At 41.9% G+C, this 144,179-nt stretch overlaps 2 protein-coding genes across 2 annotated transcripts; both read left to right on the top strand.

Annotated features, from left to right (window-relative positions):
- The first annotated feature begins 940 nt into the window (after positions 1–940).
- Positions 941–10,828, top strand: FUNDC1 (FUN14 domain containing 1). The gene is made up of 5 exons (XM_063126554.1): positions 941–1,010; positions 4,238–4,394; positions 6,619–6,694; positions 8,567–8,695; positions 10,189–10,828. Exons 1-5 carry the CDS (start codon positions 980–982, stop codon positions 10,264–10,266), a joined length of 471 nt encoding a protein of 156 aa, XP_062982624.1. The 5' UTR covers positions 941–979; the 3' UTR covers positions 10,267–10,828.
- Positions 10,829–39,713: 28,885 nt separating this feature from the next.
- Positions 39,714–95,555, top strand: EFHC2 (EF-hand domain containing 2). Its single transcript, XM_063127550.1, has 15 exons — positions 39,714–39,821; positions 45,437–45,625; positions 50,755–50,905; positions 57,540–57,763; positions 65,108–65,359; positions 68,408–68,518; positions 68,906–69,044; positions 73,204–73,369; positions 74,320–74,462; positions 76,416–76,612; positions 78,906–79,039; positions 82,953–83,150; positions 84,931–85,023; positions 90,979–91,084; positions 95,284–95,555. The coding sequence occupies exons 1-15, from the start codon at positions 39,780–39,782 to the stop codon at positions 95,377–95,379; spliced, it is 2,241 nt and encodes a 746-aa protein (XP_062983620.1). The 5' UTR covers positions 39,714–39,779; the 3' UTR covers positions 95,380–95,555.
- Positions 95,556–144,179: the final 48,624 nt, after the last annotated feature.

The raw sequence follows: 144,179 nt of genomic DNA, 5'->3' as shown, positions 1-144,179 counted from the left end.
GTAAACCATCCTGGAAATGTAGTAAATAATGGCATATATAACTATATAAATATGTGTATGCTTCTCCCTAGTCTGAAGCCAGATTACTAAATCTTTATCTTGATCTCACCATTTTTTTTGTGTCTCAGCACGAAAGGTGTTTTTTCCAATGGCAAGAATAGGGTGAATAAGGCAGAGAACCAAGGTAGGGTGACCATATGAAGAGGAGGACAGAGCTCCTGTATCTTTAACAGTTGTATTGAAAAGGGAATTTCAGGGGGTGTCATTTGTATGCATGCAGCACCTGGTGAAATGCCCTCTTCATCACAAGATGTAAAGTTGCAGGAGCCCTGCCCTCTTTTGTATCTGATCAAGAGGGCAGAGCTCCTGCAGCTTTAAACTATTGCGAAGAGGGAATTTCATCAGGTGCTGTATGCATACAAATGACACCCGCTCTAATTCCTTTTAAAGGTACAGGAGCCCTGTCCTCTTTTTGATATGGTCACCCTAACCAAGGGCCTGTTCCTAAACGGGCGGGCGTGGCGGATCCTCCCCAACGCCAAGCGAGCTAGAGCAGGGGTAATATAAAGCCGTTGCGCCTGAGATTAAATCCACTGTGGATTTCTAATGCATCCACCGTGTCTGAAGATTTATTAGATTTTTCTATGGCACTTTGAGAAATCTTGGAACACGGCATAACCCCACAGCCGAACTCTTCTACATTTCTATTTCCTGGAGCGGAGCGTAGGTCCCTTTCCTATGCATGTCTTGGTTTCGGTTGAGGAAGAAAGCCAAACTACAATCCCCATGACTCCCCGGGGTAGTTTCGCAGGTGACGTCATCCCGCGAGAGCCAGAGCCTAATTTTTTTCTTGTGCGCGTGCGCTACTGCCGGAGCCTGAGAGTTCGGAATCGCGGGGGAGGGGGGAAGGAGTGTCGAAGAGTGGCGGGTGGGCGGAGCAGTGCGGCAGCTCCCCCCTCCCCCTCCCCCAGTTGCTAACATGGCGTCCCGGAGATCTCGCTCCGCCTCAGGTCAGTGAGAGCCCCATTTCCTCCAGGGCTGCCTGGCTTAGCTGCCATGGTGCTCCCCCTGCCACCGGTGCGGAGCTGGCTGGCGTTGCGTATGGCGCTTAGAGGCGCAGGTGGAGGAAGTGGCCCATCCGCTCCACTCCGGAGTCAAACACGCTCTTTTCCGGGCTCACTTGGAACCTGTTCTTCTAACCTACCCGTCGCCTTATGCTTTTCCCAACCTCCGTCGTTGCCTGCTGCTCTAGAGTAGGCGGAGCTTGGCCGGAGCCTTTTCTTCAGGCGCCACTGTATTTATTTGCAGCATTTTTACCCCGCTCTTTAGTAAAGAGGCACCCAGGGCGGCTTACAAAGATCAGTAAGAAATGTGAAGAATAGGTTTTATAGCAGGGGAGCTGGATCCCTGGAAGTAGCATCGCCAATAGCGGGAATGATGGGAATTGCAGTCCACCAACACCTGGAGAGCTACACGCCCCCCAGCCCTGCTTCTGTGGGAAGGTGACATCCTGAGCTCTTACTGGGATCCAGCTGCTTTTTCCAGCAAGGATGTTTATTCCAAAGGCTTCCTCTGTTCCGTGGGCCTCAGTTCCCTAGTAACTGTTTAATATTGTACATAAGAAGAACCCTCCTGGATCTGGCCAAAGGCTGCTGTGGTTCTGTATCCTGTTTCTTGTAGTGGCCTACTTGATGGCTCTGGGAAGTCTACAAGCAGTGGCCTAAAAGCTATAATTTCCCACTGCCATTTCCCCCCAGCATATGGGATTTAGAGGCATGTTGCTCTTGATCCTGGAGATAGTATGTAGTCATCATGACTAAGTGCCATCAATGGCTTTATCGTCCATGAATTTGCCTGTCTCAGTGGCTCAGGTTGCTGCAGTGATGCATTCTGTTTGCTGGAGGAATTAAGAGAAAAAGAGTTTGATGGTTCCAATTTTTTGAGGAAGCCAAAGACAGTTGGTGTGCAATCCTTTGTGTGTTTAGACAGTCAAAAATTCCCAAAGGAATTGTAGAACTTTTGTCTGTCTAAATATGTATAGGATTGTGCTGTTACTTTTTTCACCCACTTTCAAATATGGGTTCCACACCTAAGAACATAAAGTCTGAGTTTGACAGACAGAAGTTTGGGAGCATATTATCATACAGTGCAATCGTTTGAGAGAAAGGATTTGCTGAAGCTCCTTGCTGACTATGTATTAGGTGGTAACCTTGGGTTTGTAGGTGCACTACTTGTGAAATGGTTCTTAGGGCAGGGCTATGCCAGGATTGAGATGTCAAATGTAGACTCAAGTGGGTTAGGTGTGGAAGAGTTGTCATTTGGTGTGCTTTAGATCAGCACCCTGTCATATTTGCAGTTAGGAGGGTGAAGGATTGAAAGGATAGATTGCCTTTCCAGTTTAGTGGGTGGAGGATGTATGTATAATTGTTGTTGTGAACCTCTCAAAGAGCTTCAGCTATTGGGTGGTATAGAAATATAATAAATAAATAAAAATATGTGTTAATCTCTGTTAGTGAATGCCTGTAGTTATTCCAGATTAAGTAACATTTTGTAAAAGCATACTATTCTATGTTACATCTGTTCCATTTTATTTCATCTGTGCCATCCTTGAACTAGGGCACAATCAGGCAGTATCTGCATGCACACCCAATACCATGTAGTAGAATTTACCTGAATATGATCTTTTCTTATGGGATATTCCTATAACAGTAGCAAAAAAGTAGATGGGGAAAGTATATGTATAGTCCATGTAGGTTTTTCTGTTGCTCCCAAGAGCCATGTGGGTAAGCAGGAGATCCACAATAAATGTGTATCAACTGTAGATCCAATATTCTCCATAACTCAAAATAAGCAATGTTACTCTGCTTGAGCCTCTTGCAGGTATTTGCTTCCCACCCAACCCCACCCCAGTGTTTTACTTTTCCAGAATATTAAAGTTGAGTTTAATGCCTTCAACTAACTTTCATTTATTATGACTTAGGGAACATTCTCTTATTTATAATTTTTAATATTTTTAGGAGGTGTCAGGAAAATGTCAGCTGTACACAGTAGTACTGCAAACTATAGATTATTTAGGTTGTACATCCATACCCACAACATTACAGGTTGAAGTTTTTTTAAGCTGGGACAGGATGGCTTTGGTGTCAGCTATCTAATATTTCTTAGGAAATAAGTGCTTGACAATTATGTTTTAAAGATATACTGTACAGAGAATGAAGGCTAGAGCTTCATTTTAATTGTGGCTTGTTTATTTCTCTTTGCTTAAAATTGTGTTAAAGTATTTTCTCATTGCCTTGAATACAAAATATAAGAGACAAATTATTCCACAAATAGAATGTTCTATCTATTCCATGGCAGGATTGCCTGATCTTCCTCTCAAAATGGTGATATTTTTAGCTTTCATTTTGTTTTCTCTTTTAAATGTCATTTTAAGGGGGGACTGAAAATATTGTGAAAATCTGTCTGCAGTAAATGCTGTATATCTCTGTTGCAATTGATGCCTATGTATCTCTGTGCCTTTATCTTTGGATTATCCTTTCCTGTGTACAACTCATTCGAAGTACCTTTTTTGCCAATTGTCTACATCTTACTAACACTGCAGAGATGTGTATATGTGACTGCTTTACAGTGTTTGTGCATGTGTGTTTTATGTTTAAAGGGGCTACATTAAAGCACTTGGTGAACTTGCAAGTCAAGGCCTTGGAATTGCCATAGAGCTTAATTATAGAATGTGTCCAGTGATTGTATGTTGCTGAAACACACATGTCAACACTAGAGAAAATGAAGGATGCTGTTTAATGTGTCCTTAATGGATATGGTAGTGTTTTATACCATGCAGCCCTGAGAAAGTATTCTGGGACTCAGGCCCCATAGGGAGACATTTTGGATCCACTTATATAAGCAATGCTTTTTAAACTGAATAGGAACTAAGTGACCAGTTTAGCTAACAATATTTAGAAGTATAGGAGGTTTTGTTACCTTCCCATAATACTCTCGAAGAAGACATTCAAATGCATTCTCCCTGTCTCTTTATCATTGTTCTTATTACAAAGAAGACACGGTTGTTTTGTATAGCTTGTTCTTCAAGACAGCTGAATTAAAAAGTGTGTTTTTCTAAATCATTTTCAGAATGGTCGGTATTTGAGGCTAGAATTGTTGGGTGCCAAGCTGAGAGCTACGTTTTCTGTCTTGTTTTTAAGATGCAGAGGGAGACTAACTTTCAATTTCTCTTTCAAAGAACATGACAGTGAAGATGACTCATATGAAGTTCTGGATTTAACAGAATATGCAAGGCGTCATCATTGGTGGAACCGGGTGTTTGGCAGAAATTCTGGACCTATTGTAGAAAAGTATTCTGTAGCTACTCAGATTGTAATGGGTGGCGTAACAGGCTGGTGAGAACAGATCTTCCTTAAATACTGTAGTGTACACTTATTTTATAGATGTAATCCATTTTCTTCTAGAAGTATTTTACAGTGCTGTATAATGTAGCATGAAATTTCAGAGAACAGGCTTAATATTAGTAAAAGAGAAGTTTCAAAAATGTGTATACTAAGTCAGACCATTGGTACATCTAACTCAGTATTATTGACACTGACTGGCAGCAGTTCTCCAGGATTACAGGCAGGAGTTTTTCCTGGTCTACCTGGAGATTCTGTGGAAGTGCTTTACCACTGAGCTATGGCCTCTCCCCAAATTGATGCAAGCCTTGGAGAAGAAATGTCACAACTATTACTAAGTTTTTCAAGGGGAGCAGAGGGTAAGGAAGCAGCAGCCAAGCATCCCTCCACTGTGCCTGGATCTGTATGAGGCTATAAGAGGGAGAGGGAGAGAAAACAGCAGCCCTTCCACTGTGTTCATGACCTTCTGAACTTTGCAACTAAGTATCTAGTGCCTAAATTTATTTTTTGTTTTTTCCCCCTCCTCCCTCCCAATCCCCTTTCCTTCTGTGTCATGTTTTTGTTTTTGTTTTAGATTGTAAGCCTGTGGGCAGGGACTGTCTTAAGAATTATTTTTGTAAGCTGCCTTGAGAGCCTTTTTTGGCTAAAGGGTGGGATAAAAGTGCTATAATAAATAAATAAATAAATAATAAAAGGGGATTAGAAAAGTTTGCTTTATTAGTTGCCAATGTTGTAGCTAAGGTGTTTTTTTTCTAAAAGTGACTAAAGATGATGAAACTGGGTAAGAGATTATTTGGCCTTCTCATGAGCTGATGGGGCACCTGGAAAAGCAGACCCAACTGCTAAGCTCTCCTACATAACACTGTTATAGTTTGATCCAAGGACCCACACATTTACTTCTGCCACAGACCATGAGAAAACTGCAAATGGCCTGAGAAAGTAAAATCCATAGCAATATGTTTTTACTGAGTAAACGTGTGCCTATGCTTTGAAACAGCCTTCTCAAGCCTGGTGCCCCCTGGATGTTTTGGACTGCAATTCCCAGCATTCCTGACTATTGGGCTCTGCTGGCTGGGGGTGATGGGACTTGAAGCCCCAAACATCTGGAGGGTACCAAGTTGGGGAGGGATGCTATAAAATGTAATGAGATTGATTTTCTGTGCAAAAAAAGCTGTTGAATTTCCCATTTCCCAAACGTACTCCTGAAGACAGAACAACATTTTTGGTACATTCACATCTTTATATTTACACCTAGCAAGATACCAGTCTGTATGAAGTAAATATAACTAAGGTAATTTTATCAAAAGAAATATTATATTTTTCATTTCAAAGTTTGTTGAAGGAAACAAATTATTTTTTAAGTTAAACCATTCCTCTGTAGCATCATAATGTTGCTGTTCAAAATGAAAAATATATTAGAGCTTCAGATTAAAAAAAATTGTTTCAAAATCACAATGGAGACAATATACATGGGTAGTCTGAAAGAAACCTAAAAGAATATATTCAAAATAGTGGCATAAGTTATATAATAACTATACAGTTTTCATAGCTGACAGCATCTTTATTGTTCTGCTCAGTGTAGTCCATTTATAGAGATGAATACATGAGCGACTGAATACATGCAGTGACTAAATATAATATGGTCTTATTTATTTATTTATTACATTTATATACCGCCCCACAGCCGAAGCTCTCTGGGCGGTTTACAACAATTAAAAATCGTAAACATTAAAAGTATACAAAAATTTAAAAAACATAAAATCAGTATAAAAACAACAGTATCCATTTAAAAACAACAATTCTGGGGTCCATTAAAAACAAACTTAACGTTGTTAAATGCTGTTAAAATGCCTGGGAGAAGAGAAAAGTCTTGACCTGGCGCCGAAAAGATAACAGGGAAATAGATTCTGGCCTTGCATTTTAAAAGATTTCTAAAAAGGAATCTCTTGTTAGGATGTATGTTGTTTTTAACTCCATGTTACCTTGTCTGCATGACCAACGTTCTTTCATATCTCATGTGCCAAGAGATTCTACCACTTTCCAACAGCAGATTAAGTTAATAGAGTTTCCTGAGTCTTGGAATCAGAATTCTGGAATATAGCAACCAGTGGTCAGATCATTCTCATTGCCTATTCTTTGCATGATTACTTGGAAGTAAATGTGTAGTAAGTATACACAGACTGCCAACATAATTTCATCTTTCTTTTCTTTCTCTAAGGTGTGCAGGGTTTTTGTTCCAGAAGGTTGGAAAACTTGCAGCAACTGCAGTAGGCGGCGGCTTTCTTTTGCTACAAGTATTTATTTAATTAATTTCTTTAATTGTTTAGAAAATGCTGTAATTTGAATATATATTAACTACTCTGACACAGAAAGGAAAGTGGAGCCCATAGCTAAAGATTTTGTGCCAACAATTTTTTAGAAGTGGGGAAGTGATCCATCAAAGGTAAATAATAGGTCTATAAAAATCTGTCTCTATAAAAATCAATCTGTGGGGTTCTATGAGTTGTCTGTAATTTGATGTTAAAGGTTGGGGCTGAAGAATTTTTTTAATGGTGAGATCCAACCTTGTGCAAGTACTCCTGCTTGTGCAACACAAGATCCCCTCCCCTCCAAAACTTCTCTGGAGGGTTGGGAGACCCTCCAGAGTAGATTTGAGGAGTGCAGGGGTGCTGCAAGGGGAGGAGGAATTCATTCCATTGGTAGTGTCTATTCTGTTAGTAGGCTCACAGTTAGCCATAACTATACGCTCAGTGAAAATCCCAATATGTTCATGGTGTGCTTCTGATTACACATCTTGAACTTATATGTATGAAAAGATAACTTTTTGTATTAAGAGTTTTCATTTCTGATTTCATTAGACATAAAATTAATTACTTGGGGCACAATTAAAGTATAAGTAAATGTGCTGTAATAGTCAATAGGAATGCAAGCCAGATATAGATTCAATAAACAAAGGCTGATTGGTGTTAAGTGGCAAAAATGAGACTTTGATGTTTATGTTTGAGTGAAAGGCAATAAGAGTTAATCCCATAAGGATAATTTAAAGAGGAAATCCAGTTTCTCTGCTCTTTTAGTTTAAAACAAAAATTAAAAGTTTAAAGAAGTTATATATACACAGTCACCTGGTTCAAATGACCCAACAGCATATGAAACAAGCCATGGGGTATTGGGGACAAGCGGGAGAGAATGGACCTGATGTTTGTAGATGCCCGCCACTTCCACTTTTACTTAGCAACCCATGGTCGGTTCTTTTGTAGGTTGCTTAGTAGGTTGCCCAAGCCATGGTTTGTTGTTGGGTTAACTGCTGGGTTATTTATCCCCTAAACAGCCCAGCAGTCTGGGTTTAGACAACATATTCAGCATCCTACAAAGGTGCTGATTGTGGGTTGCTAAATAAAGCGGAAATAGCAGGCATGCTGCAGGCAGCCTGTCTGCCCTCTACTACTTGTCTGTTTAAACCCATGGGCTGTTGTGTCTTGCAAACTGGCCCAATAGGATGGATCTGGACTTATGGGTCTGCTCTATGTATGACTATGTCTGGATCCAATCCAGTTGTCTATAGGAATGTGTGATGTGAAATGATGACGGTGATCTCTTTTGCATTAACCTGTGTTGAAAATTTATAGGTAAGCCTTTAACAAAGTAATCCTACCTAGCATTGATGATGTGGTAGTGGGAGATCCACTTTAGCATCACCACCATATTCTGTGCCTTGCCATTTGCTGTGGACAAGGCAGGATGTGGTGGTGGTGGGGTTGGTTCACCTTTTTATTTTCCCTTTCCACTGATTGCAAAGGGAATTAACTGAGCCAGCCCCAGGGTGGCACAAAGTCAGCTGTTTCCTGAGGCATGTTGGGGAAACAGGAGCTTAGAAAGTGGCATCTGTATTCCTACCCCCACCATGCTCCATTTCCCCCTGCTCAGCCAGTGTAACTTTTCTAGTGGCGGGGTTTTTGGGGTGGGCCAGCGTTTCATCTCCACCAGCAGAGTAGAATTGATGCCACTTCCCATGGCCTCAGCCACCTTATTGGTGAGGGAAGGCTTGCTCCCTTAGTAACACAGAATTCTTTATGTGACGGTAGCCATCTAAATGAATGGATTTTGCTAAATATATACAGATGCATTATGCTCTACCTCATATGCTGTCTCTCTCCGATCTTTCCTAGATAGCTAGTCATAGTGGCTACGTACAAGTGGACTGGAAAAGGGTTGAAAAAGATGTAAATAAAGCGAAAAAGCAGCTCAAAAAGCGGGCCAACAAGGCAGCGCCTGAAATCAACACACTGATTGAAGAGGTAAAATGCGTATTTCTATTTAAAGTTGATTGATAGATTTATTATGGCCAAGGTTCAGTGTAGTGCCTTGATGTAAGGTTTGTCAGGTATCCAGCATCTTCACATACTTGACTAGTTATGGTGTGTTAGTGGCCCTTTTATCTTAGAAAAAGGGTGGTGAGTAGAGCTTTGGTCTGTCTGCTTCAAGTGCTGTCTCTCAGTTCTGGATTTACGTTAGCTTTACTCTGGATTTTGGCTGAAAAAGGAAAGGCCTAGCACCTTACCTGCCCCAGTATATAGGGCCTTTACTTGAGGCTGCTGCCTGCCTCTAGGGTTCAGTGCCTGAAGGCCTTTGACCCACTCTACAGTTAATGTTAATTTATTTTATTTTAGTTATTCAATCCATCTGACTCATGCCATGTACTGTTGCTCTAATGAGTCAAGTGTTTATATCTAGGGAAGAGATACCTTAACGACTCCCTAACAGAACACAAAGGCCAATGGCACCCTAAAATGTTGTGGCATAAGCATTCGTGAGCCAGAGGCCACTTCATCAACTGCATTCACCAAGCACCAACGTTGTATTGTTTTAGATGCCAGATGAAAATGTTTTTATCTGCCTGGGCATTTTAACTTGTTTCTGTAGTTATTAGGTATGGTTTTTAGCTGATTGAGGAGTCATTTTTATCGTTTCTTATTTTTATGGATTGATTTTTCACTGTATTTTGTTGTTGTATTTTCTTTTTATGTACAGTGCCGTGGAACCCACTTTTGTGAAAGAGGGGTGGTATTGAATTTTAATAAATAAATAAAATTCATGCATTTTTGCTCATGCCAGCATAAGATTTCTTAGTCTTTATAGTGCCACAGGAGTTGTTGGTTTTGCTGTAATGGGCTAATACAACTCCCCCTCTAGAATCTGTATATAGGATCTCATTATTTAAAGTATGTATGATAACAATTTGAATACTAGAAATGCCACATGGTAAATATAATTCACCAGACACCTTCTATGGAAGCCATATTGAAATGCATGCATTATAATTCAAGGTTAAGGTAGACTGTTCCTTACTTTAGCAATATATCATGGCTGACACAGAGCTCTGTATTTCATAGAACACTAACACTGATAGTGATGTGATTACAAAAAAATATTCTTTGACTTGCTTAAAAGGCGACATCTCCAATCTTTTATGCAGTAGATTTTCTGGGTTGTGTCCAATGATGTCATTCCTCTAGCATTCCTTCCACTATTTGCAGAAACTTCATTTTTATCTTTGCATAAGAATCATATCCAATACTTTGATTTCACTTGGTTTCACATCTTATTACAACTTAATTACACTAGGAGTTGCTTGTGGTAGTTGAGCTAGTGATTCCGTTAGTGCAACTTTTTGTAGAACGCTCAACCACTAGCGGCACAACAAACCTCTTTTACTTTTTTCCGCTAGCGTTATCTTGGATATAATCCAATGCATTTAAATAGGCTATAATAAACTCTCTTTCCTTTTTAGTCAACAGAATTTCTGAAACAGAACATCGTGGTATCTGGCGGGTTTGTTGGAGGCTTCTTGCTGGGTCTTGCATCTTAAGGACATGGCCTTCCATCTTCTCGCTGGCTTAAACCATGATAAAGAAGTACGGTAGCACCGTCTTTAAGTGGGGCACGCTGAGTCGCTCGCTAATCAATCCTGAGCAAGAAGGATGGATTTGTCAGACAAATCACAGTACTTTACATTTTAGGCTTTGCCTCCGTAAGCTTGCCCCAAGAGGTTTGCTGAAAATTCTGCAACGTCTTCAGTAGCATTCCTGAAGAAGAAAACACCTAGCTAACTTTTGTCATGACTTTTATTACTGTATCTCCATATTCTCCATTCAGAATTCAGCATATTTAATACGTTATCTTTTGGCTCTGCACTTTTTCCAGTTTTTTGAGGGGTAGGGTATATATATTTATTATTTAATGCTATCTCATACTGTGGTTAATAATGCCTATGACTAAATGTGTAAGATATTGTGCTTCAAGCGTGGGGCTAGCCATCTTCTGTAGAAATCACTGCAATAACAATCTATAATCTGTAATACTTTTTTTCTTTTGCAAAGATGAAATAACAAGCATTTGTGAACCTATTAAAGAGTGAAGATTGATTATTGTCTATCCTTTGTGTGCACTTCTATACTTTGCAGCAACTTTCCTCTGGCCCCACCCTGTTTTCCCCACCCACTGATTGCTTGGTGGTTTCCTGGCTTTTATGTAGTTTTTCCTCATTCTCAAAGATTTTAATACCTCTCTTAAGACTTAATTACTTGCAGGAAGTATTTTGGCCCCTTCCCTTTTGCTTTGGGCTCCATCTACCACCCGAATATGTCCCCCAAGAGCTTGTCTAAACTGGAATATGGGACTGAAAGAGGTTCTGCCTCCCTGGTGTAAGGACTTAACTCTCCTGCATCTCTCTTAGGCCTCTGGGTGTTTCGTTAGCTTGAACAGAAGAACCCCATTGTTCGCAATCATACACTTCCTGCTCTCAAACCACATTTCTTTTTAACCCAAGTTATGTTGATCTGGTGAAGACACAGCCTCAAGTTGCTGCCACCTCCTGCTTCCAGGAAGCAGCTTAATTGGGGGTGGATGGGGTGTCCTTGAATGAAGTTCTTTAGCATACTAAATCAGAAGTTTAGGAAGTGCATTGCTGTGCTATAGGACTTCCTTAACTTGCTGAGTGAGGAGGGGGAGAATAAGCATAACCAGAGAGCTCCGGCTATTGGGTGGTATAGAAATGTAATAAATAAATAAATAAATAGAAATTAATTAAGGAAGAAGCAGCAGCAGTGAATTACCCCAGGCAGTATGTGAAAAGTGATTCAAAAAGGAACTAAACTCTTCAGGGCATGCAGACTTTGAGCGAACCAGGCATGGTTTGTGCAAAGCAAGCAAAACTACAGGGCAAATTATTTTTGTTTCTGTTTTAATCTACCGTTCCAACTCGCAGTGGTATAATTAAAGGGGCAACTTCCTCGCTTTCTTTTCTTTTGCTGCCCCTGTGTTAACAGCGCTAGCTAAAGCTAGTGGGGCAATAACTGCCATGCGATATCTGTTGTTTGAAGGCTTTGCCTGGCTTCATAGGCCACCTCATTCCGATACAGTCAATGACGGTCTGAATGCTGGTTCTTTGATTTGGGTTTGATTTGGCTCTTCGGGATAGTGTCAATCCTTGCAGTTGTTGCTATTGCATGATTCATTCTTCCAGAGTTTCTGCTAATGACTTTTTTGTCTTCTCGGTTCCTCTTTCTGTCAGAGTCCCTCAGAACTCATTTCTTGGCCACCTTTTTTTCACCTGTATATGCTTTATCTTGGCAATCCGATTTATTTCTTTTGGCCTGAAGTATCATTGCTATACTGATAATGCCCAGCTCTGTCCTTCTGTCCCCCATTCTCTCGCTCTGTTCATAGTAAGGCTTCCAAATGTCTTGCAGCTATTTCTGTTTGGATCATCATCTCTAAATGCAGAATTTGTTCTCTCTTTCTGAACTTTCACTTTCACCTTCTTTCTCTCTCCATTAACAATGTCACACTTCAGATTCAAAGGAATCAAAATGGATAATCTTCGGAAGGGAGACACAGGATGAAAGATTTGGAGTGGAAGCAACATCTAGAAAAAAGATGGTACCATTTTAGCAAAACTCAATCTGAAGATGAGTTGAAGTTCAATTAGAATGCATGAAAATGTTGTTTGAATAACACTGCATAATTATAAAGCATGATTTCCTATTCATCGAATGTATAAAATAGCAACTTAAAGCTTGTTTTGACATCTTAAATGTAAGTGAGTTATTTCAGTGGCTCATTAATGCTGTAGGCCTTGTAGTACATTGTAGTAAATATTTGTGTTGTTTTTATGAAGACAGTTAACCTTCAGTTTTGGTGAAACTGTTAATTGTTTCTTATCTAACCAGTGCAGTACTTTTTATTGCTAATCAAGATGGCTAACATCATAAAAAACAATAAAATAACAATATGCGTTATTAAGCAAACAAACTAAAAGTACAGTGGTGTTTTAAGAGGGAAGCAGGAACAATAAAATCTTCAACTAGACCTTTTGCAAAGTGCAATAAAACCATCTTTACTGCCCAACAGAAAGTGAGCAGTGATTGAGCCAGGCAAACCTCTTTAGGAGAGGCTGTTCCAGATTCTGGGCACAACAACCGAGAGGACTCTCGGTATGCTCACCTGCCATACATTCACCATTGGTGGTGGTGGTGTATCCAGAGAAGGGGCTCCAAAACAGAACATAGTGCTTGGGAAGGCTCAGTATGGGACTTCTTCTTCAGAAACTTGGATCTCAAGCCATTTAGGGCTTTAAAGGTCAAAACCAGCTGCTTGAATTAGGTAAAGTAATGAGGATGGTAAATTGTGCTTTCATCATTGCTGTAACCTCTTGTAAATGTCATTGCTCAACTCGAAAAGTCTATGAATAGTTGGTAGAGCCCTTCATCCAGCAGTCAGAAAGGCCTGTTGTCTGCTGACAAATTATGACTTGTCCAGGCCATCCTGGAGGATTATGACCAGTACACCTTGGCCTATGTCATTTCCAGAATAAGCAAATATATTACCTAAGCGGCTCTGATTGTAGGATACAAGCTTAATTGAGTTCTGTATATACCACTAAATGTCTCAAAAGGTTACACTGCTGGAGCCGGAACCTTAGCAGTTAATTGTCTGGGCAGGTAGTAAAAACAGATGGTGGGGTTGGTTTGACTTGGTGGGGCATAAGTTGGGCAGACCTTGAATTGGTTAACATGCCAAGCAAGTAAAATTATTCTGTTCCATAATTGTTGTATATTTCTACTGTTTCAGTGCATACAAGGTGATATATATATATATATATATATATATATATATATGTCTGTTGTATGACGTTCAGATGTTGTATGATGTGCTTTTCTTCTCCTTGAGTGTGTATATCAATATTTGACGTTCTTTGCTTGTGAAAAAGTACTAATCCCATTCCTGTTAAAGAGCAGCAGGAATAAAATTAAGTGGATGTTTTATCTTACGCCAGGCCTGCACAACATACGTCCCACCCAAACTCATCAAAAGTTAATATGGAGATGGGAGAAAGCCTGCATTGCTACAGCTGCATTCACTTTTTCTGAATTCAGAGGAACAAGGTGGAGTTGGTGCCTGTTTTTTTCCAGCCCATTGCAGCTAGCTAGCCAGCCATGCTGCATAGGCATGGCTCACCTGTATTTGAGACTCCTTCACCCGTGTGAATCCATTGCTGGGAGACTGAAAGGTTTGTGTGCTAATGCTATAGCTCAGGTGAAATAGAGAAAACCAGGGTGAGGTAAGTCCGAAAGTAAGCATTTGAGGGAATAAAAAGAGAGTAACTGACTTGGAGTACCGAAAACTTTGTAATTGGGAAAGAAAGGTAATAGAGATGGTGATGAGGAAAGGTAGAGTATAAAGAGGGCGCTGAGACTGCTATAGCCTGGCAAAAGAGGTGATGTGGAAGTGAAACTTCCATATAGAAGTTTCCAAGCTCATAGAAAAGAAGCATGTTGGGGTGAGGGCTAAAATAGAAGCCTTCTCGAAAACCCAGTTTTCTATTTGGAGGGATATTTTTCTATCGTGTAGCATTCAATCAAGTAATCCGCCATCTGCAGGCTAAAATGGCACAGCCCAGGTTTACCACCATGGTGAGAACTAGGATGTAGGGATAACATATTGGAATGGAAAAACACCTAAATGGGCTTCCAAATAGAGCTGCATGGTAGGGAAAGAGCTGAGAGGGTGCAAACTTGTGGGGGTGCAGAGAGAAAGAATTTGAAGAGAGAACAGAGAAAGTGCAGTACAGTGGAGAGAGAATAGGGGTGTGCAAAAGATTTGAGAGGTTTATGTATTCAGTATTGTTTGCCTGGCATTGTGGCAGCAAAAGCAGCAGTATCCCAAGAACTGGGATATGTTTTCTTGGGGAGGAAGTGGAATTTGGAAAGGCCTTGTAATTGAATTTGAGTAAATAGCCAGTTTGAACTAGTTAATGAGGCACCAGGACTAGCTTGGTCATTATTATCCTACAGAGCTCCAAAATTGAGAGATTTCAAGAGGCTTTTAATTAACCTTTGTTTGTTTCCTATCCTACCTCCAAGGAGCTCAGTGCTAATGTAGCACAATCCTGTGTGCTAGCCCAAGATGCAATGGCGAGTCCATGGCAGCAGACTACCTAGTGAACAGTATCACTGAGCAAGGATGTGAAACTGGGTTTCCCCCAATCACACCCAACACTACACCATCCTAATAATGAAATGATCGCTCTCACTCTCTCCCCACATACATATGTGCACACATTAGGAGTACTGAAATTCTTCCATTTCAGAGAATCTCTTGGGGGCTGCATTACAGGGATGGGCAAGGGCAAAGGGGCCAAAATACCAAAAATAAAATGAAAAATACGTTGGTATATTTTAGCTTAAAGGTCTTACCGCCAACAATTAAGCTTTTGGAGAGACATTTCAACCTTTTAGAATTGGGGGGGGGGGGGGCTGTTCAAAAGTCAGGAAACCACCAAATGATTGGTGGTTGGAGAAAGGGGTGGGGCCAGGGCTAGTGGGTGGGGCCATCTGGGGAACTCGAGGGCCAGATTGGCCCCCAGGCCTGAGATTCTACACCTCTGAACATCCACATGTCCATATCCTCTGGTCTCGTCTTCCCATCTCTCCCCTTGATTTCTACATGAGGAAAAGAAATGGGCTCCTGACAGGGGCTATGCCACCCTCAGCATTAGTCCTTACTAATGTTCCGGAATGACAGTATGAAAGGAAGCTAGCGATGATGCATCTTCTTGGCTGAAAACCACTCAGTAGAGAGCTGTTCCTTTCATACTTGTAGGGTGAATATAAATAGGAAAGGATGCATCTATCATCCCATATTCCAGTTTGTTAGGAACTGGAAGGGAAAAGAATTTCCAACTCTACAACCTTTTGGATCTTTTAGAAACCTGACTACATTTCTCAGAAATTAAATGTTAATTGGGCCAATTTAAATGTTTAGCTTTAGCAAAGACTTAAGCTTTCCTGACAAGCTTTCTTGGATTTTCAAAATGAGAAAAAGCCCTGACACTCCTAAGTAGTATGCCACTTTTATCAATGAGCATAAATGTTTGAGAAAGAAGATTTCAAAGTAATACGACAAAACAGTATTGTTTCTGAATGACTGAAACAGATCTCTGGATTGACCTCTTCTGATTCATTTTTGGCTAATCTTGGGTCATCCAAATGAAATTACCATATTTACAGCCCAATCCACAACACATGTAAAGGAAGTCCTTGGATTTAAATTGATTTAGTTCAATTGAAGCCGATGGGATTAAACTGGCACAGGTCCAAGTACTTCAGTTTAATTGGGCTGTGAACTGTGTAGAAATCACTCATTCTGACTGCAGATAGAAAATCTATTGTAGTAATAGCCATGATTTACTTAAAGAACTCCTTGCTTTGTTCAGCAACAAGACAGATAAGCCATTGCAAGTTCAATCAAGGATTTTTATTACAGCAAAGTGCGGACCTTCGGTTCACTGGGTATGATTCATGGATTATAAGTGACACTGATAAATGAAGTATAAATTAATGTCTGACACATGCTTTCGTGGGGAACAAAATGTTGTGCTTCCAGAGGGATAGGGATAGTAATGAAATAAATCTTTTTTTAGGCTCAGTTGGTCAAGCTTAGCTGTAGTAGTTTCCATTTTATTTTGCAAGTCTTGCTTACAATTCCTGCAGATGCCTCAGTGGAACAAATGAACATTGTATGGCAACAATGCTTGATACATCGTGACCCCCATTTGCATCTTCTACATAAAATAACCTAATTGAAGTTATTTGTAAAATAACTAAAAAAAAAGTATGGTACTCATGGAGTTGTAATCTTCCGGGAAAAATATCCACCAACTTAGGGTGCCATCCTATTGCAGTGATCATTTCTAGGGCCATAGGATCATCCCCTTAATGACTGATGGCCAGAATCAGGGCCGGGCAAAGCTGGTAGTAGGCCTGGGCCAGATGGGAAATGTAGGCCCCATTTCAAACTGCTCATTAAGTATTTTTAATCAGTTCTAAATACATATGAACTAGAATGATTTATTAAAAAGGCAATGGCAAGCACTTTTATTTAAAATGTTTATAAGACATCAGTTCTTCACAGTCAGAAATGCTTTACGTGCTTTTCTTTGGACAAATTCATCAACAACAGAAAAATCAAGCAACTTTGCCCCGGGGGACTTGGAGTAGCCCCCCCCCCCCGCCAACTGGCCCCATTGCCCCCCTCTGCCCAGCCCTGCCCAGAATGGTATATGTGTGTGTGTTTCTTTTCACATGAAAACCCAAGCAAATTTTCATGCAGACGTTTCCAAATGTATGCATTGATTGTGCACATCTTTGAAAAGTACGCATTCTTCTCCAATTGATGAAAGCATATTTGTGCATATTTTTCAGAAGCACACATTATTTTCATGCACATTTTTCAAATCTAAGCATCCTGTCAAACACATTTGGTTTGGTCCGCGAATCACAATGTACAGACTTCAACCTCAGATTGCATACAAGGTGTCTTAAAGGAGTGAACCAGGTAAATCCTTATCAAAAATAAACTGAAGAGGATTTCCCATACATTCCTAATTGCAGCCATCCAGTGTTAATCTAACGTATGTTCTATTCATTTCAGTGGGCCTACTCTACGTAGAAATAGCACTGGGCTACAACCCTACAAGTCTAGCATGGCAGCTGTAAGGATTCCAAGCGCTCACAAAGAAACGTGAGGCAACAGAGTTTCTCTGTGCAATCCACAAAGACCTTATTCAATAAAAAAGCACTTGTTCATACCGGGGGGATCTACACTACTGCTTTAAAGCGCTTTATAACAGTTTTGACAACTGTTGGGGCCCAGGACACACTGCATATACAGGTTTCAAAACGTTTTTAAAGCGCTTTAAAAGCAGTAGTGTAAATCCCCCCCCCCCCCCCCGGTCGTGGCTGCGATGCTTAGGAGCTGTCCTTTAGGGGTTAAGCAAGGCAGTCGGCTATCAACTAAATGGATGGTTTCTCGCTGTGCCTGACAGGGCTTTACTGGGCTCTTCCTTCAGGGAGGGTCCTCTTGACTCAACTTCTGATCGCAGACTGCTTTCTACCTCCTCTCAGCTCTGTCCTCTTAACCTTGCGGTGGACCCTGGGATCTGTTAGTTCCAACCTGTGCCTCTTGTTTGATAAGCTCCTTCTGTTTGATTCCTCCCTTCCTCCTGGAGAGCCTTGGGGAATTTCTTCCCCTGCTCTCTGTCTTGATTGAGCTTCTTCTAGCTCTGCCTCTGAGTCTAAGGTGACCATATGAAAAGGAGGACAGGGCTCCTGTATCTTTAACAGTTGCATAGAAAAGGGAATTTCAGCAGATGTCATTTGTATATATGGAGAACCTGGTGAAAGTTCCTCTTAATCACAACAGTTAAAGCTGCAGGAACTATACTAGAGTGACCACATTTAAAAAAGGGCAGGGCACCTGCAGCTTTAACTATTTTGATGAAGAGGGAATTTCACCAGGTTCTCCACGTATACAAATGACACCTGCTGAAATACAACTGTTTCAATACAACTGTTAAAGATACAGGAGCCCTGTCCTTCTTTTCATATGGTCACCCTATCCAAGTCTGACTCAGAATCTGAAATGAAACCAGAATCTGACAAGCCAGTCTGGGCCTTATCATGACACCACCCCCTGCCCACCTTCTCCAAGTCCTGAGCAGCTTTTAAAATAGGGGTGGGCAAAATGTGGCCTTCCAGATCTCCCATCAGCCCTAACCAACAGAGTCAATGGTAAGGGATCATGGGACTTTTATGCCAAAACGTCTGGAAGACCACAAGTTGCCCATTCTTATTTTAAAAGAAGAAGCAAAAGCCCAGAGAGGGAGGGAGGTGGTATCAGGATGTTGTTGTAGTAGTTTTTGTTGCAGAGTTTCCACTTCTTCTCTCTGGTTCACTACCAGGCTATAAGAACGGGAACTGGAGAACTGGGTTTGACACTTCCCCCCACCCTCCATCTTCTAAGGTCCTTTCCCAGCCATCCATGTTGGCTCAGGATGGCGGCAGTTGTAGTCCAGCACATTTGGAAAGCATGCAGTTGGAAAAGGCTAGAATCCTCCATACAAACAATTTAACAATAGTTAAGAGTGCTTGAGATGAATTCTCTCATTCTCTTCTCTATCAGTCAAGCCTCAAAATTGGTAGTGGGGGATGGATTTCTAGGTAGAAGTGCCTGTTCTACACCATCTCTCTTTGAATCTTGCTGTAGTTTTATGATGATAGCATTATCATTAATGATGGTTGCATTTGTTCCCTGCCTGTCCTACAAAAGGGAGCCATACATGCTGATGGGGATATCCTGTTTTATTTTCAGCATAGCTACGTGAAGCTAGCAACTTGCTCAAGGCCATTCACTGAGTGGAGAAGGGATAAGTGTTGGGTCATGCAAGAGGCAGTAACTGGTCGCCCCTTGGGTCATTGGCCATGGGAACCATGCTGGTCACTAGCTATATTCCTTTTCTCACAACAGTGCTGTCCATTTGTCCTATTGCGAGCTTGGCACAATAGTGGCATTGCACAATAATACAAAATATCTCCAAATGAACTCTGCATACACTAAACAAGATAAGGCAAGGCAGGCTTTTCTTCTCCACTGATGATGATAGAATAATATCCAGGCTTCACTTTCCATCTACACACACTCATTGTGCTGAAAGCTGAATAGGGGAAACAGCGTTGTTCTTCAAATGGATGCATTTTGCAACATGGCAACACTGTGCTGAATATTGTATGCCCCCCTTCCGACCCATGTTTCTCAAGCTTCTGACATAACTATTCTAAGTTTTGGCCAAAGGGACTTAAAGTATGGAATCCAGATAATGACCACTGGGTCCTACAGTCTGGATGAGGGCTACTGCATCCTATTGCTGCTTGCCCATTTGCAACTGTAGACTTTTTCTCCCAGCCAGTATTAAGATCTGTGGGAATGATATGGGATAGCAGAACTCATCAATGGCCAGCTAATACCATGTTTTGACAAGCAGTGAGGAAGATTTTTAACTATGAGGTTCATCAGATGAGCATTTTATTACACATTCGTTCTTGCCCACTTATGGACAACGACGTCCACCTCCCGCTCCTTCCACTTGTTTTTCCATCGCAAAATAGACCCCTTTTAATTTGATTTTTTAAAAAATGTGCTGCGATCTCCCACTGTGTGCAGGAAAAATGGTGCGATTAAAACGACCCCGAATGGGCCACGTGGTCTTTGTTTACTTCCTCTTTCTCCTCCGGGAAGAATGAGAAAGTGTGGAGAAGCGACGGTAAAGGAAACACGATTCCTCCCCCTGTCTGACGACACTCTATATCTCGGGTGCAGAGGTGTGCTAGAGAATGTGGTTTCCTAACTGGCCATCTCTATAGGTTCTATAACTTGCTTCTGTTTTGCAGCCACTATGCCATAATTACCTTATACGTGGGGCTGCCTTTGAAAATGGTCTGGAAACTTCTACTGGTACAAAACAGGGCAGCACGTTTACTAACAGGGACTGGCCAACGAGACTACAACACACCAGTCCTTTTCCAGCTTCACTGGCTGCCAGTCCAGGTCCAGACCTGATTCAAAGTGCTGGTATTAACATTCAAAGCCCTAAACGGCTTGGGGCCAGGTTATCTGAAGGAATGCCTCCTCCCATATGTACCTGCCTGGACCCTAAGGTCATCCTCAGGGGCCCTTCTCCGTGAGCCCCTGCCAAAGGAAGTGATGCAGGTGGCGACCAGGAGGAGGGCCTTCTCTGCTGTGGAATGAGCTCCCTAAGGAGGTTCGCCTGGCATCTACACTATATTCTTTCAGACCCCAGGTGAAGACCTTATTCTCTCAGCATTTTAACAGTCTATAAATTTAATTTTAACTCTGCTCTATTAACTTTGTATTTTAAATTTGTATTTCTGCACTGCAAATGATTTTATCTTGGTTGTGCTTTTATATTGTATTTTATATCATGTTTTTATACTGTTTGTTTAATACTTTGAATGGTTTTAATTTTTGCGAACCGCCCTGAGAGCTTGGGCTATTGGGCGGTATAAAAATGCAATTCCTAAAATAAATGAATAAATAAATAAACAAACAAACTATTGTGTTAGTTAACATGACTCTCCATGTTGTTTTCACGCATAACTTACCCTTCTAATTATGATATTTCTCTCCCCACCTCACCCCTGCTTTTAGAAAGCAGCAGGAGAGACAGAAATGTTTAATTAAAAATGCAATTGAAAAGCTGCCATGCCTTACAGAGTCAAAAGTGCCTAGATTTCAGGTTGATGGTATCACATTAAAAACAAAACAAAGCAGGTCATGCGTGTCACATCTGAACTCAAGCCACCGCTAGTCTTCTGCACAAACTGCTGTGAGTCATATTTGTACTGACAGTGAACAGTGCCGTGCATTAATTGAATCTTTCAACAATTTAATTTTCAATAGACAAGCAAAGGGGTCAGTTGGAATCAAATTATGTAACAAGAAGGGCTGATCCTTTTCAACAACACTTCAGTGATAAGCTGCATTTCCCCCTTCCTTCTAACAACCATTGCAAATAAGAAAACTCCCCAGTGTTCCTTGTCTATGGATCTTGCCCCACTTCAGCAAAAAATTAATGTCAGCTTTCTGTTCTACATCTTGCTTCCCCTCCCCCCCAAAAGTTATTTCAGACCTTTGAATAACGGCCGCATAATTCGCAAGGGTATTGGTTTTTGGTGGATCTGTTATCACCATGCTCAACCCAACCCCTAAAATGTATACTCAATGGGGGGAACATCAGCGGAGCGGCACAGTTTAACCTCAAAATGAAATCTTTTAAATTGACCAAATGGGTCTGCTGCATTACTAGTAGGAGAACCCTGAGTTTGCTAATCTATGAAAGGGAATTTTAGTAGAATTGACAGCATGTCTGTGTGATCTTCTGACTTTTCATCACCTCTGACTTACTAATTAGGCCAGGGGTGGGCAACAAGCAGCCCTCCAGATGTTTTGGCCTACGACTCCCATTAGTCCTAGCCAGCATAGCCATGGTGAGGGATGATGGGACTTATAGCCAAAAACATCTGGAGGGCACTAGGTTGGAAAAGGTTGCCCTAAACTGTGCACTTGGTCCTTCAGAGGGAGTGCCATTGCTTCTAAGATCTGCTGTAAACCTCCATCCAGAGTAGCCCACTTCCCCACAGCAACTCCATTTTATCTGGGTGTGCACCCTCATCTACCACAAAACCACCTCCAGACACTGGTACACAAGTTTCACAGCTTCTTTGGGGAGGTAGATGGAAACGAGAAGTATCATCCATGTACTGATTACACTTAAGACCAAACCTCCGGATGATCTCCCCCCCATGGTTTCATGTAGATGTTAAAAAGCATGGGCGGCAGGATGAAACCTTGTGGTACCCTATAGATCAATAGCCATGGAGTAGAACAGAGGTCCTGCCCATACCACCTTCTGAGACTGCTCCTCCAGGAATCACCATAATAAGATGCCTCCTAAGCCCAACCCAGGTAAACTATTGTCAATGGTAGCAAAAGCTACCAAAAATGCCAGCCTATTGTTGCTTAAAGCTCTTACTGTCAATAACTAAGCCTTAGGAGAGGCATTTCAACCTCTTAGAATAGAAAATTTGGGAAACCATCAAATGATCGGTGGTTGGAGGAAAGAGGGCAGGACAGGGTGCATGGCAAACGGGGAAATGCTGGAGGGCTGGGTTTGGTCCCCAGTTCTGAAGTGCAGCACTGCTCCTCTGGCCACAGAATTGCTCTACCATCAGTTTGGGAAGTACTTTATTCTGTATGGTGAAGCATCAATAGGTAATGTAAGGTTGTGGGTACCATTACAAAGAAAAAAAACGAGTGCCTAGTTGATTTCCTTACAGGCGCACGCACATACACGCAAGCAACTGTTTTTGTTCCTGCCTCCACTAGAATCTTATCATTCTGAAAACGCTTGTGGGGAGAAATGGAACAAAGCATTTAGGGGCAAATATTCTCCCAAACATTTTGGTGGTCCACTGGGGTGGGGGGTTCAGGAGTGGTGATTCTCCCTCCCCTCCCCTCTGCAATCATGGCTTGTATGTGAAGCAGTTATTAAAAATAATAAGAGTTTAAAACATCTGGGGGGCCACCAATTGCTCACCCTTGCTCTACGAGGTATTGAGATGGTTTCAACTGGGACTCTTCCAAGGGTTGTTGAAGAGAAGAAACAGACAAGCAACCAAACAGTAGTAGATCCCCAATTTTATGGATTTCAACATTTTTCTTTTGGAATGATTAATTCACCCATTCTTTCTCACTGCTAATCACTGTTTCATGTTGTTGTTCCTGTTGTTAAATGAGAGGGGTCTTCCTTATTTATTCTTTGCTCATACCAACTCTATCAAATTCTATCTGATCCCTTCCAGCTCTTCCTCCCTCTGCACATTCCCTTGCCAAACCTTAAGGAAGAGTGAAGGTGATCTGCCAGGGACTCACTCCATTGCCCTAAGGTGATCTTGGCAAACTGACAAGAAGCCATGACCAAAGCAGTTCTTGACTTGGCTTAATATTACACAGAGAAGAAAAACTGCCAATGCAGTTAAATGAATTATATAGCGATACTCTGAAAACACACATACAACAATGGGGTGGTTGTTCGTTTTTGAGTTATTGTTTTTACTAATCCCACCAACATATCTTCAGAATGACTTACAAATACAATATGTAACACATTAGCTATATTGTCAAGGGAAGTTGAGAGCTTGAACCTTTAGACTTGGAACTGCAGGACATGAAATGAATCTCCACCTCAGTATTAGTAATGTGTATGTATTTCTGGAAACCTTAGCAGGATTTCTGCTCATGCACTAAGGCCAACTGCATTCTTTTTAATTTCCTTGTAGCTTTTTTTCTTTTTTATATCTTTAACACATAGGAAGTTGCCTTATACTGAGTCAGAGCATTGGTCCATTTAGCCTCATATTGTCAACACTGGCCAGCAGCAATGGTTCTCCAGGGGTTCAGGCAGGAATTTTTCCAGCCCTACCTGGAAATGCTGGGGATTGAACCTGGGACCTTTTGCATCAAAGCATGTGCTCTACTACTGAGTTATGCCCATTCCTTGGTCTCTTTCTGTTGTCATACCCATGGGTTCCACATTTTGTGAACTGTCAGTAGTTGGGTAGGGGAATATTTCAAGGAACTATTTACTGAATGTTTGTGCCAGCTTTTGCCCTTTTGTAATTTTTCTGCAAAGTCTAAATTATGAAATAATGCACGGACCAAGTGGGCACCAGACTGAGCAGTTTAAAATGGCATCTGCAGGAGATCTGAGATGGTATTGAATGGGTTATATCAACAACCTGGAAACCTTAGCAGGATTTCAGCTCAGGCACTAACGCCAATTGCATCCTTTTTAATTTCCTCTTAGCCTTAAAATTCTTACATCTTTAACACAGGAGCTGCAACTTGGAAAACACACACCACACTATTATATAACAATACAATTTCTTCTATGTTACAGCAAACTAACGAAATTCTAAATTGGTTTAATGTTCAGGCTTGAGGATCTGTGTGATCTTGGCCTTCTTAGCCGCTTAAAAATCATTCAGCTGTAAAATGCCTTTGAGCATATGACATTTATCGCATCTGTTTGTGTGTCCTGTAAATTTCTGATCAATTTCCTTTGGTCCTAATGACTTGCAGCCCAATCCTATACATGCTTACTTAGAAGCCAGCCCTGCACTATTCAATTGGGCCAACTCCCAAGAGTGTATGTCTTGGATCGAAGCCTTGAGAACCATTTTACAGCATCCAAGTACAAACTACAATTATCCAGTAATTTTATGGAACACATGTTAAAGTAATTAATTTTCTCATGTAAATGTCATGCCATTTAGTCCGTAGTTACGAGCCAAATATTTGTGCAACCATTTGTTAGTAATATATGCACAACACATAACATATTGACTCTGTTTTATTTAACAAGTACAATTTAAAGGAACAGTGTCAAGTCTCCAAAGGTTTTAGGATACACTGGCCTGTTCACATGATCAAACAACCTACGATGGCTTATTTAAACCACGGTGGGCTGCGGCACATACAGAGAGCCATTTTGAATATTCAACGTGTGGCCATGGTTTCTAGTGTCGTACAAACCCGGTAGGGGTGGGTTGTGCAAGGGTTTCAATAACCTTCACAGAATTTATGACCTGCTTTAGGATTATGCAAGGGTTGCTTAACTCTTGCAAAACCCACTCCGCCAGGTTCAGACGACATGACGATCTACAGTTGCAGCTTGAATTTTCAGGATGGCACTCCAGGGTACTGCGTCTTATCAAAGCTTAAATAAGCCATGATAAGCTGCTGCAATTGTGTGAACCTGATAAGTATCTTGTTTCATTTAACTGAATTTAGCCCTAAGCTTACTATGCAGTTTAAATGTGTCAGAGCAAGAGCAATTAACATAAAAATGCAAAACTCCCATGTTCTGGTTTGTACAGAAAACAAACTTGGTGTACACTAAGAAGATGTGGGAACTTGCATTTAATGTAAACTTTTGTTCCCCAGAACTCCACCTCAACAACATCTGTGCAACAATTCAAAAACAGAGTCCTGACCAATGAAACCTCAGTTAACAGCATTATATCAGAATAAGCTGTCATTAGCAAATCACACCCTAAGGGCACAAAACTATTTTGAGGGGGGAAACTTCAAAATTAACTCTTTAGAGCACAAACAACGATGTACTGCTCTCTAGCTAGATTAGCCAAGTACACGAAAAATGGAAATATAGCTAGAACAGATTAAAAAAAATAGGATGGCCAGTTATTGCCCCCCCCCCAAAAAGTGGAACTACATCACCAAAAAAGAGGACACAGATTTGCACAACATTTGCATGTATAGATGCAAATTTAGGAATAAGACATCTCACTTTATGGAAGCAGATAGTGATCAGGTGACTTGTGTGGTGTCCAAGTGATGTTAACTACTGATGGGCCACTTCAGGGCCCCTGCCCTCCCTTCTTAGGTTTGAAACTGGAGTTGGGCTGGGCAGTGGAAGTCCTTCAAATGGTGGTCACCTTCAAATAGAGGACTGCCCTTGGTAAATTAGAAAACACGGCCACCCTAGAAAATAAACCATAAGGTTTAGCAGCATGGCATGTCCAGATCTGAACTGGAAATAGCAAGGAACACTTTCTCATTAGCTAAGCTGTTTAGCTTGACTAGTGGATATGGCTACAGCTTTGAAGAATGGACCTAATAGCCTTATCCTTCCTCTGAAAACAGCTTATGGAATGCAGCATTTTAACCATCCATCTTCTCTGAACTGGAATTTATTTGGAGCTGCTGGAAATAAAAGTTGCTAACGTGTTTAATTCCTTCTCCAAAAGACTACACAGAAAGATGTAACTACATATGCCAATCTCTTGCATGTGCAGACAGGCTTTGGGATTGTAGACTTTCACCCTGAATAAGTATGGTTGACCTAGGCATGGACAGAAACAGAACTGTATGGCCAGATTGATTTCCAGGTTGGGTGGCCCCATGCATGCAAAAGCTGCACATGTGGCAGTATTCCTAGATAGATTGGGGCCATGCATGCACCGCCAATCTAAGAGTAAACAGCTTAGATCATGGCTGGCTTGGGAATTATGGGAGCTGTACTCCAACACATCTGGAGGGCACCAGTTTGGGCATGTGTGGCTTAGATGATCTGTGTCCATCCAACATCCATCCATCCTCCCTCTTCCTCTTCTCAATAGGTGTGCTATCAAAGCTGATACGGTCAGCCATCTGTTTGGTGGGGAGATCCTCTTACTTATTTTTAAATTAGGAAGGAATCTTAAAGAGTTATAATAAATAGACAAGCAAATTCTCCAAGAATTGGATTAACCTGACACCCCCTCCTTGCAAGTTACATTTAACAGGGACTAAGAGATCAAAGATGGATGGACCAGTACAGATTCCTAAGTAAGGTAGCAGAACATCTGGCAATGGTTAAAAAAAATGCAAACCACAAGAAGAACTTGATCAAATAGTCTGTTTTCACAAGGTAAACGTTGAAATGGGAAGGAACAAGCCTGCTCTTTACCTACAAAGTCCCCAGCTGTATGGTCAGCATGACATGGAAGAGGTCTTTTGGGATGGTCTGTTTTTCAATGTTTTAAAAGAGCAACAACCAATTTACACATTATCACAGCCAAGTGGAAGGTTGTTTTGATTATGGGGAATGATGTGAGTTGTAGGGGTTTTGTTCTGTCTAAACATGCATAGGATTACACCCTTGGTTAAATTGTTAAAGGCAGTATTGGCATTTGGGTATTTGCATTTCTTATATTTCCATAAGTACATATAGTTTGCGTATGTACTTATTGTGTTGAAAGTTGGGAGGACAATTGCTTTTGTGAGGTGAGGTGAATGCAGAATGTAGCTGTAGAATGGTCTCTTCCATTGACAGCCCTGCTGTGCCTTCCAAAACCCCAACTCACATAATTCATGAGCATTGGTCATGCTGGCTGGGGCTGATGGGAGATGTAGTCTAAAACATCTTGAAAGGCTCCAGGTTGGCAGGAGGGGGTGGTCAACAGTTGCAGGCTGCAGCCATTATAGTAACATTGTTTTATTGTGAGCTCACTTTGGGCTTCACTATATTAAGGAAAAATCCTGCAGCCTTACCAGGCCTTTGCCTTCTGGAATCTTTCGGGTTCATGATAGGCACATTACATGTCCTCCAGCCACCCACCCCACCCCGGTTTCCTCCATTTCCTTTGTGGGCATGTTCCATATGTTTCATTTATACAACCAGTAGATGGTGCTGCAAGATTTCTAAAATATTGAGTGATTCTTGAATTACACCACGTCTTTGATGGCGGTTTTTCGCAGGTGTTTTTTGTTACTGCATTGTCATCAATTTTTAAAATGGTGGAATAAACCTAAATAATGATGAGAGAGGCACCAAATGTTGACAATTCATGAAAAGGATTCATGAACTTAAGAACACAAGAAGTGCCCTGATGCTGGTTCAGACCAAGGGTCCATCTAGTCCAGCACTCTGTTCACAGAGTGGCCAACCAGCCATCGGCCAGGGATGAACAAGACGAGGCCATGGTGCAACAGCACCCTCCCACCCATGTTCCCCAGCAACTGGTGCACACAGGCTTACTGCCTCGAATACTGGAGATAGCACACAACCATCAGGGCTAGTAGCTATTGATAGCCTTTGCCTCCAGGAATTTATCCAACCCCCTTTTAAAGCCATCCAAATTGGTGGCCATCACCACATTTTGTGGTAGTGAGTCCCATAATTTAACTATGAGCTGTGTGAAGAAGGACTTCCTTTTATTTGTCCTGGATCTGCCACCAATCAGCTTCATGGGATGACCCCGGGTTCTAGTATTTTGAGAGAAGGAGAAAAATGTCTCCCTATCCACATTCTCCATGAGTGAACAATCATGAGCGCACAATAAATGCCTCATGTCAAAACACCCTCTATCTCATTGTTTAAAAATCCCTCTTTGGCTCAAATGAAGTGATTGTGTTAACAGTACTGCATCACAAAGCTTTTACGTGTAATGACTCTGGCTTCTTTCATCACACATCTACAAGATGACAGAGGCTTTGTCAAAAACCACTATATCTGCACAGCGAGCCACTGTACACAAAAAGCTCCATTTGCCATAATAGCTACTATATGGAGCCCTATAAAGTAGTCTCTGTATAGAGGCTATAATGAGCAAACCAAAATTAAGTCATTCCCCTCCCCACCCCACCCAAAAAAATGCCTAGGGAGAGCTGAATCAGAAGCTATGTGAATCACCATGAAACACCTTTAGCACCTTGTAACTGAAATGGCTACATGAGGTATGAAACACGGGGAAGTCTACACCAGCCATTTATTGCAGGATTGTATCACAGTGGTCACTAACGGCATATGACGTTCACCTGGGCAGGATCTACACTATGGCTTTAAAATGGTTTATAACAGTAGTGACAACTGTTGGGGCCCAGAACACACACCATAAACAGTTTTCAAAGTGTCATATCCTACTTAGTGTAGATCTGGCTCCCCTGGTGATCTCAGCTCCACCTCTCAGTTTTACGGGAATATCCCTGACTGCTTTTGTTGCAGCTTTTCTGACTCTCTCACTTCCATTCTGAAGCATGTTTGTGGTGTGCCCCCCACCCCCCGGTTGCTATTCCAGGCTCAGCAAACAATCAGCTATGAGGGGTGTGTGCATGGGTATTGGTGTGTTTTACTGCTGAGTGGTGTTTTTTTTTTAATGCAAACATATCTCTGTGCAGGAATGCATATTCAACAGAGTTCCTACCCCCCTTGAGTTTCTGCATGTCTGCGCTCGTGCGCATCCCTCAGGAGTCATTAAAAAACTCCTGTGCCCCATAGCCATCTGCCTAGCTCAGCCCACTTCTACCGATACACATGCGGAACTGCCGTAACAGGGCACACGTGCTCCCGCAACAGCACTCCTGTAATTGCGGTACAGATCAGTTGTTTGTGCCCTGTGAGCAGCGGTCGTGGAAGCGGGAACATTTGGGAGCATCCCTCTTCCATGCCGAAATGCCTGCAGGTGTAGATTAGCCCACAGCAAGACTAATGCAGAATGTTTTATCCATCTAAGGCAGTTATGGGAAATGTGTGGTCTTCCAGATGTGGTTGGATCTCAACCCCCATTGTCCTTCACCATTGGCTATGCTGGCCAGGGCTTCTTGGAGTTGCAGTCCCTCAACATCTGGAGGGCCATACATTTCTCCACTCCTGATCCCTATTCTCCTGATCTAAGGGCACATCTACACAACAAACATACTTCATTTTTTATTTCAATGCAGCTGTCATGATGTTACCAAAAGAATCCTGGGAATTTTGGCAAGAGTATGAAGAATTCTCTCTTACAGATTCTTAAACCCCCCTCCCCCGATCAGGTGTGGCCCTAAGCTAAATAGCACTCCAGAAGCATCATCAGCACCCACTCCATTCAGCTGTTGAATACATTATTTTTAAAATTGCATTTGTAGCCTACGTCGCTACTCTAATACACAAGTTGCATACAGGATTTATCTCTCTCCTATGAGACGCTGGGCTTCTTTACAGGAGGCTTTTATCATGTGCTCATGACTGGTCACTTGTGGAAGTTGGTTGGCTCTTTACATGACATTGTCAACCTCCAGGGCCTCTCCTGTGCTTTATATCCTTTATATTGGCTTGTTTAAGATTGGGGAAAGTCTGGCATTGTCTGAATGCAACTGTAAAAGGCATGTATATTTCCAGAATCCTGCTATATCACAGCACCATCTAGTACTTATGGAGCTGATCTTAATGCCTCAAAGAATCTGGAACAGAAGCCCTGGTAAAGGTGTGGGATAAAAGCCTGGTGTAGGGAAGCATGCTATGTTTGTACCCATGAATCTGATCACAATCACTCACCCCACATCTGTGGAATGGGCACAGAAGCCTTCCTGCTAATAAAACAACAGCTACAAATGTGAATGCAAAGCTGGCCATACAGAGATTAGCACTGATAGCTTTCCAAGTGAAAGACAAACAATCTGTTCCATCTTTTGAATGGATAGTTGAGTAAACAGCCAGTGACAGGGCACCCTGTGAGCCTGACACCTCCCATATCTGGTGCCTCTGCCTCTGAAATTAGTCCTGCTTCAGAGGGCTACACTTCCCAGGTTCCCTGCAGAGAGAGAAAATGACATGTAAATCAGTTATAGGTCTGTGGTGTAGCTATGCCCTGAACGGAAGCAGTGATGTGTGTTCTAGTTCTTTGCAGCCTTTGAGAGTCACTTCAATATTCTCTGGATAAGTTCTTGACAGGTCACTGCATATGGACAAGAGCAGACCCAGGGGCCTAGTCCTAGCCCTGATATAGCAGTAGGCTAGCTATTTATGCTGTCAGGCATGTGCTCACTCTGGGCCTTGTGCAGCCCACAGGCAGGGAGCTGGGTGTTGGCCCATTTGTGGCCTTGGTATGCCTACCAGAACAAGCAAGAAGACTTTCTAGCAGCTGTACAATGCTCTGCCGACAAATCTCCATTGTAAAGGCAAGCCACGAACGCAAACAAAAATGGAGTCCAGAGGCAGGGCACTACCCTATTGGACGTGCATAGAATGCATGGCTTACAGCAGCATCCTTCAACCTGGCACCCTCCTGATGTTTTAGACTACAGTTCTCAGGCTGGCTGGGGATGATAGGAACTGATGTCCAAAACATCTGGAGGGCATCAGATTGGGGAAGGTTGGCTTACAGTACCATGGCAGTGTAGCGTCAGCCTGCTGAGCAATTAGAAACCCTCTAGTAGAGTGCAGGAAAATATACTTGGTCTTTCAAAGGATGCATTCCCCTAATTGCTTGTTATTTACTAGGAAAATGTGTAGAAAGAGGAAGTAAACATTCAAAAGGAGGGGGGGGGTGGGATGGAGAAAAAAGAGAGAAAATAAATAAAGAGAACTAAGGAACAAAACAAAACTAGCCCCAATGAGTTCAGTGATAAAAGAGCCTTTAAAGTCTCTCTCTCTCTCTCTCTCTCTCAAACACAAACTATATCCACGGTTTGAATATTTTACATTGCATTAAGGTATTTTGTGGACAAGAGGGTATCATATTCCCGGCAGAAATGGTGGTTTCTCAAAGACGCTTTGATCAATAGATCCTCAAATAGGCCTACAAAGGCTAACTGGAAAGCTTGTTATTTTAAAAATAAATAAATAAGGATGTTTCTCTCTATATATTTTTTAAAAAATTGAAATAGATGCTGAATTTAGGGCACAACACAATAACAGTGGAGTACAGGCACATCTTTAAAGAAGCTTTGATCAATATTAGATTTTAAGACTGACTGGCAAAGGAAACTTTAGCATGGCCTTGAGGATTTCAAAACTGGAGGGAAGTTTTTCCTTTCCTTAGAAAGATTTAAACCTTTTCTACATGTGACTGTTAATCCATTGTATCTTGTCGAGGAAATCAACTTTCAGTTTCATCACAAAACTGAGACCCGAGCACTACACTAGGAGCGATCCTTTTCCTGAGTTTTTGTTTCATACCCTCTAGGTGGTATCACAGAATAGTGCAAATTCACAATACGAACTTGAGCTTTCACAATTAAATGCTGCATTTCCCCTTTCTAAAAAAAACTCAGTGAAAGTGTAAACATCCATGAGTAGGGAATGATGAGCACACAATAAATGCCTTGTGTAGAAAGGCCCTACCTTTTAAAATGCAAAACTACGAGGAGAAAGGGAACAGATTATCTTTTCATTCAGCTTCAGGAGAAATTTAGAGTCCTGCGGGGGCGGGGGGGGGGATTTTCAGAGGTAGAGAGCAGAAGGTTAAGAGTGCTTTGTGAGTAGAGTCAGTGGCTGGGCTTTCAGGTATTCCTTGACCATGCTGGCTGTGGATGGTGGGAGTTGTAGTCCATGTGGAGGGCACCAGGTTGGGAGAAGCTGCCTGACTGTACAAATGTGTTCCTTAAGGTAAATAGGAGATAATCCAGGGTCAGGTTCTAATGCAACTTTAACCAGAGTTCGAACAGAGAACCAATGCTGCTTCTGACTGCTTTGTCTGGGGAACATTTGTATTTGTTATGACAATGATACCACATGCCCTGAGAAAATATATTTAAAACTACCTGGATGTGCTTTCTACTATGTGTACCACAAGACCATCATTCCTCAGTGTTCTAGTGCCTTGTCTAGTATGTGAAGTAAGGTCCGTCTTCTTTCAGGCATTCCTGTCTGAAACCTCTACGAAGCACTACAAAAGCTGCAAAAAGAATGGAGCAGATGCCCACACAGTGCTACAAGACAATTCTGTAGTATTTGTTGTTTATTTATGTAATCAATTTCTTAGCCACCTTTCAACGACAGCTTACAGTATGAAAATAATACAAAAATATGAATAAAATCATATTAAATAGGAACAATTTTAAATAATGCCAGTTTCAATAAAATACAATGTCAAATTACCAGTCAGCAGCAAATAACATACAAATGTTCAATTAAAAGCCAAGGAGAAGAGATAAGGGTTGAAACCTGCTTAAAAGCAAACACAGATGAGGGAAGGAATTCCAAGGACTAATGCCTGACAACCTTACTCGTCTTGATGATGGACTAATAAGCATACAATGACCATATGAAAAGGAGAACAGGACTCCTGTATTTTTAACAGTTGTATTGAAAAGGAAATTTCAGCAGGTGTCATTTGTATATATGGGAAACCTGGTGAAATTTCCTCTTCATCACAAGTTAAAGCTGCAGGTGCTCTGCCCTCTTTTAAATCTGGTCACCCTAGTATAGCTCCTGCACCTTAACCATTGTGATGAAGAGGGAATTTCACCAGGTTCTCCATATATACAAAGGACACCTGCTGAAATTCCCTTTTCTATGCAACTGTTAAAGATACAGGAGCCCTAAATAAGCATGGCCTTCAAAGATTATCTTAATACTTGGGCAGATACATATGGGTGTAGGCAGACCTTCAAATAACCAGACACAAACTATTTAGGGCTTTAAAGGTCAAAACCAACAGTTTGAACTGGGCCTGGAAATGCACTTACAACCAGTGCAGCTGGTATAGAATTCTTTGCAGCAAGGCAGGATATAAATTCAATCAATACTTAAATTACAGGGAACACGGCAGTGTTCCCTGTGTTAAGGATGCTCAGTAAAAAGAGCATTCCACCATGTTAAAAGGAGTTATTGGGGGGTGGGTCAACCTAGCATTCTAAAATGAAAAATATTTCATCAATCTTTCTGAAATGGAGTACTGCCAGAAAGAAATGCTGGTTTTACATACCCTGCGTGTTTCAAGAAGATTGATGAAATATTGAGAGCAGGATGTCACTTTAAATGACAAAAGGGGGGAAGCATCTCTGTTCCAAACTGGCACAGAAATGCTTCCGGGTTGGCGACCATTTTTTTGCACACTAATAGCTGCAAATTGGGAGCCTCCCCATGCAATTCAGTTGTAGGATTGCATTGCCCTATCCTCCCCATTGATGGAATGGCCTTTCTTTTTTCAAAAGACCATTCCATCAATTTTTTTATAAATTTTAAAAAATTCTTATGTTTCCCTATGGGGAATCTGATAAGCTAATGCATGTGCCTCAGATTCCCCAGAGGGAAGGGGGGAGAAGAAGGGAGAGCGCGGCCTGCGCACATCCCCAAGAGATCAGGTAAGTGGGGGGGGGTTGCCTGGACCCGCCGTCACCACTGCAGTTTGTGCGGCAGCGGTGGCGGGCCCAGGCGTGATGGGGGGGGCTACCTTCTCTGGCAGCAGTGGGCCCGGTAGCCCGGGCCCGCCACTGCCGCAGAAGGTAAGTAAAGTGGGGTGGAGGGTTGCCTGGGCCCACCGTCGCCGCTGCAGTTTGGGCAGTGGCGGGGGCTCTAAGTTGTTCGTCATCAGTTTTCCACAACCCCACAGTCACCTCTGCATATTCCTATTCCCCATCCTGTCCTCATGGTTTATCTGCTTTGGGAGAATGAGAATTTCACTGGCATTTTCTGCCTCCTTAGGGAGGATGTGGTGTTAAGGCTGGTGAGCCTTAACTCCTAATTTCCCCGCTTTTTGGTGCTTGGTTGAAAAGTGTACATCCTTAACGTTGTTTTATAAATCGTAGTTTTTTTGTTTATTGAATAATAAATAATGTACCAGCTGAGTTTCTGAGTCATCTTCAAAGATAGTCCCACATACAGAACATGACAGTAGCTGTGTCTAGATTTGACTAGAGCATGGCTAACTGAGGCCAAGTCCATTTTCCCTAGACAGGCTCACAGCGACCTTGATAAAAGGCACTCCTGGCTACTTCCATAGTCAGGGCCAAGTCTAGAATGACCCCTAAGCTACGGACTTGGTTCTTAAGGAGGAGTGCAACCCACTTCAATAACAGTTGAATCCCTCGATCCAGATCAGCAGAATTCCCCACTCGAAGTACCCTCTTGTCTGGATTAAGGTTCAGCTTGTCTGCCTGCATCCATCCCCCAAACCCTTCCACACACCTATTCAAGTGTTCCATGGTGACCAAATTGCTATTATTATTATTATTATTATTATTATTATTATTATTATTAATTTATATAGCACCATCAATGTACATGGTGCTGTACAGATAACACAGTAAATAGCAAGACCCTGCCGCATAGGCTTACAATCTAATAAGTTGTAGTAAACAATAAAGAGGGAAGGAGAATGCAAACAGGCACAGGGAAGTGTAAACAGGCACCGGGTAGGGAGAAGCTAACAGTATAGAGTCAGAACAAACTCAGAGTCAGCCAATACTTCTTAAATATCACCATGTAATGCATAAGGAGGGGAAAATATGAGGAGGAAAGAGCATGTTAAATAAGTGTATTTCCAAGCTTTGGGGTTCACATTAAACCAGTTTTTAGCTACTGGAGCAGGTGGCAATGAATCTACTTTTAAAAGTGGCCCTTCTATATAGATCCTTTTTTTGGCCCTCCCACTTCCATTTCATACAAGAAGAGGCTTAGAAAGTGTTTGGGTACGTACACAAGGTGTTTTTTATCCACTTCACCAAAAGTCTGTGAGGTTCCTCTTTCCCTATTTTCCTCATGGAGCTACCTCATCTAGTCATGGATAATAACTCAAAAAACCTGCATGGTTGTATTTATATATGTATGATACATTAACATATATATTCATAAGTTGCTTATTCAAGTTTTTAATATTATCGTTTTGAGTTGTTCGGCATCCCAGTCCTAAACACTGGAATTGCCATCTCAGCTTGCCATATATTCTGGCAACCGAGGCATAAGCGCATATTTTGTGATGATGCTGTTCTTGTACAATGTTTGTATACCCTATTAGAAGCACTTAATTAGTGTCTTGACAAGATTTCCCCCGCCCACCTTCCATGACGTACGTCTGGACTGTTCTGATACTATGTACATTTTGTCCCTATGAACAATTCAGCATGTTTCAGCTGTCATGACCCAACAACTGATTAGGGAGAGCGAACTTTGAAGCACGTCAGTCTTTTATTGTTTTGCCATTGGAGTGCATATTGAACCATTCATGATTAGGGGTGCTTCCAGACGGATGGCTCTTAGCACTATCAGTCAAAAGGCATTGTGCACCTATTTAGCTATATTCCTTAATGGATTTTTTTGTGTGTGTGGTAAGAAAAAAGATGGAAGAAGGGGTGGGACAAAATAGGAGGGTTACAAATGGAAAGTGACATTGTTTGGACTCTGAGTCTGAGGTGAGGAAATTGCACAATAAAACCCTCATCTGGAAGTACTCTGGTATTTCTGTGAAGATGGTAGCCTCAGAAAACCTTCTGACAAAGGAAGAAGCAGAGCAAAAGCAAAACACAAAGTGCACATGTTTAGGCATACTGGGAGTTGTAGGAAACACCCCCCCCCATCTAAACATGTATAGGAGCACACCCTAAACCTATCTTGTGAGTCCACCAGCTTGTAAAATAACTTGCAGTAGGGTGTTCTGGGTGCATTTTGAGTGCATAGGCGTGGCTTGTTAGAAAAGAGAATCAACATCTATACATTGAGAAAGCTGTAAAACAATTCGACTGGCCTTAATAGGTAAAGGAACGAGGCAATTATTGTAAGTACAAAGGATATGTAGTAAGATTACCAGCTGAAGTTCAATGAGATCATGTATAACAATTACCGAGCTCTACCGATACAAAATGAAATCAAAATTCATGTGGAATGCATTCTTTATTATCATCTCCAAGTTTGTTCTGTTTGCAAAGCTATTTATTTAACATAATTGAGAGGGAAAAACCCTTATCTTTTTCAACAGCAGAACTGGTGAACTGGGATTTACTTTCATTCTGTTCTCAAGTGGCTTATAAAGGGCAAGAATCAAATGCAAGCCTGAAGAAAACAGACTGTAACGTGGAAAGAGTCTTCTTTTCCCCCAGTTGGGCTTGCTTCAGTTTCCTTTTGAAAGGAAATGATGATTGAACCCTGGATTGAAAATGATCTGAGGGTTGTGTTTTCACATAAAAATTGTGCGAAGATGACAATGAGTAAGGTATAATGCCTTCACTGGCTCCAAAGACTGCACTTGGAATAAGTCGAACTGTGTTGAGGAGGTAATGAGTGAGGAGGGATTGTGAAGAAATAAAGGTAGCTGTTCAGTGTGGATAAAAGCTACTGCTAACTTCATTGTTACTGAACAGGAATTGGTGTCCTTATACTGTAGTATAGCACAGGGAAGAAAAGGACACAAGGCTTAGCTGCTTATACAATGGCTTATTCCTGATATCAATGTGCCCACAGGCCTGGAAAAAGAATGACAGGTGTGCCCATGTGCATTACAATGTACGCCAGGATCCCTCCTTCCCATAGAAGATCTCTAAGTGCATACAGTGAAATGTGCTGCATGGTGGCTACTGAGTACATCATGGGTGGGTGCTAGCCCATGTGCCTAAAACATCTCTCAGAATGGGTGGGGGGGATGCCATCTGAACTCCCCTAACTGAGTGATGTATATGTATATTTCAGTCAGCTGCTAGTCTTGGCTACAGTCTTCAAACCTCTCAACTACTTCAGACTTTGCCTTCGTTGCGGAAAATTGGGGACTAGAATACCTCCAATCTGGTTTTCCTTTACTAAAGTCATTACAGAAGTACTGGTAATACTGCCAAAGAACTCATGTGTAAAAAATAATAGTTTCCAGTCTTGTTTTGATGTAGTTCATGAATCATGCCAATTGGAGTTGAGACATCAAAAAGATCAGAAGGCATGCCTTCAGTACATGGTCTAAAGAGGCCATCTGTTGGCCTCTGCTACCAGGTTTTTGAATTAAACGGAAAATGGCAGCCAATAAAGATGGGCAGAAGCCATGATTAGCACTTAGTCTGCTGGTTATGGGGTTAGATCCAGTACAGCTGACTCTTCCTAGAAGCAACATGGAACATGACTGCTGAGTCATGCTTCACATCACAATATCTTATAGTTATGTTCTGTCATGACCTACATTTCTAGTAAAAACAATCATGCAGACGCAAAGGGTTGCGGGGAGGGGGAAGAAGTGAAGAAATCCTTTGCACAGCTTAAGATCCTTTGGGGTTCTGCATTTCCCTTCTGTACATTGATACAGACAAAAATAAAAAAGACGCATATGGGCCTGAGCAAATAACATGTTTTGCAGAATGTTAATTGTTGCAATGGTGTTTTTTACAATCTCACTTGCAATTTACTTAATAAGATGCTGACAAAAGTATACATCCTTAATTTCTCCTGGCAGATGAGAGCACACATTTTTTGAGTTGTTGGGAGGAAACTGATTTTTGTACAGTCAAAAACATATTTTGGGCAAATTGACAATTTACAATTATCTAATGATGAATGTTATTGCAAAAACCAATGTATGCAAACTTGATACATAGTCTAACTTGCTTCACAACTGATCTGAAATCAAACCAATGACAAAAAGGGCCATTAAAAAAAATGTTCAAGATGTAACATTACTGTCTTAATGGTTAAGCTTGTTTAGCTAGGCACATGACATGGGAGTCTTTTCAAAATCAGTTTTGTGGTAGAAACAAAGAATCTTTAGAGACTAACAAATTCAAACAAGATTTTGTGTGGATTAGAATCCACTTCATCAGATGTATGAAGCATTATCTTCACTTGGCAGGTACATATGGGCATTGAGAAAAATGGTAAACAGTGCAATCCTATGGATGTCTAGTCGGGAATAAGTTCTCCTGATTTCAATGGGATTTGCTCCTAGATAAGTGTGCATAGAAACTGTAGTCTAGATGTGTGTAAAATGAACACTGTGACCATTCATAGGACCAATAATTGATGATAACTCAGACTTCTTAGTATTGCCACATTAATTAAAAACTGTAATGGGTTTTTAATATAACAACCTGTTATCTCGATGCAATCTAAAGGAGAGAGAATTTATGGCACCCAGCAGAGTTTTGCATCAAATACGCAGATTCTGTGTACAACACAGGACAGGAGATATCTCTTGTTTATAGAGAAGGTAGAACTTTGAGAGTTCTGAGGCCAGGCCAGGTGAAAGCAGTTCAGGGAGTTTAAGGAGAGATGATGTCACCTGCATGCCAGAACTGGCCCATTTTTTTTAATTTTTTTTTTTTACAAAACTCCCATATTTCGATTTAACTGGCTTGTGCACTGCTGTGGCAATACCCTTCCCCTCCTCGCACGGATTAGCAACAAAAGGTTAGACCTTTTCAAAGTATCAAAATCCATATTAAGTGTTCACAACCCAATGTTCATTTAAAAATGTGCATTTTCCTCCCAACCTGCTTTTTGTAACATCTTGGCTGGAGATCTTGAAAACTTACACATTTTTGGTGAACTTTGGGGTTGGCTGGCTCAATTACACTATTACGGCGTTTTTTGCATTTCTAAGTAATATTAAACGAGATGGAGCCTAAGGACCACAACAGACATAACTTTAAACTTGTGTCTGCATCCTTTTTAGTCTAGAGTACTCTTGGCCGGAACTCTAACGTGTGTAGCGGGCTTTTAAAATCAGGATCGAGCCTCCTGGGTCTACTCTAGAGTAAATATGTAGGAGGAAGATGCAGCTGGCTGCGAGGTACACATCTGAAGTAATGCTTGTTTTGGCCCTAAGATTCAAACGGAGAGGTGTATTATTAGCGTGAGAAGCATCATCAACAATGCTGAGAGGGGTCCATTCTGACGCTGCGGGTAAGGCCAGTCGCCTGGAGAGGACCACCTCCCAAGGCAAGGCAAGGCGAGGCCGAGAGGCCCCGTAGCCTACGCGGCGACGAAGACCGATTTGGGCAGCGGCGCTTCTAGCAAGCGCCGCGTGCCTGCAGGGGGCAGCCGAGAGCAGGGGCGAAGCGAACGCCTCCTTCCGCGCTGCCCTCTGTGACGTCCAACGGGGGTCTCCTGGCAACCGGACTCCAAACAGCGCGCCCGCGCTTCCTCTGGCCTGGGCAGCGCGGAGGGCGACCGACCAGCCGGCCGGGTTCGGGCAGCAACACCAGCCCCGAGGCGGCGGGGCCGGCGCAACCATGGCGCTACCGCTCTTGCCCGGGAACTCTTTCAACAGGAATGTAAGTGGCGCCGGCTGGGCTCCCGCCGCCCCCCGGGGCCTCCCCGAGTTGACGTCAACGCCCCCTTCCCCAGAATTGGCACTGCCTTGCTCGCGGCCGCCTCTCTACGTGGCGGGTGAATGTGAACGGCCTTTGGGAAGCCGACTCTGTGTAGGCAACAATCGCCGTCCAGAGAGAGGAAGATCCCCTTCTCACCACAATCCAAACCCAGAGATATAACAAGTTCTCCCAAGCTGGCGTCCACCAGATGAGTTGGAGTACAGCACCCAGAATCCCCAGCCTTTCAGTTTAGATCCCAAAATGTTATAGGACTTTCCTACCCTTCTTTCTTAAATCCCTTCTCCCATCATGAAGCCGGACCTGGCCTGGCTCAGCAAAGGGACTCCCAAATCTGACTTTGGGGTCCTCTCATTTCAACAAATATGTCTCAAGGTGACAACCAGGAAGTGCACACCTGCAAGGTGAAAAAGGCCATGATGGGGTGAGGTGGTGGTGGAAGTAAGGGAAGAGTGAGCGGAGTCACCTACTTCTCCTTTGCTGTTGAGTTCCTCCTGTTTAACGTATAGCATCCCTTTTCTCATTCCATACGATTTCCATTCTCCTATACGGAACTGCCTTCTATTGAGACTAACCTCTGTAGTTCTTCTAGACCAGTGCTGCATTTTATACCAGGGGAGGTGAATGTGTGGCCTTCCAGATGATGTTGGATTGCAGCTTCTAACATCCCTCAACATTGGCTATAGTGGCAAGGTCTGATGGGAATTACAGACCAACAACATCTGGAGAGCCACACATTCCCCACTCTTGAGCCTATATACACACTGACTGGCAGTAGTTGTACAGTATCACAAGTCTTTCCTAGCCTGAGATCCTCTACATATTTCTATGTAATGGGGATGGCAACTTATGCCCTACAACTTCCATCAGCTCCAGCCAGCATGGCCACTGGTCTGGGATGGTGGGAATTGTAATCCAAAACATCTGGAGGGCACCAGGTTGTCTACCTTATTTTCCCCAATATAACTGGCCAGCTCACCTCCATATTTAGCACTAAGGTACACACTGCATTAAACATTTCAGAGGTAAATTTAAAGAATTTTGTTCCTAGGGAGCAACATAATTTGCATCAGCAGTGATCCTAAGGGTGCAATCCTGTGCTGATGCTTGTAAGGCTACGAAATTGGAGGCTTATGGGCATCCAATGCAGAGCGGGAGGAGCAGCAGTGGCAGTCTTTGCCCCCGTGCTCCTCCCACTCTGCATTTTGGCTAGATTGGGGTTTTTTGCCTGTCTAGTTGGGGAACATCAAAGTGGGAGGGAAAGAGGCTGGGGAGGCCTCGGGATACATCATAGCATGGCTTCTCCAGTCCCCTCCTCCCTGCCCACCACCCCCTCTGAGGTCACCTTTGTGTCTTTGGAGAGGAAGCGAGTTTGGTTCTCTCCGTGCTAGTGAGGAGGGGCTGGGGAGTGTGGATTCCTGATTTTGAGTTTGGAGCGCGCTCTCTGACCTCGGATCCAGGAATCCGAAAAAAGCTATGGGCCCCCAGAAGCTGTATAGGGCCCATAGGATTGTGCCTTAAATTTATTGAGAAATCCACCATTGGTTTCATTGCGCACCATTGGTTTCATAATATCATTGCTTTTCAGTATGAATGGTATGCCATCATAAAAGAAAAAAAAAGTTTCTGAATGGAGTTTTGTTATTATTGATAGGAGTACCGCTTTGAATTTGCTAGGACAGGCCCAAAATTTGTTAAATGACAGATTCAGGAGAAAGATAATTGTTTCAAGGGTTATGTAATTAATCCATTTGTAAGGACTGGCTTTAAACCACTCTTCTGTTTTGCTCTTAATCCTCAGTTCTAAATTGCTCTGTCTTTTGTGACTCTTTTCCTGGAGTTTATTGGAAGAAGTTTTAGGAAAGAAATATTGTTTTTCCAAATTCTTAACAGCCAGTTCCTTTTGGTTATTATACTAGCTGGTTTGCTTAGCAGCATGCAATGTTAGGTGTTTGCATATGTTTCCACAGGCACCCTGGTGATGGATTGTTAGCTAAGCAGCCATTTATCACCATTCCTCTACTGGACAGAAACTGCTCATGTGTTCTGTAAAGGGTCAGGCTTTGGGCAGTTTCAGATCTCGCCTCTGTACAGAAGCAATACACCTCTGAATACCAGATGCTGAGGACAAAGAACCAGGGGAGACTTTATCTTTATACCCTGCTTGTGAGTGCTCACAAGCAGAATAGTGTGATAAATGGACTTTTGACCTGATTTAACAAGGCAATTCTTACATTGTTGCAATCACCCAAAATTCCTAGTTAAGCCAAGAGGGCCAGTTTTGTTACGCTTGAGAGCACTTATTCCTTAACAACTAGCAAGTGGACCCAGCTTTGCATGGGTTGGAATAGATCTTGGTTTGTACAGTGATGACTTCAAACAAACTTATGCAGCTGTCAAAGTTGGACACGTTGTGCCTTCCCCGTCTGAGTGAAGGCACTCTCTCTGGCATCCCTTGGCATGGCCTCTGCAATGGTGCATCCATATAGTCCCCTAAGGGAGAGGTTTGTCCCACTTCATTCTACTGGAGGGGATGGTCCACAGAAGGAGGCAGACTGTCTGTCCTTAGTGGCTGAAGATGTTACTGCAGGCTTCCACCACATGGACACATTTAAATTAATTAAACTTAATGTGATTTAAAAACAAAATAACCCCACAATGCACATCTGTAGGGTCTCTTTAGTAGGCATGCAGAGGTTCAGGTATCTAGGTTTTGCAGTGTATGCTGGCAGATGGACAGACACACATCCTCTTATTATTATAGATTATAAATTGTTCTACTAGACATGCCTTAGCTTAAACGGCAATTTTGTTCCTAGTTCTCTCTACAGTTATTTGCCCTGGAAGCTGCCCTGCTTGAGTCTCATTGGGAGTTTGGGCCTTGGACCTTGTAGGCCTCTTGGAATCCAAGAGCTGGGCTTCAGAGTTCTCCAGAGGTCACTGGTTTTTCCAATAAAAGGAACACTTCTCTGAATGAGCATGGGCACTGCTTGAATGTGGCTGTGGCATTGACGGCAGTGTGTCTGCTTAGTGGTACACTATGCCTTTGGATCTTCTTGATTGCCAGTTTTCTAACAAGACTTTAACGTAAAAGAAAGTAATGTTTGTCCTCAAGGAACGATGATGTGACAACTCAGTTTTCTAATCAAAAGCCCGCTGGTTTCATCTTCATGAGCCACAACACTGCACAACTTCAGGATGTGCAAAATGGTGGTAGCTCTCACTTTCAGATGTCTGCTTTCTCCAGTGATTCTACCCTGATATGACATGGTTGACTTGTGTCTCCAGATGTCAGCTGTGCCAATCTTTGTGTTGATCTTTGCTTATTTATATGTACTTGCAGGAGCAGTACCATTTAAGAATGGTCCTCCATACGACAGTAGCCATATCTTTGTGAGCATGATATGTGTGTTTGAATTGTTTTGGTATTGGACACTACAGCTTAGTGTATGGTGGGCATACCCAAATGAAGTAAAATAAACAACTTGTGCATTCTGAATCCTGGGGGATTCCACTAAGCACACCCATTATCAGGATGGAGGAGAGATGCTGTCTAGGGTTATTCCCCTATTTCTCCACCATCATTCTTGCCTACTGTTAGTACTACCAATCTGTCACTACTTTCAAAAGTTGGAGGCAGCACCTGCTTCTCACTTCCTGATATTATCTGTTCCCTGCGGAGTTCTGGCTAGTAGGGTTAAAAAAAAGAGAGGGCAAATTGAAGCTGGTGTCAATATAAAGTATCCAGAGGTGCGCCCCGTTGTTTAAATAAGGCTTACATGCATATTGAATAGTGCCGTATGCTACATTGCTGTATATTATGATGAATGTGATAGCTTGTAAAAGTTGTGAAAAATATTGACTTCTAGGTTGACAAAATTTTGACCTGACAATATAAGTAGCTGTCAAAAAAAAAATTGTACCTACAATTGTTCACTGAATGTGAAGACATGCATTCACATGGTGGCTGGGGATGATGAAAGTTGTAGTCCAACACATCTGACAGGCACTAGGTTGGGGAAGGCTGATACACATGTTTAATAATGAGGCGGTTGTTAGTTGTATCCTCAGAACCAATGTGTTTTATTTTGTGTTTGGTCTCTGTTGTAATGGTGTTTCTATTCTTACCTTCTTATTTGCTCCCTCTGTCCTTAATTTTTAGTTCTATCAGTATGTCTCAAAAAAATAGTATGCACACAATTCTTTTTGACTTTACCCTTTCTGCATCCAGTAAGCCTAACTCGATGATGAAGGGGGGGGGGAACCTTTCTGTCCCTTTGCTATCTCATTAGGTACTCCTGTGCTCCATTTCTCTTTCCTCTATAAATGTAGGCTTAAGGGTTGTCTAGATAATGAGGTCAAGGGCCACTGCCACTTCTTTCTCTTGTGGAACAGTTCTGCAAGTGGTAATTAAAAGGTCATAGTGCAATATCCAGTTCAGATGTAGTGGACAAGGAGACAACTTTGCTGATGAGGATGGGGATCATCAAGCTGCTTCCCCTTCTTGACCCTTTTATAAAGCTTAATGATATGCACTGTAGTACTTGCAGGGGGCTGCAAAGAAGGCATTTCAAGAAGCTAAAACCAAGGGTCAAACTACAGCAGACCTAGCACTGGCCTTGTTATTCTTCTAGGAAAAGCAGCCATACAGAGCCCTGATCCTGATAAGGGCTGCAGTATGCAGGGAGGAAGGTTTAATCCTTTCTTCCCCATTCTGGTCTCCTGCTGAAAATCACCTCCGTCCCCAAGCTGCTATTTGCCTCCAGAGATGCTCTTGCAGTAAACAGACTCTTGGTCCTGATCCAAATTGGGCTCCCACATGGATACTTTATCTGAAAAATGGAAGTGGCCAGCGTTAATCATGCTTAACATGTCTCAAAAAACAAATAGGGAGAACCGCCTAGTCAGTTTCACTAGTTCAGCGAAATTGAAGGCAAAGTCTGAAGACTCCCTGCTGGAACTGGTGGTGGAGAAGAGACTTCATTCTGAACCTTGCCAGTTTCAGCTCCTGTGCAAATCCCCTCTTTGCAGTTTAAAATAAGACACCTCTCCTTTTACCAGTTGTGAATAGGTTCTTAATGTAATGCAGTCCTGCTCTGCCTTTATCCTTAAGTTTACCTAAAAATATACGGGACTTGAACGTTGATAATAGGATACTCTTGCTATTTCAGATGTACAAGTATACAACATTTGATGTTTGATTCATTTCTGTTATTTCTGCCAAGGGTACAACTACATTAATTTCATGGGGTTCCATGTTTGCACCAAGGGAATTAGTGGAATTTTTCATCAGGTGTGCCCAAAGGCGTTGTACCAGGCACAAATAATTCAGAGTAGGGAAATGGCACATCAGGAAATGACAGAAAATTTAACGTACGCATTTAGATAGAAATTAAAATTGATTTAAAGTTTTATCATTATTTTACCATGATCAATACCATTTTACGGTTTTTGAAGAACACTAATGATTTTTATTCTTATAATTGCTATTTTTAGAATGTCCTAATGTTGTTGTTGTTTTGCTTTTAAAACTATTATTTATTTCATCTTGTTTGCAGCTAGGGAAAGAAAAGTTCCATAAATCTCAACACTGGAGTTACTGCAATAAGGTTTCTATGTTGGTGGGTGAAGACAAACCTGGAATAGGAGGTGAACCCTTGCTTGGACAAAAGCTGAAATCAAAGTATAGTGTTTTTCCTAGAGGTGTTGGAAGTGATGCACCTTCCTGGGTAGCATTTGATAAACAGGTACATTGAGATCAATTTCTTTGTTTATTTCTTTGGTTGCATTTTATCCAACCCTATCCAGTATCTTGGATCCTAAGATAAGTTAACTCAAGGAGTTTCCTCTCCCCTTCTCTCTCTCTCTCTCTCCCCCCTCCTCCCCAGTGCTCCACAAAAAGTGTCTTGAAGATTTGGAGACAACCCTTGTGGACAATTGGGATAAGGTGCAGGAGCTGATAGGGGAAGGGGGAATAATCCAAAATGGTGGGGGGGGGGATGGCTTTTGTGCTATTGGCATCAGACAGTTCTATCCAAGAAGTTCTGTCCTGTTGCATTGGATACACAAAGGACATTTTGGAAGTTGGAGGACCTTGAGGCAGGGAATTCAGATGGGTGGCGGGTGTAGAGGGTCTGGGTTTCACATAGTGATTGGCATTTGACAGCCAAATATTTGACAGCAGGCATCTAGTATCTTTGAATTGCTTGGATCCCAATCCTAAAAGAGATTTTGCTTGTGATAATGAGGGTTATTTACCTTTAGAGGTAGCATCTCATAATTGTTACCTTGGGACAGAAATGTCTGAACGCAGACACACACACACGAAAATCCCACTATGTACACCATGCCCTCTTATCATTGTTTTGTATCCTTCACAAGTCACTTGGATAATTACAGGGTGCTCTACATCCCACCCAGCCTTGTAATTTCTTACTTGGTCATTTATTCAAGCAAAAAGCTCTCTTCAGCCACTGATTTACCCTTTGAATTTACAAACAAACCAGAGGTTGAAGAGATTTAAGGGTTTTCATTCCAGATAAACTGAGTATGTAAACTAGGGGTGTGCACGGACCCCCGATCCTCTTCACGCCCGATCCGCCCCGCCTCGATCCGCCTGATGGCCACTCCGCTCCGCTGCGGAGCTCTGGCTGCGAATCGGAGCTCCGCAGTGGCGGGGAGTGGCGTCAGGTAAGGCCCCCCTTCCTCCTCCCCCTTACCTGTGTCCGTCATGGCCCATCCCAGCTTCACTAGAGCCCACGGCTCAACCAGGAACTGTACGCCCCGATTGCAGCCTAATCTTCCTGGTTGAGTCCTCGGGCTCAGTTGAAGCAGCCGCGGGACCGTGGACGGACACAGGTAAGACCCCCCCCATCCCCCTTACCTGGCTCTGCCGCCGTCGCTGCATGGGCGGCGGCAGGGCCAGGTAAACCCCCCTCCCTCCTCTCCCTTACCTGTGTCCGTGCGCGGTCCCGCGGCTGCTTCAACGTTGAAGCAGCCGTGGAACCGCGCACGGACACAGGTAAGGAAGAGGAGGGAGGGAGGGTTTACTTGGCCCTGCCGCCGTTGCCGTATGGGCGGCAGCGACAGCGGCAGGGCCAAGTAAACTCCACTTACCTTTTTTGCGGAGCTCCGGATCGAGGCGAAGGATCCACCTTCACCTCGATCCGCTCCGCAACGCTCCGCGGCTCCCCCAATCCTCTTCGCCTCCACCTTAAGGGGTGGCGAAGCCCCCCCCCGATCCGCTCCTGCTTCTCCAGTCCGAGGAGAAGCGGAGCACATCCCTAATGTAAACAGGGTCATGAATTTGTTGTATCACTGACATCATGATTTGTAAATATGAGCTGCAGTAGCTACTAAGGCCCCTGCCCTGTACACAAATGTTAAAGGCGCATCTGGCCTTTGGATTGTCTGTAAATCAATTCCTACACTGATTTAGTGTAGTAGCCAAGAGTTCGAACTTGCAAGTACCCAGAACTTAGGAGACTTAGTCAAGCCACTGTCTCTCAGCCTCAGCCCACCACTGCGAAATTAGGATAATAGTGATCTACCTACAGGGGTTGTTGTAGGGTTTACTGATGCAGTGGATGCATTAAATCACCATTATTACAGGTATTGTACTGGCAATCCCATGACATCTAAGGCTACGGTGCTGTACTTGTTTATCTGGGAATAAACCCCGTTTAACTCATTGGAACTTACTTTTGAGTAGGCATGTATAGGATTGTGGGCTTAGCATTCCAGCAATTTAAAATGTGTGCCTCACTTTAAAAGTGTTAACTTTTGCCCCGTTCTATAGATGTCTTGAAAATTTAAAACTAGAATTAAGATGAATAGGAAAGGGTGTGCGTATATTTCATTTGTATAACATATAAAACGGTGCTCTTATTTTTTTCCATTGTGTAATGCTTGCAGCATGATCTATGAGCCAGTTCAGCCAAAGTGCTTTGGATTTAAATAATTTCCCAGCCTATGAAAACCAGTTGGGCAGAATCAGCATAAATCCAAATACAATTACTTCACTGGACTGTGGATTAGGATGTTAAATAGTTAAGTCTCATATGAGACAATTCATGCTTGAAAATGTTCCTCGTAAAATTTGTTCATCAAATTATATTGTCCAAGCAAGCCAAACATAATACAGGTTCCGGAGTGCCCCACAGGACTTGACTAATCTCTATCCCCCCACCCCGTCTCCAATCCTTTCTTCTTGATATACAACTTCTGTTAATTTTATTGAAAGAAAAGGGATAAACATTAGCATGCGTGCGCACACAGACACACGCCAAACACTGGGCAGCTGGTGATGTTTTTGCTACCCAAGTTGTATGCTTACAAGAAATACGAAAACTCTAAAAGTTCAGGTATCTGAATCAGAAGGAATAAACTGCAGTGCTCATTTCCTTGCTAATTTGAAAATTCTTCTTGCTGAGGCTTACGACTGTTCCCTTTTGATATTTGTAATGTTAGCTGTACAATCAGTGTTTAATTATCTATGCAGAGCCTATCTAATTAGGAGATTAAATCTGCTCATTAAAGGCAACTTTACCCTGCATTAATCCATCGTTTCTCTCGCCCCGATGGCTGCTGCCATTATGTCTTGGTAGCAGAGCATGCTTGGGGATCGTTTCAGTAAGGCATAAGAAACGATTTCTTCCTTCCCTGTAGCATATGCAGTCCTGGTCATATGCATGTTTATTCAGAAACAAATGCCACCATGGGATTTATTTTGCATGGATGTGTATGCTTAGGATCCCAGGCGTCAGGCTATTTTCTATAATAGATTGCCCAATGCACATTTTAAAAGCCAGAAAATGACCAGAGCTGCACATCTCTGCTATATTAGAGGGGTCAGAGAAACCTGTGAGATCCCACAAAGCTCTCAGGTTTTTGCCCAAAGTTCATACATTCCTATATTCATGTATCTGACTTTTACAAAGATCCTCAACTCTGGTCATTTTCTGGCCTCTTTCCTTCCTTTTTACTTTTCAAAACACAAGTACGGACATGTCACGTTGGTTGCTATCCTTAGATAGCAGACTTCCACTTCCTGCTGCACTCTAATGCTCAACTTCCTGCTCTGGATTCAAGAGTGTGCAGCAGATGTTGGCAGAACTGCTTGTCACATGGCCTTTCTTGACAATTTGAAAGGGATTTAGGTGGAGTGCGGCACTCGCTTCAATCACAAACTCAGTGGGAGGACTTAAGCAAGCCACTATCTCTCAGCCTCATCTGTAGTACTGGGAGAATTATACTCACCACTTTTTAAAGGGTTACTGAGAAAAACGCTAGATTAATATTATTGTTCCCATGAAACATCTTTCACAAGTACTGTTAGTCCTTTTGTCTGGGCTGGGTTTTGGTGGATGAAACTGAGCTGATCACTGGAGAACTTTCAATGGGCACGGTATTTCGCTTTTCTTGGCTTTTCTGTATTGGCCTTTAGCTATCTCTCCTATTCTCCCTCATCTATGTACAGAACCATGTACACTGATGGTGCTATATAAATAAATAAAAAATAATAATAATTTATATCATGTTTTTTAGACCAAGGATAGGTAACTTCAGGCTTCTGGAATTTTCTTTCTTTTCTTTTCTTTTTTAACTAGAACCTCAAAATTCATTAACTGGAATCTAGTGTAAAACGGTGGCTCAGGGCAGACATAAACTTAGTAGAATTAAGGAACAGGGTGCCTGTAAGCATATGGATTGAACCTAAGATTTGTGTTCATAGCCCTTTTACATAAAAATCCATTCCTAGTTCTCCCCTCCTTTTGCCTCTTCTCTATCTCTGCAGCTATTTCAGAAGGGGGTGAAGCCTATTTGTTGTCATTGTTATTCAATTTGGAGTCAGAAACTCTTGCAGATATACTGTTAATCATCTAGAGATCTACTAGCAGATCCCGATCTACCTTCTAACTACACCTATTTCTGAGTTTTTGGCCAGCGCCCGTGTGTTCTCCTTCCTCTCTCTAACAATTGAATGCCTATTTGCTGGTGCTGAATAAATAAAGGTTAATTTAATGTAGTCTTTCTCCTTATATATCTTTGGGATGGGGGTGGACTAAAAATTTAATAAATGAAATTAGGCCATTTGCTTTGTAAAGATCACCACCTCTGGGATTAGGAACAAAAGGGCTAGTAACATGGAGATGTTTAGGGAGGCCATCTTGATTCCTATTTGAAGTTTGCACTTCCACTATTACCCAAAAGCTGGTAACAGGAGATCCTAGGATTGCTGTCTTTTATCAACAGAAAACAGCACTTTTGGTAACAGAAGAGTATGGCTGCCTCTCTGAGGTCCTGTAACTGTTTTTCTTTTCTGAATAATCATTCAGCAACTGAAGCTTACATAGCTTTCTTCTCTGTTACCAGCCCTTGTAACATTATAGACTCCATTATACACTTGCACAGTAATGATTTTTTAAAAGCGATTTTAAAAACATTAGTTTGATATTATTTTGGAGCTGTGTGTGTGTCTGCATAAACTGGTCATGTACTATTCTTTCTTTTCCATAGTACACATATGCATGCTTAAACCTAAATGAATGAATATAATACAGTTTAGTACCCTAAACCATTTTTACAAGTGACATTCTCATACTGTTTGTGCTAAATGTGTATGTTGTTAATGTGAGAATTTGGCAAAGTAATTGGTTGTATATTCTATAATGTAAATTTTACAGCCACATAGAAGACCCGTCTAAAAAGGAACTATTAAACCACATGTGTGACAATATAACTCAAGAGAAGTACAGCTCTATGTTGAAATAACTCCCCCATCTACATTTTGTTCTATTTATTGCTTTGTTTCATTTTACATCTTTGCTTACAATACAATAGATGTTGATTTTTGACCATTTGTCTTTTTGTATAGGTATTGTCTTTTGATGCTTATTTTGATGAAGAAGTTCCTGACAAAAATCAAGAGCTGTATAGAATAAGACACTGTAAAATATATTTCTATCTGGAAGATGACACAATTCAGGTGGTTGAACCCCAGGTGAAGAATAGTGGAATACCACAAGGTATTTTTATTTACCGATGTTCTATTTTATTTATTTCATTTCTATACCACCCAACAGCCAAAGCTCTCTAGGCAGTTCACAATTCCACACCTCTATGATTGTTTTTCTTTCTTAAAAAAGGTGTATTTGCCTGATTGATAAACTTGCTTTTATGTAGTCTCATTGCTGTATACAAGCAGGAACCCATGGGCTGTTTTCATTTGTGGGTGGTTTGTTAACCATGGCAACAACCCACCCTGTGCTGGATTCACATGTCGTGTTAAACCACAGTGACCATCCACAATGGCTTGAATATTTGCAGCGGCTGTCAGCATGCGTGGCATCCCACTGTGGTTAAATAAGGCGGGGGGGGGGGGGGGCTTCTGGTAATCCTGCAAATGAGCCCCTTAGGTTGAGTTTCAGGTACAGCTACAACTCAAATTTCAGTGATTTGGGGGTAGCAGGCAGCTGTGATTCAGTAAACTGTTCAGTATCTCCTAAGCTAATTTGAATGGTATTGCATAGAATTGCAAACAGGATGTATGACACTCCATTTTGTTTCTAGAGAATCTCACCCATCCTGAATTGAGACTTTTAAGTGAAACTTGGTAAAACGTGAAGAGAAATGTTCATATTTTTTTAGTGTATTTCAATGTGGAGATTTTAAGATAGTTTTACCAACTCTAGGTGAAAGGGGCATGTCAACTTCAGAACCTCCCTGTCTGCTATCATAGGAAACATTCTTAAAGGCAAAAAGTAAAAACTATTAAGCATGAGAGGAAAAATACTTCAAACAGCAAAATCAGTGTGTGACAAAAACATACATAAGCTTGATGGGGACTGAACCCGCAGACCAGAATGAAATATCAGATCAAAAGTTCCTGAATCAAATAAGGATGTATGATAATGGACTGGAGATGAGAATAATAACCTTGAGAAGATTAGTAAAATTCTTCTCAAAGTCTGAATGTATACCATAGTGGTAATAAGAAACCTTCCATGTTGAGATAGACTGTAAGGGAAGGTTCTTGCATATATTGTGTAATCTCCTGTTAACCGAACCTTGGTTAACTGATGTTATCTGGTACAGAGAGGTTATGTCCGTCCCTTAGGGTTAACGTTTGTTTGGTGTACTCCACATCCCACAATCCGGAGCAGTGTTATGAAGGTGCTGGCGGGTTTCCCCAAGGTCAGCCAGTTTTAACAGGAGAAAGACACTGCCTGCTGGCGGGCTTCCCCAAAGCCAGCTGAATGAAAAGGAAAGTGCAGTCAGGCACATCAGGCCCCAGTCGCATCTCCCAGCTTCAATGAATCACTGATTGTCTTAAGGCGCCTGATGTTCCCAAATTCTTTAGAAGAATTGGCTCTGAGAGTACTCATGGTCTGGTTATCCTAAGAAAGAGGGCAATAGGGCGTAGAGGCTATTGGGTGAACAGGAAAAATGTACTCAGAAACGTTTTTTAATTGCACTATTTAGGAACTACTTTTTCCTCAGTGTATTTAAATAGTGAATAGCTCCATTGGCCTTGGGCTAGAAGTTCTCTGAAAAATTTCTTGCCGTTTATTTTTAGGATCTATATAATAAAGCCACAGACTTAAAACTAATTTTTGAAGACTACTGGGTTAACTTCCACACTTTGGGCCTATCTTGGGACAGAGAGAGCATAGAATTTCTGGAAGGGATACAAATGTAATGACATAATTAGTTGAAGCATCATCCAAAAATGTACATTGGGTGGTGCTAAATATGTATAACATGCATGAATATATTTTTTTTCCAGATTTTGCTTATGTAGACAATTGTTTATGGAGCCCAGAGTTTTGGTCCATCTGCTGCATGTTATACAACAACACTTTCCCTATTTAGCTTGTTGTCAAGGATTGTGCAGTAATTGGACATTGAGGTAATGTCTTTGGGGCAAAGCATTATCCCCTCCCATCTTTGCCTACTGGCATCAAGACATTTCCTTGCAGATATAAGTGCACCTGATTTAACGCTGCAAAATAGGTAGAGAGCAAACCCACAAGTGTTTACAGCGAGCTCTATCCAGTGGTGTCTCTGCCTTAGCAGAAAGTGCTTCTGTTTGCTTAACTTGGTAAACCCGATTTTTGTGCCATTTCCCATTCTATTCCAGAGGGTTCACTAACTCTCAGAAGCAGCTTTTTAGGGGGATACATAGGGGCTTGGGTGGGTAGGGAAGTTTGGTGAAAACTGAGTGCCCTTTAAAAATGTTTTAGACACCTCATGCCCGAACTGGGTGCCCCAACTTGCACAATCAGAAGCGCTTTCTGCTATGGCAAAGTCGCCATTGGGAAAAAAAACCCAGTAATTTGGGCCAGTTTACACGTCACAGCAGCAAATATTGGATTAATTAATTAAACCCACGATTTGTTTATTGTTATTATGCATTGCTTTCTTGATGCTTTCCAGTGCTGGATAACTGGTCATGTAGGTGATGGCAAATATATTTTCTCCTAAACGCCTGCCGTGGCCAACATGGGAAGGGGATATTCATCTTGCCAACTAGAGAAGGCTTCATTATAGCAATCTTTACTACAGAACAATTGCAAGAAGAACAGATTTGTTGGGACACAGCAGAGCATTTTAGGATACTATTAAGCAGTTATGAAATCACTCCCAAAATGTAGGACAAGTTTTCGTCAAATAAGTTCTTTCTTCCATTACTGGACATGGTGCAAAAGGGCGTATTTGCAGAAAACATTTCTATTTTAATTTGATCACAGGATGTTTCCAGGTAAACCTTTCAATGGTAGGGAGAATTTTCAGAGTAGTTTGTTCAAGAAGTCTATGAGTGTAGTTTCACCTTTCTGTTCTGCAGATAATAATAATAATAATAATAATAATAATAATAATAATAATAATATATTTATTTATTTATTTATTTATTACCCGCCTCTACCTCTGGATCGAGGCGGAGAACAACACCAAATAAAATATAATACGTAAAATTAGTTAAAAGAGCATATAAAACCAATAAAATATTAAAATAACAATCACAACAACTTAAAATTCTTAGGTTTAAAATTCATCTGGGTAGGCCTGCTGGAAGAGACTAGTCTTCACAGCTGTCTTAAACTCATAGAGAGCATTAAGCTGACTAATCTCCTCCAGCAGGCCATTCCACAGTCTGGGGGCAGCAGAAGAAAAGGTCCTCTGGGTAACAGGTGCCGGCCTAGTTGTGGCTGACTGGAGCAAACCCTTCCCAGAGGACCTGAGTGTGTGTGGCGGATTGTACAGGAGAAGGCGATCCCGCAGGTAACCTGGACCCAAACCATGTAGGGCTTTAAATGTAATAACCAACACTTTGTACTTCACCCGGAAACTAATTGGCAGCCAGTGAAGTGATTTTAAAGTAAATTATATGTAACTGTACTTGTGCAAGCACCTTGAGGCTCATTGAAATGATTGATTGATTGATTATACTTTCAGTAGTGGACAAAATGTACATTATAGCCTCCTTATCTTTTGGATTGAATGTGCTGTCAAGATCTTTCTGTTTGCATGCATTTGGTGTAATACGTACCATTTTCTCATGTTGTCTTTTCATGGCAGCTCCCTTTTGTTGTGTCCAGTTCCACTTGTGAATGGCAAGAGACGGATTCCAGTCAAGCCACGTTTGGGTTTTGAATCTTGTTGCAGTTTGGGTCAATAACTTGATAATACCTCATAGGATATTTTTTAACTAGGCGGGGTATAAATTGAGTTATTATTATTGTTTTTATTATATGCACTTGAAGAGATTCTATGCTTGCTTTAATCTTGGAATGTCTCATATTTTAAATATGAGTTCTTCATAGAATTCTGGATTAGATGATAACAGATTCATCACTCCCATAAAGATAACTAATGACATTATGAAAAAAAAAACCTGTGTCTGCTACCTCTTTTCTCTAGAATTGCAATCCTTTGTTCATTCACTTATTATTTAGAATCCAGACAATATTTTTGGTAGCCCATTGTATCCCCTAGTTTTCTGAGTTGCCCTCTTGTTTACAACTTGGTTTGTAGTGGTTTTTCTAACTTTAAACACAACTCCCTCTCCAGCCTGTCCAGTGTGGATCGGCAAAGCACTATTGAGGTGTCTGGCGGGAGGAATGGGCTATTGATGTTACGATTGGTGATCCTCTGGCATTTTCTCTTTGCAATGTCATTACATTTCCTGTACTGTCATTCCCTGCTATTTTTAATAGAGGAGCTGCTGAGGGAATTTGGGAGACTTGTTGTGCTTTCCTAAACTCATTCTCTAATGCAGAGGAGTAACACCTTTTGTTAAAAATAAAGAGAAAATGGGATTTCTAGAGCAGATTGCAATCATTACTCTACCTTCCTAGAAGTTTGTGGGTGACCTCCTGACTCTGAAATTTGCCATGCTTATCAACAGCAGAAATCCATGTATTAACACAGGGTGCAGTCTCTGCACACATATGTGGGAGTATGTTTCACTGGATTCAGTGGGACTTATTTCTGAGTAAACATGCATAGGAACAGGATGCAACAGTGGCTGGAAGGAGAGGTAGGCAGCCACAGCATCAACGGTGGGGCAAAGGGCTCCACCCAGTAAGGAAAACACCTCACACAGAACTAATGATTAAGATAAATGCATTGAAAGAATGGGGATAAAATGGCATGGTAAGAAAACAGTTTTGCTTGGTTCCTTTGTAAGCCATAGGACATAGTTCCAAGTCTGCATGCATCAAAGCTTTATTTTAGAATAATAATAGACACTGTGTTGGTAATCTATCAGTTTTTCTGGAAGGTTTTGAACTAATCCTATTGCATTGAAGACCAGGGGCTAGTCTATACGCTCTATATACTCTGTTGTGGCTGCGCAGTTGTGCCCTGTTGTTTATATGACGCAGCTGCCAACTTGCAGTGACATCGTGCTGTTCCTCACGAAGCTGCACATTTTCAGTGTGCCGTTTTACCATGACGTTTTACATTGCTCCAACGTCACCATGGTTGATTGTGTGTCGGTGACACCAGTTCCGATTAAGAGAGTGGATGTAGTTAGGGGGCAGATCCCAATATAGTGTAGGTGTGACAATACAGGGCAGGGACAGGCTCAAGAAACCCCAGGAGAGTGTTTAGTAATGGCTGCCATTGTGAAATTAAAGTCTCATTCTGGAATGAAAATAAGGATAGTTATTCTGTATAATGCATAAATTCAATGACCTGTAGCAGTGCAGGTGTGCAGATAAGGCTTTCAAAGCTACAATGTTGTGCAGAGTTGCCACCAAAAAAAATGGTTTTGGCAGTTTTCGGTCTCTTGATATTTGCTGCCTATTACCACTGTGTGACAATGGCACTGTGAATTTTCCTGGCTGGATAGCTCACACTCACTCCTTGCAGCAGCGATGCTGCATGGTTTGCGGGGGGGTGGGTGGGGGAAATCAGTAGGTAAGGCGGTGCTGTAGAGACGCCTCCCCCAGTATGAATATCAGTACTGCTCACCTGTCCAGTTCTCCCTGTTGATGTCTTCTCCAAATAAGTATTTATCATTTGAAAGTTCTGAGACTTTAATATACTTCTCTATATATTGTCCCAGTAAACAATAATTTATTTTATTTATTTATTATTGCATTTATATCCCACCTTTTTCCTGCAAGGAACCCAAGGCGGCATACATAATTCTCTTCCTCCACTTTATCCTCACAACAACAACCCTGTGTGGTGGGTTGGGTTGAGAGTCTGTGACTGGCCCAAAGTCACCTAGTGGGTTTCCATGGCCAAATGGGGACTAGAACCCAGATCTCCCGACTCCCAGTCCGACACTCTAGCCACTCCACCACACTGGCTCTCCAATACTTGTATTTCATAGGTTGGACAATTCTTTTAGGGCCTGCCGTTATTCAGGATTGCATTTTATTTATGTTTGTTTACTTGTTTATGGGATTTATATCCCAGCTTCCTTCTCTTAAGAGGCCTCAAGACAGCTCAAGTTGCAATCCTATACCTGGGAATACGTCGGAGTAGGCATGTACACTGTTACAATACAATTTAAAAAATGCAGTTTAAAATTAGGCAATTTAATTAAGAATTACACTAAAAATATAGCGGAGATTAAACACTCTCAAAAAGAAGCCAAGCCAAATGTTTGCCTTAACAAAAGTGTTTTGATTTGGCAATGGAGCACCAAGAAATGGGGCAAAATGAGTCTCATGGAGCAGGGAGTTCTACAGACTGGGTGCAACAGCAGAGAAAGCCAGAGAATGCACACTTGAATACACTCCCCACCACCACCAATTTGCCCTACACAAATAAAAATAACATGTTGGCCGGGGGTGGTGGGGTGGTGGTGCTAGGCTAAATTATTTTCTCCAACATGCCAATCTTATATGTGGAAAGAGGTGGTGGTGGGTTAGATGAAGAAGTATTCAAATATATGATTCTATTCCTGCAACCCAAACTGGTACGGTCCTGAAAGGGCCTCAAAAATTAATTCTACAAATGTATAAGCTGGACCTAACAGGTGTTGGAATTTGAGATGAAATTTCTGGTTAGCTTATGACCTGTTAGTATTTGGGGGCTTAAATTTTTCACTCAAGAATGGTATTATACCTATCCGTAACACTAGCATAAAGTTTACTCCAACGGTCATTTGGAACAAATGATATTAATTTCAATTCAATTCAGGAACTCTCCTTCGGCGTCATCGGATTCCACTCCCGCCTCCTAATGAAGATCAGTTCTATACTGTAGATTATTTCAACCTCGACACAGATCTCATTTTTTATGGTCGAAGATATAGGATTATAGATTGTGATCAATTCACCAAAAATTTTTTGAGGAAGATGGGAGTCAGATTAAATCCTTCAGTAAATCGTCCAGATGATCCCTATACCAAAGAACGTCAAAAGGTTAGTTTAACCCTGCTTGTTGATGAAACTCTTGGTTGCAATGTAAAAAATAATCAACATGTTTATATAGAACGTAAAGGATTTTTTAAAAAAACATTCTGATACTGGAAATTTTAAATGTAGAGTTGTTAACTTTGTAAATATATTTTATTTAGGAAGAATTTTTAAAATTTATTTAAAATGCCCAAATAAAAGGCCTACATCAATAGACTACATATTACAATCTTTTATTTATTTATTGCATTTGTATCCCACCTTTTTTTTACTACACGGAACCCAAGGCAGCATACATAATCCTCCTCCCTATTTTATCCTCACAACAACAACCCTGTGAGGTAGCTTGTATTGAGAGTCTGTGACTGGCTCAAAGGCACCCAGTGAGCTTCCATGTCTGAGTGGGGACTACAACCTGGATCTCCCAACTCCCAGTTCAACACTCTAACCACTATACCACACTGACAATACATTTATTTTGCATATTTTCCCAATTGAACGTAATTTATATCTGTATAGTCTTCTGTTTACCATCAATGTAAACTCTTGATGCTTTCAATCCATGTATCAATGAATGAGATTGTATACATTTAATCTGCTTTCTATGCTTTGGGTACAGCTTCAGAAAGTAAACAGGAGTAATAAGTGGCTATTGTAAAATCTGGTGCATTATATGATAGCCCATCTTATATGCAAATAAATATCGAACAGTAGTCAGGTGAAAATCAATGCTGTAAAAGTAGAAAAGAAAATGCTTTAATATTGCAGCAAACAGCAGTCTTGCAAGACAACATTTGCCTATATTCCAGAGTCATTGCTGCTAGCACTTGCATTTTAAAATATCTTTTATGTCCTTATGAAGATGGATAAGGCCCCCTTTTCAGAGCCTCATTGAAACTCCTTAAACCCTGGGTTAGAATCTATGCCACATCGTCTAGGCAAGATGAGTTAGGCCACCTTCCAGGCTAGGCAAAGGCCTAATCAATTCCAGTTTCCAACTGAGTATATTTATTCAAGAACCAAGGAGAAAGAAGTTCAGAAATGGTCAGTTGCTTTTAAAATAAAATGAAACATCAATCTAGCTAACTAAAACTTACTTATCAGGATCCGAAGGGAAACTTGGCAATGCAGTTTATCAGGAGTGGGAGTGATCCCCACTCCTGGAACTCCAGAGGGTGGAAGAGTTTTGCTTTGACTCTTTGCCAGCCACTTGAAGACTTTGGGCCTCTTCAGACGACACCTCAAACCCTGCTGGTTAAGGCTTTTGGTTAAGCAGTAGGGTTTAAGGTGTCTTGTGCGATGTGTTTTGCTAAACTCTGCTCACTAACTAACCACAGTCTGCAGCAGGGTTAGTGGCTCTAACCATGGCTTAAAGTGTTGTGTGCAACAGCACACCTTGTGGTTAATGCTAACCCCAGAGAACCACAGTTTCGCTAACCATAGAGCCTGAAGCGTTGTCTGAACAGGCCCAAAGAGATTTTCACAAACAAAGGCATTTCTAGGACAACTCCCAGAGAGGAAGATTCAAATCAACTAATCAATAATAGCCTGGGTGGACCTGATAATATAGCCCCCAGGTGATTCCTGCATGTACCTTCTAAAGGGATGAGTCATGGGGTGTAAGGGAGGAAAGCCGTCCTCAAGTGTGTAGCAAGGCAGAGTTCTGATGCCTATAGAAGCCTGGTCATGTTCAGCGATACTTTTAGGTGGGGTTCATCACAAATATATTTTAACATTGCAATCCTGGGTCTTGGGAGTAAGCTCCATTGAACACAGTGGGACTTAACATCTTAGCCAACATGCAAAGGATTTTGAAATTGTTTTCCTTCAATTTTATTTATTTAAAATGTGTATATTACATTCTCTGCCATAAATAAGGCATCCAAAGTGGTGTCAAACACAATAAAAACAATATCAAATCTCCCTGAAAAAATAGTACGATTGTAGCAGTAATCATCTTATAGCTCTGGTAAAACTCATATATTACATCTGTACATTATTTTTGCATCCCCTTGAGGCCTTTCAACTGATTTGTCATAAAAGTCTTTGCAGCTTATGATTTAAGCTCCCCAAAGCTTTTGCAGAACTGGTTATGTATACAGATCGTTGCTTTTTTTTGAGATGAAAATACTGATTAATTCAGTAATAAATGTAACATGCACCACACCCAGTGTTCATATAAACACCATTTATAGAGAAGAAGGGAATATTTAAACTTTGAGATGTGGGCCCTTTATGGGGGAGGTGAATTCCCAAGCAAATCATCTGGGGGTTGACTGATACTTAAACTCTGCTTGTTCATTGCCCCTTTACCATTAGGGTTACCTCGGCATATAAATAAAAAATTAGGTGATAAGAACCAATATGGTTAAACCGATGGAGAGATAAAATGTGGCCCCAAGAACTGGATTCACCCACCATAGAGATTGGTGGAGTTGTACACTGTTGGCAGGATGGTGGGAAAGAGGCTGGAGTAGGCAAGGAGGCCGAAGATTGGGAAACTCAGAGAAAAGGACGCAGAGGAAGTAGAGAGGGAGCTGAGAGTCAGCCAGTGGGAGGCTGGCTGACGGAAAGAAGACAAATTAGACCACTTTTGGCTTTCAAGCAAGAACCTGAGGGAAAGTTGTACAGAGGGCAGGGCATTGAGGGTAGAAGGGACTATGAGGAAAAGAGGGATGCTGAAAGATCTCACAGGGATAAATCTTAGTGATAGGAGGAGTGTTCTGTTAACATGGATTAGGAAATAACAAAAGTTTAGGGACTGGGGAATAAACAAAAAACATCTGGAAAACTGACTGAGAAAAAAGCTGCAAGTAATGTGTCGAAAGGAAGAGAGGCAAAGTAGGTAGTGGGCTAGTAAACACAACATGAAAGAAGGATGGACGAGGAAGGGTTTTCGGCCTTGTCTGAAAATTATTCACATCACAAGGGTATTGATTTACGTTTCAGGATACTATAGGAGAGGAGAGGTAAGGAAGCAGAGGGCGTGTGGAGCTGAGAGAGAGGGCACCTGAATTTCATGTATATGAGAAGAAGAAGCGGGTTTGTGGGAAAGTCTTTGGAAGAGAAAGCAATGGACTGGAGCATGGGGACTGAAAGATGGACACAGAAGAGGGAATGAAAAGGAAGGAATTCAGCAAGCAGAGGCCAAAGGAAACTCTGAAGGTAGAGGGAGATGGTGAAGAGACACAGGGCAAATTGCAAATGGCTGCCAAGGGAAAAGAAATCTAAGAGATAATGGAATGAGGGAAAAGACAGGAGACTGGAAAAGGAAAGGTTCAGAATTATAGAGCAAAGATACGGGGAGAGATGTGGAATTGGAGAGGTTAGAGGATATGGAGATAAAAGATCGGTGGGTAGGAGAAGGAAACTGAGAACAGAAAGAGAGAATAGGAAGCGAAGAGAGATGCACCTGGCTGGCAATTGGACCTCATGGGAGGAGGAAAGGAGCACTTTATGAAGCGGCACACATGGAAGCAGAGGCTAAGGACAGCAAATGGCAGGGAAATGGGCTGCAGAGGCATGGACAAGAAGCAGCTGGAATTCCCCCCCCCCCCCAATATGACTTCCTTGTAGCCATAAGCTGAGCTGCTGTGATGTCAGAAAATATTCTCATATATTCCTATTCCTGAGTGGGAAGTTAAATCATGGATTGCTGAAAGTCAGTGTTGCATCAGGTAAGAGAACTAGGAAGTCAGTGTGGGGAAAGTGTACATGGGCTGGATCACATAAATAGGTGCAGAAAGGTGAGGCTTAGATTTCACATATGGATGCAAGTTAACACGCTGAATGTTTGTCGCAAATCTCTGGAATACAAAACATTACAACAGAATCCACATTATATGAAGCTTCCCCAAAAGCCTTGTTGGCGGCTTCCCCCTCTCCCCTGCCCACCCCCTGGATAAGGCCCCTTTTAGTACAATTCCATTTAAATTGTATTCCTGCTGGTCCCACTGAATGTTTTGGCAGTCATTTTGTTGTGCAGAATGAGGTTGTAATGTATTCATAGCAAGTTTGTTTTAAAGCCTGGAAGAGAAACATTATGATAAATAGATACTCCAGGGAGAGATTAGGTAGAATAAATCTATTCAACTGACATTTCTTGGCCAAGCTTAACCTGTCTTCTACATTTTACTGAAGACCATCAGTGCCATTCGTCAAAAACCTAGCTGTAGTTTAAATCACTAGAATGCATGTGCAGAAGCATTCTACTTCCTTTTTATAATACATCTTGGAATGAGTGCACTACTACCACAGACTTTTAAATGGCAGATTTAATTGGGATCTTCCTGGTTTAAGCATAAATACATTATAGTAACTTTCAGATTCATTTAGTACCGGTTTCTGTATTATCATTTGCCTTCTCTTACATCAGTACTACAGCTTGTTTGCGAGACAGCATGAAACAAGGGAGGAGTATAGAATCTGAAGGGAAAGAGTAGATATTTTTTATTCTACTGGAGAAATCAAGACACAAAGACAGCAGAGTGCAAATTGTAGAGAACAATCCACATAGGATAGTTTTATATTCCCTTAAATAGATTACAATGCAATCCCGTGCATGTCTACTCAGGAGTTAGTTCTATGGAGTTTAATGGGACTTACTCTCAAGTAAATAGGTCTAGGATTGCAGTCTTAATCTTATTTTTCTACCAGTCTCAAGAGGGGGGTATTGTGATGGAACTTTTTTTTAGTTGCACTGCATATAACAACTGTTAGGGAAGCTTTATATATTGTCATTGTTATTTATTTACTTGGTGTTTTAACTGGCATGTAAAATAACTGACTGGGAATGTATATCTTAAACCCAGCTGAATCTGACAAATCTAACTGTAATCTATTCTCCAGGATGATGGTTGCATCAGTCCATGGCAGATTTAGAGAATCATTAATCTCTGTGTTATTGTAATACAGCATTGTAGAATCTGACTCCTCCAAGGGTATATTTCATTGATGAGGATGTGACATCTATGGCTCAGAGGACAATTAGTCTTATTAGTCTTATTACCATAAATGTTTGTCATCAAAGTCTTTTAGCTTGACATATGACAACCCACCATGGCAGCCATGGTGGGTTGTTGTGTCATGTGAACCCGGCATGGTTTCCACAGGGTGATTTATTTTTCATGAACAAGCCACATTGCTTTGGATATTAGCCTGCTATGTCCACAGCTCTCCTAGAACACTGGGGGAAATCATTGTCCACTCCACTCCCCAGCTAAATTACACTGTTGCTTTCCTCACAGTAATTGCACTGATTTTTAATGTTTTATGAATGTTATTTTCTGAGTGTGTGATATCATGGCAGCTCAGCCAGTGGTGGGGCCTTTGCGTCGATAGTTATTTCAAATCAGATTTTCAGCCACATCCTCCCCATGGAGGATTTTTGGCCATTTCCCCTCTTTCCTTCCCTCACTGCCTTTCCACCCCTCCTTGCTTCAGTTCCATGCTTCTTCTGTGACTCCTTTCCCAGTCCCTCCCACTAACTCCCCCTTCCCTCCTTTCTCACCTAGCTTCTGTGATGTCACAATGTCTGAAGAAAGTGTTCTTAAGAAATGGCAAGGTGGAGTTAGTCCTCTTGGCTATGTGCTTTTCTCCATTCCTTCCTTCGACCAGGTTTAGTTCACTGTCATATTTTAGCCTTAGTTGAGGAGGTAAACTAAGCTTCTTACACCACTTGGATCGAGCGTAAGGTCCATGTATGTCTTTCCGTAGGCTGTTTACGTTCTTCCACCTCGTATAATGAACCATTTCTTCTTCACTCATTCTCTTTCCCAGTCTCTCTTCCTCCCTGTGCTGGATTGTCCTTGTCCTTATTATCTCTTCCATTTCCTCAGGGCGATTGCCTTCCATTCATAATCCACTCCACAGACTAAATATTGCCATACCTTTTCTATGGCCATTTCTACACCAGCCCGAAAATGCGGGCTGGTCACAGCTGAGTTCCTGTGTGTTCAAATGATGCACAGGGAGTCCTGGGAGGAAGGAGGGACGAGAACGGGTTTTCCCATGGATAAGTACTCCCTGGGAAAATCTGATTCTTCCTGCGGTCTCGGGATCATGGCTGCCTGAACCGGCTTCTTCCCTCCTCCCCATGAGTAGCAGGGATCAGTAGAGGGAAGGAACCAGGCCGGCAAGAATCGATGAAGCAGGGTTGGGGCTTTTTTCTTTTCTTTTCTTTTTAAAAAAACCCCCACTTACCTTTAGTCGGAGCACACATGCATTTGGACTAAGGGGAGGATCTCCCGACCAGGATCTTGCGAGATCCTCCCCCCTCCCTCCCTCTACATTGGGCTTGTGTAGAAATGGCCTACATTCCTTTGACCTGCTCCCTCACCCTCAAGTCTTCTTTCTATTCTGGCTGTCTTCTTTCTGCTGCAACTTGTTTTGCTTCTTTTGCGCTTTATTTAACAGGCTCCATCTAGTAAGTTAATATTTTTAAGCAATTCTAACTGGTAGATTTTGAGAATAGGAATAACCCTTATTTGATTGTTAAGGACTGCTTTGTTTAAAAGAACAGGTTTTTCAGATGTTTTGGATATCAACTTCCAGCATTTCTGACCATTCGCCATATCGGCAGGGGCTTAAGGGAGTTGAAGTTGAAAACATCAGGCAACCTACCTTATGCATGCCCTGGTTTAGTTTATAAGGCCAGTTCAAGGAATACAAAAATTGGAAATGAAAGCCTTGCTATATGGGGGAGGAAAAACTTCAGAGAAGGTAAATATGCCTCCCCTTATCCCCATTTCACAGAACAGAACATATATAAAAATAAAAATAAAATAAGCATTATTGTAAAGTAGTAATAGAGATATGGCTACTTAGTGAGGATTTTTAGGGTTCAGCTGTAAAAAGCCTTTGTTTAAAAAGTGGCATTTAAAACCTTTGCATTATAGATGCTTGCTTATATTAAGCATATGTTTCATTTGTTATAACTCATTTGCAATATGACCCAGTATTCTGAAAAATCCTGAGTGGACAGCAGAGTATGGATATTCCTGGTTTTTGTTCTGGTGACTCTGGTTGCTGTTAAAACCTAAGAATTGTAAGATGTTGTGATTGTTATTTTAATATTGTACTGGTTTTTTATGCTCTTTTAACTAATTTTATGTATTATATTTTATTTAGTGTTGTTCCCCGCCTCCATCCAGAGGGAGAGGCGGGTAATAAATAAATAAATAGATGATGATGATGATGATGTAAGGCACATATATTAAAAGCTACTGATTGATATATAATATATATAGCTCGTTTATTAAAAAAAAACTAGGTTTGATGCATCTAGATTTTTCTGTACTTAAGCAGCAGAACCTAAGAAAAGCTATTTCACCCGTCTCTCTTTTCTTGCAGTTGATAGATAGTATGACACCTTTGCGTCCGTATGAGCGTTTTGATACACTTCAGCAGTTTCTGGAGCATGATGGACATGTTTTACGTTTTTATGGTTTTTGGGATGACACTGAAACAATGTTTGGGGATGTCCGAGAAGTGGTGCTACATTATTTTTTGGCCGATGACACCATTGAAATGAAAGAAGTGATACCAGTAAATTCAGGTCGGGATGCTGTACCTCTGTTCCTCAATAGGCAGAAGCTACCAAAGGTAAGTATTTTTGTTCTCTGTCTCTCTCTCTGTGTGTAGGTATATATATGCATGCTTGCGACTATGGTTGGCAGTGTGTTTGTGCATATGTATATTTAGTAACTCATTGACTGGATGTATTGGATGCAATCCACCAAACCTTTGAACCACTGATCCATCTGTTCAATGAATTTCAATAGGACAAGCCCATAAAAAGAGCCCTGCTGGATCAGATCAAAGGCGTATCTTGTCCATAGTTGTGGGACACTTATAGGGAAAGAGGAGTTATTTTCCTGCCTGAAAGTTTTAGACTGACTCATAATTTCCATCCTCAATCTGTGAACTTCCAGTCCCCTTTCCTGGTAGCAGTTACTGGCTTCATCTGAAGTGTCAAGGAAGTCTCTCTCACCTCACTTCCGCAGTGCCTTGAACGCTGCTAGTGCCAGAGCAGTATTCCAGAGGCTGGAGTGGAGAGAGCGAGAAAGAGTTTCCTTCCTCCACAGAGCTGCCAACATGGCAGCAACTGGTATAGGTGGGTGAGATGAGAACTTCTTTTCTGGTTTAGATTGTAATCCTAATCAGGGGAAAACTCGGGATTGTAATGCTTGAGACTGCATCACTGTTGGCCATATATGGGAAAGCCACAGCATGCGCCCATATGCTTGACATTAGAATCCTATTATTATTATTATTATTATTATTATTATTATTATTATTATTATTTATTTATTTATATAGCACCATCAATGTACATGGTGCTGTACAGAGTAGAACAGTAAATAGCAAGACTCTGCCGCATAGGCTTACAATCTAATAAAATCATAGTAAAACAATAAGGAGGGGAAGAGAATGCAAACAGGCACAGGGTAGGGTAAGCAGGCACAGGGTAGGGTAAAACTAACAGTATAAAGTCTGCACAACATCAAGTTTTAAAAGCTTTAGGAAAAAGAAAAGTTTTTAGTTGAGCTTTAAAAGCTGCGATTGAACTTGTAGTTCTCAAATGTTCTGGAAGAGCGTTCCAGGCGTAAGGGGCAGCAGAAGAAAATGGACGGAGCCGAGCAAGGGAAGTAGAGGCCCTTGGGCAGGCGAGAAACATGGCATCAGAGGAGCGAAGAGCACGAGCGGGGCAATAGTGTGAGATGAGAGAGGAGAGATAGGAAGGAGCTAGACCGTGAAAAACTTTGAAGGTTAACAGGAGAAGTTTATATTGGATTCTGAAGTGAATTGGAAGCCAATGAAGAGATTTCAGAAGTGGAGTGACATGGTCAGAGCGGCGAGCCAAGAAGATGATCTTAGCGGCAGAGTGGTGAACAGAAACCAACGGACTGATGTGAGAAGAAGGAAGGCCAGAGAGAAGAAGGTTGCAGTAGTCCAAAAGTGAAATAACCAGTGCATGAACAAGCGTCTTGGCGGAAGAGACAGACAAAAATGATCGAATCCTGGCAATATTATACAGGAAAAATCGACAAGATTTAGCTACTGCCTCAATATGAGGAATAAAGGAGAGCGAGGAGTCAAATATAAAGCCAAGGCTACGAGCTTCCTTGACCGGAGTAAGCGTAACATCATTGACAGTAAGAGAGAATGAGAGATGAGGAGAAGGTTTAGGAGGAAAAACGAGCAATTCAGTCTTTGCCATATTGAGTTTCAAACGACGATGAAGCAGCCAAGCTGAGATATCTGAAAGACATGCCGAGATACGATCGTGAACATCAGGAGAAAGTTCCGGAGATGACAGATATAGTTGTGTATCATCGGCGTACAGATGATATTGGAGGCCATGAGATTGAATAAGCTTGCCCAAGGGCAACATGTATAAGGAAAACAACAACGGGCCAAGCACCGAGCCTTGCGGAACCCCTACTGAAAGGGGAAAGGAGGAAGATGAGCTGCCATTAGCCAACACGCTGAAAGAGCGACCCGCTAGATAGGAGGCAAACCAGTTATAGACAGAGCCACAAAATCCAAGGTCATGAAGGGAATCTAAGAGAAGATCATGATCAACCGTGTCAAAGGCTGCAGTTAGATCAAGGAGAATAAGAACGGAATAATGGCCTTTAGACTTGGCAGTAAGAAGATCATTGGTGATCTTAGTAAGGGCTGTTTCAGTGGAATGCAGAGGACGGAATCCAGATTGAAATGGATCCAGAGCAGAGTTACTAGAGAGAAAGTCAAGACAGCGAGAGTAGACCGCACGCTCCAGGCCGAGCTGATTTTTTTCTCCATATCTCACAAAGTAATTTGGAGGAAAGATGAGTGTTTAATTGGATTTTGGTTTGTGTGTGATCTCTAAGGTCTGAGAGTGGCAAAGGAGCCTCTTAATTTAACACTGCTAGAAAGCTGAGGAAAGACAGAAGGGTAATCACCAGAATTATGTGTGCCGGTTTTTTAGTTGACCAAACAAAATAATGTGATTATGTTTCATTTCTTGTAAATTCTAATATAAATGTGATTATTTATAGTTCTATTCCAAATGTATCTGGGTTTTTTTTAAGAGTGCCATGGGAATCCTTTGGCCAGAGTTTTATTGGCAGGTTAATACCTTTCTCGATTGCTCAAATATATCACTGTATTCAGTTACAATATGACATAAGGGAGTGCACATAGCTCAGTGGTAGAAGGTCCTGGGTTCAGTCCCGAGGCATCTCCACTTACAGAAGGTCAGGTAGGAGGTGACATGAACGACCTCTGTGCCTGATACTCTTGAAAACCCCTGCCAGTTGGAGTAGACAAAGCCGAATAAGTCAGACAAATAGGGCCTGTTCAGACAACACACTAAGCCATGGTTAGGCTGCTAATACTTTTGCAGCAAATGGCTAGTGATCATATTTAAACCATGGGTATGTAGCCACCATGTTTAGGAATGATTCACACATTATGCTAAGGCATAATGTTTAGCTCAAAATGCTTAACCACCATGGCTTAGCGTGTTGTCTCAACAGGGTCACTGTCTGTCTTAGTCCTGTTATTTTGTAAAATCTCAGGTACCAGGTAACCAAGGTTTTTCTCTTTCATTGCTCTGATAGTTACAGCTACTAACAGCCTGTTTCTCTTTCGCCAACACCCTAGTATGCTCCAGTTGGACTGTACCAGCCTGGTACAATCACAGATCGGACCGTCCTGAATGTGTTTGGAGGACTAGTAGGGAATAAAGGCCGTTACATTCTGGACAATCGTAAGGTGAACAACTATATATAGAACGCAGCTACGTTTGTGTCAGGGAATAGTTTCGGCCCTGCAGATTAAATCTTAGCTACATACTATAAGGCCCTACTGCAGTGCCGAAACTATTCCCTGACAGTTTGAATCTGATTTTCACATCTCTGTTATGTGAAGCACACAAAATTCTTTGTAAAATGTCTACACATCACAGAATACAACTTTTGCTCTTGTCTCAGTGAGTAAGCTGCTTGAGTTGGAATGTGGGTTGGAAGAGAAATAAGGGGACTTGTTTGCCTCTTTTTGTGTTATGTCGCATTTCCATTTCTAAAAACAAAACAAAACCACCATCTCAATGTGAGATTCTCATAGGCTTTTGTATATTTTCCCCACCCCCTGTATTACTAGACAGGAGCTGTACATCAGGAATTTTATAAAGACTGTGACCTGAGAATAGGGTCAGCGATCAATATTTGGGGAAGAAAGATAGTTCTCTGCGATTGTGATGAATTTACCAAAGAATATTATAAGACAAAGTATGGAGTCAGTAAGTAACAATACTGATACTTTGATGTGCTACTGTTAAACCAAGAGTCTGTACAGCATGGCTTTTTGTTTTTGAGATGTTTTATATTTGTAGGTGAAAATTTAGTTTTGTAATCTATATAAATAACAATTTATTAACAAACAATAAAATGGTAGAGCATTGCTGTGATTTGGAATCCTGTGTGGGAATCAGTGCTGCATACATGGAGCTCCTGCACTTTGGGTTGCCCTAGTCACTTCACTGAGTAGGACAGTTCCACACGTGAAAAGGTTCAAAAGTGGGCAGAGATGTATCTTTCATTGAAGTGAATGGAGCAAAATGTGCCAGTCCTGCCTATGCAACAAATGGCTGGATTAGAACACAAGGATGCTATCCAGAGCCATTACGGTCGATGAATTCCCTTTACTTTATTGGAATCTGGATCATGTCGTTGTGTTGATCCTCCATATGTTGCAGGGATTTATTTATTATGAAGAGCTAGCAGGGTGCTCTAAGGATCATAGCAATGGGCCTACTTGTTACATTATTTTCTGCCACTTAACTGAGTTTTTAACAGCTCATTTGGGTGCGCTAGTTGAGTGAACAGTGTAACAAGAGGAGAGAAAGGGTGCTTGAAAGGCAGACTTTCCTGTTCCCACAAATGCTAGCCACCTTCTTGTTCCTGCTGATCAGTCAGAGAGCACCTCTCTTCCAGTTGCCTCCCATTTGTTCTATTTTTGTCTGTCTCTCTTTCAAGAAATCTTATTGCTATTCTCACCTTCTCTCCATGCAACATTTGTGAGTGATTCTGAAGCTTGCCTAGTTATGACTTTTTTGTGAATGAAAACCTCAAGAGGCAGACAACAGTTCCTGTCCTCGTGCAGAACAATCTATGGGGGACTGCAGCGCAGTACCCGTGGGTACCGTGGTGCCTTTAAGGCCAGGCTGAGGCACCCACCAAGCTATTTTGCTCCCTATGGAGGCTGAAAAGCCTCCCTGCCACCAAACAATGGCTGGAGGGGGGTGGCAAAGTGTAGGGAAACAAGAGTTCTGGGCAGTGGATGAGCTTTGCCCTGCTAACTGTGTTAGAAGGTCAGATAGCAGATAATGTGAAAGACCTCTGAGATCCTAGCCTATAGAATTGCTGTCAGTCAGAGCAGGCAATACTAATTTCGATGGACATGGCAGCTTCCTATGCACTTTAGTGCCCAGTGTGATTGGGGAGACCTCTGGAACAGAGGAGCTCTAAGCAGGTTTTGTTAAATTTCCCTGCAAAATCTTTATCTGGTTCTGCTTGGATTCCATTCTGGTTGCTAGCAACACTAATTTTTAAGGCATTTTAAATTGGAGTTAATTTTGAAGGCGGTGTTTATAGTCTTGTACTTGATAGATTTGTAGATGGTTTTACTTTGTTTCTGACAAAATGCCATGCATAAGAGTTATCCATCTAACCAGAAACGATTTGAGTTCAAAAATGAAAATTTCTTTACTCACTGAAATATGACATATGTTCAGCACAGTGATATGTATTAACTAATCTTTTAAAGCTGTTTTCCTGTCAAATTCTTTTTAAAACTTCACTGCTTAGAGAAGATAACATGTTTGTTGTACCATCGTCAAATCCTAATGATCACAGATTGCACTGAGACTACTGGTATTTCTGTTGTCATTTGCTCTGATATTTTCATTACGTTAGAAAATGTCAAGATAACTTTACAGTTCTACTAAGGAATACTTATTTTTATGCTCACTTCATCCCAGATTTGCTTGTGAATATATTGCTGATTGGACAGGGCTAAACGTAATTCCTTGAATGTGTCTTATCAAAATAAATGGGACTTACTTCCGAGTAGGCGTGCAATCCAGCAGGGCTGCCACTCTTTAGATGGAGGGTTCCGAGACTGGAGCACACTCTGCCCATGCAAAACCCTGCAGGCAAGGCAGGGTAGATGGAACACCGGAAGTGAAAATGTGGGCTGGGTGCAGGGTGAGGGGATGGGGATCCCCGCTCGGATTTTTCCCTCCCGCCCCCTAGGTCATAGCTATGATCCACGGGATGCCTTCCCAGGGGCTGTGGGATTGCTTTGTAAATGTGGTTAGGTTCTGGATATAATGCAGTTTTCTGTTATGCAGTATCATTCACTTTACAGAATGCACACATATCCATGGGTGCTAAATTATCTAAAAGTTATGATTTCTGAATTGCACAACTAAGTTGACATGAGGTTCATCGTGATGGGTGATCTTTGTGATTCACAAATTAGAATATCAAGCTCATGTATGGATACCTTTAGAGTCGAAATAATAACTGCTGTAATTATTTTGACTCTACAAGTTCTGATATCTGGTAATGTGCTTCATTTTAAAAACTTTCTCCACGAACTTCTAAGAACCCATTGTGGATTTTCTAATAACAAATTATACCTAACCAACTTAAAATTTCTTTGACAGTGTAACTGGGTTGATAGGCTAGGCAAACAATACATCTAGACTTCAATAAGGCTTTTTAATTTGGTTTGCAAAACATCCAAACGTTTTTGAGTAGAGTGGTTTGGAGGGAGCTACCTTAAAGTGGCTATAAAAATCATTAACGGACCGCAATGAAAAAGTAATTTTGTACAAACATGCAGTGACAAGGAAAGAAATTGGCTCCACTGGGACCAATGATGACTCTATTGTTCTTCAACATCAACATTCCTCTTAGATGATAAAGTGGACAACATACTCTTTACATTTGCTGATGATTCAATACTGGGAGAAATTCTGAACATCTTTGGGAGAATAGGTTAAAAACCCAAAGTGCTCCTGGTAAGCTTGGAGTAAATACATTCAGATACATCATCTTGCTTACTGCATTCTGACAATACAAACTGTGCAGAAGGAGAAGAGGGGAGAAATGCAGGGTCATTACCTACATTTTGACAGGAAAATTAAAGGATGGAAGATGTAGAGTTCTACAGACTAGGTATTGGGTTTATATGAAACTTTGTCATAGTAAGTTTCCTAGGAAAAGCGTTGGGCCAAAGTTAAGGCCTTTAAGTTCCACTGATCTCAATAGAAGAGTTAAAGCACTATTTAAATAACTGAAATCAGTAACTTTAGCTAATGTATGTCCCATGTTTGCACCATGCTGTCTTTAAACATTTTTTCTTTCTACCTGGCATTCTGCAGCTGAAGCTGATCTGTGGCTGTTTATGGGGAAGACTTTTGTTGTTTCCCGTCTCCCAAGCAAGCGAAGTGGCAGAAATGTTCCTGGAGGAGGGAAACAACAGATGCAGTTTTCTCTCTTTAGGGGATGCTTCTTAAACATACAAGTTCTCTTTAGCCCATCTACTCAAGTTGCACTAGGTGGCACTGTTGGAATGCAGGAAAGATCATAATCAGAGGTCTAGTTGTTATGCAAGTCTTGAAACCCAGACACACCAGCATGGAGACTACTCTATATTAGAAAACTTCAGATGTCTTTATTCTCAAAGAACACATGCCCACCATTACATTGTAATGTCACATACAAATCCTTTCCAGAACTGATTGCTTGCAAGCTCACTATGTATAGTGTTGTCAATATAAATATTTTTTAAATGGCGAAAATGTACAGACATAAACCAACTGAACTCAATGGAAATAAATTGGCTTAACCCCAAATAGTTTTACTTAACCCGGCTGTCAGTATGTAGAGGTCAGGGTGGTCGCATGCAAGTTACACATTGTTGACTAGAGTAATAATGTTGACAAGTAAATCATGTTTATGAGATGAATGCAGATTAATTTACCAGTATTTAAGAAAAGAAGATAGATGGGAAAATATAGGGTTGGGGAAAAAATGGGTCCATTGCTAGGATAATAAGGAAATTTGTTTCTTGGCAGTCTACCAAAGCTCATGGAAATGTTTGAGTTTTTTCCCCATCCATAGAGAGAAGTTGATAGAAAGCAGAGGAAAATATCAATAGCCGTGTGCTCCCAGAGGGCAAAACTTGAAAAACATTTCCAGAATTGAGGGTCTGTTTAGAGGAAATATTTGCTTTTCTAAAATGCATACTTATCCTTCAGTGACTTCTGCCCAAAGGGGAGAATGAATTTGTTTCCTTAAATTGAGACAGCATATATTGAAATGCAGGACCATTCTTAATATATTCAGAAACGGGACAGTAAAATGTTGGTTGCTAATTTTGTTTTGCAGAGGACTTTACTCCAATTCCATACAAGGCACCACCTCTTCCAAAGGTAGAAAGAGTGGTTCCACCATACAATGGATTTGGCTCTGAAGAGGACTCTCTTTGCTCTTGCATGAGCTTACTTCCCAAACCACCCCAAAAAGACTTCAAGAAATTCATGCAAAAAGACAGGTATCTGAGCAAAAGCGACATTCAGAATTCTTCCCCGCCCCCCCCTCTAAATTTTAGAAGTGAAAGGTGGAGAGGGATTGTCATTAACATTTATACGTCAAGAGAGATTACAAATGGCCCTTGTAACATCCACAACTGCTGTGAATCAGGCAGATAATGATACTCAGAGTTTAAGGTCTGATCTCCTAGTATAAATATTTTCATTAACTTCAAAGGTATAGCTCCAAATAAGTAATAAGTATTGAACTGGTAAATCATTAGTTGTCCAGTATGCAGTGGTGGTGGTGGTGGGGCGCTTTCCTGTCTTTCCCTTGCTTTGCCATGTACTTCTCCTGCTTCCTCTATCTTACATGTTGTGCAGCCTAGTGGTGCTCTGTCTATTTTATGAGTGTTTTTGGGATTTGTTAAACATTTTTTGATTCTGCGCATCTGTGTTAACTGTGATTTGCATGTAACGTTAGTGGAATAATAGAGATGGAGCCCAGATATATGTAGCATGTTGTGGCCTGCCAGACCCTTTAAATTATGTATCTACTGTCTGATGTAGGATAGAATTTATATCAGAGCATCGTATATTATTTACTGCCTTTATAACATTTTACGCTGCTTTTTTATCGAATGCCCCAAAGAGTAAACCGCCATGGAATAATGTTACACTGTATCTGTTTTGTAAAGTTAACATTTAAACTTAAATGTTGAGCATTTTGCTACTGTAGATTGGCTCCCCTCCGACAATAAATTGGTTGAGAAGCACAAATCAACCCATTAAAGGTAAAACTGGGCCCAAACAATGACATCTTCTCCCTAGTTTAGAAGAGTTCAGACTAATAAAAAGGTTGAGTGGAGAACGTTATGTTTTATTCATTTTATGAAAGAAAAAAAAATGCTTCTCCAGATGAAGGAAAAGTGAGACATTCAATTTTGTGTATCTTCTGCTTCTGCTGTTACAGACAAGGCCTCGAAAGTAATATATTGCGGTTTCTTGCACAACTTATTACTACTGATCCCATTAACAAAGATCGGAAGTTCCTTGTTTCTTATTATCTGAGTGATGATACCATTGCAGTCTTTGAACCTCCCCAACGGAATACAGGTGAGAGATTCATTCTATGGCAAGGAATTCTGGTAAAGAAGGGAAAGGATTATTTTTTTTAATGAACACAACAGTTGTCAGCTTGGTGGAAATGCATGCATGAAAGAACTTGTTGAAAAAGACATCACCCAGTAGGTTTGGAGTTTGCTTCATTAATGTTTGTGGGAGTGTGGGAGGAGGTTTATGAAGATTTAGCTTTTAATAGAATTGTCTATGAAGAGTTACATCTCAATACCAGTTGCTTGGGAACACGAGCAAGAAGTTGCTATTGCTATTGCACCCGTTTCCTGCTTGTAGGCTTTTTGGTAGGAGCTGGTTGGCCACTGTAGGAACAGAATGCTTTACTAGGTAGGTCTTTGGTCTGATCCAGCTTGGCTCTTCTGATGTTCGTAGGGTTTGCAGTAGCTTTAGTACATTGCATTTGTTGCCTTAGGTCTTGTCACAGAGTTTCACAGAAGTAATTTAGAGATATGCCACATGGCGTAATCCAGAACCAATAATGACATTAGAAACTTTGTTGACTAGGTAATGCAGCCACTTCCTCAAAGTGATGCTTTTTTTCCAGGGATTAGATGGGAGGAAGCGGTTGCAACCTGGCTTCTATTCTTCACTCTGAGTTTTCATGCTTTCATAGGCTTAAGTCAAACCCTTAATGCATTTTTCACCATTCAGTTTTATTGTAGAAGGAAGATTTCTGAACCAAACTCTGCTTGAATAAGTATTGTGGGCTTTGCATTCACTTATAATTTTGACTAAATGGCATTTTATTATGCCACCCATCCCTTTTTATTACACTTACATCACCAAATAATACATAGGAAACGTATTGTGTTGTCTAATGCACTCTTTTTGGATTTGGGCTGGGAGTGCAGATTAAAGCAGGAAATGAACCACAGGCATGCTAGAGTCTAGTGTAAGCTTGTTCAAGGCAAAGCATTATACATCACAGGGCAAGGTCTGAGGGCAGGTGATGTAGCCACTTAGCTGAAGTTAAGCAGGTGTCTGGGGGTGCTTCCAGCCAGAGGGCTCCTAGTACAACTAATCAAAAGGTATTGTGCAGTTCTGTATTTTCCTCCTTAATAGATATTTTTTTCCTGGAAAGAAAAAGGACAGAGGAAGCAGTGAGAAAATGCAGATTACAAGACAACGATATCTAGTCCCCCTGCAAAATTCTATGAATGTGGCAGGGCAATAGCATGAATGAAGCAGGGTGATTGCATTGTTCAAAAGGTTGGGTGCCCAACACTTGGGGATTAGGTACAGAAGGATGCTAGGGGAAGGAGAGAATTGTCTAAAATTGGGTTTGGATTCTAAGCTAAGTTAAAACAGGTTGTGGAAGGAAAGTTTCCCAGCTTCATTACATGAACTTCCTTAAATTGACTTATTTTAGCATTCATCCGATTGAAATAAATGGAACAAGTTAGTCTTCTCTTCCCACAGTCCCCCCACCTCCCGGCAGCCCTCCCACATTGTTCAAGAAGGGGCCCCAACCCTCTGGAGAGGTTTTTTTTTTAGAAGCACAGGGGGCTTCAGGGGTGAGGAGTGGACAAAATGTTTTCCTTCTATGAACTTCTTTAAGTTAACATATCTTCGGATCCAAGCCAATTAGACTAAAAGATGACTAACTTCCTCTGGATCCAACCTCTTGTGGTTCATCTAGTTTCTCCCTAGGTGAAGGCACAGTTCCCAGCGTGTGTGTCTTGATTGTGGAAATTCCTAAAAAAAAAAGACTTCTTTTTTTGTCCACATCATGAAAGGCAAGAACAGTATTTGACATGAAAATGAACACAGCAGAGAATCCACCCCCTTGGAAATAATTGTTATGTGGGCATTGGTATAGGCAATTCGGTATGGACGACAGGAAATTTGAGGGTGCTGTTGGATTTTAAAGTGTGCACTAGTTAGTTTCTCCCTGAAAGAGACAGCTTGTTATTTATGTTTCTCTCGTTACAGGGGTGATTGGTGGGAAATTCCTTGAAAGAAGTCGGGTGAAGAAGCCTGGGCAGGAGCTCTATAAGAGTGAACTGCCTGAGTACTACACAGCTGAGGATCTGTATGTCGGAGCCAAAGTGTGTTTCCATGGCCACGTCTTTCTTTTGGTGGATGCTGATGAATATGCTTTCAACTACATGGAGAAGCATGCAAATGAGGCAAGCTGTGCTTTCCAAACCTTATTTGGCCTTTAAGGCACATGCAGTTTTATTATCTTGCTTAAATAATGGTGGCTCTGAAAATCTTTGTTTATACACCCCAAGATCAATACAGGCCCATTGTTACTTGATTTGAAAACGATGTAATGAAAAAGTAGTCTGCGTTCTCAACCTGTTGCAGCCAAAATACACACAAAATAATGCGTTCGGCAAATGTCATGGAGTGTGCTTTGTGCCCTGATGATTCAGACTCACAGATTGATTTTTATAATGTCTTAATCCTGCCTTTGTTTCTGGAAAGGAATAAAGCAGCGGAAGCCCAAAAGGGCATTGCTGATACAGTCTGTGCTGTACCAGTTGATTTTCCCATGCCAAAGATAAAGGCGCTGAAGCCGGCCAAGCAAAATCCATAAGGGACGTCTGATAGTTGTTATGGTTGCTTCTTCCCATTGCAGTTGCGCAGGACCCCTGGGATAAAGAACAACCAAACAGGGAGGAGATAAAAATAGGGTGCTGAGAAGGACAGGGCAGCGCTTGGGGCTGTGTAGTTGTTTGTATTTCACATGTTATGTGTAGCTGCATAACAGATCCTGTTGCAATAACCATATTTTAATGCATTAACACTGAGTGATTCATTTTCTCCAGTGTTTATTTTTAAACAAAATAACAAAGTTCTGAAATTGAATTTTACAAATCTGTGCAAGTAGAAATAAGATTTGAAATTGTGATCCAGTTCAACCCTACTGAAGGTCACGTCACGCTCCAGTTGCTGACTGATATTTTGCCGACTCGGGGCTGATTCATATAATCACCTGACCGCTGACAGGGGTGAGCGCAAACTAGACGTGAGACAAAATGGTCATGCAATGGCTGCTTCCCTTTTGGCTGATCGCTCCCATCAAAGTGTGTGTTTTCAAACTTACCTGACTTGCTGTCAGAGGATATTGCATCTACCTGAGTGAGCAGAAGAATCAATAAAGTCGCTTCACAATTTCTTTGCCACAGGTTACACTTGACCTTAGCTTTCTTATGAGAAATTAAAGGCAACACAAAACATTCATCACCAGTACCATTCTGTGCCAGGTGTGTGTGTGTGTGTGTGTGTGTGTGTGTTGGTGTGAGGTGGAGTGTGGATTCACAAGTTGAAGTTGCTTCTTTGTTGGGATATGGCTGTTTAGAAGAAGCATTCCTTTGCCAGGGTGTGGAGAATGAATGTGCAGCATTGTGATACTACATTGACAGATGGTTTTCTGAAATGGAATTTAGCGTGGCTGTGGAAAACTTTTATGAAAGCTGCTTTGAGATTAACTGTTGGCTTTTTCTAAAGTCAAACCTATAAGATGATGTAATGGACAAGTGTGGCCCAGTTTGTACATAATGACAAACCATAGGTTGTTGGGGCCACGTGGGAATGAGCAACTTCTTTCTTGCCTGCTTGCTGCTTCTACTTTGTATCTACTTTCAGCAACAACTCAGGAAAGCCCTCATTCCTGGATTTATTTATTTGTTTATTTATTACGTTTATTTATTTATTACATTTTTATACCGCCCAATAGCCAAAGCTCTCTGGGCGGTTCACAAAAATTAAAAACATGAAGAGCATAAAAAATAGCCAACAATCTAAAAACACAAATACAAAATACAATATAAAAAGCACAACCAGGATAAAACCACACAGCAAAAATTGATATAGGTTAAAATACGGAATTAAAATAAGGTTTAAATTTAAGTTAAATTAGGTGTTAAAATACTGAGAAAATAAAAAGGTCTTCAGCTGGCGACGGAAAGAGTACAGTGTAGGCGCCAGGTGGACCTCTCTGGGTTGTTTGATGTGCCGTGTGAACCTGGAACTCTGGATTGTTGCGGGACGAACAACCCAGGGTTTGAACTCATGGTTTGTCATTAGGTTAAAATGCTGGGTTGTTTGTCTCTCAACATCCCAGAGTTTCAGGTTCGCATGTTACATCAAACAACCCAGGAATAGGCTATGCCTAGGGTGTTGCTGAAAGTGGATGCAAAATGGAAGGAGTGAGTGTGCAGGAGGCAAAGTGTTTCCTCTCTCTCTCTCTCTTTCTTTCTCTCTCTCTCTCTCTCTGGTGTGGGCCTGCAGTTCATGAGTCAAACAACCCATGAATTGGCATTACGTGCAAACCGGGTCTGCATGTCATAATTGAAAAGAATAACTGGCTTCTGTAGTTTTCAGTCTTCACATTGCTATACATTACCTAAAGAATATTTGTGTGTATTAAATACATGCTGTGCTGTTCTCACTTGCCCCTCCGTCTTTTTTCAGTTTGCTATGGGCAATATCAACATAATTTTGAACAAACTGAAAGTGATAGGAGAACCTCGGTCAAGAGAGATTAAGCAGATTTTTGCAGCTACTGATCCTCAACACACCACCATTATTGATTATGATGAATTCAGGTGAGACTCTGAAAGCCTAGAGGAAAGGCATTTTAATTCCCTCTTAGTTATGCTCAGTTTTACGATTCCTTTTGTGAGGTCTCCATCATCAAGAAGAGAGATAAAATCTACTGGGCTATGGATAGTTTGGTGCTCTCCATCATGTCGAACATAAACAGGCTAAACTAGTACAAACTCTTTAGCAATGGTACCTACAAAGTGCCCATGGAGTCTTGCTCTGACCTGTTAGTATCTTCTGGCAGGCTGGACTTGTGTGGGATTTTGTCCGTCTCTCTGTTGGGTATTTAATTGACATGAACATGTCTACACATGAAGCTGTCCCTGTACCGAATCACGCCATTAGTTCATCTAGCCCAATGTTGTCCACTGTGACAGGCAGCAGATCTTCCCAGATTCAGACCAGACAGGCTTTTCTAACCTTGCTGCCTGGCACCTGTTTAAAAGTGGAAATGTGGGATATTGAACTTGGTGCTTTTACATGCTGTGCATCTGCTCTGCTACGAAGCAACGTAATTTTGTATCCATAAGCATTTACAACGGAATGCATTTTTTTGACACTTCATGCCTGTGATAACTGGCACATTTTGATTTCTGTCTCACCCTATTCGAAAGGCCCTTGGTGGGATATACATGAAAAATCTAATTGGCATAAAAAATAGAAGTGGATGACATCCATTCCCTTGTCCCTATATCTTTTTTCTAATTTTCAATCCTGTTCTCTCATTATATTATGAACTGTGTTGTTTAAAACCTTGAGGGTGCAGTCCTATGTACACTTACATTAGGAATAAATCCAATTCAGCAGATGGGACTTGCGCCTGAGTAAACATGCATAGGATTGCGCTGAACACAGTCATGCAGTTAGTTTCTGGATTTAATGGCCTTATGGGAGAGCCTTGTTGTTAAATGGTAATGTTTATTATTTCATAATTGGGTAAGTCAGCCCTGCTGTGATTGGGGGCCCACCTGCTTATTCTTTTGAGTGGGGGCCCTGGACATCTGCCCCAAAGTCCTGCCCTAACAGCACCACTGTCCGCACATGTGTTTTCTTGCTTCATTTAAAAATATATGCAGTAATTACAGGTCTTGCAGAAAAGTTACTTGTGCATCGCTAATCTTTTGTGCCAGACTAAATATGACACTGCTCTATGGAAACATGCAGAAATACTTCCTTCCAAATACTCTTTCCTCTTTACTTGTCTTTTCCCAATTAAAGGGTTTTTTTTTTTTAAAAAAAAAATCTGTGTTCATAGTATCCAGACACCAGGACACTGGTCTGAAATTGTAAGAATTCTGATGTTTAAACTCCAGTTCCAAGTCATCTTGAACAGAACAGAATCTTTATAAATGCAGGCTTCTAGCCTGGACTTGGATGCCGTGATATCATCAAGATATTATCAAGACAACCTTTGGTTGGTTGTCTGCAGTGGAGCTCACCCACCAACGAAAAGAACTGGCAACAAGCAGCAGACAGAGTCACTACCAATTTCTTGTGCACTGCAGTGGGTGCAAACGTAGCACATTGCTGGATTCAGAACCCCCGATAGGGGTAAAACACCGTGATAGGGGTTTGGGGAAGAAATTCTGATCCACATTTTGCCCTAGAGTCCAAGGAAGAACAAGATCTTCCTTTTGGTTGTCCCTGGGCAACTCCAGCCACTTGAGTTGCCCAGGGCTTAAAACAGCAAGCTGGTGGCCTGGCCCAGGTTCTCTGTTCTCCTTGCATCCCAGCAAGGTAGGACCAGTGGAAGTCCTTCAGGTAAGTCCAGTCCTAGGTCACACACCATTACATTTCACAAACAAGATTCTTTATTAGGACAGTTCATGAATGTAGCAAAGCAGCAACTCCCATGGAGTCACTCAGTACAACAAGGAGCCTTGTGCACTTGAAAGATGAACACATTTATTCTGGCTTGAGGTGCCACAAGACCTTTGTTGTTTCATTTGCAGCTACCCCTCTGGAAATTCTTACTCAGTATAGTGTTCTATTCTAGGGAGTTTGTCCAGATGTATAGATGGATCTTTATCATGCCTGGGGACCCAATCTTTATGTTCAAAGTAATGTGTCCTGCCTCTATATTGAAATGATGGAAAAATCCTTCTGAAAAGCAAACTTGCCTGTGTATATTGGAGCTTCCATGTCTGTGGAAATTCATTGTTATTAGGAAAAGTTGCTCTACAGTGATTTTGAGCACATGTGCATAAATCTCTTTAAAATATTTGGTTCTTGTTCTGGTTTAAGCACATCTTGTGCAATGTGCTGCTTTTCACCACACATAATAACATTAAGGGAACTTTGCAAACTAATGCCTTGAAACAAGTTATAGTGTAGACAGTTTAACACAGGCAGGAGGAACCTGTAGCCTCCAGGTGTTCTGAAAATTATTAAAGTATTTTTAGCCAACGCCTTAGCCCAAAAGGCTTTCAGAGCGACTTACGGGCCATCAGTAAAATAAGACAGTCCCCGGCCCCACAGGCTTACAATCTAAAAAGACATGACACACAAAGAAAAGGGAGATAATAATGGAAGGTGAAAATAGGTAATCTTTGAATTGCCAAGGGAGGACAACACCGATTATCCCTGTCCATTGGCCGTGCTAGTTGGGGCTGAGGGGATTTGGAGTCCCAACAACATCTGGAGGGCCACAGGTTCCCCACCCCTGGTTTAACAACACATCATTTTAAGACAATCTGAAAAAGGCAGAATAGAGTTTTGGATATATTTCCACCTCCCTGCTGCCTTGACACTGATACTGTTTACTCGTTGCTCTTAATGGAAAACCATTTGGAGCATTCTAGAAAATATAGCAAAAACTATTGCTGCTGTCCCAAAGTGTGTACAATCTCAAAATCAGTAAATTATGTGTCTCCTAGGGTTCTAAATGTAAATGTTGCACAAGGTTTTACGCTTTCTTATTTTGCTCGTTGAGCCTAACAGCTTTCTTTCCATCTTATAAGAAATAGTCTGTTTTCCTGCATAGATCTTATCAAATGTTCTCAAAAGCAGTTTGTGCTTGATGAGTAGATAAAACAAGCATAGAAATTGATATATTGGCATGATGACTTTTTCCATTTTATTGTGCTGCAGATCTTAACTAGAACAAGACATGATACAGATGCTGGTTTAAAATTAGTGGTATACTTACTTTTACTGAAACAGGGGCCAGTTAAGATTGTCCCTTGAGTGTGTGCTTCATGTGATACGTGAACTAGAAGCTCATGAATCTTGGGTTTTGAAAAGTCCATAAAGTTGGAGGACATTTTCCTCTTTCCTGCAATCTAGATTCATAATCTCACTCATTATGGTTGCTTATGCAATTTTTAAAATAATCTAATCTGATCTGTTTTATACCTAAACGCAACATGGTATTTACAAAATGAAATAACGTATTTTATAAAGTAAATAGCAGTGGGCGGGGAGAAATCTGTACCCCGGGTGGTGGTGGTGGTGGTAAAGCGGCCTTTAACCTTCTACCTCCTGCTGAAATTCCTATCTGGATCACCCCCTCTGCACCTGCTACTTGCATCAGAAGAAAGCTTTCCATGTGTACCCGTTGAAGCTCTTTTTCCAGTGCAACCAGCAGGCCTGGCAGGGAATGAACTGGATTGGTTCTGCAGCAGGGAGCAAAGGGTTAAAGGGAAATACTAAGTGAGTGAATGGGCTCTTGTCTTATTTGGCAGTTCGAGAATCTCTCTGTGTGTGGCAGCTTTGAAGCTTCATCAGCCTTGAATTTGCAGCTTGACTGTGTCATTTTTTAAAGTTTCCTTGTGATGCAATGGAAAATTAGTATGCAAATCTGACAGTTTGATTTACAGCAAAAACAAACATACATGAGACATTCTTGCATCCCAATATCCCAGAGGTGCCCCTGGACATGAATGCGAATCTTTTTAATTTTCTATTGTTTCTCAGAAATTTGATGTTGAATATCTCAGACGGGAAATTGTCAGAACATGAAATTATGACCATTGGGCGATATTACAGTGTAAGAGATGAGAATGAGATGGATGCCACCTATCTTCTAGCAGTGTCCCAGGAACAACTCAAGAAAAATAGCTTTGAGAATTTTGGCCAACTCTTCGCTTCCTTGGCATACAGTGACCGGGAGAAGTAAGTGACCTCTTGAGTCTCTACTGACCTACATTTAAGCAAACAGAAAACATGTAATACTTATAATTGGTTCTAGTATTTCTACAAATCGGTATGTGTATCCTCCGTCCCGGTGAAATAACTGGGAATTACAACTTCACCCTAAACACATTTTACTTGGAAGCAAGTCTCCATTCTTCCTAATTATGCTTTGGATTGCAGCCTTGAAGTCAGGTGTCATCCCTTAACTGGAGGAGGGTTCATCGGATGAAAAAGAGGAGGGGGAGAGCTGGCCCAGCGGGTCCCAGCCAGACCCAGGCAGAGAGCTGGAGGCCTGCTGTGCTGGCTCTTCCCCTCCTCTTCTTCATCTGATGAGTCCTCCTCCAGGTAAGGCATGACATCATTTGCTTGTGGCAGTGGGAAGTGGAGCAGGGCCATGAGCACATGCAGACACACACTCCTCACTCCCCCCTTTCATCTCAGCGTGCAAGGAAAGGGGTGTGTGTTAAACCCACCCCATGGTCGTGCTTTGCCCACCAGCTGATTCGTTCTGGAAGTAGCTTTCCCAATGTTGATCAGCTGGGCAGTGAGGGAAACATATGGCTAAACTGGGGAGGAAGGCACAAAGGGGTGACTCTTTCCATGCCCTGCCCTCCCCATTTAAATCGCATGCTTCTGAAACACAGTCAAAATGGGGAGGGTGGCACATGGTGAGAATATTTTCCATGCATCCTCCTACCCATCATAACTGGGCTCCACACAGCCCACCATCCAGCTGCATAGCACTGGGAAATTTCATGGTGGCAGCAACCCGGGCATCCCTGCCAGCTGCATATAAGGCCTCTGCAGGCCACAGGTTGATTATGTGTGTTTAAAATGCTTGGTTTTGGCTTGAACTTCTGTTATGATCATTTGGCGATTTTTGCCCTGCTTTAAGTGACTCGAGGGCTTTTGCTTCTTTCCTTACTTTGAATTGAACGCAAGTGAAAGATGCCGTTTGTCTCCAAGTCTGCTGCAGGATTCTGGAAAAGCTCAGGAATGGCACAGTGTTCCTCCTTTGCCTCCCTTCTTCGCCTGGCGTGCTTTAGAATTTGTGTTATTTTTTTCTGCGCTAAGTATCCTGTGACATTGTTATGGTCTGGATCTAATTACCACAGGGAAACATTTTTAATGCTGTTAACAAGTTGTAGGCCAAACCAACTGAGCCCATTCAAATCCGTAGATTGGAAAGAGAAGATGGATTAATACTTATCTGTCACCGACGTTAAATCTATGTTAGAGTCTTGGAGCTCTTGAGCAAGCAGGAGAGGTGGGGAGGACTTCTGGGTCCCACCATTTGGGCAAGGCAGGGTGGGCTGACCAGCTGGGTGCTCTTTTTTCTTTTTCCCCTTCCCTGGCAAGCGGTTCAGCAGAGGAAGTGAAGAATTTGTTCCCTTCCCTTCCTGTACAGTCTGAATCAGGGGTGGGTTGGGGGAGATGTTCTAGCAGGAGCCTAGAGACTGGGGAAACTACCTGGTGGCTCGGGACAAGGGGCAGAGTTGCTCCTGAAGATGGATATTCTCTAGGGCTGATGGTTGCCCCCAAGGAACCAGCTTAAAAGGCAGAAACATTCTCAGGGCTGCATTTTGAGATGTTTCCCTTTTCACAAGTGTTCCTGCTATTTTACTACTGCACATAATTAATTACCACTTAAATCAAGCATTGCATAGTTTCTTATTTCAAATTAAATAATGATAATAATAATAGCAATGATGATGATGATAATAATAATAAGTGAAAAACATTGCTTGTGTTTGCGCAGATGTGGACTACTGGCCAGTGACAAGTGCAGGAACGTTTGCAAGTCCTTCAGGCTACCGTTAGCAGATGATCTTTTGCGAGCACTATTGGCTGCGTAAGTCTCATTTGAAGATGATGATTTATGTAAATCAGGGGTGGGAAACCTTTTTCTGTCGAGTGCCGCATTTCCTCAGGGGTCATCTTTCAGGGGCTGAAGCCATCCATGGCTGTGGGCAGAGCTAAGAATGGGTGGTACCCCTTCCCTCCATCCCGCCCCCCCCCCTTTCTAAGCAGCAAGAAAAGGACAGATCACACTTGCCAGAGGCCTAAATTGCCAAGGGTCATATGAAATTAGGCTGAGCCTGATGTTGAGTGCAACATGTCTGACCTGTGGTGATGAGTCGATTACACTGGGGACCAACAATAGTTATTAAGTGAGTTGGAACTAGTTGGAAAGATGTATTTCCTTCCATGGCGTGCACACACACGTTTCCTTTGTACTACTGCTGGTGAAGAAAGTTTTGCAGGTGTGTGTGAGCGTAGAGCCCTTGGACAGCAGGAACAAGGGACACGTTGGCAGTCGTGCATCAGTCCGCCTCCCCAATGGCACCTTCTGTTGGGGTCAACAGGCTGAAATAAGAAGTCCACAGCCTGTGGCAGAAACCAGCAATGCTGGCACCATTGCTGTGGCGATGGAGACACCATTCATAGCTCTGGCCATTCCAGATGCCCCGCAAGAGGCTGAGCAGCCTCTAGCCACAGACATGGCTTGCTGTGCTCTCCGTAGCGAGACAGCCGGTGAAGAGTCTTGCCTGACGCCCCTTCAGGTCATTGCTGCAACAACAGGAAGTGAGAGGACTCTGAGTGAAGTAGCCCCCTTCCCTCCAAATCGGAGAATGTTGGAGAATACCAAGGATGCTACTTCCAACCCTTTGTTAACAGGTGTTTGAAATAGTAAAAGTTCCTGCAAATCTGTTCACTGGAGATGAAAGTGGGATGAATTACACTCCATAAGCATCAGTCCCAGTTTCAAACCACTTTAGCATCTCCTCCTCCTCCTCCTCCTTTTTGGAGAGGTAGGGAGGGCAAAAAAATACCCATGTTCAGCTTGGATTATGTAAAATGGTAATCCGTTGGCAATTCAGCAGTTTGCATTGCTGTGCATATTTTAATGCTGTTTTTCCCTCATTGATCCCTTTTCCATATTCATGCCATTTTCATTTTGCCTTGATTACAAACAGCCTTTCTGTATCCCCTTTTATTAATGGGATGAATCACATGGCATATGTGTACATTACATTCAGATTTAATGTATTAAAAATGTTGAAACAGGAATATTAGTTAGAAAAACGTATTCTTCAGGCAGCTTTTTCAGTACGGACTCTTTGAAAATACCCGTGGAATCTGAAAAATTTCAGCATCTGAAACATTTTAAGCCTGAAAACATTTAGTGAAAAAGAAGCCTCATTTGTTGTGGGTGTGTTGGGTGCTTTAATTGAAATGGCACGCTGCAGGTGTCAAGAGCCTGGCTCCATACCTGTGATAGCTGGTCACTCTGTCGAGCAACTTACTTGCAAAACTGCAGGGTAGAGTGGTTGTTTTCAACTTGTGCTACTCTAGAAGTATTGCAAGGGTTATTGGTTCTATATTTACATTAAAAATGTAAGGAGGTGGTGGTTTGGGGTGGTGGTGGAAGTGAACCTGTTGCTTTACCATGTTTTGGTCAGTGGTGATTTTACTGCATGTGCATCTTGAAACGTCCCGCAGAACCTGTAAGTGGAGCCTCTGGGGAAAAGGCTCAGTGGGAGAAGGGGCCAAATCCATACACCGGAAGGGAGGCAGGCTGCTTCCAGACCCAAGCCCACCCTGGTTGTCATCCCTTGAGCTCATGGAGTGAGCTGACACCCATATCCTCGTCCACCGGCAGAGCCCTCACTAGGGCTCCCAGGAACCAGGGGGCTGCTTCTTCAGCTCACTTCCTGCTGCTCAAATAGCCTCCTCTGACCTTCATCCCCTGATTTGAGGCCTTGGCATTATGTTAGAAGAGAATATAATGCTGGACGTGCATTGTAAAAAGTGAATCGTTTTAGAACAAGAAATGCAAAAATCACCCTTTTAGTCTGTTTATGCCTCCTCGTAGGACAGCAGTAGATAATCTTTAGTCTTAATGCCTAAAGAAAATAAGGTACTGTTAGTCGAAACCCCCCCCCCCCCCCAAATCTGGTTCCTTCATAAAACAAAAGCATTTCAGGGAGTTCCCTACGGTAGGCAGATAGATGGCTTTTGCAATTTGCCACACATTCATCACTTCCGACACCTGGTCATGAGCATTAGTCAAAGGGAGTAACATAATTCATTTTTAGAACTCCCAATAACCTGAACTGTGTTTGGGGAAAGCTAGAATCCAGGAGTGAAGACTTCTCTCCTTACTTCTGTGGAACGGTAATAAAATAGATGTAATCATTGCATATTAAAAACAAGGCCTGTCTATCTATAAACATGGAGGAACAATTGTGTCCAGTGTTTAGAATCAGTGTGTTAACCTGGAAAAAAAAAGCTATAGGATTTCATATTGTGAAATATGAAATAGTCCAGAGGAATGCATTACTTATCTAAAATTAGTCATCAATTGAATTTGCCATGGCTATTGGATAGCAATTAAGACTAAGGGCTTGAACAGTTTCCCATATTGCTGTACCACATTTGTTGGAATATCCTTTGAAAACTTGATCCAACAAATCTGAAAACTATAGAGTGTTCCCAGTTATTTCCTGAGTTCTACAGTACTATTTTTACAGGGCTGGAATGAATATGGACTGTTTTTTCAGCACGTTAACCCACAGCTTGAACTCTGTCAAGGACAATGAAAAGGGAGATGAGTAACTGGTGTCCAGCCTCTTCTGGTTGGGGTAGCCCTTCCGTGAAGGATAAGATGCACAGCCTGGAGGTGCGGCTTGATCTAGCTCTGTTGCTAGTCAGATCAAGTGACCACGATAGTACAGCCTTCCCATCAGATGTTTTGGATTACAATCCCCCTCATCACTGGCCATCCTGGCTGGGGTTGATGGGAGGTGTAGTCCATAACATTTGAGGGCACCGATTTGGGGAAGGCTGTGACAGTTCGGGCCAGCATGCCAGTGGCAACCTGTCCTGGTTACAGTGGCCTATGCTCTGGTAACCGTCAGAAGAGACAACCGCAGTGTGCTGTATACAGGGCTTCCTTTGAAGAATGCTCAGAAGCAGCCCTTCAGAATATAGCAGCCCGATTGTTACCCTGGACAGATTTTAAGGAACACATAATGCAATTGTTGAAACCTCACTGTTTCCAAGCACAATTCAAAGTACTGGTGCTTACATTTAATGCCCTAAATAGCTTGTGAATTGGGCGCCTGAAGGACCATGTGCCTGCCTGTACTTTGAGATCTTCACTAGAGGCTTTTGTCCAAGTCCTTCTGCCTTCTGAGGTGGAGACTAAGGAGAGGATCTTTTCTGGGAAGAAATCCTGTTAAATGTAAGTGGGATTTACTTGTGAATAAACATACATCGGATTGCACTGCAAATCAGTTACTGGGAAAGGAACTGCGGGAGGAGAAGGAATGAGAGAGAGAGGGATCTACTCCATTCTTCCCCAAGCTAGTCATGCTGGGCATGTAGAAGTGGCCTTGTTCTCATTGTCATGCCAGCTAAGAGCAGAGTGAGCTGTTTGAAATGTATGGGGGAAAATGATGTAGTGTAGAAAAGTATGACATAAAAAGTTCCTCCTCCTCCTCCTCCTCCTCAAAAACCTGTGTTACAAGTTAAGCAAATCTTAAGAAGAGCCAGGTAGACTGTGGGACAGAGGCAAGGAATTCTGCAGGGCATTGGATCACCACCTTTTCTTAACTCCCGTTTCTGAGTTCTGACATTTTTCATCAGACATACAACACTTGCTGCAAGTTTTGTTTGGCCATGAGGACTGGAACCTTATTATTCTTACCTTCATTGGTCTGTTCTGAACCAGCCAAATAAGAATACTGTGAGCACAAGATGCTAAAAGCCTATTAATACCATCACAGCATGCTAACATAATGTAGCAATTTAGTGTTTCCCCACAGGATTCTTTTATGATGAAAGCTCATAGTAGTAGTTAAAAAACACAACAACCCTATTACAAGGGTCATGGAATTTCATAAAAGAACACACACCCGAAGACCCATGTGCAAATCAGGTTTAATACCAGTTGACTTTTATTGGGTGTGTACGCTATTTAATCATAAAGGATTGGGAATCATCATTATTCAGGATTTTGGATTTAATTTCTAAACGTTTGGCTAAGTTGTTGGTTCTGAATTTGCATGTGATAAGTGATTGCTTGTCCCAAACCAGAACAATAAATGCAATAACACAAAACATATTTGTGGCAATTCTCCAGATTTCCCCATCAGCAAGCGAAAGCATCGTTCTGGCTTGGCTCAGGAGCCACAAGCATAATTTACTTCTACTTGGTTGTTGGCATTTCTAGAACTCTTCTTGCAATTTAGAACTCTGATGTTTTTCACTCCTTTAAGTGAAAGCAGAATCCTACTTTTATAAGCATGAATGTTTGTCTGTGTCTTGCTATCAAAAGATTCCCGAACTAGTCAGTTGATCTGCACCTGAAGGGAATCAGTCAAATGCCAGCTGCATTCTGCCCATGGATGAGGGTTTTAATTAATTATTTTTTTACATAGGATTGTTAAGTACCGTGGAATCCAGCTTCTGAATGAATTCTAAAATGACCGTCTAAATCAGCCTTCCCCAACCTTTATGGTCTTCCAACTTCCATCAGCCCCAGTCAGTAGGATCCGTGGCCAAGAATGCTGAGAGTTGCAGTCCAAAACATCTGAGGGCCCCCAAGTTGGAGGATGTTGTCCTAAGTGCTTGCACCATTAGGCCAGTGCTCGCTTGTGACAGCTAAACCAAGAGAGCTACAGGGACTGTGGGTGTGAGTATCCTGGGACTGGAACTATCCTGCCCACATGTATATTTTGGACTACAACATCCATAAACCCCGGTCAGCATGGAGAATGGTCAGGGATTATAGGAATTGTACTCTAAAACATCTGGAGGACACCAGGTTGCCTACCCCTGTATTAGCAGAGCAGCCAGTGGCATTAAAGCAAGCAAAGTGGAAGAGGCCAAGAGGAGAACACAGAAATAAATCAGGCTCCACAGCCTTTGGATATTTCATTCTATTTTTCGGCACTATTTATTCAGCTTGCGTTTTGAATGCTCCCACAAGTTAAATGATTTATTGATTTAATTTGAAAGGGACTGCCTTTATTTTAAGTAGGGCCACCTTATTGCTGAGTGAGTCTTAACAGTTTTTAATGGTACTTTTTCTGAAGTAACTGACTTGTAAAGCTGATGTCCTGCCTTCTGTGAGTGTTATGTATTTAACACTAAAAAAAAATGCCCTAGGGAAAACAAAATGTGCTGGGATGTGGGATAAAGAACCTAACAGCCTGTTCATGCAGTGGCCCTGCCCTTTGTGTACATGACAGGACAGCTGATGAATGATCATTACCTGTTTGGAGGAGCAGAGTGGGGAGGGGATACAGTCTCCAACTAGGTGGTCCCTTCTCCTTTTCTTTGTTGGTTTTCATCTCTGAGTTCCAGGAATAATTCAATGCCTACTCCAAGTGTATTCCTATTATTCAATATGAAACCAAAACAAATGAACTACATTAGACCAGCTTCGTTTTCTTTAATTCTGCATCAGAGGTTAATTCTTCTTATGGCAAATATGCTTAACACAATTTTCCTAAACATTTTCTTATGGCATTCCCACAATCATAAGGCACAGCATTTATGCCTTATGTTAGAGGTAAAAACAGAAATCTATTTAACTATGTAATAAGCCATCATGATATTAAGGGCTTTATAGAATGGATACTATATAACAAGGAAGAAATGGTTTCCCTCCCTCATGAATTCATCTCCATTTCAGTTTCATGGTTTTAGCAATAGTGTGTGTGTAAAACTTTGCTTATATATTAAGCAAAATAATAGAAACCAATTACTGAACATATGCATACCAATTTACATTTAGGTGTGAAGATTGCAAAGAACGAGTAAATTATAAGAAGTTTGTCGATGGGCTCAACTGGAGAGAGCATCCAATCCCAACTTTCCAAACCATCTTGATGCCTCTACAGGTAAAGCAAAAAATTAAATAAAATCAGACTAAAGAGCCTGCACAAAAGTCCTAAGAATTCTAAACTGTAGTTGTTTATATGCTCGGCTGAGAGTATAGAATGGCTTGTGTTTTCTGTCAATGGGCCCCAACAGATGTCCAGTGCACTTCAATACCGCTATAAAGCAGTAGTGTGGCTTCTGATATATCGCTTTCATAGTGCAATATCCTGCTTGGTGTAGATCTGGCCTTTGTGTTGTATGCAAAAACAAAACAAATGACCAGTAGTAGCGCATCCATTTTATAAATACATAAAAGTTTATAAACTTATAATGTAAAAAAATTAAAGTTTTAACATTCTGAAATTAATAGATTTAAACATGTGTGTGTGTGTGTGTGTGTATATGTGAAACTTTTTGTTACAAAACACCAGCTTCAGCTTTGTGTTGTATGAACACATGCTTCCTTCTGAAGCTCTGAAATGTCTGACATCAACCTTTGATGTAGCCAACGCATAAATTTATACTTGGTAATACATGAGAACAAAATACTCACTTTCTATGAATTTTAAAACTTAAGAGGGCAATCCTACGCCCCCTACACAGTATCTGGGGACATAGGATTGTTTGGTTTCCTGGCTATGAGTTTGGAAGCAGGCCTCCAACCTCGAGGCCACATAACTGCACTCCCCTCCCCCTCTAAGCTGGCGTGGAGAGAAACGCATCTGCAACCTCTCTGTGCTTGGAAAACAGAATGCGGAGATGGAGGAAAGGGGGCATTCCTGGTGGTGGGGAGGGGAGAAGGCTAGGGGCAGATATGAGTCTCCTGCTCTGCATAGGATACTCATAAGCCTCTGAATTTGGAGGTTTACGAGCACCCAGGGTGGATTACATATGATTGTGTGCTTAACTATAATTTTTTTAAAAATACACAGCCATGTCTTAATTGACAATTGAGACTATTGACAATTGGGGGGAAATCATGCACTTTGAGAAAAGAGGTGATTTAAAGATATGTCTAGATTAGTATGTCTGGTAAGTATGGAATGTTAGAACTGAGCGGGTGTGGTTTATGATGTAATAGGTGGGGGGAAAGGAGTATATAAGGAGAGTGTTGGGAGTTTGTGAGGTATGTGAGTTTGAGTGTGCGTGAGGAGAGTTGTTTAGTTGTAGAGTAAGAAGAGTTTGGATTCTAGGGACTTAGGATTGGTGTGAAGAGAGTGAGGTGGTTGGTGTGTGGAGAGTTTAGATCAGGCAGGATTGAAAGTATTATATTTTGATGTAAAGCTTTTAAACAACAATAAACTTATTTTTATTTTCTTCGCTACCAAATGCCACATGTCAGCTTGGCATTATTTACCTGCCTTACAGTTATTAAACACCCACACCAGAGTATTCCCACAGTATATCTTGAGATATCTTATATTAAACCTATTTCCCTCATAGCTAAGGAAAAGGTTTTATTTAACCCTCCCTCAGGTTTTCAGGCGGTGGTGCTTGGCCTGAGAAAGGTTTGATTCATAATTGACGTATGCCACATGTTACTAGCAATTGGATATCTCAGTACAAAATATCAAGTGAGGAAGTGGCCCCAAGTTACACTGAGAAGTAAATCTCTAACATACTTCTGCTGCATGACATCTGAATTGAAAGTAAAATCCTGAAGGTGTATTTTGTGATTTATTTATTTACGCTTTAATTGTTTCAATTTCTGAAATTGGTCTTGAGTATATTTTAATAGAAAGGGATACTGAGGGAAAATAAATTAAATTATGATATCAAGGAAGGAATGGAATTTGAATCCCCCTGTTGGATCTTTAAACAATATCAATTATATTCTCATCTCTGTGGTGATTTAAAATGGAGTACTTCTGGAGTGTTTATTATATTAGACACACGGACGTTTCAATCTGCATTCTCATTTACTGACTAAATCTGCAGACTTTTATTTAATCCATCTACCAATTTCCAAGCTAACAAGTCCCAGAAAATAAATATTCTCATCACTGACCCTGTTATTTGGTAGATGCCGTTTACTGCTCTGAGTTCACTTTTTCCCAGCTGGATTAATCTCTAGCAGAAGAAACTAAACAATTCACGTCTCCAGATTCCAAAGGCCTGTCTGAAAGATGAGGCTTTCTTCCATTCCTGACAGCTACCAAACTGAAATAACTCTCAACTGGATCATAGTTGCACATTAAAGCAATGTATTCTGTCTTTATAACCCCGATTCCCAAATGATTCCCACCTATGGGATCTCACACATCCCCAGACTGCTGATGGTTAGGGGGTGCTTGAAGGGATTTAACCTTTGTAGATTCCAGTATGAATTGATCCGATCCACACACCCCAGGATAATGTGTGCATCTGAACTTAGTTATCCACCAATTGTTCTGATGTAATTCTTGGCTCAATAAATATCAAAATACATTGAAAAATCCATGTTCGGGGAGAAAGTACCTACTAATTTAAATGCCATGTTGATGGATGTAGAAATGGGATGGAGCCCAACTTATAGGTGACCACATGTGAAAGTAACATGGACCACAAATAGACTGAATTGTCCATCCCTACTAACAGTGGGCATTTAGGAATAAAGCAGCACTTGATTCACAAGAGGAAAAAAATAGAGTAGACGAGAAAAACCAGGTTAAAAGTAGTGGTGGTGCCTAAATTCAGAATTGGGGTTTTCAGAAAATGAGCCATTACAAGCTGAGCCTTCCTGAAGTTTGGGTCCAACTCATAATGGCTCTTCCTGGCAGCTGTCCACCCCCTCATTTTACTATGGTAAGTTTTGGGAACAGATGGGGAGGGAAAGAGGGCGGCAGGAAGAGCTCCCTTGGTTTTGGCCTTTCTGAGCTTTCTCAGAGAACTCGTGGAAACCCCAAAACTTTTCTGCAAGTTCTCTAAGAAAGTTTGAAAACCCAAGCTAAGTATAAGGTGAGGTGAGGAGATGGCACTCAACGTAAGTTGGAAGCAACAGCTGGACTCCTGTGGTGCTGTGTGTTCTTCAATGGGGCCTGGGAATCTTGTCTTCAAACCCAGAGTGATGCCCCCAAATGAGAAAGCCTGTGCTCAAGCAGGAAGTAACAATCATAGAGTTCCCTCGCTTAACACAATAATATAACAACTCTGGGGTTCTGCTGGGGTTCCCTTTCTCACACTTTGAGAATAACCTCAACGATTTTGCCAGTTTCCTGACAAACCTCTTCGAGGATTCCTGTCTCCAGCTCTCTCCTGTTCCCCTCAACTTAGTGCTCCTGGGTTTGGGGGCTTTGCCGTATCCAGAGGAATATTTGGTTGAGGCTTCCCATGACAACCAGTTTGCCCTGCAGAGCCTTTGCACCCTCAGTGGAGAGGGTTGGCCGGCACTCATTTCCTGAGCAGTCCATAGGGGGAGACAGATCACCTTTGGGAGGCTTTCCCTAAAAACAGCCCAAGGGAAAGCACTAAAGAAAAGAGGGATACAGGTAGGGTTCTATCCTGGGCTCTGCATGTCTAGGGCTTGCTGTCTCCCTAGCTGTAATCATGTCAGATGTTTTAGAGTAGCAGTGGGCAACACATGACTTCCCATGACTTTGAGTGCAGCCCCTGCTGCCGTGCCATACTACTGAAAATCAGCAGTGCAGCAGCAAAGAAATTGGTGGTTTGCCTCCAAAAGTCATCAGCAAACTGCTATGGAGGCTCAAACTGCCAAATCTAGCCTCTTTTCAAGCTAAGTGTGACCACTGTGAGTCTTCATGATTTGCCACCAAATTTCCACGGCAAATCACTGGGGGGTTTGCCACTGCAGGTGGTGTAGTGGTGCGGTGGCAGGAGTGTGGCCCCTGAGGGAGTCCAGGAGCTAGAAAATGTACCCTGGACCACCCAAGTTGCCCGGCCCCTGGTTTAGAGAAAAAAATATGGTGGATGGGATGCATAACACTAGTAGGCTCTACTTATAGACATCAAATCAAGGCTAATTGTTACATCATCATCATCATCAATTCTCCCAGGTGAATTTTATGCTACTGAGATTTCTCCTTGGTTTCCCCTCTATTTTACGGAGGCCATCTGACTTCTGGTTGAAACTTTCATCTGATTTTTAACCAGAATTTATTATTTTTCATATTCTATAATATTGTTCTGTTTTGTATTGCCAGAAGCAAAGGCAGCGCTGCTTCGCTTTTCCTTTCAGCATACAGGTCTAACTTGTTTTCACTTCTTATTCATTGTTTTTCAGTATGAAGATGAATGGAGTGGACAGCCACCAACACTTCCAGTGAAAAAAATCAAGTACTTACCACTAATAGAAGATGTCTTTGGCATCAAAGATTAGGATAGTCCACACATTGCACCTCTTATGAATAAAAGTTGTGACTTCCTTTTTCTGGAGAGTTGCTGTACATTTTTATTTAAACAAAATAGAAGAATCACAGTTGTAGATTTTTTGGGGGGGGAATGTAAGTTTTATTTTTTACTTTATTGTAGAAATATAATTCGTATACTTTTGTAATACTTTCAAATTCCAATGGACTGTACTGTACATGCAATATTGCAATTAAAATAGTTTAAATGTACATTTATTCTCTATTATATGTGGAATGGAAGCTGGTTTCCATTTTAATGAACCACCTTTACCTCTCCCCACCCCTCAAAAGAAAAGAAAATCAGGTACTGCAACCCTTCTATGACCTACTTGGAGCTAGTGTGGTTGTTAGCACAGACCCTGACAGGTCCTCTGGGCCATCTGGTCCCTCAAGAGTTGCATATAAGAGGAAGTTTCACCAGCTCCTCCCTGCCTTCTATGCTACTCGTAAAAGTTACAGAAATCTTTACAGTCCTTGGCTAAATTACAAGATTAAAACTAATTGACAACAGCTCAGCTTACACACACTCTCGAATAAGACACAATACGTAATATGTAGAAGTTAGTGTGGCTTGCTGGCAAGCCAGAGTTGCACTACTAGTCATTTGCTAAAGCCCTTGCGGAAGATTCTGGGTCAGGGTTAGGTTCCAAGCTGCTTCAGTGATTACAATGGAAGTACCAGCTGTCTTCAAAATTCTTGACGAAGTCCACTGAAAAACGTTATATAGAAAACTACATGCCGAGGAAAAAGCCAGATTCCTTCCCCCTGACTATATGCAGGGAGGGTTACAAGTAGAAGATGAGGTTGTCTGGACACTCTATAAAAATCTGGGAACAAGGTCGGGTGACTGCATAATAAAAGCCTCTCCAAGAAGCAGCGTAAGTATGGTCTGGAACTGATTGGTGTTTCTTTTTGTCCTGCTTTGTCTCCCTTTACTTTGATTTCTGTTACTGCGCCCTCCAGAGTATAGTTTCATTGATTGCCATTGTTTTGTCAACACAGAATTTTATTTTGAAATGTTACAAAATACAGGCAACCAAGGAAAGACCACATCTAACAATGTAACAACACCCCAAATTAAGGGCAAAAGGAAACTCTTTGATTACAGTCCTTATCATTGGTAGAATAAAACAGCTTAAGGAGATGCTCACTATTGAGTGAGTTTGCGTGTATACGTTATACAGCCAAAACATAGTCATAAAAATATGTATTCATCTGTATTTGACTAGAATATGATCAAAACCTGGAAGAGCTCCCAGACAGGAGATAAACAGACATGATTACATTTCTACTTTTATTATTATGTGTGTGTGTTATATGATATTAGCCGCCTTAAGTGCTCTGTGTTCAGAGCGGAAAGGTGGAATAAGAATTTCATAGCAGATATCCCTGTGTAGGAGGCTAAGCTGAGATTGTGCCAGGTCCAAGGTTTTTTTGTAAGGAGCTTTCTCATGCACCAGAATTCAAACCCAGGCTTCCCAGTCTGTTTAACACTCTAACCGCTACATCATGGGTAGGCAACACGATCCCTCCGGATGTTTTGGACTACAACTCCAATATGTTCCAGGCAGCATGTTTAATAGTCAACGATTATGGGACGTGTAGTCCAAAACAACTGGAAGGCACCAGGGTGACTACCCCTAGTTGCCAAGTATTATACCATACTAGCTCGGCTGAGGTATCAACTTTACTGCAAAACTCTGTGGCACATTATGTAGAACTTTGGCATAGACCAGATTGCAAACTCGCTGGAATCAAGAGAAATTAAATAATTTCCTCCAAAGTTCTTTGAATGTGGGCCAGATTACTCCTTATGCTCCAGTTAAGAAAGTAATCTACCTATTTTCTGCAGTGCACTAAAGTGCTGGCTTAGACGCAATATACTCTAATTTTCTTGCTTTATAAAGAGGAGCTGCTATGTTGGGTCCATGTTGATTTTAGTGACCTTATTATAAAAAACATATAAATAGGATGGTGAAGGGTGGTGATAATGTAGGAAAGTGTATATGTTCATGTGCAAGATATTGTACGTTACTGTACTAGTTTATTCACAGTTTAAACAATTAGCAATTAAATTCCCATTAGGGGACTGTGTGTTGGTAATGGTGATAAAGAGTAACTACCACCATAACTAACCCAAATCATATAGGAAGTACATAATTTAGAGACGATATCCCCATTAGTAGAGTTTATGGCTCAATAAACAGCTCCCACAAGCTAAGAAATGCCAAAGCCATAAACACCAATGCTATTAATGCAGCAAGATTTCAGTCCCTCCTCCTTTTGTTGGTGGTCTTGATATACCAAGGAGAAATGCTATCTCAGGAAAAAAACGTTTATGCTGTCTATATGAATAACAACGAATTCTTCAGACCCATCGAGATTTCCTATCTTCTCCATGACCCAGGTGGTCTGCTAATAGTGAGTGACGCATTCTCCTTTCAACTGCAAGTGATAAAGATATAGATAAATACAACAATCTGAAATGAGCAAAAGAATCCATTTATGTGGGTGGCATCTTCACCTTGTCTTTTCCCTCTGGAAAATTACCAAATTCTTCTTTGTCGATATACAATTTTAATGGCACAATAGCTTTTAAACAAGTAAAATAAATTAGTAAGTGAATTTGTATATTCCCTTTAATCTCTCTCCTGCCAGACTTTCCCCCCTTTTACACAGCAATGAACCTTTGTGGTTGAAGTATTGCCTTCACTGACAACCTGTTGGTTAATTCAGACATATCTTTCATAGCAAGAAGAATTTCCTTTTTGTTTAGAACATGGAGGGAGGCAATTAATGAAAAGAGAATCAGTCCTTCTCGGATTATATATATCTCACAATTCAGATGTCAAAGTATATTTTATAATATGCTATGACTTCATTCCCCTAAGCAATCAGTTAGATAGGAATGTAATTGTGCCAACAAACTCTGGTGTAGAAATATATCCATAATGTTGCTGTGCTTGATGTGCTACTCACCCAAAATAGCTGAGAGCTTTACCAACTGCTTTAACTTAATTTGTACAAGAAAGCTTTAGCAGCATGGGGGTGTCTGTCTGTACCACCCCCACCCCACCCAGCAATCTGCTTCTCCTACAAATACTGTGCAATACTTAACACTAGTGTTTCTGATTGGTTTTGCCATTTTGGCTCAGCTTGTTTATAAGAAATTAGCCTTCTTTTACCCTCCCATTGAGATTCATGTTTTTGACCTCTGGGGCCTCCATGGCCTTTAGAGTATTCTTATCTTTACCATGGGGATTGCTCTCTTAGCAGCCAAAGGATTAACTACTTCAAGCCACCCAGAAATGCCGTCTTTTCATAACCCTCCCACCACCACTGGGAAGTGTGATTTAATATACAAAAGTTTACGTTTGTTTTTATTTAATTCCATTTCTGTTCGAACCCCTCAGGGTTTATATTCTAAGAACAGTTTTATCACAGTTGTTCCCAGTAAATCCTACAAATGGATGTGACCCCTTTTCGTACATTAACACAGGCAGATGTCGTCTTAATACTGCTCAGCAGCCGCACAAACATAAAGCACTTGAAAGGTCCCAAGGCGAACAATTGAGATGAATTCATTGACTTTTGATGGGATTACTCTTGTGCATGTGGTTGGAATCATGTGGATGGCCAGGGAGTAGCCCACCTAAATCCAATATGGCCTTTTCAAGCCATTTTATCTGCCCCTTGGCAGCACAGCTACATTTTAACCCTGATATGGCAAAAGGTCAATCAGGCATCCCAATCAGGTGACCTGTGTGCCTGATCACTCTGCTGTCCAGGAGCTAATTTTTGATGGGCGCCTTCCTGGCCTCTACTTTCCCTCCTTATGGTTCTTTGACGTTAAGCCAGATTTGAACTGGACAGTCCATTAAACAGAGGACGCCTTCAAACAGAGGACTTGTCTTCTGCTAGCTCTCCAAAATAGAGGACTGCCACCCTATGAAGCTCTATGCCTCAATTATGTTCTTACCCTCAAACAAACAGTTGAAGTTCATTCATGGGAAGTGGTGTCCATTTGTAATGGAAATCAGAGGATCTCTATTACAACACTTACCTCCTTCAGGCCCCCCCTGAGAGAGCTGATTGAGGGACAGTGGCAAAAAGTCATTGCCTCTCGCTCACCTGCTCTCCCCCTCTGGGCCACATGGCAGTGTGGCACAGAAGGAGGAGTCCATCAACTGAAGGCGAACCAATCATCACTGCCAGTGGTGGCCGCTGCTGCTTCACAGTAGAAATGTATAGATTTTGTAAAGTCCATTCCATTTGTGTTTTGCAGGTTGTCAGGTGCCTTTTGTTCCATTGTCTGCTCATAGACAGAATCAGCTTCCCCCCCACACACCATTTCCTGAATTTGTACAAATTCACATTTGTGCAAATTTGCAAAAATGTGCAAATCCCCACCACAATGCACATGTCCATACTTTAGCCTATGGAAGGAGTGTACATTTTTGGCCACGTTTTAAAGATGTTATGTATTTTTCTGTGACGAACTGTGCATAAAATTCCAGAAAGTTAAACCGGTCTGCATGTCCATGGAACCCACGCGACTCAGGGAATGTCCATCTGCTGCAGCATCTGCAGATCAGATTCATCGAAATCTGAACTCATTTGATTCTGTTGCGGATTTCTCCAACATCCCTATTCACAGCTGCAGCTGATCAGGAGCGGGCCTTCCCAAAGCCCTGGGACCTTTGCAGCTGCCCAGTGTTGCTGTGTCTCAATGCCAGCCTTGCTGATAAATTCTGTGTAGTGAGACAGAATGTAGTGTCATTCACACAGTATAAACTGAACCTCTTGCTCCATTTTCTCAGCAAGAGGCCTTTGGCATACAATGCAAAAGTTACCTGCGACTTTTGAGCCCAGTGAAACCTACAGGATAAGACACAGGAATGCTTTGTAAAACCATCAGTTAATATTTGAATACTGCTAACAGGTTCAGTACAGAAGCCTATTTGATTTAATTGCCAACCCAGTCAAAGGCACCAACATTCCCATCTTACGGAAGTCAGATTTAACTTCAAGCCTACGCCTGCCAAAAGAAGCCTGTAAATCATTTTGGAAGGGCTAATTGTGCAGTAGTCCTGAGCTATGAAGAACTGGCTGGTAGAAGAACAGGAGGAAGAAAAGTCTCACAGTAAGACCCAAAAAATTCATGGCAGGAATCAGCATAGTATTTTTTACTTAAAAATGGATAAGTCAAGGCTGATTATATACAAGCCAACTTACCTTCAAGTCTATGGCCCTGAACAGTGGCAATACCAGGCAAGTTCCTATTTTGCATCAATATTGTAGTCTGTCCAACAAGCAAGTCAAAATATAGTTAATGTCTTAGGAGGCTAATCAACCCTACCCTGTGCCTGTTTGCATTCTCTTCCCCTCCTTATTGTTTCATTATGATTTTATTAGAATGTAAGCCTATGCGGCAGGGTCTTGCTATTTACTGTTTTACTCTGTACAGCACCATGTACATTGATGGTGCTATATAAATAAATAAATAAATAAATAATAATAATAATAATAATAATAATAATAATAATAATAATAAATGTGCCAGAAGTTCTGGGGACTCCAAATTAGATTTTATTACATGTGGATGGTGATGGAGTAATGCATATCAGTAAAGACATGGTTTTGTAGCCTTTCATCTGACTACCAAGGACTTGACTGCAATACCATGGTTTGGTGGAATGGGCTGCATTTACCTTTTGGAACAGAGCTCTGCCATTGAATTCATAGGCATCAGCTTATTAAAAAATAGTCTGGCTGGCATAGCAGTGCTCTAAAAGAGGGTGAGGTGGGAGTTTGCCTCATGCAAATAGAAAGTCTGCTGCTTGCGGAACTCTTGGCATTGGCTGAAATTGCCTCCAGTGAATTCATAGGGCAAAGGAAGGTGTTCCCAGGTGATGACAAGAAGCTTAAACAGCAGGGCCGGCCCACAACATTTTGCTGCCTGAGGTAAAGGAAAAGATGTTGCTCCCTCCCATTCAACATACAAAAAAGGCTGAGCTGACATGTAGTTGAATCTTCCTTCAACACTGGCAATGGAACAACATCCTCCACCCCACCTGAAGGGAGCAGTCTAGCTTAAGGGGCACAGGGCAGGCTGCATGACTCACAGCTTTCTCCTTCAATATCTTGCTGCTGCCTCCCAGAACCTGCCGCCTGAGACAACCGCCTCACTCTGCCTAATGGTAGGACCGGTCCCATTGAAGAGAGTGACAAGGAAAACAAATGACAAAGAGAACAAAGCCTATTTCCCACTTTGTGTTCATAGTGGTATAAGCCACCAGCTGGGCTTCACACCAAGCCCCTGTGCATCAGAAGGTTGGCAGCCTTGGGATTAATATTCTGGTGAGTGACCTTTACAGCCAGCTGAGCAGTTTTGTTGTTTTGCTAATGAGGCTGTGAGCAGTGAGTGGTTGTCTGGGTACTGGCGGGGGTGGGAGAGAACTGTGGTAGTAGCTATTGACACATTGTTCCCCCTTGACAAAAAGAAAATGCCCTTGAAAGGGGAGTGAAGGTTGTGTAGTCTTTTATGACTGACCTTGAAGTCAGTCCCATTCATCCTCCTTTCCCGATGATGTGGAAGGAATTAATTATTGAACTGCACACACACAAAAGAGGGCAAGGAACAAACTCTGAGCCATGGGAAGAGGCTTTCCTCACAACTCCGCAGATGCTTGAGAATGGCAATGGAGTTTACGGAAAAGAGCCCTCGGCTGGGACATGGCTTCGGAAAGGCTCCTAAAGGTAAATATGATGTGCAGTGTTGCTCATTTTAAAGCCACGGTGAGCCCCTCATTGTGCCATTCTCTGATGTTCATAACACACTGATCCATAGACCAGACCCTAGTGGTTAAATTACAGCTGAGCCAGAGGAGGGTCAGCCCCCTTACCTTTTTGGCATAGTCCTATTAATTTACTGTTTTTCAAACACACTGTGTGTCTGATGATGATGATTTGGCTGAAATTGGGAGGAGCTGCTGATGGATTTCATTAAGGTCTTCCTACCTTTCCCACCATAATTGAACACTATCCCATCCCCTATCCTCTGCTAAGGCTTTTAGAAGCAACACACATGAACAGTCACATGAGGGGACTCCAAATCAGGCACCAGTGCAATTCCTCTAATTCCTAGTGTACCGAGTGCTTTACAATTTCCTTATCATTTAATCTCACAGGTAATCTCACGACTGTAGCAGCAAGGGAGTGGGGATTAATGGACCTGTGTCGACTCCTAGCTAAAGCGTGAGGGTGGGTGGGGGTGGACAGCAGCACATAGTGAAAAATGTACCTGACTACTAAGGTTAAGTAGTTCCAGGAATCTGCTGGCTTGTTCAGGATACAGCCCAAATTAAATGTTTGGTATGCGACTCCTAAACAAAATTTAGGTTGCGCAAAGAACTCTGCTGACTCCTGAAGTTGGCATGGAATGAACATTACAGCTTTGCCACTTGTTGGTATGACTGGAAGTCAGCCAAGCTGGACTGTTCTCCCATGGCTTCCGAGGCCGTCATGAAGTTCCTAAGGGATAGTGATTTCCCCAGGCCATCTAGTGAGTTTAAAAGGGAAGGGAAAATGTGGGTGAGTGTCTCCCAAGTCCACCACACTGCCTTATTATTAAATCATCATCATCATCATCATCATCATCATCATCATCATCATCATCATCATCCTGAATGTTTGCCCATTTCATTTATTTATTTTTTGCAGGCAAGTGAAGTGCTTTCAAGAACTCTGACATACATCTTAACATTTCTATCGAATTATATAAATTGTTGCTGCCATTGGCTGGAATTCAGGGTTTCCTCTCATTGGTGGGCACATCCCCCGAGTGGCGTTCCATTCCCAGGATGCTCCTGTCAGAAGCCAGGTGGTGTGGTGCCATCCACTGATTTTCCCTTCCTCCTGCTGCCCCTAAAGCCCCCTGAAAATATCATATGGATGGCTGGGAGACCCTCTGGAACAGTGTGCGGAGTGCAGTGGGAGGGGATTTTGACAAAAAAAAATGTCCCCCCATTCTACCAGAAGGCACCTTTGTTGGCTCTTGACCCTGTCTATGAAATAAAAGAGCCGTTCCAGTCATGTAAGCCTAGTTAAGGTCTCCAACTGCTGCTGTTGTGGCCCAATTTTGTAGTGTCATAAGCAATCCTGGACAATTAGGAGTTGGATGGTTCAGGATTATACAGTAAACAAAGGCACAGATTGTTCATAAACTGGATTGGCTAGTTGTGAAAACAGTATTCTGTAATTCATAATGCACTGGCCTCCTAAGCCATGGATTGTGGTTCAAGTCCCATCAGAGGTGGATAGTGAGGTTCCCCAGTCTGTCTGTCTATCTATCTATCTATCTATCTATCTATCTATCTATCTATCTATCTATCTATCATCTATCTGTCTGTCTGTCTGTCTGTCTGTCTGTCTGTCTGTCTGTCTGTCTGTCTGTCTGTCTGTCTGTCTATCTATCTATGTATCTATCTTCTAATCTAGCTCATATAAAATCATCAGAGAACTTTTGCTTGGAATCAGATCCAGTGCAGACTCTGTTTGCTAGCATACTTTTTCTTTTTTCTTGTTCTTTACTTAGGATAAAGTTCTGTTGGGAAGGATGATGTCAAAATAAATCCAGAGGTTCCGTTTTTAGATATGCTCAGGGATTCACAATAAGTTTCTAACAGCAAAAAACAAATTGATCCCTCTGTCATCAGCCTACACTGGGGTGGGGGATATCCTGATATTGATGCCATGAAGGGTAGAAAAATGATAAAGAAATATTTTCTCATCAGGTTTATAACATTTCATAAGCAAGATCCATCCACTCCAGAAGCCAAGAGATGAAGTGATTCTTGAACCACTTTATCCTAAACTTCCTGCCTTCCCAAAGCATAGCAGAATTAAACCAGGTTGGTATTTGTTAGTGATGGCATACTCTTAGGAGTATTTGGGGGGTGATGGCATACTCTTAGGAGCAGCACTGAATCTATTGTTTCAATATCAATGTATGGGGCCAGTGCCAGGTTTCAGGGAGCCTTTGACAAGTACCTTCTGGTGGCTCCCAGCTCTCTGGGGATGGCAAAGCTCTGAATCAGGCCCAGCACGGTTTAAATGTCCCACAGAGCCTCTCCCCAAAGTAGCATCACTCTAGACCATTCTGGGAGATTAAAATAGCATTGCCTAGGGCTGATATGAAACTTTTTTTTTTTTTAAAAAAAAGTGGGGGCCAGGGCAGGCATTGCTGGTGTGTATTGCCAGGGTGCTGGGACCCTTTCCTGCCAGTAGAAGCTGGTGGCTCTGATGTCAGTAGGGTGGTGAATCTGCTCTGAGTTTCAGCCAGAACTCTAAAGGAGCTATCCAAGGTGCCATTTATTCAACAGGAGGACTTTGCTAGTTTTCCCGCCAATCACAAAAATGCATAGTTGGAAGTGAGTAGAGCTGAATGGGTCCAGTAAGATACTGGACTTTTAGGATGCTTTTAGGATGTTTTTAGGAAGTTTTAACAATGTATACTATGTTTTTAATCAGTATTTTATGTATTTTATACTTACTGTTGTTCCCTGCCTCGATCAGGATGGAGAGGTGGGTAAGAAATAAAATTATTATTATTATTATTATTATTATTATTATTATTATTATTATTCTGAATCTAAGAGGTTGTACAGGGCCCATGAGGGAGGGGTAGCCCAGCTATACATTAGGCAGCTGCCTGGGGCAGCACAACTCACGGAGTGATTTCCACATCAGAAGTAATACATGGGTAACATGTAACGTTTGGCATTACCAGTGTCCTGTGCAGCGGAGGCTGGGGCCCCTGATGTATGTGGGTGTGGGTGTCTGTTAATCCACTCCATTTTTCAGTCAGAGCCAGTCAAAGGAACTCTGTGCTTTGGAAGGCTCCTTTAGAGTTTTGACTGGTTCTGACTGAAACCCGGACAGAATTCACCGCCCCACTGATATCACAGCCACCAGCCTCCACTGTTTCCTGCTGATGTTAGGCCCAAATTGTACCATAGGCACTTCACCCTCTCAAAACCTTTGAATGTGAAACATCGTAATCTGGGGGTGGGTGTCATTTGTCAAATCCCTCCATTATAGATAGGATATTGCTAAAACAGAGGACGAAAGATAGCACAGATTTCCATATAATTTGCATGTGTTGATTTGTATGTATTGATGCATATGTAGCAATAATCACTATTATTTAATGAGGAATACAACACATCTGACCTTGGCCAGGTGACCTGTGTGCCTTGCTCAGGCTGCTGCCCAGGTGGTATCTCTGGATGGGAGACTTCCAAATCTGTTACATCTGTTGGAGTAAATGCTAATGTTTCTTACAGAAATGTATTCTAAAGAGGCACTGCTTAATAAAATAAACACACAAGCAGGAAATGGCAGCACTAATATGTAACAAAATTGCAAGAAACAGTTTTAACCATGCATGATTTAATATATCACAGCCCTAAAAATATTCTGGAGGCCTGTTTTGCTTTGATGAAATGTTATACATGGAGAAGTTAATTCTGGCTTATAAACTAAATCAATGCCACAGGGGTGAATTCCTTGTGTTTCTGCAGCAGAAAGAAGGGCAATTCTGATTAATAATTTGAAGAAAAGAAAAATCAAAACTGAGACTTTACTTAAATGATGTCCATTTGTAAGTAAACACTAAGGGTGTGCTTCCAATTTGGCTGAATCCCATACTGAATCAGATTGATTCGGACAGATTCAGGAGAAGTCCAAATCAATTGGGGGCTCTTCCAAAGTGGATCAAAACTGAATCTGAACTCCTGAAGATTCAGGATTCGGAGGGACACAGAGAAATATACAGTGTGTCTCCCAAAGCCCTCCATAGAAGGAAAACATAAAGGCAGTAAGAAGGGTGAGGGGGGTTGTAAGTGGTAGCTCTAGCTTCTAATCTAGACCATTGGGCAATAAGCTTGAAAAATGCTAGCTTGATTTCCTCTGAAGTGGCAACTATCCTTGAAAATTCCATCCAATTCTGCCAAGAAAATAGAAAACTTATTGACAGTTCCCTTAATGAAATAATCAAAATATAAAGGTGTGTAGCACAAAACCACTTACACCTATTTATCTGATATTTGGTGGGCATAATCCTCTTATAAGTGCCTGCTGTGCCTGCAAGGTTTCTCCAGTTATAATTGATTTTCAATTATAGTCAATGGGAGGCATGATGACTTGGATTGGAGTTGAACTATGCCTCCTCCCATGCCATACCTGATTTAGATTACTGTAACATACTCATAAGAACATAAGAAGTGTCATGCTGGATCAGACCAAGGGTCCATCTAGTCCAGCACTCTGTTCACAGTGGCCAACCAGACATTGGCGAGGGACCAACAAGGCAGGACCTGGTGCAACAGCACCCTCCCGCCCATGTTCCCTAGCAACTGGTGCACACAGGCTTACTGCCTCTAATACTTGAGATAGCACACAGCTATCGGGGCTAGTAGCCATTGATAGCCTTTGCTTCCAGGAATTTATCCAACTTCCTTTTAAAGCCATCCAAATTGGTGGCCATCACTACATCTTGCGGTAGTGAGTTGCATCATTTAACTATGCGCTGTGTGAAGAAGTCCTTCCTTTTATCTGTCCTGGATCTCCCACCAATCAGCTTCATGGGATGTCCCCTGGTTCTAGTATTTTGAGAGAGGGAGAAACATGTCTCCCTATCCACATTCTCCATACCATGCATAATTTGGTGAGCCTCTATCATGTCTCCCCTTAGCCTCCTTTTTTCCAAGTTAAACAATCCCAGTTGATGTTCCCTCATAGAGGAGATGCTCCAGCCCCTTAATCATTTTAGTTGCCCCTTCCTGCATGTTTTCCAGCTCTATAATACCCTTTTTTAGGTGTGGTGACCAGAACTGTACACAGTATTCTAAGTGTGGTCGCACCATAGATTTGTATAAAGGCAGTATGATACTGGCAGTTTTATTCTCAATTCCTTTTCTTATAATGCCTAACATGGAGTTTGCCTTCTTTACAGCGGCTGCACACTTGGCGGACATTTTCAATGAGCTGTCCACTCTATGTGGGGCTGCCTGCAAAAACTGTTCAGAAACTTCAGTTGGTCTAGAATGCTGCAGCCAGACTGCTCACCAAGTCTGCTTACAGCTAGCATGTGAGTTATTTGTTACAACAGCTTCACTGGCTTTCAGTATGTTTCTGGGCACAACTCATAGTGCTGGATATGACTTATAAAGCTCTACTGTATATGGCTGGGGACCAGGGCACCTGGAAGACAGCCTTCTCCATTACAGACCTTCCTGGGTCTTCAGATTTTTGGGAGAAGCCCTTCTTTTGATACCACCATCTTCAGGGGCATGTTTGGTGATGACATGAGAGAGGGCCTTCTTGGTGGCTGCTCCCACACTGTGGAATGCCCTGCCAAGGGAGGCTAGGTTAGCTCCCTCCCTGCTGCCCTTCCACTGGTGGGCAAAGGCCTTTTTGCTCAAGCAGGTCTTTGGTATGTAAGTGGCTCTTTAGGGTTGGATGCCATTTTTAATCTGTTATTGTTGTGTTTTTAATTAATCAAGTTTTATTTGTGATTGTAAGCCACCTTCAGTGCCAATTTTTTTTGGTAAAAAAGGCAGGGTACAAATCAAATGAATAAATAAATAAATATTAGGGGCCATTTGTAAATTATGAAAAAAGACCTGCATCACCAAAAAAATTGGACAAGCTAATTTTATACACATAGATGTAAATATATAAATGATTTTTATAATTTAAATAGAAGTACAGTACATCTCACCACAGTGTACATGATGGTGACCCATGTGCCTTGCTCAGTCTGCTGTCCAGGTGCTGTTGATGGGCATCTTCAAGGCCCAACTCTTCCTTCTGGTTTTTTTTTTTTTTTTTTAATCTTTAAACTGGATCTGTACTGAACAGGATGTCTTCCAAAAAGTGGACAATCTTCTGGCAGCCCTTCAAATAGAGGACTGCACGCTGTAAAACTGGACACATGACCACCTGATGAGGCTCCAGCCTATGCCACTCCACATTTTTGCCCTCAAAGATTACAAAGGCATGCAGAGAATAGCAACTATAGGCGATGTGATGCACATGGTATAGTACTCCAAAACAAAACAAAAATGACCACCAGTAGCTCATCCAGTTTATAAATGCCTTGATGTTTATTTCTTAGTGCTTCTTGATTGGCTGTTGAATATAGATGCTGATTGTTAATCCATGTTCCCTCATTGAGGTTTTGTCTGTTCCTGATTCTGGCTCAGCTTAGAAGTGATATGGTAGCATGCTCTTATATGTGACTGAAGGTGATGCTTTATACCAAAATGTTTCACATTTTAAAATCTCTCTCTCTCTGGCTCTCTCTCTCTCTCTCTGTATAATTTTTAAAAAATGAAAATGAAAATCTAAAAATAATTAAAAGATTATAAACTACTGGTGGTCATTTGTTTTGTTTTCAAAAACTACTGCTCACCTACGCTTCTCGTGTTATGTAATGGCCAAAGGAAAGGAAAGGAAAGGAAAGGAACCTCTCGTGCAAGCACTTGAGTGATTGCACTCCTAGAGGGATGCCTGCTTTCGCTGACATTTTCTTGGCAGACTTTGTAGCGGGGTGGTTTGCCATTGCCTTCCCCAGTCCCAGTTACCTTTCCCCCAGCTAGCTGGGTACTCGTTTTACCGACCTCGGAAGGATGAAAGGATGAATTGACCTGAGCTGGCTGCCTGAGAACCAGCTTCCGCTGGGATTGAACTCAGGCCGTGGGGAGAGTTTCGGCTGCAGTAACTGCCGCTTACCACTCTGCGCCACACGAGGCTCTAATGGCCAAAACCACTGTCAAATGAACAGCTTTTAAACCATATCTGAATTTTAAAGGCAAATTTATTTGAACAAACAAACAAACCTAGAAACAGCAGCCCCTAATAATAAACCCAAGTTGTGGGCAGCCATATCCACTGGAGGGGACAGAGTAGGATAATCAATGGAAGAAAGGATTAGACTTGCCCACTTTTGAGCTCCGCCTCTTCCTGTGCTTTAACAGCAGTTTAATTTACTGAGAATTCTTAGCTCTATTCAGTGAAAAGTTTCACCTGCTGATAAATCAGCTGTTAAAGACACAGGAGCAGGCCAGGCCATATTTTCCCAGTTGGTTGGCAACCCTAGGATAAGCCTATATATCCCTTAAATAAATACAGGTTAATTGGAGCCATAATTTTCTCTCATGCTGAAACTCATCTGTTTGTAAAGAATGTTTGATAATAATGTTGTTTTTCCTGAGGGCAAGTTTCATTATTCAAATCCTCTACTTTGGAGGGTCCTGCTAAACTGAAAGAGGTTTATGTTGGCAAAATGTTTTGGGGACAGGCATAGAAGCAGCTAATTCTACACAATTTTTTCCAGGTTTACAAAGTTTCCATCTGAGCCAAACTTCCTTCACTGCCCAAAGGAAAACATTTAGTGGGGCGTGGGGTGGGAGAAGCCCTGCTGTACCAATGTGTAAAACATCACTCTAAAAAAAATGTTGAATAACATGTTCTTTCTCAACTTTCTGTTTTTTAAAATCATGTTTATATACTGGGGAAATATGCAGTTTTCCCTTCTGGGTAAATTAAAACCAGCTGAAAGAGCTTTATTCAAACCTTTCGCCATACATTCTCTTCAGTCAGAGATAAAAGATTCCGTTCCCTCTGAGAGTTTGCCTCAAAGAAAGCAGCGCATGACAGCAAGGTAGTTATAATGCAGATCCTGCTTTCTTGCACCCTTAAGTTGAATTCTTGCAATTTATGGCATTTCTAAACTATTTGCTTGCCTCTCCTCAGAGAATAGTCTTGCTGAATTCTATGAGAAGAATAAACAAACCTCCTCCATGGCCATGCAGGATTTCGTCATATCCATGGTGCCTAATTATAAGCATGTTTACTCTGAAGTATATCCCACAAATTTCAATGGGACTTACTCTTCTGGAAGTGTGCACAGGATTGGATCCTTCATTTTATCCTTAGCTGCCTTAATTGTGAGAGGCACTGAGCTCTTCATAGGGATGCTTGTGCAAATGGAATTATATGGCACTGTGCACTTTGCAGAAAGGTCTCCATTCCTTGCTGCATTGGTACGTAACAGTCAGGAATGGTCATTAGATGGTGGAACTGTAGATGATGAAGTGGTGTCAGCATCTATAAATTAACCCACACTTTTTGTTAGCAAGCTCTATTGACACCTTTAGAACATTGAAATGTTTAGAACATTCCATTGTGGAATGTTCTGGCATTTCTGGCAAGCTGAAAAGAGTTTTATTTGTTTTACAATATTTCTCTACTACTACAGCATTTCTCCAACTGGTTCATGATAATAACTTAATATTTATAGGCAGATGAATTTGCCTTGAATTGAATTGGCCTATCCTGTGGAATTTTAGGATGCTTTTAGGATGTTTTAACAATGTATACTATGTTTTTAATCAGTATTTTATAGTTAATGCTGTTCCCCGCCCCGATCAAAATGAAGAGGCAGGTAAGAAATAAAATTATTATTATTATTATTATTATTATTATTATTATTATTATTATTATCCTTCACCACAACAGATCTGAAATTGTATCATGCAGCTCCTGGCTCTGCTCCCCTGAAAGGCAGCAGGTGTGCTGTTAGAGAGGGGTACGGTGAGGGAGCTGATGTTCTTCAGAGTTCTTACCCCAGCCTACCAAATGTTCCTGCTACCAATACTGCTGCCATTGCTGCTCTAGGAAATGGACTATCAATGACTCTTAGGGTCAGAGGCTATTGAAGACAGTGATGGATAAAATCCTCTCCACAGCCCTCTTGCTTGTGGTGGCAGCAAAAGGTGTGTGATTGATCAGGGAAACAGCCCATGGGGAAACACTTATGCACTCCTCCCCTTACTACGATTATGAACAATTTCAAAGTCCCCACATTCTACTTATTGCCCACATCACTTCTAGTTTGCTCCTCGGGTGGTTGTTGGTGACCAGGGGTGCATCTATATGATGCTGCTTTGCCTACTAAGTCTCTAAAAACTGTGCAGCATCACTGCTGTGAAGCGGCATTGATAGCATTACAGAGCAGGAGAGAGCGCCTGTCTAAATACGCATAGGATTACACCCTAAGGCTTGTATCTTACACCAACTCTCTTGTGAATAAGTCCTACTAAACTCAATGGGAATTCTGAGTAGACATCTATAGAATTGCACTGTAATGTCTCCCCCTCCTCCAGTGAAAGCTACACATTACCCAAGACTATCAAGGTTAATAATTTTACTAGGGTCTTAGACTATTAAAAAAAGACGCTACTTTATTTATTCTCTCCAGATGGTAACGAGCACTCCCTTCTTGCCCATGGATGACCAGTCAAGAGGTTTAGTCAAAAGCCGGTGTTTTTATGCTTTCCTTGTGGTACATCTGAGCAGCAGTAGTTCAGAGCTAGGCTTGTGCAGTGACTACTTTGCAACAGTGGAACCCTCTCTTGAAAGAAGAGTTGAAAATGAAAGCGACTTCTCTGCTGTCTTTTCAGGAAGGTTATATATGTTCTGCCTTTATTTGAAAAGCTATTTACTGAAGTTGGTGGCTGCTCAGCTTCCTCTTGGCTTGCATTGGTTTCATTTTTTAATGCTGCTTTCAACATTTGAAAAGGGTATTTTAAGAAAGAAAGAAAGAAAGAAAGAAATCAAATATAAAATGAATAAAAACGTCTAAAAATAAATGATCATATGGGAACAAAGTATGAAAAATTCAAAGTGTGTGCAGGCAGGGTCCCTAAACTTTTTTGGGCCTGTGGGCACATCTGAAATTTTGAGAGTCATGGGCACTCTCACAAAATGGCTGCTACAAGAGGGCTTGCCGATTGATGAAATAGTTGCCATGATGGGCATGGTTGGTCATAAAACAGTCATTTTCCAAAAGGCCAACTGTGAGACTAAAAGAAAAGTACCTAAGGACAAAGCAGAGGTGAGATTTGAGATCCAAACACAAACCACTCCTTGGAGTCCAAATAAAGCTGGTGCTGGGGCAGCACTTTGCTTTGCAGTGTGCCAGTATCCCAGAAGATGCTGATGATGATGATGAAATAAGTATCAGGAGGAGAAAGGAGATGGGGGTGGTGGTGCCAATAAAGGTGACTGTAGGGACATTGGTGCCCATGAAGCCCCCAGTTTTAGTGAAAATGTGTGTGTTAACTGCTATCTTTCAAACCATTTGTGATCATATTTGAGGAGCTCCTTTACCTTTATGGTTCTTATATCAGAAGGATTATTTAGCTGGCCCTTTGCTGTCCACCCACCCCCACCCCAGTGATGGGATGGAGCTCTTGCCAGTCCATCTATGGGCCCACTTGGACCAATGAGCACACAAAGGAAGGCTTGCCTGAACCACAAATGCTCATATGTACATCAGTACACACAACTGCAGTGATCCATAACTGGGGAGAAAACACCACCAACTAAGGCCAGAAACAGGATTTTTGGCGCTGGGTAGCCCACTGCTGCATAAACACAAGACTTTCTTATAACTTGGCAGCAACGTTGAGAGCATGCAATCAGATACTAAGTCAACGCAAGTTCTGTGAACCAAAACTAGGCAAATTTCAGCTGGATGAAGCTATAGCGTAAATGAATTTTCTATGTTGGCAGGCTTTCTGCCCTGCATTGTCAGACTTTTAAAATTATATAATGTGTAACATTATTGTAATAAGAAAGGAAAACCTGATTTCTGGGACTTGTAGCATCTAGGGTTTTTGTTTTTGTTTTTTTAAACTAGCATCCAAACCCCGAACCCACAAATGTATGCATCTGATATATTGTATTTTTCTTGGAAATCTGGCTTCTCACTTTAACAAAGAGATTTTTTAAAAAAACATATGCATTTATTTATTGGATTTTAAAACCACCTTTCAGGATAGATTATTCTCCCAAAGCAATTAACAAATACCGTGTCTCCCATTGCTTTATTTTTCAAACATGCACACATATTACCATACTGGACTAAAAGGCAATACATTCAAGTGTATTCAGATCTAAGCTCCATTGAGTTCAAAAGGACTGATTCTCAGGTAAGTATACATAGTATTGGAACCTTAGGCTGCAATCCTAAACACACTTACCTGGGGGTAAATCCCTTTGTATTCAATGGGATTTATTTCTGAGTAGGAATGCATATGATTGCCTTTTAATCTAGTATGGTAACATTTCTTTATCAAAATCCATCCAATGCAGATTCATTCTAGGGTGAAAGTAGGACAGGACTCTTGTATCTTTAACAGATGAATAGAAAAGGGAATTTCAGCAGGTGTCATTTGTATGCATGCAGCACCTGGTAAAATTCCCTCTTCATCACAACAGTTAAAGCTGCAGGAGCCCTGCCCTCTTTTGTAAAGTGACCAGACGCAAAAGAGGGCAGGGCTCCTGCAGCTTTAAATGTTGGGAGGAAGAGGGAATTTCACCAAGTGCTGCATGCATACAAATGACACCTGCTGAAATTCCCTTTTCTATACCACTGTTAAAGATACAGGAGCCCTCTCCTCCCTTCCATATGGTCACCCTATTTTATGCCAAAGCCCCCCCCCCCAAATCTCCTGGAACTCCCAACACACTTTAATAAATTAAAAGAAAACGATGTGCTGCATCTGGTGTTCCCCATCTTGATTTATTTCTGCAGCAACGCACACACTACCATGTGATATATGATTCCAAGTAGATGGTTCCTTGGCAAGCAAGGCCATGATGAATAGTTCTCAGTTGGTGTCCTACACAACAGTGCATCCCTCTAGACTCCTTAAGGGGGGTGTACTGTGTGTGTGTGTGTGTGTGTGTGTGTGAGTGTGTGTGTGTGTGTGTGTGTGTGTGTGTGTGTGTGTGTGTGTGAGAGAGAGAGAGAGAGAGAGAGAGAGAGAGAGAGAGAGAGAGAGAGAGAGAGAGAGAGAGAGAAGAAGAAGAAGAAGAAGAAGAAGAAGAAGAAGAAGAAGAAGAAGAAGAAGAAGAAGAAGAAGAAGAAGGGCTGAAATCTAAAGATGCACACGTATCCCACTGCTACATCTCGTAAACAGGTGTTATGGGTTTTTCACATTGCTTCAAACCCCGGCAAAAAGTGTTTCATCATTAGCAACAGTGGAGACAAAGAATATGTAAATATGCAAGTGGATTTCAAACTGAGGTCCAAATAAATGTAGGACGCTTTCTTGGAAGTTTATCAGGGATTTCTTATTGAGAGAGAAAATGTCTTTCAGGAAATGTTGTCCAACATCTTATAGAATCATAGAATAGTAGAGTTGGAAGGGGCCTATAAGGCCATCGAGTCCAGCCCCCTGCTCAATGCAGGAATCACAGGAATCTTGTGCACCACTACCCATCTTCTCTGCAATGCTCAGTTGCAAACACGCATGGAGTACATGCTAGGACACACTCCCAGTCCATGCAAGGCCGCACCACACATTAACTGTTTATGTGCCCTAGAACATACCTCCAATTCCTCAGCAACACACCAGGGCAGAAGTGCAGGAGGTTGTTGTCAAGCAAAACAATATGGAAAGGATTCCTTGATGGCAGGAAGTGTGAAAACTGCTGCTGGTGTGTACAGTACAACATGGCAAGCCAAGCATCTCTCAAGCTATTTTACTTCAGCTTTTCCCTGACATGCTAGGCCTCTACGTTCAGGAAGGGGCCATGGTAGTTACCCAGCCATCCAAATGGCCATGCGACCATAGAAAAGTTTGTGGTGCCAAGAATGTCACCAGAAGTGGCAGTTGCTGTAGCTGGCAGAGTCTATGGTCACCGTTCCCCCCCTCCAGAATGACATAAAACTCCCCACAGAGTTCTCATCAGATGACACAGGAACCACTGTGGGTAGTTCAACCACAACATGATACGCTAACCCACCGTAGATCACAGTTTTGAGTGATCCACGGTGGGTTAGCGTGACGCCTGAACAGGCCCGAAGACATCACAAGGTGCCAATGGGCTGAAAATCAAAGGTCTTTTTGTTTTGTTTTTAAAGACAGCATTTACATTTGTATTTCGGCACAATCTGCAAGGCAGCAGCAGTTTTCTATCTGCTTTTTACCAGTAGTACGCACAATGATATGATCCATCCTTCTTACAATGTTTCCTAACCGTGTTTGTGATCTCACTAGAACCACTGCTAGGCTTGTGTACCAAATAGATTGCTGTTTGATTATGATAAAGCTCCCTAGCAGTACAAAAAGACAAATGTCCTTTCCCACAGACTTTATGATCCAGGTCAGGGCGATAATAGTATAAAGAGAGACAATAAAAGGAAATGGGATGTTTGCTCTTATGTTCTTTCAATAATCTGCAGCCATCATCATTGCACAATGCATCACCTTGATGTGTTGCTAGGCCTCTGGGACTCAGCCTCAAATATATCCCTTTGACTGGAGTAATGACTTCCAGGGAAACTGCACCCCATGGAAAATGCTCACCATGTGTCCTTTCTTCAGAGGAATCACAGGCATAGGAGCACAGGAAACTGCCTTACACTGAGTCAGACCATTGGTCTACCTAGTGCAGTATTGTCAACACCGACTGGCAGCAGCAGCTCTCCAGGGTTTCATGCAGGATCCTTTCCTATCTGGAGAGGTAGGGGATCAAACCTGGGACCTTCCGCATACAAAGCATGTGCTCTACCACAGAGCGATGGCCCCTTCCTAGAGGCACTACCTCTTTAATGGTCAGGACAGAGGAGCAATGTGCCCTACTTCACAGGGAGCAGTCCTCTATTGAAGGGCAGTTTTCTATTGAAGCCATCAATTTGAAGACATTCTTTGTTTGAAAGGGTGTCCACTGTCCAGGCCAAGTCTGATTTAAAGGTAAAGAACCATAAGGAGGGAGGCTGGGAGGGGCCTTGAAGGTGCCCATCACCACTTAGCACCTGAGCTCCGGACTGAGCAGCCACAGAGGTCACCTGGCCAGTAGGCCAAAGTTTCCCCTACTTTGGTGAGAAGTGTTGCATTTTCATTTCTGTGGCAGTAATTATTTCTAAATTTGCATATACACATATAAATTAGCATATGCAAATGTCACACACACCTGTGTCCTGTTTGACACTCTTTTATTGGTCATGTGTAAGCTGCCACCATAGGTCCCAACTTACCTTGCTTCATGGTAGATGGTGTGTGGGTGGCTAAGAGGACCAACAGAACACCTGAATTGGCTTTAGAGGAAGCATTAGGACAGGGGTGGGAAATGTGTGGCCCTCCAGATGTTGGTGGGCTGAAACTCCCATCAGTCCTTTCCAGTAGAAGGAATGGTGAGGGGTGCTGGGTGTTGTAGTCCAAGAACATATAGGTGGCCACACATTCCCCATCCTTGCATTAGGGACTACATTGGTTATAGTCTCTGGACTGACAGCTGGGAATCCTACTCCAGTTGGTACTAATCTATGGAGGAAAAGCTAGTGCAGACTAAGCCCTGTAGAAGGCAGTGGAAATGATAGCCTGGCCTAAACACATTATTTGGAAGAAAATGCTTTTGATTTTGATCAATCTTCTTTGCAAGGAAGGTTCTTGCAACCTAAAGTGGCTGAAACTATTGTAAATGATTTGTGGACTGCATGCATGATAAGGGATGGCAAAGATCAGGTAGAGCTTTTATACTGTATTTTATAGTATGGTTTTATACTGTTGTTTTATACTTTGAATGTTTTTAATTTTTGTGAACCGCCCAGAGAGCTCCGGCTATTGGACGATATAGAAATGTAAAAAATAAATAAATAAAATAAATAGAGCAAGAATTTCCCTACATATACTTTCTAGTAGGGATAGAAATAAGCAGTAACTATTATTTGTTCTAAAACCAGATATATTTTCTGTAGAATACTAGAAAGGGCAATAGGAAATGTTTGGGGCCACACAGATATAAGACCACATTCCAATGAACAAAGTGGAACTTACTTCTGAGTAAACATGCATATGATCAGGCCACACAAAACCTGAGATGTGATTTCAAAGTGGAATAAGTTTTTTTATTTACATCACAATTTATTTTCTAGGTCCGCAGCCCATTCTGACATGTTTACTCAGAACTATATCCCATTGAGTTCATTGGGGCCCATTCCAAAGCAAGAGTGTCTAGGAGTGAAGCCCTAGACCAGACTTCCTGAACCAGATGTGCTGGACTGGTGCCCTCCAGATGTGCTGGGATGCAACTCCCATCAATCCTAGCCAGTATGTCCAATGGCCATGCTGGCTGAGAATGATAGGATTTGCAGTCCCATCTATCTGGGGGCACTAGGTTGGGGAAGGCCATCCGATACACAGTGGCTTCTTACCTTTCTCACTTCTGATTCACTCTATCCTGCATAAACCAATGTTTCAATTGTTTAATCTGCTCTGCAAGGTCAGCTTCATATATTAACATCAACCTGTCTTACATCTGCTTCACAAATCGTCATTGGCATACCTCTCAAACGGTGATATGTTATAATGACTTAGTTCCTCTTGCCCCCATCTCACAAACAATGTCAAGATTTATTAAATGTGAAAAGCCCAACGGTGACCTTGGCTCTCACTTGCTAACTCTGAATCTCATGGCTCTATAAATCATTGTGCTTGATCCAATTTATAGTCATGAACATCTGCTCATCATACAACATTTAGGTTGCAGGTGTATTCTACTAGTAAAATAAACACATGCATTCGCAAGTAGGGATGAGGGAGAAATGTGTTTGGCTTGCGTTTTAACGTGCACAACCTCATTTCACACTTCTGAACCAATTTGCAAACAGAAATTCAGTTATCCCTTGAAATTTGCACTTCTCTGAACGTTGCAATGTAATTCTCTAAAGTAAAAAAATGTGTCCACAACTATGTACATTAGGGTGAACAGCACACAAAAATGCATTTACTAGTGAAAATAATGTTAAAATGTATCCTGTTACGAAAACTACATTGAAAAATGTGTAAAAGAGGTAGAATTCTGTACAAAAATATATGTGTTAGGTGAAATACACAGTAAAATGCATACAGATTTTAATGTAATTTTTTTTAAAAAAAATCTCAACAGTTGGGACAAACTGAACTTAAGAATGGAAAAATCCCCAAAGTTCAAGATGAACTAAATTTAAGATTGAAAAAATGAAAAAGTGAGAAAAAACAAAACAGACAGATTTGTCCATGCATAGTTACAATTGTGAAGGCTATGGAGCATTATAGCTTCACCCCACGTACTTGTTTCCCTTGAATTATCCCTACAGCGCTAAGCTGTCGGCGTTGTTGTTGTTGTTGCTACTGGGTGACAAGATCCTTTGCATACCAGGAAGTGGGTTTAAGGGGGGAAATGTAAAAAAAAAATCATAAAAAATCAACGGATGACCCAATCCGATTCAAATTTGGTCTGCTTAAAGCTCTTCTTAGTATCTATTACTGTGCCAATGTTGATGTCTTTACCTTTAAAGCTTATGCAGATGTAAGCATTTGTTTAATTTTTCTTCAAATCCTGTGCCCCAGTGGCCGCTCGGATCATACGTTCGAAAACTAGTATCAAAATACGGTGAGTCTTTTGCTTTTATAGCACAATTAAAGCAGGATGCATGGGAGTACTTCACAATAAAAGCAGATTATAAGCTGGAAAACTTCGGAGTCCTTTGCATGCAATTCGCAGTGATTGCACAGTATAATGCTGGCGTGATTAAGCTCTTAGAGAGACACCAAGGAACAAGAGCGCCTATGTAAGGTAACTCTTTAGCTGTGTAAATGAACATACACCATCCATACTGTTTGTGCAAAACGGAACTGGTGCTTATTCGATGGGATGATTGGGCTATGTGGCAACTCTCAAGATGTACCAAAGGGCTGAAAATGGGTGTTAACAAGTGCTGGGATTGGGGTGCATTCTCCACTTTGTCACTGGCCTGAGACCATGCAAGCATTGTTCTTTGTTCTGCAGAAAAGGGGGGATATATCCAGCCTACCTCAGGTGACTCCTTGGGGCTGTCTATATGCCCTGTATACCCTGTGGTGACTGCGCAGTGGCACTGCGTCATTTATACGATGCAGCCTCCAGCTCAGACCCATCACGGGCTTTCCCCAAAAAACTGTGCACTTAAAAAGTCACTGACTTACAGAGATTTTTTCATTTACTCTGAGGTCACCACCATCTATCGCTGGTGACTTCACTTTGCATCAAGACTGCGGGTGTTCCAGTGGCTGATCAAGGCCCATGGCTGGTTGGGGGGACCTGCAGGAAGGCAGGGCAGAAGGCAGGAGGTGGGCCTGATGAGGTGAATTGCTGCCGCCACTGCCTTCAAAGCCTGTGCTCCATTCTACCATGGTGATTTGCCACTCCCACCCCACAGGTGCAACACCAGAGGGTTTTGAAGGAAGGAATGGGAAGGTGATGCTTTCAAGACACCAATCACAGACTGCCTGTTTGTTATGTTTGTATCTAGTCTGCCCTTCAGAGAACTTCCCCAACAAATGGTTGGCTTTGGGCCCCTTTGCATTCAAAGACCAGGCTCTGCCATGTTTTTGGCCTCTCCTAAATAAGGAAATAGCTATTTCTCCCCAGGGTGTCCTTGGGCTTATTCTAGGGGAACAATCTGTTCTAACTCAAGCACAGCCCTTGGTTGGTTGGCCTGCCATTATTGAGTTTGTGAAGCTTAATCCTACTTATTGATAGTTCCTATCTTACAGGGGACCTGTCCTACAGTTATCCATCCTGTCAGCTAACAGTCTAAGGTTGCCAGCTAGCCCAGAAGAGGTGGGGGGAATGGCCTGGTCTTCTCAGAACTCAGCAAGCAAAGCCTTCCACAGCATTTATCACCTGCAAAGATCTGCAGATAATCTATTAAAGGTATGGAAAGAAGAGCTGGTAAAAAGTTGGCAAGTGGCAACCTTATTGCCATCTGTTGTTCCTTCTTAATCTACAGGGTGGGACCAGGATTCCTGCTCTAGAGGGTCAGGTCTAATTTATCAGTATCAGGCAACATTAACTGAACAAACTGAAGCTGAATCCTAGCAAGATGGAAGCCCTGTGGGTGAGTGTTTCCTGAGTCCAGGAGATAGGCTCATTCCCTGTTCTGGATGGGGTTGCCCTCCCTCTGAAAGATCAGCTTCGTAGTTTGGGTGTACTCCTAGATCCATCATTGTCACTGGAGGCCATGGCAGTTTGGAGTGCCTTTTCCCAGCTTCAGCTGGGTCTCCAGCCATGCCCTCTTCTGGACAGGGGTAGCTTGGCCATAGTGGTACAGGTGTTAGTGATGCAATCGAGTCCTTAAGGTGCTCCGGAAGCTGAAGCTAGTGCAGAACGCAGCAGCTCAGCTGTTGTCAGGGGCTGTCCCTTTTCATCATGCAACTCCTTTGCTGAGGGAACTGCACTGGCTGCCTATTGGCTACTGAGCCAGATTTAAGGTTTTGGTACTAGTGTACAAAGCCCTGAACGACTTGGGACCAGAATACCTGAGAGAGCGCCTTCTCCCTTACCAACTTGTCTGGTCACTGAGGTCATTAGAGGGCATGCTCCTGGTGGTTCCACATATACCTTTGGCCCGAATGTAGTCCACCAGGAGAAGGGCCTTCAGCATGGTGGCCCCTTTTCTTTGGAATCACCTGCCCCTGAAGGTCAGGAGGCACCAACACTGTGCTGCTTCTAGCGCCTCCTGAAAATGGCTCTTTTCGAGGAAGCATTCTTTGACTGATCAGCCACTGTTTTTATTGGTATTCTGTTTTAAATTGATGGATTTTAATATGCTGTTTTAATCTTTTTATCTTTTTACTGTTTTATTCCTATGTTCACTGTTCCGGGAGCTATTTTAGATATGGAGCAATATATGAACATTGCAAATAAATAAATAAATAAATATAGTCGCAATGGTGTAGCAGTGAATTTTGAAGTGCAGGTACTCGTGCTGACAGTCCTCATAGCCACACCTCCAAGGAGGGTCCCAAAATGCCAGCAGCTGTGTTGATCCATATCATCAAACCAGTTCTAGCAGTTTTCATCTTTACAAAGAGCAGGTCTTTTATAAAGCTAGTAGATCTTAATTATCCATTCAAGACCAGACTACCACAAAATAATACTTCACATTACAAGAAGGAGCAATATATTATTGGTGGGAAAATGAATTTTGCTCCAGCTACTGTGAGGATTGCAGCTAGGCTCAGAGGGAACAGGGGGTTCTTCTGAGGGAGGTGGCAAATGACGTCAGCATCCCTGCTAATCAAAAAGTGCTGGTGCTGCATCCCTGTGGGCCCTGGCAACACTACAACACTGGTCACAGAGCAACTATTGTGCAAAAGAAGGGTACAACAAAACGCAAAGGCAACAAGTTCATATTATCCCAATGTTTCAGGATGAATTATTTTGATGTGTCAGGCCTGTTTACTGAAAAATAAACCAGGACTATATATATTATGCAGTGAAACTCATTTTTGCATGTTTTTCTGTTTGGCTCAAAAAACATTTAGGTTTGTGAGGAAAACTGTGTGTAACTAGATATTGAGGAGATCCATTCCTGGGCTCCCTTCTTGAAGTTATATGCTTTTGTGCTGACAGAAATAATTTTTGTGGTAGCTATGGCTTAAATCAGAGCTGTGTGGTTCGGTGTCATCTGCTAGGACACAATGGGGAGGGAGGAAACCCAGCAGTGGAAAAGGGGTGGGCTGGGGGAGACGAAAAGAAGCAGCTTGTGTGGGAGAGATTTCTGGCTGACTGTCAAATGGAGCGAGGGAGAATTCTCTGCTCGGCTTGATGATAGTGCGGAAATAAAGACAGATTGATGGGCTGTAGGCTGCTTTTTTAGGGCTATATATTTTCTGTTTGGGAAGCATCAGGGAGAAGCCCTGAGAGAGCAATCTGAAAGAGTAATAACATGTAATAATAAGGATTATTATTCCAGCTGGGCATGGGATAATGTAAAAGAATAGGTGATTTTCTTCCAAGATCAGCAGGACACCGCACTGGTTGACTTCAATCTACTCAGAAAATGGTTCGCAGAACTGGATGGAGATGATCCAAGAAAGCTGTTTAGAGAAGAATGAGAAATGGAGTGAGAATGGCTCAAAGGGAAAGACAGGCAAGGATACTATCTTTGGGTCGTGGTGTCGTGGAGCCAGCGGCCGCAGGGTTGAAGCACTGGGACATTTTGATTAGCAGGGATGATGTCATCTGTCGCCACCCCTCAGGCTTCCCTGTTCCTTCTGAGCTTAGCTGCAAACCTCACAGTAGCTAGGAGTGAGCGTGGGGAGGGATTAATTTCCCCGACAACCATAAATAGTTGTGATCAATCTCTGCAGTCATGCAAAGTATTTTGGGGTGGCTTGGTTTGAATGGGTAATTAGACGTAAGTCTGCAACCCGAGGTATGCTTACTTGGGTGTAAGCCCTATTGAACTTAAAGGGGTGCTCTTGGTGGGGTGGGGGATCAGATCTGTCTCCCTAGGTTGACCTCTTTTTAACCTCTTCTTTGGCCCTCTAATTGGGTGACAATACGTCCGGTTTTGCCCTCCCAGAGCTGCTCTAGGATTCAGCTGGGCAGGCACGATGGTCCCCGCTTCCATCTGGCAGGGCTCTCCCTGGTTGCTGCAGTGACATCACTGCAGCGACCAGGGAGAGCCTCGGATGGAAGGGGGGGCAGACCTTAAACCTCACGCTTCTGAGATGCATGGCTTAAGGACCGCCCCCGCTTCCATCCATCAGGGCTCTCCCCAGTGAAAAAGCCAAAGTCCATGGTAGCGATGATTATGGAAGGGAGTGAAAATACAACTGCCCATGTAACAATGCCCTTATACAACTCTATGGCAAAGTCACACTCTGAATGCTATGTGAACACAGTTCTAGTCACCCCATCTCAAAAGAAGGCTGAAAAAAGTCAACCAAAATCATGAGGGGGCTAAGACACCTACCCCTGTGGGAAAAGGCTGAAGCATTTGGAGATTATAGGGGAAAAGGTGACTAATAGGGGCCATGGTTGATGTGTATAAAATGATGCATGGCATGGAGAAAGTGGAGATGGAGAGAGAGAGAGAGAGAGAGAGAGAGAGAGAGAGCGCCTCCCCCCTCACATTATTATTAGAACTCAGGGTTCCCCAATGAGAGTGGCAGTATATTCAGGACAGACAAGCAAAAGCATTTCTTTACCCAATGCATCATTAATGTATGGAATTCGCTGCCACAGGAGACACTGATGGCCACTGGCTTAGATGGATTTAAATGGGGAGGAGGGAAACAAATTTGGAAGGATGATGGCTCAGTAGCAGAGCACATGTTTTGCAAGCAGAAACTCCTGCCTGAAACCCTGGAGAGCAACTAATGCCTGTCACTGTTGACAATAACTGGGCTAGATGGACCCATGGTCTGACTTGACGTAAGGCAGCTTCTTATATGCCTATCTGTGCCAGTGAGCTAAAGCCATCGAGGATAGGTCTGCAAGCAGATATTAGCCATGATGGTTAATCCATCTTCAGAGTTAGTTGCTGGGAGTGGGGGGAAACAGTGTAGGGAAATTTTGGGCCCTCTGCCCTTCCTGTGCCTCCAAAGGCATCTAGGTGCACACTGTGAGGAATAGGCTGCTGGACCAGATAGGCCTTTGGTGAGATCTAGCACTGGAGTCTCCAGCTCAGTGCCCATGGGCACCGGTGTCCTCTCAGACACCTCTCTTGGTGCACACCAGGCTTCCTTCCCCTCTTTTTTTAATTTAAATGTTTGTTAAACTTGTTTTTATAATGCTGTTATATGGAAGGCTAGCATGCTACAAGATGATGTGTTAGCCTCCACCACCATGTTTATTTCTAAGAATGCCTCTGATTCCCAACAGTTTGCTTTCTGTGAAATGAGCATCAGAGCAGAAAAATGTGGGTTCAAAAGAGTGGTTGTGTGCTTTGGGCCTCAGCCCTCACCTCTGCCTAGTTCATTCATTTTGGGGGCAACTTTCTTTTCTTTTAGTCTCACTAGTCTGCCTTCTGGGAAATGGGTGCTTGGGACCAGCCAAGCCCACAAGAGTGTCCATTTTGTGATGGAACCCATGCCACATTCTCAACATTCTCAATGTGCCCACTGATGCAAAAAGGTCAGAGACCCCCGAGCTAGCAGAACTCTTCCTATCCTAATTTAGATAGGGTGAGTACCTGCAGAAGGGAAAGTAGAGTTTTCCTCAACATTCATTAAATGCCCATGAAGAGCTTTGGCAATTGCATCTCACCTCTGTCCAGGCTATTCTGTCCTCAGTTGTGATTTAGCATGAGACATAAGTATTCTCATTTGTTTTAGCCATAAAGTAGTAAGCTGAGAATTAGTCCAGATTGCCAGGAATTGGGAATTTGATGAATGGACATTTGACTGAGCACAGTAAATTCCCAGCTAATTGAAAGCAGAGAACAAAAGCTCTGCGCCCACCTTAGAAAAATATTGCTTTCTTAATAAATAATTGAATATGGCGAACTCCTGACATATGAACTAAAAAAAAACACACACCTTGTATAAATTTAGAAGTAATTCCTGTCGTACACATTACACTGCGGTGAGCAGTTGTGCAACATAGGAAAGGCTAGAAGTCGTAAATCATTGTGGATCACATTTGTAGACACTGTAAAATCCACATAGAGTATAAAGAGCCATGAGATTGCTGGTGGTGTCTAGCTACTTTTTGCTTTCTATTTGATGTGCCCTTGAAATGTGATAGTAGGGGAGAAAGGGAGCTGGTCATTCAAATTGGTGAATACGAATGACTATACAGATAAAACCCTGATCCAAATTTCTCAGACCTTTTTGGAAAGCATTGGGCTTGCCCCAGACATTACACCAGAGCTGTAATATTTGCATGAAAGTCTAGCTTGTGGAATGCATTCTGCCTAATGATGGTGGTCCAGGCACATTCAAAGACAGAGTGACAGAGACAAGTCAAGGGACAGATAAATGATGAGTAGTGCTTAAACGGTGTTCTTTGTTATTTCCTTAGATCCATGCTGATAGCCAAAGAGTATAACGTGTAGTACAATGGCAGGTGATATCCAACAATGACTAAATGTCATTGGTCTTGAATTCAAGCTTGGCTTGATGCTTAATCTCTGGCAATGAATTCAATCCCAGTATAGAGTTTGGATTAGGAATTTGTACCATTTATTATGAAGAATCTTAGGCCAGATCTACACCAACCAGGATACAACACTTTGAAAATGATTTGAAAACTATATATGGAGTGTGTCCTAAGCCCCAACAGTTGTCAAAACCTTTCTAAACCATTTTAAAGCAGTAGTGTAGATCCTGCCTAGTCTATTCGCTGCCAACTATTCATAAGCAAAACGTTGACATAAGCATTTAAAGACATGGATGGTTGGGAGAATATCTGTGGTTGTTGTTTATTTGTTGTTTCAACCATCATGTTCATATCAACTACAAATGCATAAACCAAAAATACATAAATATGAATACACAAGATTAAGATAGAAAAAAGACACTAACAGAACTTTATATTAGGAGTTGCCTATAAATATATAAAATTAGTTTTAATACAAATGATTAAAATGAAAAAAGAGTCACTAACAAAACTTTACATTAAAAGATGCACATAAATATATAAAAGTTCAAAACTACTGTTACAGTAAAACTTTCATGTGAAATTTCATCATTACAATTCACCATATTGATCTCTACAAAACTTCTCAAAATTTGGGCAGGAGCCCTGTATCTGGTCAACAGCTTTAACTGTTGTGATGAAGAGGGAATTTCACCAGGTCCTGCATGCATATAAATGACACCTGCTGTAATTCCCTTTTTTATACAACTGTTAAAAATACCGGAGCCCTGTCCTCCTTTTCATATGGTCACCCTAATCTTGTCTGCCTTGGGCAGCAAAATGTTTTGGGCCAGCCCTAGTCTGGCTAGAGACTAACAGGAGGAATTCCTGTAGGTAGAGAGTGGAACACAACTTATATCCATATTATCCTGCTGGTAGGGCCAACAGCCTAAAGTTTCATTAAAGCCTTACTAGCTCAAAGTCAGCTTGCAGCTTTAACTTCACTTTGAGCATCACCACACAGGGGAAACTCATGATTGCTTACCATGGCTTCTCCACCAGTGCGTTTGTCCCTCATTGCTTCTTCTTTTGAAAGAGGTAGTGCGTGGGCTGTTTTGGGCGTGCTGCTTCTCCTGTGCACAGCAGGAGATAGTGGGAACTTCGGTCTTTAAAATTAGTCGGACTTACTGGGGTGTTTTTTTCTGGGGTGAAGAAGGCTAGAAGGGGTGGGAGGTGGGCGGGATGCAGGCGACAGCAAGAGAGGGACCCGCAAAAATCCGTGAGTGCCCAGTAATGAGCGTGCAATAAAACGCTCGTCTGATGGAGCTCTAAGAGACCATGCAGGCTTAAAATATTTCTTCCCTTGACTTTGGCATTCCAGCTAGGGCTCCATTTGATAACCTGTGTTACAACCACAGCTCACCTTCCCTTCCCTGGTTGTTGAAGTACAAGGTGGGTCTTCAGTAAACTAAGGTTCAAAGTGGCTTATAAATCTTAAAGATCAATCTTCTATGGAGCATCTAAGGATACCAATTCTTGCATTCTTGTAATTCCAGTGCATGGCTTGGTAGTGAGCATTCTTCCCTCCCCATGAATATCTGCATCAAGAGAGATCATCCTCCAGGCTGACCTAGGGAGTGAGACTGTTAAATAGGGAGGGACATCGGAACCACTTTCGCATTTCAGTCCTTTGGCCTGACTGTTAACACTAGTATCATCAATCATGAAAGACTTTTCCTTGGATTTTTTGTGTGGGGTTATGATCCTATGTATACTTTTTAAGAAATAAGCCCCAAGAAAATCAGTGTGATTTCCCATTTCAATTTAAGGAATTTAGCATTGAACATCCACATGGAGCAAGATATATCAAATTGCATGGGAGAAAGGTCCTATCATTTTGAAGCTAGACACTGGCTTAACACCACAATTTTATGCATATATTCTCAGAAGAAAATTCCATTTATTTATTTATTATTGTATTTATATCCCACTGTTTTTCTCTCTAATCCTCCTCTCTATTTTACCCTCACAACGATCCTGTGAGGTGGGTTAGTCTGAGAGTCAGTGACTTGCCCAAAGTCACCCAGGAAGCTTCATGGTCAAGTGGGGACTAGAATCCAGATCTTTGAGTCCCAATCCAACACCCTAGCCACTACACCGCACTGGCTCTCATTGAGTTCAATTAGACTTACTCCCAGGTAAGTGTGTATTGGGGTATTGAATTGTAAACTTAAGCACACACATACTTATATATCAATCATTAAGCGACTCTCAACACTGATAACTGGATTGTTTCCTATGTATCTGCTTCAACTTTTTTTTTTTTTTACAGTAATATTAAATACTTGGGAAACTGAAGGCCAATGGACACCAGTTCTTGCTTCTTAGCAATGGGACAGACTACAGTCTTCCTGCCATGGTGAGCAGAAGAAGGGTTTGGTTAAGGAGCAGGGCTGGAGGTGCCGCTTCTCTGTTCCCACTTGTGTATGTATGCATGTATTATTGCATTTATATCCCGCCTTTTTTCCTCCAAGGAACCCAAGGTGGCATACATAATCCTCCTTCTCTCCATTTTATCCTCACAACAACAACCCTGTGAGGTGGGTTGGGCTGAGAGTTTGTGACTGGCCCAAAGTCACCCAGTGGGTTTCCATGGCTGAGTGGGGACTAGAACCCAGATCTCCCAACTCCCAGTCTGACACTTTAGCCACTACACCACACTCGTGGCTTAAGACATTTGAAAGGTGCAGGCAGGATCGCTACAGTAACTTGGCTCTACCAATCCACAGAGCAGTAGAATCACATGGAGAGCATATGCCAGCTTTCCCCAACCTGGTGCTTTCCAGATGGTTTAGACGACAATGCCCAGCATTCTTGACCATTGGCTAGGGATGATGGGAGTTGAAGTTCAAAACATCTGGAGGGCACCAGGCTGGGAAAAGCTGGCATGAGCCACTCTCCACTTGAATTTTCCTGTCACATAGACATCCCAAACGTTCTATTTTAATGCCTGGGCATAAAGTATGTGTTAGCAAGGAGCCTTTGCTGGATTGTAGAGATCCACCTGATGACTGCTACAGCCATCCCACAGGGGCATTTCCAGTGGCTTCTTCATGGCAGCTGTAACATTTGAGTTAGAACTCAGTACAATGCAAGGATGAATATTTTTTAATTTAATTTATTTATTTGTTTCATACCCCACCTTGCCCCCTCCCACAAATGGTGCCCAAAGCAGCTTATAATAGTACAACTAAGATTAATTTAGAAGCGGTCATAAAAACAAATCAGTTGGAAACACAATTAAAAACACATAAATGATAAAAAACAGAATACCATCCAATTGAAGCTGCCGACATGCCAAGGGCTTGAATGAAAAAATCTTTGCCTGCTGATAGAAGGAGAGCGGAGAGGTAGCCTCCCTAGCCTCCCCTGGCAGGGAGTTCCAGAGCCTTGGAGCAGCCACCAGTAACGCCCTCTCTCATCTTCCTAACAAATGTGCTTCTAATGGTGGCAGGACTGAGAGAAGGGTCTCACTCAGAGTTCTTAAAACCTGGGCAGATTCATATGGGAGAACGTGGTCTTTCAGGTAGCCTGATCCCAAGTCATATATGGAATACAAAAGAGAATCAGGAGGTAAAGGCGCTGGACTTCATTCCACCAGACTTTCTTGACCACCAAGAAAATGTTAACAAAAGGGTGAAAACAGCTGTTAGATTATATTTGGTTTTTGTGTCTGTGTGACCTCACAAAGCACCAAATAATGTACCAGGCCAAACCTGCACATCTCCACATATCTGAACAGCTTTTCCTTAATCTTATAACAGAAAAAAAAAACCTCTCTATGATGGCAGATAGTCCACATCCCCATTGATCCTATTTTGCTGCTTTTGTCTAATGTTGTTGACTTTCATGTTATACATGTTGACAATAAACAATAGATAAACTGATACAGCAGAAAGATCACTTCTCTTCTTAGATTAATTTCTCTGCTTCCTGGCTGTAATGACCTTGAGGATTCCATGATCTTATAAGAAGGTTTCCATTAAAAACACACAGCCAAGAACAACCACTAACCTTATAAAAGACTAGATCATGTTTAATCCTGGTCAGCTTGCTGAACTCATCCAGTTTGCAAATGCAGATAAAGAGTTCCTCCAAATGCAGATAAAGAATGCCTCCATTCACTGTGAATGTTGGGTTTATCTCAAAGTCAGTTAACATATGAAGACTGTGTATAATTTAGCCTTGCTGCCTATTGGAACTGGACATGAGGATCTCCTTAATGGGAGGACTGAAAAATCACAGTTTATTGTTTCTTTTCATCCCTGTGCGTAGATGACACTCTGAATTAACCACAAAGATTTGGAGCAGGAGGCATTCTCATAGCCTGGCTTGCCCTAAGCTCTTCAGATATAATTTAATGCATTGGACGCATTTCAGGAATAGAAGGAATACAATCCTTCAAAATTTAAAAACATGTCAGTCAGAGACCAACTTTTGCACCCACACAAACTTGATTGCCCTGGTAGCGTCTCTAAAGTGTATATGGGATGTGGTGCTCTAGTTACTCGGAGGAATGTGCCTGCGTCCTGCATGAAGCAAACAAAAGTGCTATCTTTGTTTATATCTGGGTTTTTTATGCTTGCATATGCATGCCTTCCTTTAATCCTCTCCATATGCCAATGCTCATTCAGCCAACTTCTTCCACTTGTTAAGTTTTGATGACCCCTGCTTCTCAAAAGACGGCGGCATCTTGCTCCTCCTGTTTTTTTCCTAATTCCCCTTTATTTATTCCTTTACTTATTTTAGAACATTTCTATACCACTTCCCAACATGATTCACAATGTATTAAAAGCATAATAGCTTTGAGATAAGTTAATTGTTGGGGAAAGCCAGGGTAAACAAGTAGGATTTTAGTAATCGTCGAGAGAACATGTTTGTCAGTAACTGATGTATCGCAGAGGGGAGGTCATGCCCAAGGGAAGGGGCCACCACCAAGATGGCCTGCTGCCATGTTGCTCCCCGATGGGACTCTGCAGTGTGTGGAACAGGCAGCAAGGCCCCCCTTGAAGACTGTAGTGGTCTAATGGGCCTATATAGGGGGAGCTGATAGATAAACATTCACCCGGTTCCATTTCTAAGTATGTATTCACACATGCATGTTCATCGCTCGGTGCCTGGAATATCAGCCAAGGTCGTCTCTTTGTGACTCAGCTATTGCAGAACAAATACCTTGGACAGAGATACAGTATCCTAGCAACTCAGATGCAACCACTTTCAATGGAAGCAGTTCGCAAACCCTCTTGCAAATAATAGAATGATGAGTCACTGAGCAATGTGAGATCAAGGTATATATGCATGTGTGAATTGGCCTTCAAAGGATGTGCTTCTGAAGGGTTTGTGTGTGAGAGACTAACAGAAACGCACACCTATTAGAAAATGAAGAGAAAACCCATCACAGCAGCTTTCTTTTCCCTGGTAACCTCCAGTAATTTTAGATTTCAACTCCCTGCAGTCCCAGCCACCATGGGATGATGGGAGTTGTAGTCCAAAACGTCTAGAGGATGTCAAGTTGGGGAAGGCTGCACAAGGGTGAATTACTAACTCCTTCATAAATCTAGTTATATCTAGAAATAGGACAAAGCACTCCATTAATGGTGGGTTATATACTCGTTTTTCTTTTAACATACTTTGTTCATTAAAGCATGGAAGGAAGAGGGATAAAAAGGGGGGAAATAGAAATTCCTGTCTGACCATTTAAGTTAACTCTTATCAAAGATTTCTGTTGTAATGGTATAGCAGGTCTGTTTCTCCCTAGTTCTGGTGTTTTTAAAAAATTTGCTATGGGGATTAACCCACCCACCCTGCCGCCGCCCCAATAGTAACAATGTTTTTAAAAGCACTTTCTTTAGTTATTCTGTCCCTTAGACAATCTCGATAGCTTTCCTATCTACATCTCTCTTGAATTATAAACACTGTGCGGTTTCTTCAGACTACTTTCATTATCCCCTTCTTTCTTTAATACAGTTTCTCATTTTCCCTTTCCCTTCAGACTTCCTCTACCTCCACATACCCTTCCTTCTGGCTCTCAGTTGATTGCTTATTTTGCCCTCTTCCTTCAGCAATCTTACCTCTGGGCTCCTTGCCCCATACTTTCCTTATCTTCTGGAATATCTATCAAGTCCTAAACTTGCCTTGAAGAATTACTCTTCTCTCCTGTACCCATGTCATGTTTTATAAATAGATAACTTCCCAACAATTTGGAGTGTAAGCAGCTACATTCCTTCAGAAGTTGGGATATTCTTGAACATTCTGTGTCATCACACCAGCCCACCAAACATTTTACTGCCACAAGCACAATACAGCAGCATGGAATATGAGCAGGTCAGAACTTTAATTTCAGTCATTAGAGTGAGGAACATGTGTGTGATGCCTGTGATCTCCTCATTTTATTTTTGTGAACCGCCCAGAGAGCTCCAGCTATTGGGCGGTATAGAAATGTAATAAATAAATAAATAAATAAATAAATTTTATGCAATAAAGTGTAGTAGAAATATAAAAATAGAATACTGAATATGATTATATTGTATTGATTTTGATATTGATTTTTGTTTATATTTCAAATTTTTAAAAGTTTTTAAAAATTCAATGTTAACAAAGGCAGTACACTTTGTCTAATTTACTATGTCATTATAACAGTATTCAGATTAGAGGAATATAGTAACAGAGTGAGGCAATACCTTCTAGGGGTCATATGGTAAACATATCCACAACCAGAATCACAATGCATTTGAAAATGCTTCAGGCTGCAATCTGAAATGTACTTACTAGGGAAGAAGACCCACTAAACACAGTGGGATATTTTTGAATAAACATGTATAGGATTGCACTGTGAATTATCTTAAAAACAAACAAACAAACATGCTTTTTCAAACTCTTCTACACTTGCCCACCCCAGAGGATGGCCCATGGAGCCCAATGAACAGACCTGGATGCAATCCCATTATTGGGATTGCATCCAGGTACGTAAGTCTGCTTTTATATATTACCTGGTCAGCCACCCCTCAGCCCCTAGCAGTGCAAAGCTATTAAAATATTATTATGGACTCCTGTGCTAGTGGATACAGACAGGGCCTTCTAAAGTATCATACAAAGAAATCCTTAAAAACAAAAAGATTGGGGATTGGAGACATGGAAAGAGAAGGGCACCACCCCCTAATTAATAGGTTTCCGGCTATGATTGTGGCTGTAGAAGAAAATGAGATGCCTGTTTGCTTTTATTATAGCAAGCATAGATTTCCTTTAGGGCAGGGATGGGCAATTCGAGGCCCTCCTGTTTTGGCTTACAACTCTCATCCCTTATCATAGGCTAGGCTGGCTGGGACTGGATGTTGCAGTCCAACAACATCTGGAGGGCCACCCTGCTTTAGGAGCAAAGTGTGTGATGTCCTCAGGAGAGTAAAGCTAGCACTGGGAGAGCTTATGGAAAGGAGGTCAGGGCTTCTGTATCTTTAACAGTTGCATAGAAAAGGGAATTTCAGCAGGTGTTATTTGTATGCATGAAGCACCTGGTGAAATTTCCTCTTCATCACAACAGTTAAAGCTGCAGGAGCCCTGCCCTCTTGACTAGATACAAAAGAAGGCAGGGCTCCTGCAGCTTTAACTGTTGTGATAAAGAGGGAATTTCACCAAGAGCTGCATGCATACAAATGACCCTGATGAAATTCCCTTTTCAATACAACTGTTAAAGATACAGAAGCCCTGTCCTCTTTTCCAAATGTTCATCCTAAGCAGCCCCCTGTATTCATTGCTGCCCCTGCAGTTTTTTTTCCTTCTCCACTCTTTCATGTGTTTTTTTGGGTTTTAATTTTTTTTAAGATGACACCTATTAATAGGGTTCAAAGAGACACTGCTATATGTGGTGCAGAGGTTAAATGTCAGAAGGCTATTCCCAAATATATACAAGTGTATAGAGAAAAAATGGAGAGGGGTGTGTGGATGTGCGTGCATGTGTAAAAGAATAAAAATGTGCTTCTGTTCAGAGGTGACACAATAATTACAGGCTGAAAAGCAATGGTGAATTTACCTTCCTGCATGGCCATAAATCAATGTGAATACCTAACATGTGTATTTAAAACTGCCTTTCTGCCTTTCATGCAGTGGCTCCATAGTAGGATAGAGGCTTGAAACTATTTCAAAGGACATGAGTGGAACTGATGGACAGTCAAAGACTCCCTAGAGGAAACCATTCGGAGAGCAGCAGCCGCTGCAGCAGAGGGCGCCCATGCAAATTCCTGAAATTCTGCTTGTGAGGGATTGAGACGTCTCTTATAGGTTTTGTCAGCCTTCCTCAACCTGGGGTCCTCCAGATGATTTTGACTGCAACTCCCATCATCCCTCATGATTGGTCATGCTGGGTGGTGCTGATGGGAATTGCAGTCCAAAAATCTGGTGGGCACCTTATTGAGGAAGGCTGGGTAATGCTGGGCCTTGCAGCAGGTAATGCTTTTTCTAGCTGTGTATAAGTATCCTGGCATCATCACATCTGAGCTCTGGCATGTATCCGGCAATATATCTTCCAAAATGCAAATTTAGGCATTTCTAACTTCATCTATACCTAACATAGCTACTCATGTATCATAAGTCCCTTCAATGACTGTTATCGTATTTGCTTAGCTCTGGAAACTGCTCTGGTTTTATACAGTGAGCTCACTGGAAATCATTACATACTTCAATTTGCTCTAAATCATTTGAGAAAAAGTCTCATATTATATATCTGTTTTGCTGCCGTACCCTTCACAGTATGCCCTGCGTCTGGCTCTCCCATCCTGTTTGTAGAAGTTTCTTCCTAAAGCGGCCATCTGTTACTAGCTACCTAGAAAAAAACAACCTTAACACCTGCATGCCAGATGGAAATATTTACATACATGCTTTTAATGATTCACTCACAGCAGAGAACATTTTCTGGTCACTCTGGTTTTGGTTGATTATGAACAAATCCATTAGAAAGATAAAGTTCAAGGCAAAATTCAGGTGCATAATTAATTTTCCTATATTTGATGTCATCTTCTTGGCTTCTGTTGATGTATATGTGGAATTTCTGAATTCTACCACAAACCCACAGTTAGCCTCTCATTAAGAGAGTCCATTTCTGTTTTATTTATTTATTTATTAAAACATTTGTATCCTTCTCTATTATCACTAGGTTCTTGGGGTGGCGTACAGCTAGGGTGACCATATGAAAAGGAGGACAGGGCTCCTGTATCTTTAACAGTTGCATAGAAAGGGGAATTTCAGCAGGTATTATTTGTATATATGGAGAACCTGGTGAAATTTCCTCTTCATCACCACAGTTAAAGCTGCAGGAGCTATACTAGATAAACCAGATTTAACAGGGGGCAGGGCATGTGCAACTTTAACTGTTGTGATGAAGAGGAAATTTCACCAGGTGCGACATGCATACAAATGACACCTGCTGAAATTCCCTTTTCAATACAACTGTTAAAGATACAGGAGCCCTGTCCTCTTTTTCATATGGTCACCCTAGTACAGCTAATATCAGAAGTTAAAGTCTGCAAAAATGGTATGCAACATTTCCCATTTCTTCCAACTGTTCATTCTCATGACACATTCTTCTGGCAGGGCTGCTTGTACTTAACACGGCCATGCCAGTCAGAAATGAAATAGATGAAGTTGCCCCCAGCACGGAGACACAGTGCTACGTAAAGCTTTACCTACTGAATGTGTGTATGCATGTCCTGTAGTTGTTAAAGAGAAGACACAGAGCCTCCACCTAAGGACTTTCATGTTTCTAAACACTTCTGCCTTGTGCTGACTCAGGAACCTCTACGTTTTGCTCATGGCAAGGAATGGATAAGAGTTACAACTGGGCTTTGTCATTTCAGAAATGGAGATCAACCATTTTCTACTCCTGTCTCCCAGAATGCATTGCTAAGTGTAGGGTGACCATATGAAAAGGAGGACAGGGCTCCTGTATCTTTAATAGTTGTATTGAAATGGGAATTTCAGCAAGTGTCATTTGTATATATGGAGAACCTGGTGAAATTTCCTCTCCATCACAACAGTTAAAGCTGCGGTTGCCCTGCCCTCTTTTAAATCTGGTCACAGTATAGCTGCAGTATAGCTCCTGCAGCTTTAACTGTTGTGATGAAGAGGAAATTTCACCAGGTGCAACATGCATACAAACGACACCTGCTGAAGTTCCCTTTTCTTTCTATGCAACTGTTAGTTACAGGAGCCCTGTCCTCCTTTTCATATGGTCACCCTAGCTAGGTGTAATGTGATATCTGCAGCAGCAGCACCCCTGACTAATTTGTTCAGTGTGCAGTCTCCATATTGAGACTGGGGGGGGGGGGCTGTCTTCGCAGCACCGAGTCAGCGCCGCTTCACTGCCAAACCCCATGGTATTGCTGGCGCGGGTAGGTGGTGAGATGAAGGGAGGCAGCGTGGACTTTCCGGCAGCCATTAGGCTCACCAGGCTTACCTCCTGCCCACGCCCCAGGCAGATGACATCCAATTAGGGGTTGCCATCCACCCAGCCATGCCTCCGCCACAACTGTGGAGCAAGGACAGACGGTGGATGTGCTGCACTCGCCTTGCTCCGGAGAAAAAAAGTCAGGGTAAGTCCCTGACATTTTCCCCCCTCTGCAGCTTCTCCAGAAAGCCCCAGCCAGGGTTTTCCATGCATTTAGACAGCCCCCAGGTCTCTTTAGACTTCATAGCCACCACATTTCACCACATTTTTGGACTTTTGTTTTTCTCCTCCCACCCCCTGCTCTTGATCCCATCTCATCTGATCAAAAGTTCTGGAGAACTCAAAAGCTTGCACAGTTTTGTGGAATTCTGGTTGGTCCTAATAAAGGGATTGCCCAACGGTGTATTTTGGATTTTGCACCCCCTCCATCCCAGAAAACACTGACTCAGGTTAGGAGCATAATACTAAAGCACACAGACAGGCCGCATACAACTAAAGATAAGACGTGCATACCTCTCTCTCTTCTTGAATAGCAGGCGTTCGGGGTAATCCAAAGGGAATTGGTGTTTCCCTCATCACACACTGCTTGTAACTTTTCAGAGGTATCTGACTGTCAGTGGCCACTGGTTATGGCTGGACCAAAATGCTGGCCTAGATGGAGACAAGTGGCTTGCCCAAGGCCAGAAAATGGGTTAAGTATCAAGCCGGACCTTTGACCCCACATTTGCTGCTGCAACACAACACACTCATTTCACAGAGGCAAGCCAGTGAGGTGAAGCCAAGATTTATTTATTTGTTTATTACATTTATTTTCCACCTTTCTTCCATTGTGGAACTCAAGGCGGCTACATGTGGTTCCCAGGTGGTCTCCCTTTTAAGCACTGACCAGATGTAGATCTGCTTAGCTTCAGCAAGGTGGCTGCCTCATGTCCCTTTAGACCATGTTTTGGGACCCATCTCTTTTTGCCCGCTACACCTAGTAGCAGCACTGTTGGGTGGTGGGAACCTCTCTTGGGAAAATAGTATGGCAGACAGGATTACATCCCTCTTTCACCAGCACCATTGCCTTGATCAAATTCCCACTCCTTTTTCTAAGCCTTAAGAAAAATTGGGAATATTCTGATTATGGATCTTGCATATTGTATGTTGTTGTTGTTGTTGTTGTTGTTATTGTTATTATTTACATTTATATCCCACCTTTTCCTTCAAGGAACCCAAGATGGCATACATGATCTTCCTCCTCCTGCTCTCCATTTTATCTTCACAACAACCCTGAGATGTAGGTCAGACTGAGAGTCAGTGACTGGCCCAAAGTCACCCAGTGAACTTCATGGCCAAATGGAGATGAACCCAGGTTTTCCCAACCTCCAGTCCTCAGTTTATCCCTACCTGGTGCCCTCCAGATGTTTTGGATGAAACCCCCCAGCATTCCTTACCACTCTCCATGCTGTCTGGGCTGATGGGAATTGAGCTCCAAAATATCTGGAGTGTACCAAGTTGGAGAAGGCTGCCTTAGTATGACCCAAAGTGTGCTGTAGATGTAATCCTATACATGCCTACTCAAAAGTAAGTGCCATTGGGTACTGCTTAAGTGCCACTGAAATCAGTGGTTCATATCCTGAATTGTATCAGGGACTGTACAAATGTATAACACAACATCATCTTTTCAGAAGAAAAAAAGAAAAAGAAAAACTAGCTGAGTAAGTAATATATTTCACGGCCAGCACAGTTGTGTGTTCTAACTGGATGATGTGTAATGTTATCTATTGTGAGGAATTCTGGGATAGAATAACTGTAATAAACTATGAATTTTTCCTAGATTTCTTAGGATCCTCAAGGGCATTTCAGCAACAGTAACACCTGTGAAGTTTTCATTTGTGACTGCAGATGGATATCTTTTGCCTTTTAGCACAAAACAAATAGCAGCAAGAAGATCTCTGTTTCCTCTTAGAGTGCTCCATTATTTATTTCTGTGATCCCTTGTTGTTTTAAAAATAATCTGGATTTGTATCAAAAGCTTTTATTTTTACCCTGCTTATTTTTATTATTTTTATTTTTAGCATGCAGTGTCCCATCCTGTCCAGAGGCCACTCTTAGCGACCCTGTGGAATGCTCAGACTGTTTCCCAATAGTCTATGTTTACATGCTTCCTCTTATCCTAATCAGTTTGCCACTTTGGCACTTTGAGGACCGTCTCAAAATTTATATTGAATTTCAAGATGAGCTTTGTTCTCACATTCCATTTAAACAGCTTACACATCAATAATACTCAACTCATTGCCTGCTATTTGTGTTTTCAGCAAGTTTCTAAACAGTTTGTTCAGTATCAGATCACCTTGTTTTCTGGAGATCTATCATTAGCTCACTTATCTCCTGCCAAAAAAACATATGCTTCAAATTTTAGCAGGCAAGGGCCATAAGAAATCTTGGTTAAATCCAATTGGCTGAATCATCTCACCTGCATGTAACTTATCCTTGGAACTATGTTTCTGGCCATGGTAGCGGCTGCTATTCTATGGCTGCATTCAAACATCCATGATAAATGATTGGTCACTTTCACTTCCCTTTTGGACTAACTGCAGTTTAGTGTCATGTCTGAACCCTAAACCATGGTTAATCTTAATTATGGTTTGTTGGAACAAGACAGCTTCATAAATTGGCTTGTTTCAAACAAACTATAGTGAAGATGAACCAAGGTTTGTTGTGTTTGGATGACACAAGCTGCATTCCATTTAAAATTCCAACAAATGTTTTCTGAAATCCTCCTCACAGAAGAGGGGATGGAGCAGCATCAGGCTGACCTGGTCTCATTCTTGTCACAAGTCATCTCATGCATCACTGTGTGACCCAATTCATAGATTACTGAAAAGATGTGGAAGAACCTGTATTCCAGGCCCGGCCTTACCATTAGTGAAGCAGCTGCCTAATCTGGCAGCTGGTTTTGAGTGTCACAAAAGGGCAGTGAATTGTTGTTTGTTTGTTGTTGGTTATTATTGTATTTTTACTGTCAGGCAGATTTTAGAATAACCACCAGAATATTCACTTCAAGATCCAATAGCGATGCAATCACATTTCTAATTTGGATTAATTTTAACAAACCAGTGAAGAAACTGGATGAATCCAATGCCAAAGCTGGAATCTGGCTTCCTTTAACTTGAGCCCGTTATTCCATGTCCTGCACTCTGGGAGGATCGAGAAGAGATCCTGGCCCTCCTCTGTGTGACAACCTTTTAAGTCTTTGAAGAGTGCTATCATGTCTCCCCTCAATCTTCTCTTCTCCAGGCTAAACATGCCCAGTTCTTTCAGTCTCTCTTCATAGGGCTTTGTTTCCAGACCCCTGATCATCCTGGTTGCCCTCCTCTGAACACGCTCCAGCTTGTCTGCGTCCTTCTTGAATTGTGGAGCCCAGAACTGGACACAATACTCTAGATGAGGCCTAACCAGGGCCGAATAGAGAGGAACCAGTACCTCACGTGATTTGGAAGCTATACTTCTATTAATGCAGCCCAAAATAGCATTTGCCTTTCTTGCAGCCATATCACACTGTTGGCTCATAATTCAGCTTACGATCTACAACAATTCCAAGATCATTCTCGTTTGTAGTATTGCTGAGCCAAGTATCCCCCATCTTCTCACTGTGCCTTTGGTTTCTATTTCCTAGATGTAGAACTTGGCATTTATCCCTATTAAATTTAATTCTGTTGTTTTCAGCCTAGCACTCCAGCCTATCAAGATCACTTTGAAGTTTGTTTCTGTCTTCCAGGGTATTAGCTATCCCACCCAATTTGGTGTCATCTGCAAATTTGATTTGCGTTCCCTGCACCTCCTTGACCAAATCATTAATAAAAAATGTTGAAGAGCACTGGGCCCAGAACTGATCCCTGCAGTACCCCACTCGTTGCCTCTCCCCAGTTTGAGAAGGTTCCATTGATAAATACTCTTTGAGTCCGATTCTGTAGCCTACTGTGAATCCACCTAATAGTTGTTCCATCTAGCCCACTTTTAGCTAGTTAGTTCATCAGAATATCATGGGGCACTTTGTCAAAAGCTTTGCTGAAGTCAAGGTATATGACATCCACAGCATTCCCACAGTCCACAAGGGAGGTTTTTGTTGTTTATTTGTTTAGTCGCTTCCGATTCTTTGTGACTTCATGGACCAGCCCACGCCAGAGCTTTCTGTCGGCCGTTGCCACCCCCAGCTCCCCCAAGGTCAAGTCTGTCACTGCCAGAATATCATCCATCCATCTTGCCCTTGGTCGGCCCCTCTTCCTTTTGCCTTCCACTTTCCCTAGCATCAGCCTCTTCTCCAGGGTATCCTGTCTTCTCATTATGTGGCCAAAGTACTTCAGTTTTGCCTTTAATACCATTTCCTCAAGTGAGCAGTCTGGCTTCATTTCCTGGAGTATGGACTGGTTTGATCTTCTTGCAGTCCAAGGCACCCTCAGAATTTTCCTCCAACACCACATTTCAAAAGCATCTATCCCAATCAAAAAATGAGATCAAATTAGTCTGACAGGACTTGTTCCTGACAAATCCATGTTGGCTTCTAGTGATCACCGCATTGATTTCAAGGTGTTTACAGATTGACTTCTTTATAATATGCTCCAGAATTTTCCCCAGGATGGATGTCAGACTGACTGGTCTGTAGTTTCCAGGTTCTTCCTTTTTGCCCTTCTTGAAGATAGGGACCTTAGCCCTCCTCCAGTCGTCCGGCACCTCACCCGTCTTCCATGATTTTGAAAAGATAATAGACAAAGGTTCTGAGAGTTCTTCCGCTAGCTCCTTCATTACTCTAGGATGCATTTTATCGGGCCCTGGAGATTTGAACTCATTCAAGGAAATTAGGTGTTCTTTGACCATTTGTTTATCAATCTCAAATTGCAATCCTGCCCACTCAACTTCTGCTTCACTTTCTCCAGGGGGGTCATAGACCCACTTTTGGGAGAAGACTGAAGCAAAGTAGGAATTGAGCACTTTAGCCTTTTCTTTGTCATCTGTTATCAATTTCCCATCCTCATTAAGCAGTTGAACCACCATTTCTTTCCTCTGTCTTTTACTACTCACGTATCTGAAGAAAGCCTTTTTATTTCTTTTAGCATCCCTTATTACCTCAGCTCGTTCTCAGCGTTAGCCTTCCTGACACCATTTCGGCACTTCTGCGCCACCTGTCTGTACTCTTCTTTTCTAGGCTGGCCTTCCTTCCACTTCCTATATGTATCCTTTTTTGTTTTCAGGTCATCTCTAAGCTTTTTGTGGAGCCACATTGGTTTCCTCTATTGTCTTCTATCTTTTCTCCTTGTTGGAATTGTTTGTAACTGTGCCTTTAAAATTCCCTTTTTTAAATACTCCCACCCATCCTGCACTCCTTTTCTCATTAGGCTCACTTGCCACGGGACCTTACTTATCATAGTTCTGAGTTTATTAAAATCAGCTTTCTAAAATCCAGAATACGTGTATGGCTACACTCAACTTTTGTCTCCTTCATCATCAAGAATTCAAGTATGACGTGGTCACTTTCCCCAGAGTTCCCGTAACTGCCACTTTATCCACTAAGTCATCCCTATTGGTCAATATCAAGTCAAGGATTGCCGATCCTCTAGTTCCTTCCTCCACTTTCTTTAGGAGAAATTTATCACCCGCACATGTCAGGAATTTCTTGGAAGGGCCGCTTTTGGCAGTATTGGTCTCCCAACAGATATCAGGGTAATTGAAGTCCCCCATCACTACATCACACTTCCTTGAAACACTGGCAATTTGTTTCTCAAAAGTTTCATCCTTGTCTTCTCCTTGATTGGATGGTCAGTAGTAGACTCCGATTATCATGTTCTTTTTATTCCTTGCCCCATTTATTTTAATCCAGACGCTCTCGACGGGGCTCCCAGTCTGATCCGCCTGTATTTCTGTGCAGGGATAGGTATTTTTAACATATAGTGCAACTCCACCTCCCTTTCTATTTCTTCTGTTCTTTTTGAACAAGTTATATCCTTCAATTGCTATATTCCAGTCATGAGAGTCATCCCACCAAGTTTCAGTTACACCTATCAAGTCGTATTTGCCTTCATGTAATAAGAGTTCAAGTTCATTCTGTTTTTTTCCCATGCTCTGGGCATTAGTATATAGACATCGAAGACCATGTGTTTTATAGTCTGGCTTTGTTCCTACATTGTTGCGGACACTATTTTGGGGCACTATTGGAGCTGTTCTCTGTACTGTGGTGCATTGGCCTTCATCCATTGTTGCCTCGAAGTTTACGTCTCCCGCCCCCGTAAGATTCAGTTTAAAGCCCTCCTGATCAAGTTCTTCACGCTGTGGCCTAACACATTCTTTCCAGCCCTTGCGAGGTGCAACCCATCCCTTGCCAGCAGTCCATGTTCCAAGTAGCGTAGCCCGTGGTCCCAGAATCCAAAACTCTCACGTCGGCACCACCTTCGTAGCCAGTCGTTCATCCAGAGTATTTTTCTTTCCCTTTCTAATCTTCTTCCAAGAACCAGGAGGATGGATGAGAAAACTACCTGGGCCCCAAAGTTCTTCAGTTTCCTTCCCAGAGCTTCAAAGTCTGAAATGATTTCTTTGTAGCTTTGCTTGGCGACATCATTTGTTCCCACATGGATGAGAAGAAAGGGGTATGTGTCCGTGGGCTTTATGAGCTTCGGTAACCCTTCAGTCACATATCTAATCTGTGTTCCAGGGAGACAGCACACCTGGCGAGTCCATGGGTCTTCAGGACATACTTGGGTTTCAATCCCACGCAGCAGGGAGTCTCCCACAACAACTACTCTTCTCTTCTTCTTGGTTGACCTACCTTCTGCCTCTTGTTCACTGTTGCACGGTGTCTCCTGTACTTCTTCCTCTGCAAACTGTCCTTCAGTCTCATCCTCCAGAAGCTGAAAGTGGTTGCTTAACTCTAATGGTTCCACCGGTGCAGAATGCCTTCTAGTTCTTCTGCTCCTAACTGTCACTCTTTTCCAGAGAGTTTCCTCTTCATTGGCTTTTCTCCCCTCAGCATACTCCACTTCTGCTTCAGCTGGCTGTTGCTCTTCAATCTCATGTGCTTCTTGTTGCTGTTCCACCGTTCGGTCTAAGAACTCCTCGTCTTCTCTTATTCTTTGGAGGGTGGACACTCGCCGCTCAAGTCCTCTCACTTTTTTTCCAAAAGTGCCACCAGCTTGCACTTGTTGCAGGTATATGCCATGTTGAGCTCAGGCAGAAACACGAACATTGCACACCCTTTGCAGGTCACCACCTCTAGGGACTCCTTTCCATCTATATTGTCTATTTCTGCTTTGTTTTTTCCTTTCTGATTATAGGGGAATTGCCTTTGCTTTGTCCTGTCCTCTCTGAAGGTACACAACTATATGAGTATGTCTTAAGGGAAAATAGATTTTTTGGTTGGTTTTTTTGTCGTTTTGTGGGTTTTTTCTCTCTCTTTATGTCTTTCTTTGTTCCCCCCATTTTTTTTCTTAGAGGCCTCCCTCTTGACCTCCCCTGCCGAACTCCCCGTCAAACTCCTGTTTGCTCTTCCTGTTCTCTCGCTCTCTGGGAACTGGCTTACTTTTCTAGCTTCTACTTGAGCTGGGCCAGCTGCTCTTCCCTGCTTCTGCTCAGCTCCAAGTCAGGAAGCAGAATGAGGTCACTTGGCGGCCAACAACAGAGTACAGAGTACAATCAGCAATCAGGCCACACACCCTTCAGGTCCTGCAGCAACTCCTGCAGCAACTGTATTGTATTTCTGTTGAAATTATAGTCATAATTTCTCTAATTTGCATTGATACATACACATGCCTTATATGGCATTCATACTTGTGAAGGTTAACGCCCAGCTCATAAAATTATTATTATTATTATTATTATTATTATTATTATTATTATTATTATTCCTTCCTCTGTTTGTAATTATCTTCATTGGGCATCCCTCTCCTCTTCACCGTTCCTCAGGAACATAACTCACACTCCTTGAGCAAAAGACAACCATCATTAACAAAGCCCAAAACAAATATAATACAAACTAAAATGCTTCTCTACTAGTACATCAATTACAAATAGCATTATGCTACTAAGAGAACCATAAAAATAGAAATATAAAACCACAATAATGGGCTCATAAATTGCACAGGAACAATTTTCAAATGCTAATGCACAAGTCATAAATACATATTTACCTTTCCTTGGAATCCGCCTATATACGAGTTAAAACTCATTTTTCTAGACAGATGCATATCTGACTGTCCCATGGCTACTGAACATATTCCTGAAAAAAAAATAGCCCTGTCCCAAGCTAAGCCCTCCATTTGGGGTAAACCT

Source organism: Elgaria multicarinata, chromosome 5 (assembly GCF_023053635.1).
Source record: "Elgaria multicarinata webbii isolate HBS135686 ecotype San Diego chromosome 5, rElgMul1.1.pri, whole genome shotgun sequence".
NCBI classification, from domain to species: domain Eukaryota; kingdom Metazoa; phylum Chordata; class Lepidosauria; order Squamata; family Anguidae; genus Elgaria; species Elgaria multicarinata.
This window is presented reverse-complemented; position numbering and strand designations above follow the sequence as displayed.

What these genes read in the sequence shown, in the direction of transcription:
- FUNDC1 (XM_063126554.1), top strand. Translation starts at nt 980, where the DNA reads ATGGCGTCCCGGAGATCTCGCTCCGCCTCAG. An exon ending in ATGGGTGGCGTAACAGGCTG is followed by an intron (nt 4,395 to 6,618) that starts GTGAGAACAGAT and finishes TCTTTCTCTAAG; the next exon opens with GTGTGCAGGGTTTTTGTTCC. An exon ending in TCAACACACTGATTGAAGAG is followed by an intron (nt 8,696 to 10,188) that starts GTAAAATGCGTA and finishes TTTCCTTTTTAG; the next exon opens with TCAACAGAATTTCTGAAACA.
- EFHC2 (XM_063127550.1), top strand. Translation starts at nt 39,780, where the DNA reads ATGGCGCTACCGCTCTTGCCCGGGAACTCTTTCAACAGGAAT. An exon ending in GGGTAGCATTTGATAAACAG is followed by an intron (nt 45,626 to 50,754) that starts GTACATTGAGAT and finishes CTTTTTGTATAG; the next exon opens with GTATTGTCTTTTGATGCTTA. An exon ending in ACCTCCCCAACGGAATACAG is followed by an intron (nt 74,463 to 76,415) that starts GTGAGAGATTCA and finishes CTCTCGTTACAG; the next exon opens with GGGTGATTGGTGGGAAATTC.